Source organism: Haliotis rufescens, unplaced genomic scaffold (genome assembly GCF_023055435.1).
Source record: "Haliotis rufescens isolate VD_foot unplaced genomic scaffold, xgHalRufe1.0.p SCAF_22, whole genome shotgun sequence".
Taxonomy (NCBI): domain Eukaryota; kingdom Metazoa; phylum Mollusca; class Gastropoda; order Lepetellida; family Haliotidae; genus Haliotis; species Haliotis rufescens.
Genome location: NW_025963913.1, coordinates 996827 through 1141005, shown reverse-complemented (window position 1 = coordinate 1141005; position 144179 = coordinate 996827). Strand labels below are relative to the sequence as shown.

General features: G+C 40.3%; 3 protein-coding genes and 1 long non-coding RNA gene across 10 annotated transcripts in view; 3 read left to right on the top strand and 1 right to left on the bottom strand.

Annotated features, from left to right (window-relative positions):
• The window catches only part of LOC124116597 (inter-alpha-trypsin inhibitor heavy chain H3-like), a 40721-nt gene extending 31480 nt beyond the window's left edge, over nucleotides 1-9241 (top strand). For 2 of the 3 annotated variants that reach the window (XM_048401402.1, XM_046477993.2), the window contains exons 4-13: nucleotides 591-838; nucleotides 1035-1198; nucleotides 1439-1718; nucleotides 1968-2107; nucleotides 2454-3008; nucleotides 3845-3971; nucleotides 5319-5375; nucleotides 6038-6151; nucleotides 6766-7134; nucleotides 8091-9241. In XM_048401402.1, the coding sequence (XP_048257359.1) occupies nucleotides 591-838; nucleotides 1035-1198; nucleotides 1439-1718; nucleotides 1968-2107; nucleotides 2454-3008; nucleotides 3845-3971; nucleotides 5319-5375; nucleotides 6038-6151; nucleotides 6766-7134; nucleotides 8091-8338 (2302 nt within the window). In that variant the 3' untranslated portion in view covers nucleotides 8339-9241. The remainder of the gene's footprint in view (nucleotides 1-590; nucleotides 839-1034; nucleotides 1199-1438; nucleotides 1719-1967; nucleotides 2108-2453; nucleotides 3009-3844; nucleotides 3972-5318; nucleotides 5376-6037; nucleotides 6152-6765; nucleotides 7135-8090) is intronic. The other variant, XM_048401401.1, reaches the window with a different exon arrangement.
• Nucleotides 9242-13643: 4402 nt separating this feature from the next.
• Nucleotides 13644-21414, top strand: LOC124116608. Of its 3 annotated transcripts, none has more exons than XR_006858130.1 (3): nucleotides 13644-13663; nucleotides 20277-20409; nucleotides 21220-21414. It is a non-coding gene; the product is annotated as an uncharacterized LOC124116608 (long non-coding RNA). The 3 variants fall into 3 exon arrangements; XR_006858131.1 differs by lacking the exon at nucleotides 13644-13663 and adding an exon at nucleotides 19362-19392; XR_006858132.1 differs by lacking the exon at nucleotides 13644-13663 and adding an exon at nucleotides 19564-19600.
• Nucleotides 21415-24161: 2747 nt separating this feature from the next.
• On the top strand, nucleotides 24162-59949 carry LOC124116600 (inter-alpha-trypsin inhibitor heavy chain H3-like). Of its 2 annotated transcripts, none has more exons than XM_048401403.1 (12): nucleotides 24162-24353; nucleotides 46750-46922; nucleotides 49506-49619; nucleotides 49955-50205; nucleotides 50667-50830; nucleotides 51403-51691; nucleotides 52541-53241; nucleotides 53988-54087; nucleotides 54833-54865; nucleotides 55925-56038; nucleotides 56839-57180; nucleotides 58752-59949. In XM_048401403.1, exons 1-12 carry the CDS (start codon nucleotides 24282-24284, stop codon nucleotides 58985-58987), a joined length of 2589 nt encoding a protein of 862 aa, XP_048257360.1. In that variant the 5' UTR covers nucleotides 24162-24281; the 3' UTR covers nucleotides 58988-59949. The 2 variants fall into 2 exon arrangements, with proteins under 2 accessions (XP_048257360.1, XP_048257361.1); XM_048401404.1 differs by having other exon boundaries at nucleotides 24163-24353; nucleotides 46765-46922.
• A 4480-nt stretch (nucleotides 59950-64429) lies between these two features.
• On the bottom strand, nucleotides 64430-118395 carry LOC124116603. 2 transcript variants are annotated; one of them, XM_048401405.1, is made up of 12 exons: nucleotides 118131-118395; nucleotides 100241-100277; nucleotides 96145-96291; nucleotides 94673-94803; nucleotides 92922-93054; nucleotides 90943-91160; nucleotides 88036-88116; nucleotides 85196-85337; nucleotides 83822-83920; nucleotides 76211-76327; nucleotides 74936-75004; nucleotides 64430-74403 (listed from the first exon to the last, which is right to left on the bottom strand). In XM_048401405.1, the coding sequence occupies exons 1-12, from the start codon at nucleotides 118263-118265 to the stop codon at nucleotides 73295-73297; spliced, it is 2418 nt and encodes an 805-aa protein (XP_048257362.1). In that variant the 5' UTR covers nucleotides 118266-118395; the 3' UTR covers nucleotides 64430-73294. The 2 variants fall into 2 exon arrangements, with proteins under 2 accessions (XP_048257362.1, XP_048257363.1); XM_048401406.1 differs by lacking the exon at nucleotides 83822-83920.
• Nucleotides 118396-144179: the final 25784 nt, after the last annotated feature.

Here is a 144179-nt window from a genome sequence, read left to right as displayed (position 1 = left end):
CATATTACATATATTCTATCGTCATACGTCACGGCTACGTATACACCACACGTGGTTCATTCTGACATGGCGTACTTGCAATTTGTTCAGAGGTACGTCATATAACATATCACCTATCTTCAAATATCACGGCTATTTATACCCCACACGTGGTCCATTGCGACATGTGGGCACAATTTATTCAGAGCTACGTCATATTACATATCACCTATCGTCATACGTCACGGCTACTTATACCCCACGCGTGGTCCATTCTGACATGGGGGCACTTGCAATTTATTCAGAGGTACGTCATATTACATATATTCTATCATACATTTGACTCACTTTTCTATATATTTGTATTTTCGCTCATTTGTTGTTTAACGCCACACTGCCAACAGCCTGTAGGTATTCGAGTCTGGACCAAACGCTCAAGTGATTGATATTATAAGGACATCCTCCGCCGTCCTGGTTCGATGACTCACAAACGACCACGTCACCTGGCCAGACCATTTAGTCACCTCGTACGACAAGTATAAGTTGCCCGGTTACCATACAATATATGATATGAAAATACACCTGCATGTAATATATTTTATATTATATAGTGCCCATGAGACGAACAAGTTCATATTAAACCTGAGTGTTCCTCAAAATGCCAACCTTACCTTCAACCTGACGTATGAGGAGGTGTTACAAAGACGTGATGGTGTCTACACACACTCCATCTACATCGACCCTGGCCAGCCTGTTCCCGACATGAAGATAGACGTCGCTGTACAGGACACACGTGACATTACGACCCTCAAAGTCCCGCCAATATACAGCAACAGCATAACAGATGTAGACATTACTGGTATCAACACATTTTTTCGATTTGTATAAAATATGTTTTGAAAAAAACCGCATTGAAATATAATTTTGAAAACAAGCAAAATATAGTAGATGATGAATCATTCCTTGAACCCATCCTTCAGGCATATTTCAGGCTTACAATGTCTGCGGTAATATTGACTTACATGTACATCACATATATTTCTTGTTGACACTAGAGAACAACAACCTGGCTGTCGTACAGAGACCCACCTCCAACTCTGCCTACATTCGCTTCTACCCTACCCTGGAACAGCAGTTGTCTCGGTGGGCAGAAGGACTCTCTGGGGTCTTCTCTGTGATGTTTGATGTTCACAGGGGCTTTGATGCTGGGGATCTCCTGGTGAGCTTGGCAGCTCTTGATCATTATAGTGTGGAACATATGCGTCTTTATAACATTAACCAGGGAAACGACTTTGCCATGTCAAGTATGATATGGAGGATGATATATTTCAATTCGTAGTACCTAATGACTCGTACGTTATGCTAGGTCCCCTAGTCGCCTACATTGCGTTTTTCGTTATTTTGATTTGGGATATCCGTATATCAGGTATATTTATTTCATTCATTTGTCCTCCTCTAGGTCTCAAATGGATACTTCATTCACTTCTTTGCCCCTGCCATTCCCAATCCAATCCCTAAAGACATCGTGTTTATCCTGGACACAAGCACATCCATGTACAACGGGAAGATGGACCAGCTCAAGGCCGCCATGAAGGTCATCCTCAGAGATCTCAGGGCAGACGACAAGTTCAACGTCATCTCATTCAGCTCTCGTGTCCGATTCTGGCAGTCTGACATGGCGGAAGCAAACAATGCCGAGCGTGCAGTCAAATATATTGACTCACTCAAATCTGTAGGCTGTAAGTTGTGGATGCTATTGAAACTTGTCAAATTTATTGTGGTTAGGTTAATACATCGCACGTATTTCATGTTATCCAGCGAATGATCACAAGCCATGAACTATGCTTTGTCACCCAAAGTTCATGTACACATATCTCACAATCTTACAAGAATCCACCTGCCTGTAATATATCAGTGGACAAATATTCTGCCAGCATCTTCAAGAGTGGAATGTGAACTGAGTGATTGGTATTTCAAATAAATTTCAGGGACAAACATCAGGAAGTCACTTGTTTCTGGCCTGGAATATTTGAGTGAAAGGCAGAGGTCATCTGAGGGAGCACTCATTATGTTTCTCACTGATGGAAGAGCAACTTCAGGAGAGCGTAATCCTAACATGGTTCTACAGGTAAGAACATTCCAAACGGTACTGTTCGGAAGGTTGGACGTGAAATCTGCCATGTTTTCTTCATAACCGGCGCTTACACTACTGTCATGATTGCATGGGCTGTCATAACTCATGCTCACGTCATTTGTATCATATCACATTGTTGATAATGGGGTTTTAATTTGATTTCCTATGCTACATTTATTTTTCAAAGTATTGAATCAAGCCCACTTTCAAACATCCCAAATCATGTACTTCGCAATTATCGCAGATGTATCATTATATCTGAATAACAGTCATGCCTTATTCTAAATTATATTTTCATGACACAAAATAAGTCACTCATAAAGAACTTATATCTTTCCAGAATGTGAGATCGGCCAACAAGAAGGACATCCCTGTTTACACACTGGCTTTTGGGAAGGATGCTGATTGGGAACTCGTCAAGAAACTGGCGCTCCAGAACTTTGGTATTACGAGAAGGATCTACACAGATGGTGATCCTGCCAGACAGATACAGAACTTCTACCAGGAGGTGTCGTCAGCCATGCTTCACGGTGTCACGTTCAGGTACAGCGACACTGTGACTTCCGGGACACAACAAAACTTCACAAACTACTTAGATGGATCTGAGCTTATTGTCACTGGCGTCCTTGACTCTCAGATAGACCCCTTGACCACAAACATCATAGGGACGTCTGCCAGTGGACCTGTAAACCTGAAGTTGACAAGTCCTGTAGTGGATCTAAAGTCACAGTTCGAGGCTCTAACACCCCTGTACGACGACTTCAAAGTTGAAGGAATACTGCAGAGAATGCATGCATACCTTTACATCAGGGACCTTATGCAACAGAGGGTTGGCGAGACTGACAGGAGCAAGAGAGAAACCCTGAAGCAGAAAGCTCTTAAATTGTCCCTTAAGGTAAATTAGAATTGCATATTACTTTCGCATGAACCGCTTAATTAAGTCAAAAATATTTACCTTCATGAAATCACATCAATGTAATAGTTTAAGGATTGCATAGTTTCACAATGTGTATCCACTGTAGGCAGTTAGTTTAGAGGTCCAACGTGAAGTTAAAAGAAATGTTCTTGGCAAACATACATTTACGATCCCTGATCTCATCTGTCCTATTTTTGTCCACCCAGTCTTGACGCAAATATAATGTTTCCAACAATACTAGGTTAGTAAGATATTCGTACATGTTTTGCAACATCAACATTATTATTGGGTATAACATAACCCAATCTCATTAAAATCAGATCTTAGTTCTCGCTACTGCCAAACAAAGATCTGAGGACATCCCATTAGGGGTCACGTCAGAACGACCTTTCATCCGACCAACCAGAACGTCGCTTACCAGATCATGAAAGTGACACTCGGAATGTGATTTCTTGTCATGCAACCTCGAAAACTTTAACACGGGGTATTCCGAACGATAGTTACGGGCTTAACGACTGAATCCATACAATCTAGATATCTATTAGCCATTCCAGAATGTTCTTTTTTTATTGAGAATTTGTCAAAATATGTATCGAAGCGTAGTCGCCAATTTGAAATTAGTGCCGTAAAGCACGAGAAAGTTGCCTTCTGATTAGCTAATGTCTTCTTCTTGTCAGTCATTTCATTGGTCGGTCAAAGTTGGTGCAAGGACGATCTGACGTAACTCGTAATGGAATGTCCTCAGATGTTTGTTTAGAGGGAGCGAGAACTTTTTTAATGAGATTGAACATAATCCATCTTATTTCTGTTGTCAGTATCGCTTTGTGACTCCTTTCACGTCATTAGTCGTCGATGTGAGATATCAAAAGAGGGTGCCTGACCTCCGCCGGGATGAAGATCTGTACTTTTTCAAAGAAAAGGTTCTGCCCACTCCTCCGCCATGTAGGTATTTCCCGACAACATGACTAACATATAGGCTCCTTTAACTTTATTGGGACCGTATGCCCAAACGTCTGAAGCGAAGAGTTCTTTTTTTCAGGATGAGATGATCACCACCCAGGTCGATCTGTTCATACACCTGACATCAGTATATCATTAAACGTTCCTTCCACAACTGCCATGGCTTTATATGACAGAAATAATGTAACGCTAAACCACACTCACCAAATAACAGTGACAAAACCCGTTAAGATGTGTTCTTGGAGGGTGCCACCGGTGGGGCAGGATACACTCACCTTTCCACGAACACCTGTGTCATCACTGTTTGATAGTGATTCATAAACCCATGCTCATGATGGCAGGAATAGTACAATCGACTCTGCTTTTGGCAGATATTTCTTATGATTATGTGAATGGGTTTACTGCTTGTATTTATTTTATGTCAGCTACTTTCGTGGCCACTTCATCGCTTATCACGTTTGACACATACAATGGTATTTTATTTTTGTACAATGTACCCAAGATATTGTCTCTGAATGTACCTTCCTCTCCAACGTGTAAGGCAACTGGCCCTAGGATATTTAACTTTGAAGAAAAATTAGTAATACTTGCTTTTGCTGGAATAGCTCAGACAGGCAGCCATTACAGCTAAAACAACTAGAAATTGTGCTCAATTGCCTTTATTTAACAAAATACAAGGGAATTCAATTACATGCACTCACAACACACAAACCCGTGCATATTTTATACAGCTAATACAATAGTGCATAAACATTTGGAGACTATTCTCATTTCCCATACAGTGTACTGAAACATGTTGAGTGTGACCCTGATTTTGCTGCACTAACATGACAGAAAACTATTGTGTCTCTTTATGGGTTTTCCATTTATAACAAGTACATCATGTGTAAACATGACTGTTGCTTGCAGTTATCATTGCATTTGTTAATCACGAATACTTGGGTTCGATTCACCACACGGGTTCAATGTTTGTTTGATTATTTGTTTGTTTGTTTGTGTGTTGTTTAACGCCGCTCTCTGCAATATTCCAGCTATATGACGGAGGTCTGTAAGTGATCGAGTCTGGACGAAACAATCCAGTGATTGAGATCATGAGCATCGATACATCCAACAAATAGAACATCCTGTCAAATAACATGACTTGGTGTAATCTGAGTGGCGAATGGGTCGATATTATTGATTGATTACTGATTATTCAGGGTATGATTAGATATAATGCTGTATTGAGTATCCTCAGTACTTTGTAAAACAAAAACAATAATAAAATGGCTGTGAAACAAATAAGCAGACAGTGAAAATTGAAAAGAAAATTATGTCCAAATGTTCCAGATGTGAGACGTTACTATGGCGGTGGCGGTGGCGGTGGCGGCTCAAGCAGGGGAGGAGGTACGTCTACATGTTTCTCACACCGTCATACAAGGCTGATTTAATGTGGATATGTGAGGCCCTTATGACAGTAACAGGAGCTGGATGATTTGCTCATTGTTCGTGACCACAGCCAATTATTGAAGAAATCTGATACCATATGCAATGCACAGGCACATTTTTGAATTTGTTGTCCACATTAGGAGTTGGTAAGACTTTAACATATTCAGCTATAGACGGCCAAGTAACCCAAACTGGATGAACATTATGGGATAGAGTTATCTCCCTTTGTCATCTCAATACTGTATCTGAATACTTAGTTAGATTCTGTGACTTTCCCAATAATTATTGCATATTTGTGAATTTCTTATTAAAGACATCACATCACCATATTTGTACCCATGTGGCATACGTTGGACGCAAAATAATAGAGATCCAAATTACGTACAGTGTACTGTGACTGCTTCATAATACAAACAATCGCATTGTCGCTCCTTAATCTAATGAATGAACTAATAAACTACCCCCTGACTAAATACACTATTCTTGATAATTGAGGCATTCCTTTTAACGTCCTTAATGCAATCATGACAGGCAACTTGGTGGTATGTTAGAATGTACTTATTGTGCATACCCTACAGGTGGTGGTATGTTATATTGTACTTATTGTGCATACCCTTCAGGTGGAGGTGATCCCCACTTCATGGTGTTCATGGAGGGACTCAAGTACCCCGTCTGTTTTGACGTGCAGGGGAAGGACAAGTCCATTTACCAACTGATACATGATCCACAGACAGGTACGTCTGTTGTGTGAGTGGTGGGTTCTACCTGTAGAGAGGGACATCATTACCGCTTCCACTTGTGTCATGACAGATTTTAATGAACCATTTATATTGTTGTCACCTGGTTATTCTATGGAGTTGACGTTTTATATTTTAATGCTTTCCAATTAAATGCCATCAATCTTTATATAATTATTGTTATAATTTTGATTGGAACGTGAGTGTGTGTGTATGGTGGTGTGTGTGTTGGGTGTGTGTGTGTGGGGGGGGGGGGGGGGGGGGGGGGGGTGTACAAGTCCGGTCTAATGTCCGATTTTATAGTGCTAGTCCACTGCGATACCATGTCGCAGTTTAACATGAATACCCCACTCAAACCCCACAGTATGCTGACGCTGAGCCGACCAGTCCTTCTTTTAGCCCCCTCATGCAGAGCGCCAGGCAGGGTAACAACCATCTATACCAAGTACCATCTATAACGCCTGTTGATATGACGCGACCAGGGATCGAACCCCCGACTTTAGACTATCCGGGCAGACGCTCTACCACTAGACCACGGAGGTAGTTTGGTATGTCATGAACCCATCGGACCTAGTTTTTATAACTGCAGTAAATGCTTTCGGTTTTTACAGATTTAACAGTGAATGCACGAATGGGCAAAGGTAAAAAGCACACACGACAAGGCGGTTTCAGAAAGTACATGATGGAGATTGCCATCATGTTCCATGACCTTCACCTTCTGGTAACCCGTAGCAATATCTCCTTGCACGAGGAAACCTATTCCTGGGACAATGAGTACAACATGACAGTGCCTGGAGCTCGGCTCTTCATAAAGAACGTCACAAGACGCATCACCCGACTGTCAGTGGTGTTTGACAGCAGGTTCCAGATCGACATCGTGAGGCATATTCACTCGGCCGCAAACCCTTTAGGGGGAAACTTCCTTAACATCGAGCTTGGGAATGAAGAACTTCTATCTGAAGATTCAGATGGCATCATCGGTGAGTCAAAAACTGCTTCTAATGCTTTGCAAATCAAATGAAATAAAACAAACCCACCTGTGATTCGTATGGACAATACAAACAGTTGTCAAGAGGCGACAGATATAAGATTTGGTTGGATGTTTCTGGAAAGTCCTTAAATGACAGACCTCAAGAAACAAACCACCAGTTGTGACCTACTCTTGAGGCAGGGGGCACGGGTGGCCCAGTCGTCTAAGGCGCCGCGACTCACTGTGCAGAGTTGCGTCCTTTGGGCACGCCAGAAACCTATGATTGTGGGTTCGAATCCCGGTTCGCCCCGCTTATGTTTGTAGGTTTTTCAGCACCATACTCGTGCTCGTGGGTTTCACCGAAGTGGTAAACGTCTGAGACCTGCATCACTTCGGGCTTTCCTCCCACATCAACCTGACATGACATACTGGAATACTGCGGAGTTTAACCCAACTCACTCACTCACTCACTACTCTTGAGGCATGTACAGTTGCTGCCATGCATATGGTTTACCAACCATACCACTAATTTTAACAATTGTTGCATACAGCCTGATTTACTCTCCTTAAGTAATTATAGTTTGTCGTCACCATTTCTGTCACAGACCTATGTCACCCAACCATACATTCTTCATTCACCTGCGGTGATGAACATGCAAATGTATGTGGGATCCCTTGATACAGTATAGATACCATTTGTTAAAAGGCACAAAAACATGTCCATAATTATAAGAAATCTCTCCTATGTACGATATCATAACCAAGTGTTATAACCATCAAATAGTGATGATACCAGGTGTTCGCGAAACGTGAGTGTATCCCCGCCCAAAGCACATGCAAAGGCAAGTCATTTGTCAAATTTGAAAATGCCCTCCGCGTCTATTGTAACACTATTTGAATGATGTAACCCTTATCAAACAATGTTTTAACAAGAATCGTTGAATTGATGTTTATGATTCTTCACAGGGCAATTCATCCACAAGAAAATCCGGCTTCAGACCATCACATACAGAAATGGACACCTTGTGGGACACCTCCGTAGCATCACTGGACTAGAACGCCGCCATGGACGGGCCCACATCAAACACAGGCACGATCCCGTGTGGAACGAAACGGTTTCCTGCTGGTCGCTTAGAGAACAGGCGAAGCGACTGTTTGATGCCCCTCCTAAGTACTACATCGTTGACGACATGTACCAGACAACGTTGTCTTGAACACGTGGTCGTCAAATGTATTGATATGTACCAGACATCGTTGTCTTGAACAGACGTTCGTCAAATGCATTGAAATGTACCAGACAACGTTGTTAAGAGATGCTTGAATAATATTCTGACAATAGATGTTGACGTTACTCAATAATCATTTATCTAACCAAGTTTTATGCCTACTTCCCATTATGACAACAGTTACTGTTTCAATACACAGACTTCATGGTTTGGTCAGTTACTACCTATCATCGCGCATACGGAGTTGGAGTGGTCAAAACAGGAAAAAGACAAAACAGATTCTTTGAAGTATACATTATGACTAATGTTTTTATACACATTCAAGTGAATTATTCATTCATCTATTTATTATACTCCTGAATTCAACTCTAAGTTTGAGAATAATGTAATATATACTACTCAAAAGAAGTTAAGGATCACCTGATTCTTCCATATTACAATAGTTAATCTCTCATGCCATGACAGATTAACATTACCAATATGAAAGCATCGGATGATCCTTAACTTCTTTTGTGTTGTATACATTTTTGGGATGAGAGGAGACTGAGCAAGTACATTATTCTGCAGATAGGTTCATTTACGCCCTTCTTTTTGTACTGGTCAATATGGGAATAGTCATAATAGTAAAGAACTATAATGCACAGCATATACATAATACTATTGTATAGTTACTTATTGGCGTGGTTGCATTCATTTCATTATGATTTCTTGCACTCGTGAGATGGGACACTGCAGCTATTCGGAGATAGCATAGTCAGTATACAATCGTGTGTACCTTAAGGAGGAGTACTGTTGGAATGTATGTCAACACGATGTTCAAGATACTCAAATCTTGATTGGAGGAGTATGTGTGCTAAAAAGGAAATAAAGCGAGAATGAATAATGGAAAAAGTGTTTTTGTCTTAATACAATCAGCAGTGACCGTCCAGCACGATAGGAATTAAACATTGTTTCCGCAAGAGAAAAATAAGATTATCATTGTGTTCCGCTAGTATTCTTTTTCGGCACATGGAATTTTCTAAACTGGCATACCTTGAATCGATATTACAACATGAAATTTCGAATTTAATGCATATGATTTGTTTATTTATTATTTAATGCCGCATATTCAAGCTATATGACGGCGGTCTGTAAATAAGTTTGAACAAGACAATCCAGTGATTGGCACCATGAGCATCGATCTACGCAATTTGGAAACGATGACATGCATAACCGAGCAAGCGAGCCTGAACATCGGATCCTTACGACAAGCATGGTTGCCGAAGATAGATTCTTACCTGGATATTCATGTGTTTAATGCACTTGAAGGTGCAAGCGTGACTGTTCTATACATATTTTGAATTAGACACAGTCGGCTCCTGGGCAGATATCAGCTTTATGGGTTAGGAGCATGACAACAATCAAATAGCAATGAGTGCACTGCTACACTGATTGAGATGCAATGAAGTCACCCTTCATTTCATCTATCACTGATGAAATCATGACTTTGACATTTTAGTTCAATTTGAGTTTCAATGAAAACATTAATAATAGCATAACATATGCTACATGGCATATTTATAGATATCCCACTAATACGTTTCATACACAGTATGGCATTGTTAACAGAGCTGGTATTAAGCCGAGCCGTTAGAGTCGCGTTATCTCCTTTCCGTCAAGGGAAATAGCCACTTGGTGTGTACCTCTGCAGCGCGTCTACTCTACATCACTATGGCATACCAGTCTTGACATTATTTAAACTTACACGGTGTCGGAGTCGGATATCATTGTACCATGTTATAAACATTGTTATAATTCGAGTCACAAAGCCATGCTAAAGGTAACACGATATTGTTACGAGTGATATGAAGTAAAGAGGTATTCCTCAAAAACACCCCCACAATTAAAATGGATTCGACAACAATCTGACCACAGTTCAGAAGGGTTTATTAAAACTACCCATGACACACAACATTGGCATCCTAGCAATAATAATCATAGCCAAGCAATATGGCATTATTAGTTGACAAACTATATTCACCCTTATCTCCAACCCTGCACTGGACATCGTTATGTCACAGAGGCACATGATTTACCAAGCGTCGACATGATCTCTGTTCCTTCAGCCCCGACATGGGTGCAACATCACACACGGGTGATAGAGTTCTCATTATTGATAAAAACCTAGAGGAAGAAACAAACGAGTCTATTTCACATCATAAGTCAAAAGCCTATCAAAGAAGTTATTTCACATCATGTCACGAACACCACTGACATTCTACCACAAAAACAAATGCTTTGGCGAAAAACTACTTTCTTTCACTAAACACTACAAAACAAAAGCTGCTTGCTTCAATCAATCAGATCACAAGCTGTACACTCAAAAACGTAATAAGCAATTCACTCAACTGAAAGCCCCTTACTTCAATTCAAGTCTAATTGCACCTAATATACTGAACAACATATAAAAGTATACGTCACATATTCAAACAAACATCAGCACATATAACAATATTTACATGTAAACTGATAATTTATCTCTGTTTAAATCTATATCGTGGTACATGTAACTACATGAGGAAAGTCATACCTCACCAACAAGCAGAAACAACAAATACAGTAGGAAACTTGAGGTAGTTATGGGAGTTTTTCAATTTTTCTAATAGTCAGCAATTATACTTCTCACACGAAAAAACATATAGTTGGAAAAAATATTATGTAAGCGATTCAGAGATGGGGTTTTTTATCAATAAATCGTTTCACAATCTGTTTGCTGTTGGTTTTCACACATATTGGTTTATTTTACCACCCGAATACATCGCGTTTGTGGCAGACCGCAAATTATATAAATAATGTTTAAAGAAGTCGCATAAATATGAAAGTGCTGTGAATCTCACAAAACGTTTGATGGAGTTGCTACACCGACACTCGTGGCTACAAAAGTACATGGATTTCGAGTTTTTCATCACTTAAAAGATAGCAGTGAAAAATTCAAGCCTAGACTTACTAATGCTCAATGAAACAAAAATTGTCCTTTTTTAGGCTCTCAGTTGTTCCAAGGCTACTGAACGTTACACAGAGCACCATAGAACGACTATGGCACCGTTACCAGGCACAAAACACAACATGTAACCTGCCTCGCTCTGGAAGACCACGGGTACGTTACATTGCCCGCCCAGGACCGCTTCTTAACGGTCACTCTACCACTTCTGGCATAATTCAATGTCATGAAGGAAATGATACATGAATTGAAAACTGAACAGGACAATCTGTGGACGGGAAATGACAAGTTATGGAGAAAAAAACCCTTTAAACTTCCGTGGATAAAATTGAAGCACAGATGAGGAGATCAAATGTGGTAATCTTTGGAATAGATGATGAAGATGCAAAAACATAGGAAGAAAGTGAAAATTAAGAAAGAAACTTTTTGAAACATCCATCAAAACATAGATGTAACACTGGTTTGGAAAGGGTTCTTGGATTACAAAGACGAGTCTCAGACCTGTCCTTACGAAGTTTTGTTCGTTCAAAGAAAACGAAAAAGTTTTAAAAGAAGCAAGAACAGTGTTGAAACGCATCAAGGCCCACAGAGTTAGCGATGACTAATAATAGTATACAAGAAACATTCGAGTGACGAGGAAACAACTTGGAAAGTATCTGAAAGAATACAGAGGTAAAGGTGAAAAAAACTGCTATATTTTATATGGTAAACTCATTGTATCTGATCGTGTTGGGTATGACAGTGCAAATGACAAACTCTTTGGGTGGATCCGCGAAGAAGGGAGATAACTCAAGGACAAACAATGGAAGGCAATCAAGACCCCACTAAGAAGGTAAACACAACCTAGGGATGCGACCGAGGCCAACGAGATACTTCTTTGACGAAGGAGAAATATATACGACGCATAAACAACCGTCTTCACAAAATACCAGATATTTCAATCCTCTGTTCGAATATCAATGGATTATTCTCCAAGATTAACACAGAATTAAACGGACTAAAATCCATCTTAAGTTAACGCAGCCTTCTTGCTCTCCTCGAGAAATGGGCTAAAATGACAAGGCTTTCGGGATCTATTTTCTGGTTACAGATCATTTCAATGTACTAGGAAGAAACTGCATTTGAAAGGTAGATACGGATGGGGGTGGGGATGCGGGGGGGGGGGGGGGGGGGGGGGGGTTGTATCGCCGTCTACATTAAGGAAGGCTTGTGCGAACACTTCAGAAGAATACATAAAGAGTGGGAGGACTGTGTCTTGGACTGTGCCAGATATCTTTACCAAAGCATGTATATATAGCAGAAATAGAATTTAAATTATTTGAACTATTTTACTTGAATGTCAAGAATGCCGATTCACCTTGTTTGGTGACTTTAATGTCCGCATGGGTCAATTACAAGACTTTATCATTAACGATGGCACAGAATATCTACCATTAGAATATGCTTGTCTCGAAACAGTCTCGACTCCTTAATATGATTCGATCATCAAACGATTATATTGTTAATAGCTGTGGTCGATCACTGTTAGATTTATGTTGTCAGTTTGATATGCACGTGACAAATTGCAGAACCTATGCCATGATGTTGCTTATTGTGAGACAGTGTGATGATTAATAGGAGGTGTAGTAACAGAAGAAGAAATTAAACATGCAGTGAAGAAACTGAAAACTGGGAATTCTCCAGGACTGGATTGTCTCCCGCCTGAAATATTTTAAGAAGCATGTAATATCATACTGTCCTCAGATCTTTGTTTAGCGGTAACGAGAACTTAGATCTGATTTTAATGAGATTGTAAGAAATGTAAACAAAGCCAGTCGGTGTGGCTGGTTATTCTAAGTTGAAGTGTTTTCTGTTGTACAAGTTCAAACTGTGTTTCCACCACTAAAGTTAGCAGACTGCAGCAACTGCAAGCCATGAAACTGTGTGCTTGTCGAGCTGGTTGCGCTACATGATAACGTAACCGACGTGAATCGACGGCCTGTTGCGCGATATGGCGTCACCGTGGGACGAACATGGCGGAGGAAGAGCAATAGAACGGCCGGTTTGTTTGACTGCAGTATTTTACTACCAGCGTAGGTTGCTGGGGACCAATTCTGACCCGGATTAATGGTTAATGTTGATATTAAGTATACAGTTCCGTGACTATTTAATTTGCTCATTGCGAAGGAATTCGACACAATGAATACATTTGCAATATATCAATTTTTTTGCTAAATGAATGGAATGCACTGTGTTTTTAAACAATGGCACGCAAACAAAGGCTGGCTGTGATTGCACAACCCGTTCTCTGCGAGCCTTGTATCTTGGATATGCGTTGGACCAGTAACGGTGAGGTGAGGTGAAATGGGATTTAACGTCGCGTCCAAGATTATTGCACTTATGCACGCGCGCGCGTGTGTGTGTGTGTGTGTGTGTGTGTGTGTGTGTGTGTGGCTGCTTGTACTAGTCCGGACTGATGCTGATTTATAGTGCTAGCTCACTGAGATACCATGCCGCAGTTTAACATGAATACCCGACTCAGACACAGTATACTGACTCCGAGCCGACCGGTCCTTGTTTTAGCCAATTAATGCCGAGCACCAGACAAGGTAATGACAAGTACCATCTTTTAACGTCTTTTGGTATGACGCGGCTGGGGATCGAACCCCGAACCTTCCGTTTTCCGGGCGGACGTTCTACCTCTAGACCACGGAGGCAGTGGACCAGTAACGAGGAACGGTTTGCCACAACACATCCTTACACATGCAGTAATGTCTTGCTCTCGGATCTTCTATGACAACATTCCAGTCGTGTTTTTTATACTTTATTTGGGTTAAACGCCTTGAACTGTAACACAGTTATGTCACAGCGTCTAATGTTACGAACAGACACAGCACATACACGTTTTCCACTCTAATGACAATACCTGTACGAGCACGGGTGTAGTTATGCCAGATCGGACCAAATCTGGGATTCGAACCCATTACCAACGGACCTTGGCATTCTTCCTTTGATCAAACCATAACTCAGCCATATTAGTGGTACATTTTCCATATCCTATGTGAGACACAATGTCAATGTCACAGCCCCTTATCTATTGCACGAAATAGTAAACATGTCTGTCGCTCATCAGGCAATCTACATAGGTAGAAATGTAAGATAAATACATGACAGTGAGTGACGATGGAAGAGATGGTTGCCGTTGCAGCATTCCCGGCGTGGATTGGTACACAGTGAGTGTGTGAGTTGGGTTTAACGCCGCTTTTAACAGTATTCCAGTTATATCACGGCGTGTCTGCTTCATGTGGGAGGAAAGCCCGAAGTGATGCAGGTCTTGGACGTTTACCACTTCGGTGAAACCCACGAGCACGGGTATGGTGCTGACAAACCTACAAACATAATCGGGGCGAACCGGTATTCGAACCCACAATCATAGGTTCCTGGCATGCCCAAGGGACGCAACTCTGCACAGCGAATCGCGGCGCCTTAGACGACTGGGCCACCCGTGCCCCCTCGGATTTGTACACAGAGAAATGTGTGTTTTTGGCTATGGCTATAATCTGTACAAAATGTGTTTCTCTTGAAGGTCACAGTAAACCACAAATGACACTGAGCTGCTGAATGTAGCCGTTGCTCTTGTTTGCATTTTAATAACAAATCGTACACCTTTTCAGGAAACCTAAAAATAAACAAATATAACGTGTATCCGGCACGTGGGCAACTTTGACGCAATATCGTCCAATTGTGTAATAGAGGATACGTTTCACTTTCCAAACGACTGTAACATTTGGTTTGGAATACTGTGAACCTGAAACCCAACCTGTTATTGTGTCTGTAGCTCTTTATGGTGCGCCTTTAATGTGTAGTCACGTCGCAGCAGGTGATGTGGGCACGTACAAAACAGGTGATAGAGAACACCTGGAGGATATTGGATAGGACACATATACCACGTGACTAAAGCTAGGAAACACGTAGGACTAATTAAATATTAATTGCCAATGCAAGAGAATAACTAACCTAGATTTTCTGCGGAAACAGATTCCACTTGGCGTAAAGGGCAAAAAGCTGTGGAAATTAATTGAATGGACTTCTGAAAATCAGTAATAACACCAGGTGTTCGCGAAAAGGGTAAGCATGTCCTGCCCTATCGATAGCAACAGGTCATTCATACAATTAGCATTAAAATTAAATGTTGAGTGCCTGCCATGCGACGTAAACAAGGCAGATGGATGAAGAAGAAAATCCAGTGACACGAGAGTACCATTACTGATATTGTTCAAACTAATAAAAACGGTATGTGCAGAGATTTTGGCGCTTATAAGTAAAGAAAAAAGTTAAGAAATGTGTTCGTTTTGCAACTCAATATTCTGTATTCATATTTTGGATAGGGCACATTTCTGTATACAGACACTTACCTGGAGTACTTATCTGTATACAGAAACTTACCTGGGGTACTTATCTGTATACAGAAACTTACCTGGGGTACTTATCTGTGTACAGAAACTTACCTGGAGTACTTATCTGTGTACAGAAACTTACCTGGAGTACTTATCTGTGTACAGAAACTTACCTGGAGTACTTATCTGTATACAGAAACTTACCTGGGGTACTTATCTGTGTACAGAAACTTACCTGGAGTACTTATCTGTGTACAGAAACTTACCTGGGGTACTTATCTGTATACAGAAACTTACCTGGGGTACTTATCTGTGTACAGAAACTTACCTGGAGTACTTATCTGTATACAGAAACTTACCTGGAGTACTTATCTGTATACAGAAACTTACCTGGGGTACATATCTGTATACAGAAACTTACCTGGAGTACTTATCTGTATACAGACACTTACCTGGAGTACATGTCTGTATACAGAAACTTACCTGGAGTACTTATCTGTATACAGAAACTTACCTGGAGTACTTATCTGTATACAGAAACTTACCTGGGATACTTATCTGTATACATAAACTTACCTGGAGTACTTATCTGTATACAGAAACTTACCTGGAGTACTTGTCTGTATACAGAAACTTACCTGGAGTACTTATCTGTATACATAAACTTACCTGGAGTACTTATCTGTATACAGAAACTTACCTGGAGTACATGTCTGTATACAGAAACTTACCTGGAGTACATGTCTGTATACAGAAACTTACCTGGAGTACATGTCTGTATACAGAAACTTACCTGGGGTACATATCTGTATACAGAAACTTACCTGGAGTACTTATCTGTATACAGAAACTTACCTGGAGTACATGTCTGTATACAGAAACTTACCTGGGGTACATATCTGTATACAGAAACTTACCTGGAGTACTTATCTGTATACAGACACTTACCTGGAGTACATGTCTGTATACAGAAACTTACCTGGAGTACATGTCTGTATACAGAAACTTACCTGGGGTACATATCTGTATACAGAAACTTACCTGGAGTACATGTCTGTATACAGAAACTTACCTGGAGTACATGTCTGTATACAGAAACTTACCTGGGGTACATATCTGTATACAGAAACTTACCTGGAGTACATGTCTGTATACAGAAACTTACCTGGAGTACATGTCTGTATACAGAAACTTACCTGGAGTACATGTCTGTATACAGAAACTTACCTGGGGTACATATCTGTATACAGAAACTTACCTGGGGTACATATCTGTATACAGAAACTTACCTGGAGTACATGTCTGTATACAGAAACTTACCTGGGGTACTTATCTGTATACAGAAACTTACCTGGGGTACATATCTGTATACAGAACTTACCTGGGGTACATATCTGTAGTACTCATGCCGACAACGACCCCTTCAGTCGGACTATCATAGCAATAATATTAATTGTGAGAAATGTGAAATGATAACTTTCCTGTCTGATGGTGTAAATATGACTGCAAATATTAAGCCGATTTGAAAAAGAGTCACTGCCAAATACTGTCCGAGATTTGTTAGGTTTGTTAGACCGTTAAGGTATTTTGTCCCATTGTCGTTTCAATGATCTCAGCGACCTACATGTATGTTAAGCGTTACATTTAGTGTTTATTGAAGGTTGTGTACTAAATGCATGTACTAATTAGACAGAGGACCCGTGAAGATGGATCTGTTCTTCAGCAACCCATGCTTGCTGTAAAAGGAGACAATGCTTGTCGTAAGAGGCATATGTATGTTATCGTATCCCAATTGCGGGTTCGATGCTCATGATGGCAATTACTGGATTGTCTGGTCCAGATTCGATTATTTACAGACCGGCGTCATATAACTGGAACATTTCTGAGTGCGGCGTTAAACAACAAACAAGCAATTAGACAGATGTCGGAATACACACTGTGTACTATTTATCAAAAGTGACGCTTTTCCGGTGACGATGTTGGAACACCCGATACAAAAACGCAACATCTATAGATAGAACATATACACGATGAGTGCACGAGGAACGTAAAACATTGAGTACTTCAGCATGCATTTATCAAATACACGGAGGAACAAGCTGATTTAACTCGGAATATTTTACAAATTGCAGCGCCATCTGGCGTTCTTTATTGTCAACGCTGTCCTTTTTGTGCACTGATGTTCTTTGGAACACATCGTTCTTTCTTTAGATATGTTTTAGGTTTGCGAGTTGTTCATTGGTATCGTGTTGTATTTTGAGTTCATTATTCGTATCTTGATAATGACCTTTATTTGTAACATTCCTTCTGTATTCGTAACATTTGACTACTATTGCATACATTTGTCCTGTATTTCAACTTTGTATTTTTTGACCGGGTGGCCTCCCATATGTTCTGTGAGTACCTGCGTTCTTCCAGGCGTGTCAGTCGCTTACACGTGCACCATACATTTATTCGGGATATTCCGCAATTCCTAATATCTCGTTTGTTATTCTGTAAATACGAAAACTCTGTATTAATAGTGATTATTTGAAAGGTTTGTAAATATTTGACTCAATATAGAATTGAAGGAATACCCATCTTGATCTTCTTGATACTTTCTAAGTTGGGACATGCATATGTGTGTCAGTCTTGCCACTGACTCACCTTGGGCAGCCACGTATTTATAACAATACCTTGAGGTGTACGTACTGACACACTTGCATGCGTTCTTTTGTAATTCCTATGCAGTTTGAGTTTCTTTGACTTTTTCATCTTTGTTTTTTTAACACTTTATGGGAACCAATCCCTTGTGGCTATATCACCACGAAGACAAACGCGATAAACGTTCAGGTTTCCACTGGGCAGATATTCTGAGAACGCTGAGCAGGGTTTAGAGACGACTGATCACATATTAACTATAAATTCACTAACGTATACATATCATCAGAAAGAAGCATGGAAGTTTTTACTGTATTTTTGATGACATCAAAAACGCATCTAGCACAATGGCCCGAAATATACTTCTTCATTGCTCGGTAAAAGCATACATGGTTACACAAGTACACTACAAAGAAGCATATATGGAATCGTAAAAAAACAACTGTAAGATGTTGCAAAAATTACAAGAATATGAATTTTATGTCTAACAAGAATGTCCCGATTATGAAGAAATAAAAATCAAATACTTACCTGATTATTATACCTATCCCACAAAAGAAAATTAGTACAGTCAATGAACGGCAAAAGTAGCCACATTCTTGTCAGACTTTTGGAAGAATATGATACATTAAATAATAGTTCAAAATATGTCTATATTCATATCCAATGTACAATTGGTGCTCCACGACAAAGTTTCCTACAACAAAGTTCCCTTTACAATATTTTCCTCATGGTCACATGTAATGAATCTGTCGACAAGGATTTCAACTCCATGGAGCTTCGTCAGGTATTATCAGTGCTCGTCATCTTCAGTGATGGGGTTCCACGTGTGTGCTGATCACCAGGCGTCACTATCATGAATGATCGCGTCATAGACTGACAAGATGACGACAGGATTAAAAGATGATGACAGGATGATAACACTACCTTGTCACTCACTCCTGTTCAATTAGAACGGCTGTTGCAACACGTTCTTCTCCGTACCCTATAAATGGCTGTGGTCATGCATTTAATCATTGTCTCACACTGCTGCAGATATATTGAAGGTAAGTACGTATACATGTACACCCGTTTGGTTCAAAGATAAGTATGTTATGGCTTTAGTACGTTAACGGACTGTGTAAAACTAACGTCGTCTTACACTGCGACATTATGTGTTCCGTCCCCTGCCATGAGATGGATGAAATATTTCTAGAAATGGCGTAGAATTTGATTCTGTCACAACTCAGGTGTAGTTCACGGTTTGGGTAACAGGTGAGGTGACGTGATTGGGGTTTGACGTCGCGTTAAAGATTATTTTACTTATATAGCGACATGTGTGTGTGTGTGTGTGCGCGCGCGCGTGTGTGCGTGTGTGTGTGTGTGTGTGTGGCTGCTTGTAATAGTCCGGACTAATACCGGTGTTATAGTACTAGTCTACTGAGATACCATGCCGCAGTTTAACATGAATACCCCACTCAGACACAGAATACTGACTCCGAGGCGACCAGTCCTTGTTTTAGCCCCTTAATGCCGAGCGCCAGACAGGGTAACAACAAGTACCATCTTTTGACGTCCTTTGGTATATAACGCGGCCGGGGATCGAACCCCTAATATTTTTTATTTTAAATACTATCATTATTATTAGTTCATGCAATATTTTGGGGCACGGATGGCGTTGCAATTCGCTATGCAGAATTGTGTCCCTCCAGAAACCTTTGGGTCGAATCCAAGGTCGCCCTGATAAGGTTTGTCAACACCACACCCGTGCTCGTGGGTTTCACCAGAATGGTTAAAAGTCTGAGATGTGCCTCACTCCTGGCTTTTCTCCCACATTAAGCTGACACGCCGTGATATAACTGGAATACTATTCAGAACGGCGTGAAACCCAACTTATCTACTCACTCATTCAACATTTGTCATTATGTTATTAATGGGTTTAATTTTTCAGAATGTCGCCTCTTATTCTCCTCGCGCTATGCGCCCTGGTGACGTGTGCCGCCGGTATGCCTTCTTTCATTAATAACGGAATCAGTGGAAATGGAAACGGATTGAACAATGGAAACCCATTGAATGGTGGAAATGTAAGCCAATCAATATTTGTTTTATAATTGCTTGAGCGTAGTTCATAGAACTATTTATTATCTCACTGGCGCCGTTTCTTTCATAATATGGCGCACGATCAAACATTGACATAATATGCCTTATATAAATTACATGCGACTTGCAACAAGCTTGCCTGTTGGTTATAAGGTTTATGCATTTTGAGGCTCTTGTAGAATATCTTAAATATCTGAGAAGGCGAATACGACATTGTTAATGACTGGTTAATGGACATTGTTAGCGAAATCGTACCATCGATTGACGAACTTAACAAAAGAATAACGGTTTCAAACAACGTCAAGCAATCTAAGCATCAAACAATTGTGGCCAGACCACGACGGCCTGTAAAAAAGGTAATCTGGGCCAGGCAAACCAGTGGTCGATGGCATGAACCACAATTACAGCCTCCGCTGTCGGAGTGCGTTACCTGCACAGTATAATTTATTCCTATACTACGTTTTGTTGTTTTGTTGGTTTGTTGTTTTTGAGGGCGCGGGTGGCCCAGTCGTCTAAGGCGCCGCGATTCGCTGTGCAGAATTGCGTCCCTTGGGCACGCAAGAAACCTATAATGTTTGCTTCGAATCCCGGTTCAGCCCGATTATGTTTCTAGGTTGGTCAGCACCATACCCGTGCTCATGGGTTTCACCGAAGTGGTAAACTTCTGAGACCTGCATCACTTCGGGCTTTCCTCCCACATTAAACTGACACGCCGCGATATAACTGGAATACTGTTAAAATCGGCGTTAAACCCAACTCACTCACTCACTCAATTTGTTGTTTTGTGTTCGCAGTGTCTGTCCGCCAACCAGGTGTGTGGACAGGGCGGACGATGTTGCACGGGCTTCGAGTGTAAGGGCTACAACATCAGGACCTGCCAGCCGTTTAGGATAGGATAAACACCATGGGAACTACATGTCTGCTGTACTATTTGCTCAGTGAATAAAATATGTCAGCACGGGCCTACCTGCTGGTTCTTCTCTACAGAATATGCTCTGTGTGTCATTAATTGGATATATTTATCATAAAAATATCCTTTATATTTCTATTCTTTAAAGCAGATATTTCACGACGCTCATTTTGTTTGTGCCATGATGTTAGTCTTAGACAACTACGACAAAAACACTTAACATGTCTGGTTTCACCAAATTGAAAGCCCTAGAAGCCTGTTTGTCGTTAATCTGAAGTGGACTCTGGACTTATATTACAGCCTGGCAACAAGACACTACGTTGCGTCCACACACACATGGGCGATGTGTGGAGCCATCTAGGTTTACCTATTGTTATAAGCAGGAACTACATCAAAGCTCGTGTCGTGTAACGCAGTGTGGGGAGCTTCTGTGACACGTTGCTGCCTTATGTTAGTGCATTTACATATATACACATAATGGTAACACTTTCGTTTATCTTCGTTGAGATCTATGTATCCTGTTTACAGTGGCACCATGTGTCTTATCCATGTGCAACAGAAACAAAGACGCAGATATACATATACATACATGTGTGACAAAGACTTGTGTTGAATGAGGTTTGACCTTCTTAGAAATCTCTCATGGTCATGAATGTCACCAACATAAGAATTATCATACAGAAAATACATGATCTTTGTTTGCTGATTGTTTGATTTCTTAGTTGTTTTCACATTTTTGCAACAAACAAGCACTTTAAGCGAACTGTGAATTCAGGACTACAGTAGAGGACATGCATAACCTTTTCGCGAACACCTGGTGTCATCGGTTATCCATCCATACCATTGCCACCAATTCTCTTCCTTTACCGGACCGCCTCCGTGGTCTAGTGGTAGAGCGTCCGCCCGGAGACCGCCTCCGTGGTCTAGTGGTAGAGCGTCCGCCCGGAGACGTTAAAAGATGGTACCAGTCCGGCGTTCGGCATTAAGCCGCTAAAACAAGGACTGGTCGGCTCGGAGTCAGTATACTGTGTCTGAGTGGGGTATTCATGTTAAACTGCGGCATGGTATCTGAGTGAGCTAGCACTATAAATCGGCATCAGTCCGGTCTTGTACAAGCAGCCACACACACACACACACACACACACACACACACACACACACACACACACACACACACACACACACACACACACACACACACACACACACACGTGCATGCACGTCGCTCTATAAGTGCAATAATCTTGGACGCGACGTTAAACCCCATTTCACCTCACCTTCCTTTAACGAGACAGATTATCTTCTGACGTTTTATATTTGGCATTTACATTATAAACTTTAAAATGCTGCGTACGTGTCTTGTTCCTAAATACAGCTACCTTGAGCAGAGTCACGGGCACTCAGGGGCCAGACCTTCCTGGGTTCGAATCCAACATTCGACCCGTTTTTGATCCATCATTTCTCAGCATTATATCATTTACTCTTTGGCTTTATCAATGTGGTAAACCTCTACGACCTGTGTCGTATTAAACTGTGATTAAATTACGTCGGCTCAACTTTCTCACTTCACTTGAACATACACATAACACAGATTTCCTTAGCTCAAGGTCAGCGTCCGCGAAAGGTCCGGGGTTCGATCCCCAGCCGCGTCATACCAATAGACGTTAAAAGATGGTACTTGTTGTTACCAGTCTGGCGCTCGGGATTAAGCCGCTAAAACAAGGACTGGTCGGCTCGGAGTCAGTATACTGTGCCTGAGTGGGGTATTCATGTTAAACTGCGGCATGGTATCTCAGTGTGCTAGCACTATAAATCGGCATCAGTCCGGACTAGTACAAGCAGCCACACACACACACACATATATATAATGCATGCTATATAAGTGCAAAAATCTTGGACGCGACGTTAAACCGAATTTCACCTCACCTCAATAAAGAGCGTGAAGCCCCGACATCCATAGAGAAACATTCGATACCGCCATATCTGTGTTACTGGTTCTGCGTCAGTCTTAACGTGGTCATGAATCCATCGACAAACTGACGACTTCGTAAAGCAAAGTAGACACAATTTATGGATGACAACTTCTGTATTTACTGTAAAGGCGACGTTTCGGAATTATCTGTACCGAAACGTCGCAATTACAGTAAATAAAGAAGTGGTCATCCATAAATTGTGTCCACGTTACCATCCGCCAACTTCTAAGTTATGGCTATCAAACAATTGTCGTAGTAACAACAGGACCGCCTTACCCGTTTTGCGAACACCTGGTGTCATCATTAATATTTTCGCTTCTATTTTGTCTTTTACGACAGATGGATTCTGTTTTGGCGGTTAATCGAGACAAGTTATAGTCTGGCGTTGACGTTATATATTTATGTATGCAGAGCATATGCAATATTCTCGACATATTTGTGCTAGATTCGATATGTAATTTGAAAATCTTATTAACCTTTAGGAACGGATGGTCGAATAGTTTCGATTATTTTTGCACTTTCCTGTGTTGGAATTAACAGCGAAATTCTAAAAGGCTTGAATTATGTCCATTTAGTTTCCAATGTCCTGCTTTGAGAAAATGTCACATCCGCCACCATACGGAAGAAGTTTTGTAATGTTATATTTTCATTTCATTACAAACCAGGTCTGAAACATTAACAGCGGAAGACGCATGGGACCGTTTACACTGCCGGTTCATGCATCTGCATTGTCTGAATTGGACTGGAACACATGTGCATTTCGGAGGTTTACTCTATTTTCCGAAATCTTGAAGTAATATCGTAACAGCGACCCCACTTAACGTCGTTTGGCCAATCGCAGCTTGATTGTGTTCGTCCGCGGAAGGAAATAGTGCCTGGCGCGTAGGGATCGGGAGAGACGTGTGTCGCACGCGGAACAAGATTTTGACACTTTATTACAGACATACATATGTCCTAGCGGATAACTACTAAGATGAATAGTTTAGTTGTGTTCTTTTTGCCCATCTTCTTACATCAAGGATATGCGGGAAACAAGGCTCCCAACGTAAGTACGTCTATTTACTCAAGGGTAATATCGAACGTAAAGCGTTGGTTATAAAGTCAGATGTTGGTTTTTTAAGATGTTGTCGTAGTGACATATGTCAGCATCGCCATAAAACGTGTATTTAATTATTTGCCGCATCCATGTTTTGCATATTCAGGCAGTACGATTGCTACTTAACCTATTTACGCTTGCGATAAATTTATTGAATGCAGAACGCGTGATTTTATTGGGACGTGGTTGCTATCGGGACGTGGCATACTAAAACGAAATGTTTGTCAGCAGATGATGTGCATTATTGGAAGTCTTGCAGCTGATTGGTTGTGTAGAAACATTTCACTGGTTTGCTGATTCACGAAATATGTTGAAATGTTTTTTTCTTAAAAGTGAGAATTTGATGCTGTCATGCACGATACTCAATGTCATCTGCAGGACTTTACAAGGTTTATACATTGTATCGAAGCCTAGTATGTACTATCCCTGCCATGTGCAGAAAGCGCTCGCATAGCTCACATGCAGCATATAACTCCACGCGTGAAAGCTTCTGATGTGTATTTGTAGTTATTGCAGATGTGAATTGATAGTTAAACCTTCTTCTATAAGGCGAGGAAAACGTTATTATTGTGTGCAATAGGATCAGCCTCACAATTAATTGGATACAACATTGTTAATTCTAAATGTTGTTAACTCCTACAACATTAAGCCACCGTATTTTAGCTGGAATATTGCTGAATAAGACGGGAAACAAAATATATATACAATAATCGCATGGACTAATGATGGATTGAATACAATTTATCGGAAGACAAAACATGGCACCAAAACTTGAGTGAATGAGTATTTTTTACGCCACTTTTAGCAATATTCCAGCAATATCACATCGGGGGACACCAGAAAGGACCAAAATTTGAACTCAGCAAACCATTATTTAACTCATTCAATTTTACATTCGTTATTGAAATAATTCACTCACTACACACTCATTTAAATCAATAAATGCACTTTAACGTTAGCACACCACTGCTGACCACTACTCGCAAAAGTAAATGCATTTCTAGTCATAAAGACGTCCTTGCGATTCTACACGTTTGGTTCGTGTTTCACAACAAAACGTGGTAAGATCACACAACGTCATTGTCGACAGCATGAACTACACCACTAGCGTTGACGTTGTACGAGGGGCGTTCAATACGTTTTGCAACTTCAATATAAGACCAAGTCGCAGAATATCTTTTGCACTTTTAATTTTCAATATAATCTCCATTCACCTCAATACACTTATTCTATTTGTCTTTCAAGCTTTTAATACCACTTTTATAGAAATCTGCAGATTGGCCCTCGAACCACGCCTCTGTGGCAGCCTTTATGTCCTCGTCATCCTGGAAGCGTCTTCCACGTTGGGCAGATTTCATTTGCCGGAACAGGAAATAGTCACCAGGGGTGTAGGGTGGGTGATTTAACTGTTCGAATCCACATTCACATATGGCGTCCTGTGCAATTCTCGACTTGTGAACCGGTGCATTGTCATGCAAGAGTAGAATACCACGTGTTAACATCCCACGGCGTTTCTGGCGATTAGATTTTCGCAATTTTTTCATTACATTAGCATAATACTGTCCATTGATTGTAGTTTTTGGTGGCGCGTAATCAATCAGTAATATGCCTCTTGCATCCTAACATATGGTGGCCATTACCTTGCCAGCCGATGGTTAAGTGCGAAATTTCCTTGGAGGCGGAGAATTGGGGTGCTTCCATTGCATGGATTCCAATTTAGTTTCTGGGTCCCAGTGGTGGATCCATGTTTCATCAACTGTCACAAAACGTGAAAGAAATCCGGCTTCATCAGCAGTATAGAGATCCAGGAGGTCTCGACAACTCCTAGTCCTCTGATGGCGATCTTGAGCTTTGATGTTTCTAGGTACCCATCTTGCAGAAACCTTGGACATACCAAGATGCTATGAATAATGGTTCCTACAGTTCCAACTGATATTTGGAATTCCCTAGAAAGTTCAGATACTTTCACTCGTCGGTCAGACAACATTCTTCTTTCTATAGCAGCAATGGTTTCCGGTTTTAGTGGCATCTAAAGGCCTGCCTGACCTTGGGTCATCGTCTACGGACTCCCTACCCCTTTTAAACTGTAGAGACCAACGGCAAACTGTGGAATAGTCAGGGGCATCCTTACCTATCATGGATTTCTTTTGCCTCGCATCCCTTACTTACTTATATTGAAGATTTAACGTGCCCTTTCCGACTGCAAGCGTATGTCGCACACGGTTTGCATCCCTCCTTGGTAAGGAACTTTATTACAGCGCGTTGTTCATGTTTGAGAGAATCCATGATTGTGACCACCCTTAGGTGAATGAAGCCATCACATCTAACTAATTGTTGTGTCTGGAACTTGTTATGACACGTGTCAACCTGATGTTGACTAGTGTCACACCTGCCACAAGTTGACATTTTTTGTGTAAACACAAATGCCCAAGTTGCAAAACTTATTGAACGCACCTCGTATATTTGGCATTTGCATATATGAACTTTAACTTGCTGCGATGCAGAACACAGATATATCCATCGTACTTGTCTTGTTCCTAAATACAGCTACCTTGAGCAGAGTCACAGACATTCAGGGGCCAGACGGCCATGGTTCGAATCCAACATTCGACCCGTTTCTGATGAATTGTTTCGCAGCATCATATCATTTGCTCTTTGGCTTTACCAATGTGGTAAACCTCTACGACCTGTGTCGTATTAAACTGTGATTAAATTACAGCAAACTACGTTTATAACAAACACGCTTATAAGGAACTGACGGATGTAACGAACGTATAGTTTTGGTCACGGCCATTTGCTATATATATGATGTATATATGCTCATAACGAACTACGGGTATAACGAACTATAATTAGTGGCCCCTTTGAGTTCGTTATTACTGTATCTCAATTCAACTTTCTCACTTCTCTTGAACATACATATAACGTAGATTTCCCTAGCTCAGGTTCCGTTCTCAAAATATACAATTGGTCGTGTAGTACATTGTACAGAGATTTCAGGACACTTGTGAGTGTTCTCGCCCGCCGGTAAGACGATATTCCACAAAGCGATCCTGTCGCTATCCTAACTCCCATACTTTAACACAGACTTACGATAGTCGTATTGTTAAGCTCTCCTCGCGAAACGGGACCCGGTACTGAATTGATGACATTAAATGACATTAGTCCTAGCCCCTGCAGAGGTCATGCAACCAGATGGACGGGACTTGCTTACGTCCATTCCAAAGAATTCGTGGATGATGAACCTCAGAATCAAGTCACATCTCACCACAGGTAACATCATTGCTCTGAGAGGTCGCTGTTCAGACGGAGGGGCGGTCGGGTAGCCTAGTGGTTAAAGCGTTCGCTCGTCACGCCGAAGACCCGGGTTCGATTCCCGACATGGGTACAATGTGTGAAGCCCATTTCTGGTGTCCCCCGCCGTGATATTGCTGGAATATTGCTAAAAGCGGCGTAAAACCATACTCACTCACTCACTCACTGTTCAGACGGGCGATATCATACCCTTCCTGTCGATCAACATATATGCCCCTTATGTCAGAGCAGTTTGACAGAAGACCTTGCTTTATTGAATTGTCCTGTTTAGGATGACTTGCGTTTTAATCTTTTGCAGAATGCCTTTTATTTTAATAGTTCATTTAAAACATATACAAAGTTAGAGCAGCTTTTTAATGTCCAGTGAAAATCTACAAAAACAACTGAGTGAGTGTTCTGGCCCGCACTGAATAGCCTGGGGCAATGGAAGGCAAGTGTGTGCTGAACCCATGCGACATGTGGCCTGGGCACAGTAAACCTGGGAGACGGGGGTCGGGCACAGCGGGATTGGCACTGTGACATTTCAGCCCCAGGGTGAAATCTTGAGGGTGGCAATGTGTTAATCATTATGTAGTATCAAGGAGCAATGAGGGTATGACCTGCTATAACCTATGTATACAGTTGCTGTAATGGCAAAGATTCTTATACGCAGCCATAGCGAGGGACTTAACATATATGAACACTTTAAGACCTGTTACTGATTTAAACATGTCGCATTATATACATAAACAGCTGGTGTATTTACGATCCTGAAAGAGCATTAGTTAGCGACGGTAGACGTATAATGTCAGTCGCAGTGTGCATTACAAATGGATTTACTTTCTACTTAAAACTACTAAAAATGTACGGATAAAACACATATCAATTTAATGTCGTTTCGCTAGCCAGAAGCATATAACTGGATTCATGTTACATATGTCCTTGTAAGACTTTCCCTTTTCACTGCACATTAGTGAGTGAGTGAGTATGGTTTTAAGCCGCTTTTAGCAATATTCCAGCAATATCAACGCGGGGGACACCAGAAATGGGCTTCACACATTGTACCCATGTCGGGAATCGAACCCGGGTCTTCGGCGTGACGAGCGAACGCTTTAACCACTAGGCTACTCGACCGCCCCCACTGCACATTATTTTTTATGTCAAATTACAATAAAGTCTCCTGAACATTATAAGGTAGACACAATTTTATGGATAACAACTTCTTTAATACTGTAGTTATCAATGAAGTTGTTTCTACCTTGTCATCCGTCAACTTCCAAGTAATGCCTCTCAAACAATCTGAATATTATAGCAGTCAGATAATATGTTTTGAAAAGCGAAATGTCCAAATAACACAAATATATTTGTGATATTTCAAAACATAGAGGCAAATTTAAATTTATCCTTTTGGTTTACTTCCGATGTTCATTATCCACTGTTATATTATGGCGATGCAACGGAAAAAGGCGTGAAACCAAACTCACTCACTCACGGTACTGTCGCTTCAAGAAAGACCAGTACCCTAAGTCATCTCATACTCCTGCCCAAATAAATGATAAACATAATAAGTATTATTTCGGATTTGAACATGTTTCGTTGTGCATGAATCTGTCATTGATGTTAGGATGATTGTCTTTGAATGTTTCAACACGTGGTAATAATCTGCGTATCACTAATCATATCTGCCTACTGACATTAAGGAATAATTAAATTTTATTCAGGTTTCGTGTTTAAGTCCTATATTTGCTTTGGATGACATACATAAACTTGAAAAACGAGTGAATCAAGACTTCCATTAAATGCTCTGTAAGAAAGACGACTATCGATTATAGCGATACCAGTTACATGTGCATATATACACACATGTCAACTATCAAACCTGGCGGAAGTGGGGGTGGTCAACCTCCCCACCCCCACCCCCCTCCCCCCCCCCCCCCCCCCCACCCCCCTCCGCCCTCAGTCAGAGGGTTTGACCACCCTGACTTTTACAATATCCCATATGAACCAAATGACATGAACACACCACCTTTGCATCATTGAAATACACATGTACGTTCCGAAGTTGAGTTAAATGTTCACATGTTGACCAACACTCACACACTGAAGTTTAATATTTGAACCGCTCGCTCGTTTAGATTCTTTGGTACCGCCTCTGAATCAAGATCATGACCCTGCAGAACTTTTGTGCCACAAGCTGGCATAACAAGGCATGTGTGTAATGCTACCAGTCTGTGTGGTTCATATGTAAGTGGGGGAACGGGTGGACCAGTCGTCTAAGGCGCCGCGATTCGCCGAGCAGAGTTGCGTCCCTTGGGCGCGCCAGAAACCTATGATTGTGGGTTCGAATCCCAATTCGTCCCGATTATGTTTCTAGGTTTGTCAGCACCATACCCGTGCTCGTGGGTTTCACCGAAGTGGTAAACGTCCGAGACATGCATCATTTCGGGCTTTCCTCCCACATTAAGCTGACACGCCGCGATATAACTGGAATACTGTTAAAAGCGGCGTTAAACCCAACTCATTCACTCACTCATATGTAAGTGTAGACATCGTGGAACATGTACCCGTCAAGTGGGTGTTACCCGGAAGAGAGCAATACTACTGAGGCCATGTGTACTCGTCCGATGAAGTGTTTGTATTAATAATGGCTCTTCTGTCTTTTGCACATCTTTCCGTAGAAAGTAACAGGGATAAAGTGTTATGGCATATTTGGGGCACGAGTGTATCTGAGTATGCATGTGGGTCTAGTTGTTTTTAAGTCGTGCCAAACATTATTGTCCTTAATTGTGAGCTTAAGAGTAGTGTATTGGCTTCACATTTGTAACAGTTTCAAACAATACCATATTAACAATACCATGATTATCTACAATATGTAAAGACTGACAGTGTACAAAACCTATTAATAAAAGTTCCGCACTCATTACTTGCTGGCAAAGTAAAACTTGAGAAGTTTATTGTATATATACACCCACAAGGGGCCAGGTAGAAACAATTAAGACATTGACCTCCCCGAGCAACTACTTGATTTGACCTTCAACGAATTGCTGGTCAACCCAACTTGACATATTTGCGTATGGACAGGTGATGACGTCGGAGCCCATGTCTATTAGAAGAGGAATATTTCAGGGCGATTCATTTAGTAAATCCTTTAAGTTTTTTGCTTAACAAACAGGAATGTTATCATCCTTAGCCCCTAAACACTAAGTCTTGTCCCCAACGCCTTTACTCACCTCCTTTGCACATATTGACTCACCTCCTTTACACATATGACTCACCTCCTTTACACAGATTACTCACCTCCTTTACACAGATGATTCACCTCCTTTACACAGATGACTCACCTCCTTTACACAGATGACTCACCTCCTTTACACAGATGACTCACCTCCTTTACACAGATGACTCACCCCTTTACACAGATGACTCACCCCTTTACACATATGACTCACCTCCTTTACACAGATGACTCACCTTCTTTACACAGATGACTCACCTCCTTTACACATATGACTCACCTCCTTTACACAGATGACTCACCTCCTTTACACATATGATTCACCTCCTTTACACAGATGACTCACCTCCTTTACACAGATGACTCACCTCCTTTACACAGATGACTCACCTCCTTTACACAGATGACTCACCTCCTTTACACAGATGACTCACCTCCTTTACACAGATGACTCACCTCCTTTACACAGATGACTCACCTCCTTTACACAGATGACCTTGTCGAGTCCTTTTCTAAGGACATTAGCATTCTTCATCTGAAACGTGGCAAGGTAGAAGAGGAAGGATCAGTCAGTTTACTTGGGGAAGGAGTTATTGACCATCTCGTGGAAGGTCAGGCATATACATACCTAGGGATGCAAGTTAGGGACAAACTACAGAATGCCCATATCAAGGAAAGACTTCGGGTAGAGTACAAATGTAGACTTAAGAAAATCTGGAGCTCAGAGCTGAACGCTCGCAATAAAGTTACTGCCACAAATACGTATGCTGAACTCGTCCATTCGTATTCTTTTGGTGTTGTTCATTGGACGAAACATGAAACACCCTCACACGAACAGTCATGCGAGGCAATAAATCCCGGCACCCTCGCACTTCCCTCAAATCGCTTATATTTAACAACTATAATAGGAGGGCATTGTTTGATTAACGTGGAGGTTCTTCATGACTTAACTTTATTGTGCCCCTTTTGCAAACATTTATTTGTCTGATGATCCTCTTGTGATGTATGTCAAGATGAAAACAAGGAATTTCACAGTTTTCTTAAACGATCCAAGGATGTAGAACATAATTTCAATGTCAATGATGATTGACTGCTGGACGGTACCGGAATGAGTGCCAAACAAGCGAAGTGTCACATCAAATCGGCACAGCTTCGGTTTTTCAGTGATCGTCCTCTGAACCGGGTTCTCTGAACGACCACTGCATCGAATTTACGTGCAGTGTGTTGAGAAGATCAACATCATTGCAGAGTCCTTCGCCTAGATGAAGTCGACTGGCCTGAAAAGTGAAACAGAAAGCTTTCTGTTTGCTACTCATGGCCATTCACTTCTGACTCGAAACGTGTATGTGTGATTTTGCATCAAAAAGTAGATATGAAATGTTGATTATGCAATGAATTAAATGACACTGTCCAACATGGGCAGTGGGTGCCAAGCTTTAGCACAAACACAGCATCTTAAGCGTCGTTATGTTCGCGTGGCTCGACCCTTTTAGTACCGTCTTCGCCAAGGTTGTAGTTGATATGTGGACCTCGCTTACGAAATGTCACGTTTGCATCCCTAGTACCAAGTTGTCCGACTCTTCATTCATTGTTCTCGTACATCTGATGATTGACATTGGGCGAGTACCGTGTTTGCTGCCAGGAACACTATCCTTTTCATACGCTGGGTAATGCGGAAGTCTGCAGCGTTGTCTTCTTGGTGGCTTCGACCAGCAGCGCTTCCTGGAGAAGTCCCATTCGCTGTCTGGGCTGCGTGTAGAGGGGGCACGGGCCTTGAGTTGATGGTGAGGTGAAATTGGGTTTAACGTCGCGTCCAAGATTATTGCACGTGCATGCATGTGTATGTGTGTGTGTGGCTGCTTGTACTAGTCCGGACTGATGCCGATTTATAGTGCTAGCTCACTGAGATACCATGCCGCAGTTTAACATGAATACCCCACTCAGACACAGTATACTGACTCCGAGCCGACCAGTCCTTGTTTTAGCCCCTTAATGCCGAGCGCCAGACAGGGTAACAACAAGTACAATCTTTTAACGTCTTTTGACGCGGCCCGGGATCGAACCCTGGACCTTCCGCTCTCCGGGCGGACGCTCTACCACTAGACCACGGAGGCGGTCCTTGAGTTGATGATGAGCCTAGCCAGCCTGACCGTGCGAGGATCACTCGAACCCTCTTTGCTGCAATTATTTTAATCTGTGTAATAGTAATATTGAGAAGAAGGAAACGTATAGGCTATACTGTATACTATGTAAGTGTACAATGTAATAGCACTGTGGTGTTATCTACAAAGATAGGACATCGTGTCTAATTTGGAAAAGCCTGGGCACTAAACGTGGCGTGATGGATGGCCATTTCAGTAAATGGTTAAAAAAAAGACCCGGAAAAATAATTTTGATGAATGTCTAATGGGAAGTTTTTAAACTGTTCGTTCCTCCAGATGGTCGCAATTGATTGGTCATATCATACGCTGCGAAGAAACAGAGGATGCAATTGAAATGGTAGTCATGGAATAGTAGTCATGGAATAGTGGTCATGGAATAGTAGTCATGGAATAGTAGACATGGAATAGTAGTCATGAAATTGTAGTCATGGAATAGTATGCATGAAATAGTAGGCATGGAATAGAAGGCATGGAATAGAAGGCATGGAATAGTAGGCATGAAATAGTAGTCATGGGATAGAAGTCATGGAATAGTAGGCATGGAATAATAGGCATGGATTGTAGTCATGGAAAAGTAGTCATGAAAAAGAAATCATGGAATAGTAGTCATGGAATAGTAGTCATGGAACAGTAGGCATGAAATAGTAGGCATGCAAAAGTAGGCATGCAATAGTTGCATACACCTTTCGGTTTCTATATTCACATATGAGTATGTCACTCGTTTAGCCAAAACAAATGTTTCGTCTGTAATTTATAATACAGTATACGACTTCTTCCTTCCACTGTGTTGCCAAACGAACATATTTTTTAATAATTTCTTTACTTATCAGCAGCAGAATCTCTGCACTTGTACAGATCAGACGCCATTCAAACTTAACGTACAGTTTTTAGTTTCAACAAAATCAATAAATTCCCTATCTTGTCACTAGATTGTCTGGCCCATCACTTGATTGTCTTGATTCGTGTGCAGGCCGCCGTCGCATGGCTGGAGTACATCTGTGCGGCGTCAAGCAACATACACTTACTTTTTTATACAAATTGTGCAACAGGTAGGGCAGGACAGGCTTACCCTTGCCGCGAACACCTGGTGTCATCACTGATTTTCAGTGATCCATTCATATAATTTTCACCGCTATTTTACTCTTTATGCCAAATGGAATCTGTTTCGTCGGATAATTGAGACTGGTAATTCTCTCGCGTTTACGTTCTTTTTTTATATGGAAATATATAATAAACCGTGCTTAATTATTTTCAAGATGTCAAAGTTAGCTTCATCTGGAATCCCTGCAGAATAAGTTTACATATTCCCAGTTCTCTAGGGCTGCTGGTACAGTGTATTAGTTCCTCACTGAGTTTGAAAGTTCCGAGCACTAATACGACATTTTGTAAGTGTCGTGTGGTATTTATTAATGCTCACCGAGCTTATGAAAATATTGTGTACGGGTGCCATTATGATACACCTGTTTTCGGTTTACGTCCGCATTTAACTACTTGTGTTCCGATCAGATCTAATGGGACGAGTTTCGTCACAAATGGACGTGAGCGCCTCTGAAGCAAGACATACAAAGTGTTGACTATCCAGCACAGTACGCTCATTTGATAACGTTTAGTAAAAGGATACGGTTTCAACATCAACACTAAACATGCACATACCATTTGTTGCCGACAATGCACTCATTGTTAGCTATATGTGTATTGCGATACAGATCAGAGGTGAGATAGTTATGTATGTTGAACACAGTTACATAAACTACGATTGGAGAGAACAGCTCGCCGGATTCCAATCAACCCAAGTAATTCAAACTGCAGTTCGCATGGTATTGTAGATCTTGTATGGCGATCACCTGTACCTTCCTCCCTAGTGAGTTAGTGAGTGAGTTGGGTTTAACGCCGCTTTTAACAGTATTCCAGTTCTATCGCGGCGTGTCAGCTTAATGTGGGAGGAAAGCCCGAAGTGATGCAGGTCTCAGACGTTTACCACTTCGGTGAAACCCACGAGCACGGGTATGGTGCTGACAAACCTAGAAACATAATCGGGGCGAATCGGGATTCGAACCCACAATCATAGGTTTCTGGCGTGTCCAAGGGACGCAACTATGCACAGCGAATCGCGGCGCCTTAGACGACTGGGCCACCCGTGCCCCCCTTCTCTCTAGTGCATGGCTTGCTTTCAGCGAACTGTTTAAAACACTCTAATTGAGGTCACCCGAGGGCATTGTGCCATTATATACGTCAGCAGCTGACTGAAATTAAATCTATTAACAATTCACCAAGTACATGTGAACCTTGAGTAAATTTCAAACAGCTATTTGCATTTGTTATAACCTTTAGCCACTTGGAAATGTAGGTTATAAATACACAACATTTTCAAAAACCTTCAGTGGTTTGTTTTCAATAAGGTTCTTAATTCACAGAACTAAACGATATCTTGAACAAAACAATCCTTCTAACGAAATGTAAACATCAAGATCTTTAAATCCTCTTACCAAGGACAATCTGACATGTGTCATACAGACTCACAACATGGTGTCTCCCTCTTATTGTTGGCAATTCTTTGCGGGCCGTTTCATGTTCCCAGACCGTGTTTCTACTCAAACAATAACACAAACAGTCTAGAAGAGCTTGTCCCGGCCTATAGCTTAGCTTGTGTCTGGACATGTAGGCACATGGTCACCAGATGTCTCTACACGCCATGCTAACCAATCAATGGACGTCTGTGGTATGAATGACTGACACAGAGCTGTTCCGTCCAGGAACGTTACTGCATCCTGTAAACATTTATTTCAGGACAAGGCACACTCAAGCCACAAATATGCCCACCATACGATGAAAGGGACTGGTACATAGTATTGGGCTGTTGTTCTTGCTGGGCGGTGGGATATCCAAACGGTTAAAGCGCTCGCCCGCTCACCCTAGGCCTTGGTTCGATTCCTAACATGGGCAGAAACATGTATTTTGTTGGTATCCACCCCTACAGCCTCTTTGGCATATACACTAATATGTGCAGCTTCTATGAAATCTCACTATTATCAAGACAGGTAGTATCTAACATCTCGTACAGCTGCTATGAGATATACACTAAGAGGGCTGGTCAAAAACTCCTAAGCCTAACAAACAAAACCAACAATTATGAAAGTGCTTTTTGTTTTATTTTTCAACATAATCTTCATTCTTTTCAATGTACTTCTCATATCGATAGTGAAGCTTATTAATTCCAGTCAGGAAGACGGTTTTTTTAAGCCATCCTCAAAAACACATTCACGGCAGCTTTGAGATCATCGTTGTCGTCATAGCGATTTCCACGAAGGTGTTCTTTCAGTTTAGGAAACAGGTGGAAATCACTTGGTGCCAGGTCTGACGGGCATAGAGTGTGAGGAAGCTCTTCAACCCACATTGTCGCACAGCAGACTTTGCAAGTCGAGAGGTGTGAGAAGAGGCATTGCAATGAAATAGTAGAACTCTAGCAGTCAGCATTCCTCGCCGCTTTTCTTTGATAGAATCACTCGGGTGATGAAGCAAATCAGCATAGAAGGCAGCGGTGATCGTCTTTTGACTTTCTAAGTAATCAACAAGAATCACACTCTTTGCATCCCAGAATATATTCGCCATAACTTTCATCACTGATGTTGAAGACTTGAATTGCTTTGGTACCGTCGAAGACGTTTTGACTCTGGATCATAAGGGTCCTAAGACTCATGTTTCATTACCCGTTACTTATCTCTTTTTGAATGTGGCGAAATCCTCCTCAATTAGCTCTAAATTTTTTCTGGCAATGTCAGTTTTTTTCCCCTTAAGATTCGAATTTAGAAATGTTGACACCTTACGAGCAGATATCTTATTCATCTGTAAATGTTCATGAATAATAGTTTCAAGTTGAGGGGCGTCCTGGGTCATCATCAAGGCTTGTTCTCCCAGCCTTAAACCTAGCTGGCCAGCGTTTAACATTGGAATAGCAATGGCACTTATCCCCATACACTTGTGACATGCGGTCGAGAATTTCTTGGGGACTACTTTTCTCTAAAGTAAAAAACTTGATGACTGCTCAGTACTCGTTCTTTTCCATTTCTGAGTCCATTTGGAAGCCCATCACGTTCAAGACCGCCTCTGTGGTCTATTGGTAGAGCGTCCGCCCGGAGAGCGGAAGGTCCGGGGTTCGATCCCCTGCCGCGTTGTACCAAAAGACGTGGTATTTGTTGTTACCATGTCTGGCGCTCGGCATTGAGGGACTAAAACAAGGACTGGTCGGCTCGGAGTCAGTATACTGTGTCAGAGTGGGGTATTCATCTTAAACTGCGGCATGGTATATCAGTGAGCTAGCACTATAAATCGGCATCAGTCCGGATTAGTACAAGCAGCCACACACACACACGGGAATGCACGTCGCTATATAAGTGCAATAATCTTAGATGCGACGTTAAACCCCATTTCACCTCACCTCACCTCATCACATTGAACTGGCTATCACTAATACACACAAGGCCTCGACAGACCAAATACACTTGCAATGAACTACTCAAACAATGTACTACATTGACTAGTTCACTTTGTTATGGCACATAGTTAAATGTTAGTCAGGCTTAGAACATTTTGACCAACCCTCGTATTACAATGGCAGATAGCATATAACACGTCCCATTTTAATTCTGGAAACCCAAAAGTCCAGAAACTCTACGGTCTTTGCCCAGTCTCGGTTAAAGGTATTTACAAAATTAAACATGCCGTTTTCATGGGAACATACCAAGGAAGAAAAAATGAAAAAAAAATTGTTTAAAAACTCAATATTTAGACTATGTCGCCCATGGGCCTGCCCATGGGCGAAGTGTGGCCCATGGGCCTGCCCATGGGCGAAGTCTGGCCCATGGGTAGGCCCATGGGCAGGCCCATGGGCGAGAATATGTTCCTTTACTTAAAACTCATGTTTTTGTTTCGCAAATACATTTAATGTATTCATTCAAGTATCATGACACAAAATTTAATTCATTTTAACTTAATTCAAAGATTTTATAACGATATTGAAATATTTCGCCCATGGGCGAGAAAAAGTTTTGGCCCATGGGCGAGAATATGTTCCTTTACTTAAAACTCATGTTTTTGTTTCGCAAATACATTTAATGTATTCATTCAAGTATCATGACACAAAATTTAACTCATTTTAACTTAATTCAACGATTTTATAGCGATATTGAAATATTTCGCCCATGGGCGAGAAAAAGGTTTGGCCCATGGGCGAGTATATGTTCCTTTACTTAAAACTCATGATTTTGTTTCGCAAATACATTAAATGTATTTATTGAAGTATCATGACACAAAATTAAACTAATTTTTACTAAATTCAACGATTTTATAGCGATATTGAAATATTTCGCCCATGGGCGAGAAAAAGGTTTGGCCCATGGGTAGGCCCATGGGCAGGCCCATGGGCGAGAATATGTTCCTTTACTTAAAACTCATGTTTTTGTTTCGCAAATACATTTAATGTAGTCATTCAAGTATCATGACACAAAATTTAGCTCATTTTAACTTAATTCAACGATTTTATAGCGATATTGAAATATTTCGCCCATGGGCGAGAAAAAGGTTTGGCCCATGGGCGAGTATATGTTCCTTTACTCAAAACGCATGGTTTTTTTTCGCAAATACATTAAATGTATTTATTCAAGTATCATGACACAAAATTGAACTAATTTTTACTAAATTCAACTATTTTACGGCGTTATTAAAATATTTCGCCCATGTTTACGTCAGTCCCTTTCAAGCATCAACTAACTGTTTGCAAAGTATATTGTATCATGTGAAATATACTTTATATTATATCATTACATTACTATTTAAAAAGGGCATTTGGTTGGATGTTTCCTTTAGTTCTACAAATTTCACCTGTTTTACACATTGTAGCGATCTTTAATGAACCCGGCCTTACCTCTCAAAACGTTTTGACAGTTTATCATACGAATTCATGTGCGTGTACTCCAATTCATTGGAGTTATTTTCCACAACATTAAATTTTAGTTAGTTTCTATTTCATTTCCCATTTAATGTCCCGTTGATACATCACACTGGGCAATTACGTGACACCAGGTATGCAATATACAGGTACGCGTGCGCGTATTTTAATGAAAAAAACTATTCGTCTTTTATTGCATAACGTTTGGTTGAATATCTTACATTCTAACGAAATCTCGAAATAATTATTTAATAACATGCGGTTTCGAACTGACCAGTGGGAATTATGTTTCAATGCGATTGAGGAAAACGTGAGTGAATATTGTGACACTAAAGCAACTTTTAACTGCATTGTCACTTTTGGTATGAAAATGGTAACAGTTCAGAAAAAAAACAACAGCCTTCTTATGATAATTCTCATTGGTACGTGGTATCTAATTACAGTGTCGGCCTTATTTACAGGTGATTCTACAATACCTGCTCTCGGTCAATTACGATCTACCACACCACGCGTGAATAAACAGTTATGCAGGTGTTGCTGTGGGCAAATACCTAGCCTGAAAATGTTTATTTTTTTTAGGATACATGTTTTACAAATGTTCGTTGATATGTGGATATATTAAGCACAAAGACAAAAAAATGTTTATGAAAGATGAATTAGTGCCTTGATATATTCATCGAGATGTGTATCATCGTTTAATGGGGTCATTCAATAAACGTATGTTTGGAGGAGATATCAAAGGAGCCGCCCAATATACACAGTGTCGTCCGGTGAACTACCACCCCACCCTGTCCATTAGACTTATGTAATCGGTACACAAATCTATTTGATGCGGTGTCAGGAGTTTGAATTACGTCCGCCAGTTGTCACAGAAATCCTCAAAGTATAGAAACAATAAACAAGGTCAATCCGTACTAATTACCTAGTGACGCACGTAACAACGACTGTCAATAGGGAAAATGGTGAAAACAAGTTGAAATAGATTTTAATAAAACATTACTGTACTACATAACTCGCAAAAGCGGTGCCTAAAATTTTTGACCGTGTTATGTGTGTTGTAAACTGACGAATAGCAAGTAATTGTCATGCTGTACGCATGGTTCCATATACAAATTCAGTTATACAACCGGTATGAAACTGAGAACTGAGATACCAAGTACAACCTGCATTCACACACGGAAGCAATATACTTGTGTGTATGCCCTCTCCTCTAAAAAATGTATCACTAAAGTATTTGCATTGTAATAAATATAGTAATGATAAAACTTGGTAATTTGGTAGGTCTCCGACAGATATGATTTTCAGTTTTTTTACACCTTTGATTGATACGGATTACGTACCTGTAGTCTAGTCACTGTCTCTAATGTATCTGCTTGTTAGAAATTTCAAATGTCTTGTTATAGCACTGTTCCTAAAATACGGCAGTTTCTTTTATCGGGTATAAATAGTTGATTCGTCTTGTCACGCAGTCATTTTTTACTTGATCGAATGATTTCCACAAAAAATTACGGCAGAGAGTTTTGTATTTTATTATATTTTTAGAAGATTTTAGAAGATGCTTACATCACTGTATCTCAGAACGTAAAACTGATAACATTCAAACATGTAATTAGTACACAGTTAATTGTTACATATAATTTCCTGCATATTCCTTTTTGAACAAAAAGCCTACATGTATACTTATATCGGTGTCCACTGTTAAAAGGGTATTAGTGCAGTCAGCCATGGTAAATGGAGAGACAATAATAAGGTGATTAATTATAGTCTGTTGCAGAATATGCGGTATAAGTGTAGTCATTGATACATATACACATTACACATATACAGATGAAATACACGATATGATGCAGTGCAAGAACAAATTAAGATACGGTTTCTATTAAAAATAATTATACGATTTTGGATTTAATTAGCATGTTTAAATTTTCAGGCCAACACGGCTGAGATACAGCATCGGCATACTCAACTGGAGTTGTTTTCTGCCGGTCGTAAGTTCATTGTTTGACTGAGCACAGTCGTGTCGGGGTTGCGATATTTTCTTCTCTTTGTTGGCAGCCTGCCACCTGTCTGAATTTTGAGAAAGGTCTCAGCATGGGACTGTTAATTACTTCTTAATGATGTCTACAAGCTTACAAACTTGTAGATGTTGGGTGCGGTTAGGACCAAACTTTTTCAGCTCAGAGTGTTAGTGGTCCTGGAACCCATAGTGTCAAACAGGTTCTGCACAAAACGTCCATCAGATTCTACTGTTCAGCAACATTGTCACTGAATTTCAGAACTCTGGCATGATATAATAATCAAGGATTTCGAAGGTGAACGAGGGGAAAGGCAGACGCACGTGGATTTACCCTCAGGTTATTATTGTCTGGAGTTCACATTTTGGGGCATTTCATATACTAATTGAACAGAGTTCACCTGCACATGTCCACTTTAGTGATACAGACTGTAACCAAAAATGCAATGAGCCGTAGCTCTTAATCCCTTATAACAACGGTAACAACAACCAGGGTGAGGACACAGTAAGGTTAAACCGTGTCCAACAGACAATCTGAGGTGGCTATCTCCCATCAAGTCAGCTCTGTTTTTAAGCGCATAGTTATGTTTTTACATATTGAAATAAAAGGAATTTAAAAAATTATGTTTAACAAACCTACACATTACCAAATACAAAACTGTATAACCCTCTCTAGACTTCGTTCCAATTAACCTGGATCATTCAACTCGCTCGCGAAGGTCGTATGCGACTTTAAAGTGAATACGTCTACAGTGTACAAGTAACTTTTAACTGTATCATATAGACTTATGATAAGCAATTATTTTCGTTCCTAATTCGAATGAGCACATTCTGAGGCTAAATCTGCAAAAGGACAGATAAAATATTTCTTTGTACAATGCAAACGATACAAACGTAGCGGCTGATAATAGAGACAATGATTTAATAATCTGCAATATATCAAGTGTTCTCGTTCAATCTATTGTACATATTGAAGTGATTGTAAAGTTTCAAGGAGTACTAAAATGTTGTGGTATTATGAATGTATTTAGAATATGAATAGCGAAAAACAGTCACCATATCGGATGTACATGTATAACTTGTCTTCCAACACCACGCTTGTGCCGAGGCCCATGGTCATAAAACTAATCGGTCCCATAAAAGGAGCAAATAGTTTCGCAGATACTTCTTGCTATGGTTCACTCACAATTGTCAGACGACCTAATCATCAGTCAGACCAGTCAAGTGTGACCAGCGTACCTGCCTGGTTTTGGCTCCTAATTACTGAACTGCCCAATACTTTCATACTGTGGGCAAAGTAAGCGGCCTCGTTGAGTGATACAGACTAACCAGATTATGATTGTGTTTGTAAGTTGCGTTTAATCTGTGTCGGGTTGCAGTTGTTTTATTAGTCAAGACTAGGGGTAGTTTTTTCAATGAAACCTTTTAGCCGCTGAGTTTGTTTTGCATTCATTTCATTAAATACATTGTTAGGTAGAATAATAACACGTTATATGGATAAAACATCTCCCTAATCTGAGTATAATCTCACATGTACTCTAAGTACCGTACTATATTACTTTGCGGAGACACTGAGTATAATTTTTTAGTTGGCATTGTATGCTGTCTGAATGACTTTACACAAATCCCTGCATTCAATAGACCCGTGAAGATCTTCAACAAACCATTCTTTGCGTAAAAGGACGACAGCGCTTGTCGTAAGAAGCGACTACCGGGATCGGGTGGTCAGGCTCGCTGACTTGGTTGATGCATGTCATCGTATCCTAAATTGCGTGGATCGATGCACATGATGTCAATCACTGGATTGTCTGGTCCAGACTCGATTATTTACAGACCGCCGTCATACAGCTGAAATATTGCTAAGTGTGGCGTTATACAACTAACAAACAAACAAAACACAAAAAGAGAAAGTGTATGAGTACTAAAACTTGCAATAGATATGCGTACCCTACGTACACACATGTGTCCCATTCGACAGTCTACAACACACGAATAACTGTCAAACAAGTTTGGGTACCCTTTCTGTTCAGGCAAGTTATTTAGTTCGATAATTTTGTATTAAAATCCTTTTCAATTTGTTTTCATCCTTTTTCCCTATTCCATGCATGTTTATGTTGCTACATCTTATTGCTCATGTTTCCAAGTATCGTAAAACACTTTAATGTTTCTCCTTCTTAATCTAACGTTATAACATTTCCGGTCATTGCCATCATCTAATACACAAGAGATGATACCAAGACATATTTTATTCGGTTTTATGGTCTATGCGGTCTTACAATTGATTTTATTAGTCTTTAAATCTTATGTCTAGTAAATATTTTCACAAACAGGGCTGTTAACTGATATAAGGAATGTAACATCCAGTTGAGGACTGAATACGACGTACGTTAGTCTGGTAACGACATTTCTACAATTAATATTTTGAATAAGCCGTTAATACGCCAGTTGTGACAGGGATGATGGTATGGTAGATGTAGCAGACATATTGACAGCCGTTGTTACGCGAGTCACTAGGTTATTAGTACGGCATTGGCCTTGTTGATTGGTACTATACTTTCTGTGGCCACTGGCGGACGTAATTCAAACTCCTTCCACACTGACATCGCACCAAATATATTTGTGTACCGATTACATAACTCTTACTGACAGGGTAGGGTGGTAGTTCATGCGAAACGGACGACACTGTGTATATTGAGCGGCTCCTTTGATATCGCCTCACAACATACTTTTAATGAATGACCAATTAAACGATGATACACATCAGGATCGCGGAGAAAATACAAGCTTCGTTCGCGTTGAATATATATATCAAGGCACAAATTCATCTTTCATAAACTTTTTGTGTCTTGGTGCTTAATATATCCACATATCAACGAACATTTGTAAAACATGTATCCACAAAAATATACATGTACAGGCTAGGTATTTGCCCACAGCAACACCTGCATAACTGTTTATTCACGCGTGGTGTGGCAGATTGTAATTGACCGACAACAAGTATTGTAGAATCACCTGTAAATAAGGCCGACACTGTAATTAGACACAACGTACTAATGAGAATATGAGAATTATCATAAGAAGGCTGTTACGTTTTTCTTAACTATTACCATTTTCATACCAAAAGTGACAATGCAGTTAAAAGTTGCTTTGGTGTCACAGTATTCACTCACGTTTTCCTCAATCGCATTGAAACATAATTCCTACTGGTCAGTTCGACACTGCTTGTAATTAAATAATTATTTCGAGATTTCGTTAGAATGTAAGATATTCAGCCAAACGTTATGCAATAAAAGACGAATAGTTTCTTTCCATTAAAATGCGCGCACGCGTACCTGTCACGTAATTGCACAGTAATGTTGTACACGCACATGAATTCGTATGATAAACTGCCAAAACGTTTTGAGAGATAAGGCCGGGTTCATTAAAGATTTTGGGTGCGGTTAGGACCAAACTTTTTCAGCTCAGAGTGTTAGTGGTCCTGGAACCCATAGTGTCAAACAGGTTCTGCGAAATACGTCAATCAGATTCTACTGTTCAACAGCATTGTCACTGAATTTCAGAACATGATATAATAATCAAGGATTTCGAAGGCAAAACCTTTTCTCGCCCATGGGCGAAATATTTCAATAAATCTGTAAAATAGCTGAATTGAGTAAAATTGTGTTACATTATGTGCCATGAAAATAGTAAGAACACCTGCATGTATTTGCGAAACAAAAACATAAGTTTTAAGTAAAGGAAAATATTCTCGCCCATGGGCCAAACCCTTTTCTCGCCCATGGGCGAAATATTTTAATATCGCTATAAAATCGTTGAATTAAGTTAAAATGAGTTAAATTTTGTGTCATGATACTTAAATAAATACATTTAATGTATTCGCGAAACAAAAACATGAGTTTTAAGTAAAGGAACATATTCTCGCCCATGGGCCTGCCCATGGGCCTACCCATGGGCCAAACCTTTTTCTCGCCCATGGGCGAAATATTTCAATATCGCTATAAATCGTTGAATTAAGTTAAAATGAGTTAAATTTTGTGTCATGATACTTAAATGAATACATTAAATGTATTTGCGAAACAAAAACATGAGTTTTAAGTAAAGGAACATATTCTCGCCCATGGGCCTGCCCATGGGCCTACCCATGGGCCAAACCTTTTTCTCGCCCATGGGCGAAATATTTCAATATCGCTATAAAATCGTTGAATTAAGTTAAAATGAGTTAAATTTTGTGTCATGATACTTCAATAAATACATTTAATGTATTTGCGAAACAAAATCATGAGTTTTAAGTACAGGAACATATTCTCGTCCATGGGCCAAACCGTTTTCTCGCCCATGGGCGAAATATTTCAATATCGTTATAAAATCGTTGAATTAAGTTAAAATGAGTTAAATTTTGTGTCATGATACTTCAATAAATACATTTAATGTATTTGCGAAACAAAATCATGAGTTTTAAGTACAAGAACATATTCTCGCCCATTGGCCAAACCTTTTTCTCGCCCATGGGCGAAATATTTCAATATCGTTATAAAATCGTTGAATTAAGTTAAAATGAGTTAAATATTGTGTCATGATACTTGAATGAATACATTAAATGTATTTGCGAATCAAAAACATGAGTTTTAAGTAAAGGAACATATTCTCGCCCATGGGCCTGCCCATGGGCCTACCCATGGGCCAGACTTAGCCCATTGGCAGGCCCATGGGCCACACTTCGCCCATGGGCAGGCCCATGGGCGACATAGTCTAAATATTGAGTTTTTAAACAATTTTTTTTTCATTTTTTCTTCCTTGGTATGTTCCCATGAAAACGGCATGTTTAATTTTGTAAATACCTTTAACCGAGACTGGGCAAAGACCGTAGAGTTTCTGGACTTTTGGGTTTCCAGAATTAAAATGGGACGTGTTATATAATATTACGTACAGCTGCTATGAGATATACACTATTACCATGGCAGGTAGTATATAACATCACATACAGCTGCTGTGAGAAAATGCACTATTACCAAGATAGTGGCAGGTAGTATATAACATTACGTACAGCTGCTATGAGATATACACTATTACCATGGCAGGTATTATATAACATCACATACAGCTGCTGTGAGAGAATGCACTATTACCAAGATAGTGGCAGGTAGTATATAACATTAAGTACAGATGCTATGAGATATACACTATTAACATGGCAGGTATTATATAACATCACATACATCTGCTGTCAGATATACACTATTACCATGAGAGGTAGCATATAACATTACATACATCTGCTGTCAGATAGACACTATTACCAAGAGAGGTAGCATATAACATTACATACATCTGCTGTCAGATAGACACTATTACCAAGAGAGGTAGAATATAACATTACATACATCTGCTGTCAGATAGACACTATTACCAAGAGAGGTAGCATATAACATTACATACATCTGCTGTCAGATAGACACTATTACCAAGAGAGGTAGCATATAACATTACATACATCTGCTGTCAGATAGACACTATTACCAAGAGAGGTAGCATATAACTTTATGTCCAACTGCTATGAGGTATACACTATTTTCATGAAATGTATTATAAAACATCACGCGCAGCTGTTTTGCGATATACTCTATTATAACATCACGTACAGCTGCTATAAGATATACACTATTACCATGACAGGTGATATATAACATCATGTACAGCTGATTGTGTTACAGCCTCCTCGCGTCACGTCTCTGCACGTCACCTCCCAGATCAAGTACCGCTTCGCCTCCACCCGCATCACCAGTAAGCTCGCCAACGACGGCGGACTTCCAAGCGAGGCCGTGTTTGATGTCATCATTCCTAGTGAAGCCTTCATATCAAACTTCTCACTGTAAGATTGATATATACGTTCATATGTTTCCACGTGCCCCTGTAACCAACCATACAACTATAGATATCACCTATCCGAGCCATCTGTCCTTGTAAATCTAATCAAACAACTACATATATCACCTATCCGAGCCATGTGTCCTTGTAAATCCAATCAAACAACTACATATATCACCTATCCGAGCCCCGCGTCCTTGTAAATCCAACTAAACAACTATATATATCACCTTTCCGAGCCACGTGTCCTTGTAAATCCAATCAAACAACTACATATATCACCTTTCCGAGCCACGTGTCCTTGTAAATCCAATCAAACAACTATATATATCACCTTTCCGAGCCACGTGTCCTTGTAAATCCAATCAAACAACTACATATATCACCTATCCGAGCCCCGCGTCCTTGTAAATCCAACTAAACAACTATATATATCACCTATCCGAGCCATGTGTCCTTGTAAATCCAATCAAACAACTACATATATCACCTATCCGAGCCACGTGTCCTTGTAAATCCAATCAAACAACTATATATATCACCTTTCCGAGCCACGTGTCCTTGTAAATCCAATTAAACAACTACATATATCACCTATCCGAGCCACGTGTCCTTGTAAATCCAACTAAACAACTACATATATCACCTAACCGAGCCATGTGTCCTTGTAAATCCAATCAAACAACTACATATATCACCTTTCCGAGCCACGTGTCCTTGTAAATCCAATCAAACAACTATATATATCACCTTTCCGAGCCACGTGTCCTTGTAAATCCAATCAAACAACTACATATATCACCTTTCCGAGCCACATGTCCTTGTAAATCCAATCAAACAACTACATATATCACCTAACCGAGCCATGTGTCCTTGTAAATCCAATCAAACAACTATATATATCACCTATCCGAGCCATGTGTCCTTGTAAATCCAATCAAACAACTACATATATCACCTTTCCGAGCCATGTGTCCTTGTAAATCCAATCAAACAACTACATATATCACCTTTCCGAGCCACGTGTCCTTGTAAATTCAATCAAACAACTACATATATCACCTATCCGAGCCACGTGTCCTTGTAAATCCAATCAAACAACTATATATATCACCTATCCGAGCCACGTGTCCTTGTAAATCCAATCAAACAACTACATATATCACCTATCCGAGCCACGTGCCCTTGTAAATCCAATCAAACAACTATATATATCACCTATCCGAACCACGTGCCCTTGTAAATCCAATCAAACAACTATATATATCACCTATCCGAACCACGTGCCCTTGTAAATCCAATCAAACAACTATATATATCACCTATCCGAGCCACGTGTTCTTGTAAATCCAATCAAACAACTATATATATCACCTATCCGAGCCACGTGTTCTTGTAAATCCAATCAAACAACCATATATATCACCTATCCGAGCCACGTGTTCTTGTGAATCCAATCAAACAACTATATATATCACCTATCCGAGCCACGTGTTCTTGTAAATCCAATCAAACAACTATATATATATATATTTTACCTATGCGACACGTGTCTTTTGTAATGCCAACAACTCAACTGCATATATCCCCCACTTTACTTGCGTCTGTGTATATCACCTAGGCTACACGTGTCTTTGTAATTCCAACCAGGCAACTGTAAATATCACTTGTGCGATCCACGTGTCCTTGTAAATCCAACCACACAACTATATAAAATCATAAGCGACACGAGTCCTTTGTGTATTGTGTGTGGCAGTAGACAGATGTACATGAACCACACACAAATCTACCAGTTTATCGCACTCCTTGGCCTTGACCTATCACATCAATAATACCCTGTGCAGTGTATCACAGCAATAATACCCTGTGTAGTGTATCACATCAATAATACCCTGTGTAGGGTATCACATCAATAATACCCTGTGCAGTGTATCACATCAATAATACCCTGTGTAGTGTATCACATCAATAATACCCTGTGCAGTGTATCACAGCAATAATACCCTGTGTAGTGTATCACATCAATAATACCCTGTGTAGGGTATCACATCAATAATACCCTGTGCAGTGTATCACATCAATAATACCCTGTGTAGTGTATCACATCAATAATACCCTGTGCAGTGTATCACAGCAATAATACCCTGTGTAGTGTATCACATCAATAATACCCTTTGCAGTGTATCACATCAATAATACCCTGTGCAGTGTATCACATTAATAATACCCTGTGTAGTTGTCACATCAATAATACCCTGTGTAGTGTATCACATCAATAATACCCTGTGCAGTGTATCACACCAATAATACCCTGTGTAGTGTATCACATCAATAATACCCTGTGCAGTGTATCACAGCAATAATACCCTGTGTAGTGTATCACAGCAATAATACCCTGTGTAGTGTATCACATCAATAATACCCTGTGAAGTGTATCACAGCAATAATACCCTGTGTCGTGTATCACATCAATAATATCCTGTGTAATGTATTATTCCATTATTATCCAACATAATTTGTCAGAAAATAACAGAAACACATGTACAATTCAAATAAGGACTGACTACAGGTCTCGCGTTGTTTTCAGGGAGATAGACGGCAAGACGTACACAGGAGTTGTACGGGAGAAGACCTCCTCCAGCAGTGTACGCATAAAGACCAGGCGACGTGGCCCGTCAGCAGACAACCAACACAAGATCAGGTAGGCTGCCTTGCATCCTCACGAGCCTCTTGTTCCGTGTTCTTGTAAGTCTATAGTGTTAGTGTCTGATATCTGCCTGGTGATGAGCATGGATGCATATTAGCAATATAACGTCAGGGGACAACCGCAGGGGAACAAATGAGCTCTGTCTTCAGGCCTCAGACCAGGGCGCACTTGCACAAAGCGATCTTAGCGCTAAGATGGTCGTAACTCCCATTCATTTAAATTGGCTTACAATAGTCGTAGCGCTAAGATCACTATGTGCAATAGGGCCCGACAGTGACAGTACTTGCCGACTGTATCTCATGTTGTATCATCCACCACTAATGTTGCAGACCACGGGATACAAACCGCTTCACAATTGGCGTTGACATTGCACCAATGTCCGTAGCGACGTTCCACCTGACTTATCAAGAGGTACTTCAACGCCGACTGGGAACATACAAGCAGGTGACGTACATCGACCCTGGCCACCCCGTACCCGACCTTAGGGTGGATGTGACAATCCAGGAGTCACGTGACCTCACTTACCTCAAGGTTCTACCTATCAAAAACAGCAACTTTGTGACCGACGTCGATATAACTGGTCAGTTCTTCAGTTAGACCTTATATATACAGTCACACATACGCAAGCCTGCAAATCGATTAAACTTTATAGCACAACTGCACTTTTAATGTATATATATTATATATATATATATATATATGTGTGTGTTTGTGTAGGCGTGTGAGTTCGACCCGGGTTCGATTCCCGACATGGGTACAATGTGTGAAGCCCATTTCTGGTGTCCCCCGCCGTGATATTAAACTCACTCACTCACTCACTTTATGTGTCGGCGTGTGCGTTCTTGTGCCACCGATGTATCTGAGGAGGTCATGAATAGTGGGCAACACGAAAACCATTGTCTTAGACCCAGTGTGTATACGTAGACACTTTGGGATCAGCATTAACGTCAACTAACACAATGTCATAAAACAATTCATCGATGAAAAAAGTATCAAATTCAACGTTAGAAATTGAAGGCATAAACTTTTCCCAATTCAAAGAGATCGACGCCGAGTCTATGGTGACCATGCCGACTAGGAACACAGCCTACATTCGCTACCAGCCGTCCATTGCAACTCAACAGAACGCCAGCGCAGGAGACCTCCCGGCATCCCTTGTTGTAGAGTATGACGTCAGTAGGGGCAAGGATGCAGGGGATGTTCTTGTATGTATAACTGTAGTATGTGTAGTATGTGTAGTATGTGTAGTATGTGTAGTATGTGTAGTATGTGTAGTATTGCGGCGCTTAATCTGATAATCCAGCATTACCACTGCAGGACATCGTCATGAAAGTACCAGAGAACATACAAACAAAAACTTACATTTTCAAATAATGGCTTTCTTTCTTGGTCCTGCTTATTACACACATCGAAAATATGTTATTTCATACTTCAGGTATTGAATAACTAGCTCCCGGTATGTGACATAGTGTTCTAAAACTATAACACACACACACACACACACACACACACACACACACACACACACACACACACACACACACACACACACACACGCATGCACGCTGGCACGCACGCACGCACGCACACGCACACACACACACACACACACACACACACACATATATATATATATATGTATAAATACATACCTACATAAATACATACAAATATAATTAATCTGCAAGAAATATCATGTTACCTGGGTTGAAGTCTAGAAAGTATTCATTAAGGTGTAATAACGACTGTGGTTAAACGTTCAATCATTTCGTTTCAGGTTGTCAACGGTTATTTTGTCCATTTCTTTGCACCCAAGATTGACAATGCTGTGTCGAAGGACATTCTTTTCATTCTGGATACAAGCTCGTCCATGGCCATTCGGAAGATGCAACAGCTTAAGCTCGCCATGACAGGCATCCTGCAGGATCTTCGAGTCGGCGACCGCTTCAACATCCTCGAGTTCAACACCCAGGCGGACTTCTGGCAGGACAACCAGCTGCTTTCTGTGTCCGATGAGAATGTCAAAACAGCTGTTGACTATGTGACTAACCTTTACTCTAATGGAGGTAGGATCATGCTCCAATATGCAGATTACTTCCAAGGCGTGTGTGAATGTGCTTTCACACAGTTGTCAATAATGTTGCAGCAAGCATGGCGTCGTTTATACCTGTGTACAGAGCCAAATAAACCTGTGGTTTGATCACAAAACCGTTCAAAATACAAGAAATGCCACTATAAGCAGTAGTTCTTTTTTTTATAATTTATTGTCTTTGTTGCATTTTACATAAGTGGCGCATACATATTAGACTTGTCTCTACATTTTCTAAAATAGTAAATGACAGCTTGACCAAAACTTATTAAACATGTTAACATTCGAATTCAAAGTTGCTGCATATTTAGTTCAGTTGTAATAGTCGGAAAGCTTCCGTTGGATGTCTTTGAAATCTGGCTTTTTATGTTGTATTCTTTTATTAAATATGTAATATTTTAATATATTTATCATTATTTTTAGAGGAGAATTGTGTCTTTGGGTGTAACCCAGGAAAACTATTTCCTCAGATATATTTGTATTTAGCCAGACTTTCAAATCGTTCCAAAGAGGGCGAACACAGGCGCATTCCCAAAATACGTGAAACACAGACTCGTTCTCTTTAGAACAGTAACTGCACAAATCACTTTCCACGTATCCCATTTTATAAAGACGTGAGCAGTAGTCTTGGTTGTCATGGCATGTCAGGTCGAATTGGGAGGACAAACCAATTCGATGTAGGGCGTTTTCGAATTTTGATATTCACGATCAAAGATTCTGGCTGGCAACACTTATTAAAGCTTTATTAATGTGATTCATATAATTCTATGTAAGCATTGGATATCGTATTTGTTTCGCTAAAGCATTGTTTCTCTCTTGTCCTCAGCTACAAACATCTATGAAGCGCTGGTCAACGGTTTAGAGTTCATGAATCAGCACGCAAGCGAAAACAGGTCACTTTTAATTTTCTTGACCGATGGACAAGCTTCTACGGGAGTTACTGGTAATGAAGCTATCTTGTCGAGCGTTAGATCTCGTAACATCTACGAGATTCCGATTTATAGCCTTGCCTTCGGGGACGACGCTGATTGGTCGTTCGTGAAAACAGTCGCCATTCAGAACAATGGCGTGGGGAGAAGAATCTACGAGGAATCGGACGCTGCTCTTCAGATTACTGATTTCTACAAAGAAATCGCGACTCCCATTCTAAGCGGAGTAGAATTTACATATTTAGAAGATGCAGCAAATGAGACAACGGTGACCAAATCGTCCTTCAAAAATCTGTTCAATGGTTCTGAGGTTGTGGTTGCTGGGCAACTGGCCAAAGATGATGTAGGTGTTCTCTCCCTTGTTGTCAGCGGTAACAATGACGGTGAAATTGTCGACTTAAAACTCAAAGCCGGTGTAGAAGAACTTATTCCAGCTGATGAAACTGCCAGGGAAATTGAAATGACACCTTTCGAGGAGGTAACGGAAAAGATATGGGCGTATCTGACCATAAAGGATCTTATCAGACAGTACGAAGGTGCAATGGATCAAAGCCAAAAAGAAATTCTGAAGAAAAAGGCAGTGGAAATGTCCCTTAAGGTAACTTTTTTTTGTAAAGATTATAGGAAACGTGCCGTGTTTGAGCCGTTAATAGTTCACTGACGTTTTCTTTTAATAGTAAGTCGTTAACACAAGCCTATGATTAAGGCGGTAAAGTATAATGGACTGAAATGCTTTTTGCAGATTGTGGCTTTTTGTCGTTATTATGTATCCTTTTTCGGGTGTTGCCAGTTGAGTTTGGGGTGTACATGCTACTGGAGAACATATACTTGAATGCATATCAAGTGATTGCAGTTATATTACGTCGGTTTGGACATTATCGGAAACAGATGAACCCGTTATTAATACCGAATGCAATGATCGGAGATACGGCCACACTGAATCCAATCAGGAACACGTCGAATTTCAACCACGTGATCGTGGTACCCGGGTATCTCTCTCTCTCTCTCTCTCTCTCTCTCTCTCTCTCTCTCTCTCTCTCTCTCTCTCTCCCTCCCCTCGCTCTCTCTCTCTCCCCCTCCCTCTCTCTCTCCCTCTCTCTCTCTCTCTCTCTCACCGAGTCTGACCACCCGATCCATTTGGTCGCCTCTAACACCAGTTCTAACCAGGAATCCCCAGAGGGACTATAACGAACATGGGGTAGTGAGGACCAATGTATTCTGCTCCGGAATCGCCACGGGTGAATAGTATTAAGAATAAAAGTATAGGCAATACAACAATCTTGTTTTGTTTATTGGGTACACGACACGGTGGTATATATGCGTGCTATTGCTGTGTTTTTGCAGTATAATCTCGTCACCCCACTGACGTCGATGGTTGTGATACAGTTCGATGGTGACGTACTTGAGGAGCGCCCCCTGCAGGAGGAAAGCGATGCAGCTGAGGGTCAGACTAGAACTCATGACACACTTTTTTATAAATAGCTAAAAAAGTATACAGATGTCCTAGTTCTGGTTATTTGATGGTACCGTCGCTGCTTTAAACACATACTGTTTCGTAAATACTATAATTTAAATGAAGCATCATTCCTTGAAATGCATGCAAAATAAACTCTACGATCAACTAAAGCGATCAAAGAAATTTGGAAATCATAATCAAAATATTTGGGTAAACCAATATTTCTTAAAGCAGAGACTAATATTGTCTTTTGATAACATTAAGGTTTTTTACTGCTTTAAATCACTTTGCAGTATGATGCATTAATATCATTGAATAGATGGGACTGCAAATGCAAAAATGATTTAACGTTTATCTCTTTCTAGTGTTTTTTGTCATAAAAGGGGGCACGGGTGGCCCAGTCGTCTAACGCGCCGCGATTCGCTGTGCAGAGTTGCGTCCCTTGGGCACGCCAGAAACTTATGATTGTGGGGTCGAATCCCGGTTCGCCTCGATTATGTTTCTAGGTTTGTCAGCACCATACCCGAGCTCGTTGGTTTCACCGAAGTGGTAAACGTCTGAGACCTGCATCACTTCGGGCTTTTCCCCCACATTAAGCTGACGTACACGCCGTGATGTAACTGGAATATTGTTAAAAGCGGTGTTAAATCAAACTCACTCACTCACTCACTCACTCACTCACTCACTGATGTTACTAAAGCGAAAAGTAGGCGTTCATGTTTAAATGTTGCAGATGCGGGCGGCCGGGGTGGTTGGAGTAGCAGAGGTAGGCGTGCATACACGTGTAATAATTTTATCCCTAATCGCCTGTAACTTCAACATGTGTAAGTATTTATATGCGATAGGTAGTTGGACCGTTAACCATGAGACCCGAGTTACATTCCCCGCTCTGGCACAATGTGTGAAATCTCTTCTAAGTGTGCTCGTATGACTGAACTGTTGGTTAACATTTGTGTTGCGATTAGTGTTGTCGTTATAATTATCTCACATTATATCTTTTAGTAATTTTGCGTTAAAATGTTTTGGTAGAATATTGATAGGAATGGCCACAACTCCCCATCTCCGTGATACCATGTGCTTCCGGAGCGGTGGGGTAGCCTAGTGGTTAAAGTTTGGTTTGTTGTTTAACGCTGCACCTTTATCATTTTAATTATCATTTGATCCAAAATGAACAAGTCTCTCTCTCACTACTCATTATCCATATGTTCCCCTTTTGTCTCTGACGCAACAAGAACCACTTGTAATGGACTCGTGGAAGGGGTTAACCCCACTATGATGTGGGATATCATTTGTTTTGTTTGTTTGTTGTTTAACGCCGCACTCAGCAATATTCCAGCTATATGACGGCGGTCTGTAAATAATCCAGTCTGGACCAGACAATCCAGAGATTGAAAACATGAGCATTGTTCCACGCAAAAGAGATACGATGACATGCATCAACCGAGTCAGCGAGCCTGACCACCCGATCCCGTTAGTCGCCTTTTACGACAAGCATAGTCGCCTTTTACGGCAAGCATGGGTTGTCGAAAACATATTTTACCCCGGATCGGTCTAGTGGTTAGAGCGTTCTCCCTTCACGCCGAAGACCTAGGTTCGATTCCCCACATGGGAACAATGTGTGAAGCCCATTTATGGTGTCCCCTGCTGTGATTGGAATAGTGCTAAGTGCGGCGAAAAACCATGCTCGCTCGCTCACTCACTCACTCACTCACTCACTCACTCACTCACTCACTCACTCACTCACTCACTCTCTCACTCACTCACTCACTCACTCACTCACTCACTCACTCACTCACTCACTCACTCACTCTGTGTTTTTCTTCAGGTGGGAGGGACCCGCACTTCATGCTGAAGACGGCATGGCTAGATGATCAGTTGTGTTTCGACGTCACTGGCAAGCCGCACGATGTGTTCCAGATCATCAAGGATCCGCTGCTCGGTACTTCATTGTGGCCTCGTGTTTATAATGAGCTTATCATATTCATTATAATAATATTTTTGTAATTATTTTGGGACATATTAATATTGATGCAAATGTTTGAGAATAACGCTTGAGTAAGCAGATAATCTATATTGCGATAGCAGAAAATATACCTGTATATAATGTTAGCAGATAATCTCGGTGCTAATAGCAGATAAGCTATGTGATAATAGCAGATAAGCCATGTGATGATTAATCGGGTTTTGTGTAAGTACGTATGTGGACTTCTTTCATGTAAGGGTGGTCGGGTAGCCTAGTGGTTAAAGCGTTCGCTCGTCACGCCGAAGACCCGGGTTCGATTCCCCAAATGGGTACAATGTGTGAAGCCCATTTCTGGTGTCCCCCGCCTTGATATTGCTGGAATATTGCTAAAAGCAGCGTAAAACCATACTCACTCACTCACTCACTCACTCACTCACTCACTCTTTCATGCAAGAATAAAACAATACAGTAATCATATTTTTATTGATAGTATGCCTATACCATCATGGGGAACGGTTGGCCATTCTCTGTGTTGATCCTCTGGTCGTGAGTTCGAATCCCAAAGTAGTCTTGATTATGGATGACCAAGTAAATAAGCTTAGGTAACGCTTAACTGGCTATGGGAGAATCCAGATAGTGCTCAGATTATGGCAATGGTCTGTGAGGATAACACCGTGCCCTTCTTAACTTTGAGCTTTCCTCCCACAACGTGTTCTATTGTCGTAGTATCACTGAAACAGTTCCATATTGTCTTCACTCTAACGACTTTTCTCCAGGTTTGACTATCAACATCCAGGTGAACAGAGGCCACAGCACGGGAAGGACATACATTGTCAAGGTCGGCATCATTCTTGACGGCCTGACGCTGACGGCGACGCGAGATGACATCAGGGTGAACAGGTGGAGGCATACGTGGGCTGATGACATTCTCCACAAGATGCCCAAAGCTGTCATCATCAGCCAGCACAACGTGAGGTCGGTGAAGGTCGGGCTTGAGGGAGGCTTCAGTGTCGTCATCTTCAAGCATGTCCCCAGCAACTCTGGGGCTGGGGAGGAGTTTCTCAACATTGAGCTTGATAAAGAAGGGAAACTTTCCAGAAACACCACAGGGCTGCTTGGTACGTGACATTCATGAGTCATATATTATAAGATGGGTAGGTGTGATAGAGTATTAATTAATGTTGTCAGAATACTTCATTAACTTTGTCATAAAGCTATGTCTACCCCGTGACCATATAAATAACGTATCCCGTATCTGTATCCCGTCACCATCTTAATAAATTAGCAATGCGTACCCTTTAAACAGCTCAATAATGTTGCAATATCTACCCCGTGACCATCTTATAAATGTAGCTATTTTTACCCAGTGGCCACCATAACAGGGTAGACATATGTTCCCCGTGACCACCTAAATAGTGTAGCTATGACTACCCCGTGACCACATTGATAATGTAGCGATGTGTGCACTGTGACCATCTAACCAATGTTCCCATCTGTACACCATGGCCGCATAAATAGTGTTCTTATGTGTACCCCGTGACCACCTGAAGAATGTACAGATGTGTACCCCGTGACCACCTGAAGAATGTACAGATGTGTACCCTGTGACCACCTTAATAATCTACCTACATGTACACTGTGACCATCTCAATAATTTAGCTATGTACAGCCCATGACCACCTTATTCATGTAGCGAGGTACACCCCATGACAAAGTAGCTATGTGTGACCCATGACAAACTAGCTATGTGTGACCCATTACAAACTAGCTATGTGTACATTGTAAGCAGCTAGCTATGTGTGCCCAGTGACAAACTAGCTATGTGTGACCCATGACAAACTAGCCATGCGTACCCCGTGACCAACTAGCACTGTGTACCCATCACCAACTAGCTATGTGTACCCGTCAACAACTAGCACTGTGTACCCGTCACCAACTAGCTATGTGTACCCGTCACCAACTAGCTGTGTGTGACCCATCACCAACTAGCTATGTGTACCCGTCACCAACTAGCAATGTGTACCCGTCACCAACTAGCTATGTGTACCCGTCACCAACTAGCTATGTGTACCCGTCACCAACTAGCTATGTGTACCCGTCATCAACTAGCTATGTGTATCCGTCACCAACTAGCTATGTGTACCCATCACCAACTAGCTATGTGTACCCGTCATCAACTGGCTTTATGTATCCGTCAGCAACTAGCTATGTGTACCCGTCACCAACTAGCTATGTGTACCCGTCACCAACTAGCTACAATGTATGTGTACCCGTCACCAACTAGCTATGTGTACCCGTCAACAACTAGCTATGTGTACCCCGTCACCAACTAGCTATATGTACCCCGTCACCAACTAGCTATGTGTACCCGTCACCAACTAGCAATATGTACCCGTCACCAACTAGCTATGTGTACCCGTCACCAACTACATATGTGTTCCCCGTCACCACCTAACTATATGTACCCGTCACCAACTAGCTATGTATACCCCGTCACCAACTACCTATGTGTACCCGTCACCAAGTAGCTATGTATACCCCGTCACCAACTAGCAATGTGTACCCGTCACCAACTAGCTATGTGTACCCGTCACAACTAGCTATGTGTACCCCGTCACCAACTAGCAATGTGTACCCGTCACCAACTAGCTATGTGTACCCGTCACCAACTAGCTATGTGTACTTGCAGGCCAGTTCGTTCACAAGAGACTGATCATGAAGCGCCCGAGGAGAGTTGGGGACAAGATTGTGTCGCAGCTGGAACTCCATACACACAAACGTGTGGTCCGGGGTCTCGCAGAATTGCAAATGAGACGAGATCCAATCTTCGAGACAATGTCTCGGTGTTGGGAGGTGCATCCTGGGAAGGGTGCCTTTGCACTGTCACAAAAACATTTCTTAGTAAAAAATATCAAATCCAAATGACGCTCAACAAGACAAGACTTGTGTGTAAAACATATTCACGGAGAATAGTGATGGTAGAGATATGATTCAGCAGGTATGTATTCATAGTAAGTCCTACGCTATGCCATATTTATACATTTGACTTCAGAGCAATTAGCTAGGGGTCATTCAGGGGCGTCGGTTTCAACCAACTGCATGCCGATGATATTTAGCCATGATGACGTGACACGTCACGGTGACGTGACACGTCACGGTTTGGTCCACGTATCTGTGATTCATGTAATATTGTAATCATACTTCACTCTAGGGCCCAATGAATATTCACATTATATGGCCCTCCGGTTATTACACCATTGTTACCACTGTAAATAGTGACCATGCGCAAGGACACCAATATGTAGGTGTTTATCACTACAGGACGACGTCAGCACAGAGCACCAGTACTGATTATAATTGACATCCGTATTGTAATCATTGTTCGTGTACTACTGCAGTTGTCATTACTCTAGAGTACGCATCGTGTATGCCCCTTCCGTGCAGCGAGATATAAGGCTCAGATACATGCTGAATGTGTATAGTGTATACTTGTACAAGAAGAATGTGAGCACAAAGTTGAAAAAGAACAATATTTTGTGCTTTAATACTTTGCTCTGACCGTTTTATTTCCTTGTCATCCTGTGCATTCGAACAGAAGTCTATTTGAAGGATTACTTATGTAGATGTTGACTAAATGAAACTTTTTTATGGATAGCAATTTCTTTTTTTCTTTGTACGACGTTTCAGAGCTACGTCTTGGCCCTTGTTGATGAAGGAACACAAAGTAGCTCTGAAACGTCGTACAAAGAATAAAAGAAGTTGCTATCCATGAAAATGTGTCGTGTATTCATGTTCTTCCAACTTCTAAATGCCTATCAAAGATGTTATGTAGATGTTGTTACTGGCAAGGTATTGAATGTAACATTATATAAACATATGTAAAATAATACTGACTTGTTTTGATAAATAAATCAAGTTCTTCGGCTATCGCTCATCAAATATTGATGTGTCATAATATTCTAAACTGTCTGGCAAAAGAAGGTATTCACCCATGGTGGTGCACGTGGCTAGAATGAAACAAACAAGAAATGGTTATTCGATGGTGATGTATTTCATACGGTCGTCATAGATGTACGGTGGCCCATAAGGGACATGGAGTCTGTTTTTCAATATTTTTTTTCATATTTCACTTACTTTCATCGTATAACCTTTTGCAAATTAACGCAATTTGTCATACAAATATGTGATAATTCATGTATAAAAACAACCGAAAACATGGAAAATGTAACAGTACTTTCAAGTAGCTATTGAATCGCTGAAATGTGAAGCGAAAATGTCAAAAACTAAAATGAAAATGTCAAAAACAAAAACGAAAAGGTCAAAAACATAAGCGAAAATTACGGTGGCCCATAAGGGACATGGAGTCTGTTTTTCCATATTTTGATATTTCACTTACTTTTATCGTTACCTTTTGCAAATTACCACGATTTGAAATACAAATATGTGATAGATCATGTGTAAAGAAGATATTGAATCGCTGAAAAGTGAAACGAAAATGTGAAAAACTAATTTGAAAATGGCCAAAAACAAAAACGAAAATGTCAAAAACTAAAATGAAAATGTCAAAAACAAAAGCGGTGACAAGATAGACACAATTTTATGGATAACAACTTCTTTAATACTGTAAAAAGCGACGTTTCGGTATAGATCCTTATACCGTTGTCTTGCTTGACGTCGCTTTTTACAGTATTAAAGAAGTTGTTATCCATAAAATTGTGTCTATCTTGTCATCCACCAACTTCTAAGTAATGCCTATCAAACAAGTTACAAAAGCGGTGGTTTTCTGCATTTTCATTTTCGTTTTTGACATTTTCGTTTTTGTTTTTGACATTTTCATTTTAGTTTTTAACATTTTCGCTTCAGTTTTCAGCGATTCAATATCTTCTTTATACATGATTTATCACATATTTGTATGACAAATCGTGTTAATTTGCAAAAGGTTACGATAACAGTAAGTGACTTATCAAAATATTGAAAAAACAGACTCCATGTCCCTTATGGGCCACCGTATAGATGTGTTTTGGTCCTTCAGTGCGCAGTTTTGCGGCGACTGTTTTCATCCTGGTATCATTCTGATAACGTATTCTTTCTGTTGCCTGGCAGTTAAGAAGTATAGCGGGTTCTATTAAGACTGTAATCCTCTGAAATACATGACATGAAGTGCATGTCACTATATTCTCAGACGGGGGGTAGGTGACTTCCTACTGCACAAACCATGTACTGGCAACCCAGACGTCAGAACATCCTACATGGATATCCACTGTTAACAGGGACCCAACATACAAAGCTATGCAGGGCTTCAAACAACAGAAAACATTCACATTCAGATATGTTAATTCTATCTGCATCATCCGCACTCACAAATGACCCGTGAAGATCCGGGGTAGAATAGGTCGTCAGCAACCCATGCTTGTCGTAAGAGGCGACTAACGGGATCAGTTGGTCAGCCTCGATGACTTAGTTGATGCATTTCATCGACTCCAATTGCGTGGATCGATGCTCATGATATTAATCACTGGATTGTCTGGTCCAGAAAGATTATTAACAGACCGCCGTCATATAACTGGAATATTGCTGAGTGCGGCGTTAAACAACAAACAAACAAAACAAATGATATCCCACATCATAGTGGGGTTAACCCCTTACTCGAGTCAATTACAAGTGCTTTCTTGTTGCGTCAGAGACAAAAGGGGAACATATGGATAATGAGTAGTGAGAGAGAGATTTGTTAATTTTGGATCAAATGATAAATCCAGTGATGACAATACGAATGTGTGTCAGCCTCCTTTTACAAAACGAGTGGCGTATTGTGTTTATTTTTCAAGCGAGATCGAGAGACACCGGTTTTTGTAACAATAGTTACACGAGTGAATGTGATATCCCCATAGCATCAACTCTTCATGATTAAAAGCTGTGAAGCGTCAGTGGATAGTGTGTGCGTCTGTCTGGGGGGGGGGGGGGGGTCCAGTCGTCAAAGGCGCCGGTATTCACGTTACAGCGTTGCCTGCATTGGTCTCGCCAGAAGAAATCCGGTTCACTCCGATTATGTTTCTAGGTTTGTCAGCACCGTGCACATGTTCGTGGGTTTCACCAGAGTTGTAAACGTCTGAGACCTGCATCACTTCGGGCTTTCATTCCACATTATACTGACATGCCGTGATATAACTTGAATTTTGTTCAAAGCGGAGTAAAACGTAATTCAGTCACTCACTCACTCTATCATTTGTTTTTTTTTTTGTTATTTAACGACGCACTCAGCAATATTCCAGCTATATGACAGCGGTCTGTAAAATATCAAATCTGGACCAAACAATCCATTGATTGACATCCATGTACGCAATTGGATACGACGACATGCATCAACCGAGTCAGCGAGTCTGACCACCCGATCCCGTTAGTCGCCTCTTACGACAAGCATGTCATGTAATATTGGGGGGCGAGACACTATGTATGTCATGCAGGAGTGTTGGCTGGGTGGGTCATGTCCTGTGTGCATGTCATACAGTAGAGTTCGGGGTTCACACACACACACACACACACACACACACACACACACACATTTCTGGTGTCCCTGCCGTGATATTGCTGGAATATTGCTAAAAGCGGTATTAAACCAAACTTACTCGTTCACTCACTCACTCGTGCAGCATTGTTGGGGGGCTGAGTGGTGTAGTGGCAACATGCTTCAGGCTTCCTACTGCATGTGTCCTCCTGGCTGGACATTCTAGTGCGATCAGCCAACAATCATTTTGCATTTGCTCTGCTCACTGGCCAGAGGCCTGGTTAACAATGCTGTAGTGTTTGTTTGTTTGTTTGTTGTTTAACGCCGCACTCAGCAATATTCCAGCTATATGACGGCGGTCTGTATAATAATCGAGTCTGGACCAGACAATCCAGTGATTGACATCATGAGCATCGATCCACGCAATTGGGATCGATGACATGTATCAACCATGTCAGCTAGCCTGACCACCCGATCCCGTTAGTCGCCTTTTACGACAAGCATAGTGGCCTTTTACGGCAAGCATTGCTGGAGACCTAGTCTAACCCGGAATCTTCGCCCGTCACAATGCTGTAGTGGGGATAGCAAGAACCAATAGGTGAGGTGAGATGAAATGGGGTTTAACGTCGAAGATTATTGCACTCATTTAGCTACGTGCGTGCGTGCGTGCGTGCGTGCGTGCGTGCTAGTCCGGATTGATGCCAATTTATAGTGCTAGCTCACTGAGATAACATGCGGCAGTTCATCATGAATACCCCACTCAGACACAGTATATTGACCCCAAGCCAACCACTCCTCTTTTAGCCCCTTACTGTCGGGCGCCAGACAGGATAACAAGAAGTATTCTCTTTTAACATCTTTTGGTTTGACGCGGCCGGGGATCAAGCCCCGACCCTTCCGCTCTCCAGGCGGACGCTCTACCACTAGACCAAGGAGGTGGTCCAAGGACCAACAGTGTCAGTGTCAACACACTAGCAGCAGCAGCAGCTTCATCTGCTAGGGATGAGTAGAGCCCATAAAGGTGCAACAGTGGAAATATAGCTGTCATCCATAAAGTGATCCTGATTGGCATCAATGAACTGTGATAGTCCTATACTACTTAACGTTTAATCTTCCTGATTCACAGACCTTTTATGCTGATCAAAGAATCTTGAAAAATGGACATAGAGTACTATAGGTCTATTACAGGTCCTATTCACCATTGTTAATTATGATAACAGCCTGTCAGATTGGGTGAAGTTCTATTTGGGTAAACCCTTTATGTTTGTTTGTTTGTTTGTTGTTTAACCCCACACTCAGCAATATTCCAGCTATATGACGGTTTGTAAATAATCGAGTCTGGACCAGACAATCAAGTGATTTATATCATGGGATATGATGACATGCATCAACCAAGTTAGCGGGCCAGCATGGGTTGCTGAAGACCAATTCTAACCGAGATCTTCACAGGTCGAATCGTCTATGTATTTCAATTGTTTCAATTGTTATAGGGTGAAAAAAAAAATCATTCAGAAATTTTGTGTGTGTCAGAATGTGTGCGCTTGCGTGCGTGCGTGCGCGTGTGCTTGTACTAGTCTGTTCTGGTGCCGATTTATAGTGCTAGCCCACTGGGATACCATGCCGCATTTGAACATTAATACTCCACTCAGACACAGTATACTGACTCCGAGCCGACCAGTCCTTGTTTTATTCCATTAATGCTGAGCGCCAGACAGAGTAACTAGCCCATAACTTTAGTATGACGCCGAGAGGATCGAACCTCAGACCTTCCGCTCTCCTGGTGGACTCCCTACCACTAGACCAGGGAGGTGGTCACAGGTGAGAAGACACTCCTCACAGCAGTTACAAATAAAGCAAAAGTTAAATTGATTTTCAAATTTTAATTACATTATTCATAAAAATATTTTTTTACATGTGTCAGTATGATATTAAACTGTATGACCACTATGAACCAGTCACAAGGGTGAAGTACGGACACAAATATCAAATGAATATTAAGTGCTGCCAAGTCCTCAATGATAATACTGACTGTACTTGGGTTTGTTAACAGTGACTGTCACTGGATGGACACCATGATGATGGTCAGGTCCTGTTCAGCTTAGAACAGTTGTTCAGTTATATAATGGTGTGTCAGCTTGATATGGGAGGAAAGCCTGTGATGCAGGTCTTAGATGTTTACCACTTCGGTGAAACCCAGGAACAGGGGGATGGTGCCGACAATATGGTGCTAATAATATTGTACAGGGAAAATCTGGACTAAAGTTGGTGGGTCATTTGGGTCTAATACCACTTTCAGCAGCTGAATGTGTATGCAGGTCTTAGATGCTTAGCACTTCAGTGAAACCCAGGAGCAGGGGTGTGGTGCCGACAATATGGCGCAGGGCAAATCTGGGATTAAAGTCAGTGGGTCATTTGGGTCTAACCCCACTTTCAACAGCTTGATGTGGGAGGAAGGCCCTAAGTGATGCAGGTCTTAGATGCTTACCACTTCGGTGAAACCCAGGAGCAGGGGTATGGTGCTGACAATATGGCGCAGGACAAATCTGAGATTAAAGTCAGTGCGTTAAACCCAATTCACTCACTCACTTAAGTACATCATTTGGAGATTTTTAAGCATCAACAATGTGACATTTAACAATGACGTGTAACCTTCATAACATCACAATTGATGATATCAGAATTTAACAGTTACCACAAACAATAGCATATAGTCATCGACCAATAGCAATGGCCATCAGATCTATGGTCCACCACCATAAGACTCAGATAGCCGGAAAAACAAGTGGATTTCAAATGCAGTATTATTTATTCATAAACTGAGGTTATGTCTAACCCCTTCATCACCGGAAATATTTGGTCTCTTTCTACTACCAACTTCAAAATGTCTATAAAAATACACACACTCCTGTACCTCTATTGCCAGTTCTCATGACAATAAACACGAAAGAAATGGTCATGTAACCTACTGTAACATACAAAAGATGTGTTTTTTACAAATAAGCTTCCATAAACTATTCTAGATGTAGTAATGCGGTTGTTAACTTTCTAGTTCCTAACAGGCAGCTTGGGTTGTATACTCCCCAGGGAGCTGAGAATGATTGCACATTGATCCATTGACTGGGGTAATAAATGTCTAAGCACTTAGAGCATGCTTAAGCATGGAGTACAGCGCCAAATAAATGGATAATTATTATTATAAGATGTGTCTCTTAAATAACATATTGTAACATACTTGTAGTCAAACCTTTCATACACTCTTCATTTTGTCGTCTACATTGGCATTCATTAGAACAAAAAAACTAGGAGTTTTCAGATTGCTTTTATACCACCACTAATATGTTTACATGGTTTCGGGTTGGTGAAATCCGAAAACCAAATCTTTAAAAAAGCTTTACCTCAGCAAAAGTTACAGAATTATGTTTAAAAATATCTTGATATTGATCTTGTGCAATAACTACCTAGACAGCAGCATGAAGGGATGCTGCAATATAGAATGCTTGCCTTACATGTGTTGACCTACATGAGGTCAAGGTGTGCAATAACTACCTAGACAGCAGCATGTAGGGATGCTGCAATATAGAATGCTTGCTTTACAAGTGTTGACCTACATGAGGTCAAGGTGTGCAATAACTACCTAGACAGCAGCATGAAGGGATGCTGCAATATAGAATGCTTGCTTTACAAGTGTTGACCTACATGAGGTCAAGGTGTGCAATAACTACCTAGACAGCAGCATGAAGGGATGCTGCAATATAGAATGCTTGCCTTACATGTGTTGACCTACATGAGGTCAAGGTGTGCAATAACTACCTAGACAGCAGCATGAAGGGATGCTGCAATATAGAATGCTTGCCTTACATGTGTTGACCTACATGAGGTCAAGGTGTGCAATAACTACCTAGACAGCAGCATGAAGGGATGCTGCAATATAGAATGCTTGCCTTACAAGTGTTGACCTACATGAGGTGAAGGTGTGCAATAACTACCTAGACAGCAGCATGAAGGGATGCTGCAATATAGAATGCTTGCCTTACATGTGTTGACCTACATGAGGTCAAGGTGTGCAATAACTACCTAGACAGCAGCATGTAGGGATGCTGCAATATAGAATGCTTGACTTACATGTGTTGACCTACATGAGGTCAAGGTGTGCAATAACTACCTAGACAGCAGCATGTAGGGATGCTGTAATATAGAATGCTTGCCTTACAAGTGTTGACCTACATGAGGTCAAGGTGTGCAATAACTACCTAGACAGCAGCATGAAGGGATGCTGCAATATAGAATGCTTGCCTTACAAGTGTTGACCTACATGAGGTGAAGGTGTGCAATAACTACCTAGACAGCAGCATGAAGGGATGCTGCAATATAGAATGCTTGCCTTACAAGTGTTGACCTACATGAGGTCAAGGTGTGCAATAACTACCTAGACAGCAGCATGTAGGGATGCTGTAATATAGAATGCTTGCCTTACAAGTGTTGACCTACATGAGGTCAAGGTGTGCAATAACTACCTAGACAGCAGCATGAAGGGATGCTGCAATATAGAATGCTTGCCTTACAAGTGTTGACCTACATGAGGTCAAGGTGTGCAATAACTACCTAGACAGCAGCATGAAGGGATGCTGCAATATAGAATGCTTGCCTTACAAGTGTTGACCTACATGAGGTCAAGGTGTGCAATAACTACCTAGACAGCAGCATGTAGGGATGCTGTAATATAGAATGCTTGCCTTACAAGTGTTGACCTACATGAGGTCAAGGTGTGCAATAACTACCTAGACAGCAGCATGAAGGGATGCTGCAATATAGAATGCTTGCCTTACAAGTGTTGACCTACATGAGGTCAAGGTGTGCAATAACTACCTAGACAGCAGCATGTAGGGATGCTGTAATATAGAATGCTTGCCTTACAAGTGTTGACCTACATGAGGTCAAGGTGTGCAATAACTACCTAGACAGCAGCATGAAGGGATGCTGCAATATAGAATGCTTGCCTTACAAGTGTTGACCTACATGAGGTCAAGGTGTGCAATAACTACCTAGACAGCAGCATGAAGGGATGCTGCAATATAGAATGCTTGACTTACATGTGTTGACCTACATGAGGTCAAGGTGTGCAATAACTACCTAGACAGCAGCATGTAGGGATGCTGCAATATAGAATGCTTGCCTTACATGTGTTGACCTACATGAGGTCAAGGTGTGCAATAACTACCTAGACAGCAGCATGTAGGGATGCTGTAATATAGAATGCTTGCCTTACAAGTGTTGACCTACATGAGGTGAAGGTGTGCAATAACTACCTAGACAGCAGCATGTAGGGATGCTGCAATATAGAATGCTTGCCTTACAAGTGTTGACCTACATGAGGTCAAGGTGTGCAATAACTACCTAGACAGCAGCATTAAGGGTGAGGTGAGGTGAAATGGGGTTTAACGTCGCGTCCAAGATTATTGCACTTATATAGCGACGTGCATGTATGTGTGTGTGTTTGTGTGGCTGCTTGTACTAGGCTGGACTGATGCCGATTTATAGTGCTAGCTCACTGAGATACCATGCTGCAGTTTAACATGAATACCCAACTCAGACACAGTATACTGACTCCGAGCGACCAGTCCTTGTTTTAGCCCCTTAATGCCGAGCGCCAAACAGGGTAACAACAAGTACCATCTTTTAATGTCTTTTGGTATGACGCGGTCGGGGATCGAACCCCGGACCTTCCGCTCTCCGGGCGGACGCTCTACCACTAGACCATGGAGGCGGTCGCAGCATTAAGGGATGCTGTAATATAGAATGCTTGCCTTACATATGTTGACCTACATGAGGTCAAGGTGTGCAATAACTACCTAGACAGCAGCATTAATAGGGTCAGGCATGAGTTACATGTAGGTTAATATCAAATAATGCTTAGCATTATGTCAACAATTGCAGGTATCCAATATGGTGTACAACATGGGTAAAAGACATCGGACAATCGACATTCATGATCTATATATACAATTCTAAACAACAAAATTCCTTTTGATCTCAGTCAGGTATAACAAACAGTAAAATAGTATACATACATTGAATAAAATATAGGATGAGAGTAAATACTTGAGACAATCTGCTACAAAATGAAATTTTATTGTAAATATACTGGCAAGATATCTGCTTTTAGTTGTGGTTTCAAAACATTTCCTTGGAAGAAGGTGCAAGCGACAAGTCCAACTCAGTGTCAATATACAATATGTTGGCATTTCTGGAATTTTCTCAAATTTTACTTTGCATATTGCTTTTATTTTTCATGAATGTGAACATCTTAAAATATGTGCACCAGGCATGTGTGGAAGGTGTTTTGTGTATTATCAACAATTAGCTTCATACAAGAAAACACAACGGAATAACAATGTTTAAAAACATGTACAAATACTCGAGTGGTTGAAGGTTTCGTTTGATTTGATTAAATATTTTACAACCTCAGTTCACTATTAACTGTGTGTGTGACAGTGAACAGATAATGCAACATGATGAATGTCATGCTACTAGGGCTGGGACGGGTAACTTGGACACTCTCGTCGGGTGGGTCCTGAGTAGGACTGACTTTTATATGTTCGAGTAAGGATAAAGGGTCTATCAACTGCAGTGTATACATGATCATGTATCTAAATAGTTTTTGCCAGGGCTACGGTAAAACAATTCCCATTCAGACATTTAGTACCCAACTCTTTAGACCTATAGCGGGTATCTGGGTAGGGCCTGGTAATAGGGTGTCGGGTACCCGGGTAGTAAATTTGGACTCGTCCCAGCCCTACATGCTACACATTAATATGGAAGCTTCCTCTGCAATAACTGAATGACATACAAGTGATATTTTATTGGTGATTATTCAGCAGATCTACCAGAGCATCTTCCTGAGGCAAGGGCATTAACTGACTACAAAAGTCCAGTTTCCACCCTTGCTGCTGCTGATGATGTTGCCGATTTCACAATCAGAGCTGAACTAGGCTGGAATTTTGGAATTACATTTTGGCTGGATTAACGAGTCTATGCATGTCCAATCAAAATTGTGTAACGAACTAGATATCTGGTTCGTGTAACAACAAGGAATTCAAGGTGCTGGTTTCAATTGACTGAAGGATTTGCAAAGCATGTGTACTGTCAACTGGGCATTGACAGATATTTGCAAATCTTTACATGTTTTTAATCAAGGTGCTCCAATGATCTGAGGCACTTCGCGACGTAAGACATGTTTTATTACAATAGAGCTTTTGAATATCGATCAGAACGTCTTGACTGGGTGCCGCCATTTTGGTTGAAGCAAATGCAAGTCATATCAGAGATTGAATCAGTTGGTCAATAGGAGGGACATAGAAGGGACATAACTCGTAATAGCCACTGATGGTGTATACGATCGAGTCTGAACATTCCAGCCTAGTTTGGCAAGGGTGAAAACTGGACTTTTACAGTCAGTTAACGCCCTTGTCTCAGGAAGATGCTACCAGAGATTAATCAACTGCTCCTCAAGCAACATCATAGCCTGATGAAAGACGAAGATAGATGATCAGCTAGCATTTTTCAAATCCACAGGTACATTGTCTTTTTGTTGTTGAAACAGTTTGTAGCCACTAAAAGTAAAACACTGACTTATATGGTTCCCATGGATACGTATTATCACAGTAAATATTGTATCAAAATTATCATACTTTAGATTATATAACTGACACAGTTAAAGAACTAGGCAAAAAAATAATACCCATATCAGAAAGTGTAACACTCTTTTCAATACCTATGAGTGAATTCATCTTTATCAAAACAACTTCAAAATGCATCTGTAAATGACACAATGGTTGGTCAAAGACAGTTCCGTAGAACACAAAAAGGTTAAAAGTACATAAAGGACCAGTTTCAACATGGTAAAAAGTGTATTAAGGAGTTTCAACATGGAAAAATATACATTAAGGACATTGTTTTACCATGATAAAAAGTACATTACAGTGTTTCAACATGGAAAATTGTACATTAAGGCCATTGTTTTACCATGGTAAAAAGTAAATTAAGGTCCGTCTTTCAACATGGTTAAATGTACATTAAGGACAGTGTTTCAACATGGTAAAATGTACATTAAGGACAGTGTTTCAACAAGGTAAAATGTACATTAAGGACAGTGTTTCAACATGGTAAAATGTACATTAAGGACAGTGTTTCAACATGGTAAAAAGTACATTCTAGAAGGACCAGTTTGGGAAAAATTTCTATCACAGTATTATTCATAAAAATCTGGGACCTTATGTAGTATGTAAATATAAATTGTCAATGCAAGAGAATAACCAGTCTAGATTATCCGCCTAAACAGAGGGGAGAAGAGGGCACAGAGGGAGCAACATATTGTGTGTTCTACATGAAGCTATGTGAATGTTTATGCATCACCACTGACCACAATTCCAACAGACAATACAAAGGCCACGGTTTCCATTTTTCATGGATTTGACCAACTGTAACCAAAAACACAGTCCGAAAATACAATAAAAACACATACAACTTACTTCTTAGCCCCTCCATTTTTGTTGGATATTTATAAAAACTTAAAAGAACCAACTTCAATAACAATACAGAACTAAAGAAACTATCAATCCTTTTCATACAAGCTGAATCAAATTCATTGTTTGATACCCCTGATGCCATTTTGAAAATAACAAAACCTTTTATGTATAAACATGGTACATACATGCACATTTCACTGCAAATATAAAAAAATCAGCACCTTAAACAGGATAAGATTCTATATTTCTATTTCTAGATTTTATTTTCATTGCCATCAAGCCAAACAACTTCATGACCAAAAAAATAATATTGATCTACACAATTTTTATTTATTATTATTATTTATTTATTATCTCTGGCGCCGTTGCTGTGTAATGGAATGAACCCATAGATGTTCAGTTTCTAGTTGTTGGAGACATTACACTGCTACATTAGAACACAGCTATGTTTCATGTTTTTTAGCAGAAAATTATCCCTTAGAAATAATACTAGCATGACGATAACTTGACAAAACAATCACCATGCAATACATAATTCATCAAAACTTTAATACCGTAAATCTTGAAATTAAAGGGAGCATGAATTTAATGCAAAAAATGAGAGTGGTCTTTGTTCGCATAAATTAATCTTTGCATTTTTATGTCTAAAATATCAACAATACGTTGGCATCACTGTACACTTTGGATAGCGGAAATACCAACTTGAATATAAACACAAACACTGTTTATTGAGCAACAGTTGTAACAAGATTAAAACAATGTCATAGGACTTTCACAATAGGAATCTGGTAAGTTATCACTGCTGGGGTAAAAAATTCTACAAACTCATGTCAAACTAGGCATCACTGAGTACTACAGCAGTCCAGACAGATGCCACCCACGGAACACTGCCTTAAAGGCCGACACGGCCCAACGCACACCGACAGGCTTCATCACACTCCTCAGATCTACAGCCTTTGTCTTGAAGGCTGCCTTCTAGTTTGCTGACACCTTCTCCACATACCAATCAGTGAACTGTTGGTTCAAATATTTTATTGCCTTTGAACGCCAGTCAACAGAACAAACATATGGACTGTGTGTTGTTTTATGGAAAACACTGTTTATTATTTTACGGATGTGCTCTACTCTGTGGTTTGATTGGATAAGGTAAGGTTGGATTAAGGTAAGGATATGTATGCACTGGGGATGGGGTGGGGGGAGTCCCATTGATATTGAGTCGCATTTTTGGTTTTGGGGTCAGCAGTCGTATTAAGTTGGAGACGCATTAATTTCAAGATTTACAGTTTATTGCAATGGATGGCATCCATCTGTCAATTAAGAACAGGTCCTGGCTCTGCCCAGCATTTCAAATCTCAAATGCCTAGCAGTAGTATTTCAAAAGTATGTATCAAAACATTCGGAAAAACATAGCATGTTGACAGGCCTAGGTCTTTCTTTTCAACTCATTCATCCATCTCATTACAAACAGGAACCAGCATATACATCAGAGGTTACGTCAGCTGTCCCAAAGCACGAACATTCAGCAACGATAACATTAATGTCATAAATAGTTAACGCCTCCAACTGTTGGGACGTGGCCATGGAACTATCAAACATGATTGAATATGTGCTTCAATATATGGGAATTAAATGGAGAATCTCACCCGAGTGTCTTTTAATATCAAATATATCAATAAGAGTTGATAAAAGTGGAAAAACTCTGAGGCTTGTCGAGGAGTTTTTCCACTTTTATCAAAAAGACACAAGGGTGAGATTTTATTTATCATCAAACATCATTCTTCCAACTTTTTCAGTTTGTAGACAGTAATAAGCAGTGTCTTAAGTGTGAAAAGAAATGCTAACAGCCTCAGTAGCAGAGCCATTAGTGATGTCTTTTGATTGTGACATAATGGTAACCAATGATGTCACAATGGTCTGCAGAGCATTGTGATGCAATTTCATTGATCTCACCCCAGCGATATCTCCTGTGGGAGGCATTTTGGATGATAATATGATTTTCACTGTGAGTGAACGTATGTGTTTCAACAAATGGGAATAATATGATTTTCAACATGATTGAACATGCATGTTTCAACATATGGGAATTAATATCATTTTCAACATTTGATTGAACATTTGAGTTCAACACACGTGAAATATGAACACAGAAGTAGATGGGACTGCGATAGTATTGTCAAGACAACAGGGGCCTTACAAGGTCATCCATCAAACATCAATACCGCTTGCAACGTCATCATAGGCAATGGGATTGTCTAGCGGGATGTTGAGTCTCCCCTGTTCAACAGACTCTGTACATTCTCTCATGTTGATGGCAAGGAAGCATCTATCTAGATCCACATCTGTCTGTATTTCACTTGGAGCAAACATGTCCTTGGGATAGAACTCATACTGGGTAGCATTTCCTGGATGGGTGTAGTTGATGTTGTTGTTGTTGTTGTTGATGTTTTCCAACTGTTTGTTGACGACTTCGGTAGGCGTGTCAGTTGGTACTTCACTCGGGGGAATCATGTTCATGTCTTCATGTTCTCGGATGTACTCGGTGTTGTAGGTCACCACACTGTCCGTGTGAGTACCAACACTGAGGTGCTGTGTGTCAATCATAGGATCTCTGACCATGATGCCAGGACTCGGAGTCAGTGACACTGAATCAAAGTGACCATCAGGATCGGATTCATAGGCTGAATCTTGTCGATAGAACCTCTTATCAAACCACAGTGGGTCTGATTTCTGGAAGTGACGGGCTTTTGTCATGGCCTCTTGGAAACTTTGGCCACTTCGAGTGGCTTGTAGGTTCTCCATAGCGTCTGTGTTTGGCTGTCTGTGAGTCTGGTCAAACACATCAACTTCATGGATGTGACACAATAAGTCCTTGAAGTGTTTGGGCAACTTATAAGAGACCCCGGGGCTCACTTCCTTCAAAACAAAATCCTCACTGGTGTAGTCAAAGTAGGCAAGGATGGTTTTCTTGTAGAAATCCGGCTCGCATGATTTTGTCATGACATGGGTTATGGCTGGAGAGAAGATGTCACCTCCTGGACCTTCATCTTCTGTTCGCAAAGACGTGTTAGTATTCCGAGCATCCAGGAGTTTGAAAGCTGCCTCTGAGCTGATGACAATGACGTAGTCTGCCTTGTCAATGTGTGATATGATCCACTGGTAGGTGCCCATAGAATGGAATGCCCCTTTGAACCAGGGCAAATAGAACACATCACAGGAACACTGGTCTTTCAGATAGAAGGCAAAACTGGTGATGACATTCATGTGATCTTTATGATCTTCAGCATACAGCAAATACACCTTCTTCCTCGGAAAGACTGAAACACAAAAACACAGTTCACAAATGTTTGAAAAGATGACCAAAGGCACAGGGACAATGTCAAACAGGCCATTTTTCCACATGCTTGACTGCAGGAAGAGTTGTATCAGTTTATAACATGGACCAAGAGATATCCTGATATCCTAAATAAATGTGGAATAAAGGGCCAGTACGTAAACGGTTCTGCGTGTTTTTAACATCATGCAAGAAATATTTTCCAAGTGTGACGTCACACCTTTAGTCCATGCACTATTCAATTCTCAAACCAAACCAATAGAGCTCTGAACAGCCAACAACCCAATCTCTGCATGGAATATGACATGTCCTCCCACATTAAGGAAACATTACATTCCAAGAACATAATGTCCAATAGTAGGAGTCAAGTGTCTGAACGGTGGCTCTAGTTTCTTCTGTGATAAGTCAATGATCCAGCCAAGTCTTTAACATGGGTTTGTGAGTGAGTTGAGGTTTTACCTCACTTTCTTAAATCCAAGTACATATAATTGCTTAAAACAGTATTAAACTATTACCTGATGGCGTGTTACCTCCCTTAAGATTGTTAATATTTGCTGGCTTGTTGTCGCTGATGAGTCCATTTCCTGAAACAGAATTAAACAACCCTGAAATCATCATTCTTGAATCACTTAGTCATTAGAGATAATTTTTCACTTGGCAGAGACAAGGATTGTAACAAGATGCAGAGATCATAGCTTCACACTTCAACCATTTACACTTATAACTCACAATTGTGAATCTTGCCGTAACAGCATTAGTTAAACATAAAGAAATCAAGAATTACCGAAGGATAAGACAAGGTGCTGATTCAATAATGAATATATACCATGTACAACACTTATTACAAAGCTAGTTAGGGAATAGAAAAGTAGTATGTTGGTGTTTTGGTAAAACTGTATTATCTGTGGTTTGAGAAGGGATCTTTCTCTCCTATTGGTATAGAAATTGTACCCTCAATTGGAAAAGAATCCATGAAGCAGTGTTCAAGTTATAAGCACAAATGTTGAAGTAAAATAAATTCCAAACATGTAAAAATTCATAGTTTTTCAGAAAATCTACATATTACTATCAAACTTTGCACTGCACCTTTTCTATTAGTATGGAAACTGTTCCCGAAATAAATAAAAAATCCATGCAGTTATTTTCAAGTTATAGGTCGCACAAATGTTTAAACAAAAAATATCTGTATTTTTTCAGAACATCTAAATATTACAATCAAAGTTTGCACTCCACCTCTCCTAAGTTATAAAAAAATCTATGCAGTAGTTTTCAGGTTATAGGGCACACACATAAATGTCCTCGGAAAGGACTGATTGATGGCCATAATAGTGCAAGGGCATATATAGTTATTACAGGAATTCCATATAAAAAGAACAGAGATAGTTCTAGTGTGCAATTAGAGTGACTTCCCTTTTCCAATATAATCCAAATCCCTCACAGAGATTGCGGAGCACTTTATACTATCACTGTCACCAGTCACTGCTGCCTACTTCCCTGCCTACTTCCCTACAACCATGCACTGAGTTGAGCTCGCACCCGACTCACGGTAATGTTTACGAACAAATAGTAACTGTCATGACATCCATTACCATTCACTCAGCAAAAGTGTTTGGTTTCTTGGTCAATTTGAATTTCTATTTCAAATATCATCTAAATAGTATTGTAAGACTGTAAGGGGAATGTTGGGTTCTTTTTCATTAGTCTGCGATCTCATTACCAATCTGTTCAAACAAACGATGAATTCATCTGGCACATAATGCGGTTTCACTGATGTTTCTTGTTCTACTGACCTGTAAGATGCTTTTTCCAGTAGAAAAACACGGCAAAAACGATGAGACCCAGGCCCAACATGGCCCCTAACACAGCTGCCAGCACTGTCACCATGTCATTAGAAGTCTGCGAAGAGCCTGAAATTGGAGATCACAACTGTATAACAATGTGCCTGGCATTTACTAGAGGCACCCATGCGTCAACAGATAATTTCCCTTGAATTGTTTGGAAAATGTTCCCAAGGGTTACCGGTACCTAATCTCATTAAAATCAGATCTTAGTGCTCGCTGCTGCTACACACAAAGATCTGAGGACATCACATTACAGGTCACGTCAGAACAACCTCTGGTTTGATCAATCAGAGCATCACTTACTAGATTGCTAAAGTGAAAGTCCTTATGCGTTTTCTAATGATGAAACCACAACAACATTGACACAGGTCAATCGGAAGGACAGATACGGACTGATTCAAAATGCAAGACATTGTCGATCTCTGGTTCCAATGGGTCAATCAATGAAACGGAAACTTTCCATAGTTCTAGGAAAAAGTACTCCTTTACAATCTTGGCCATCTATTTGACATTCCAGAATTTTCAAATTTTGAATAGAGAAATTTGACAAATATTTTTAAAAGCATAGTCTGGAATAGAAGTCACCATTTGGGAACTAGTGCCGTGGAGCTTGAGAATACTGCTTTATGATATGAACTGGATGTCGATTTCATTATGGGATTTTGATTGAACTGTGCATAGACTTGTTAGTCCAGCATAAAAATAACTCCATAATTTCAGTCTTGTTTGGCAAGGGTGGAAACTGGAGTCTTAAAGTCAGTTAACTCCCTTGCCTCAGGAAGATGGTTTTACTCATAACACTGCATGACAGTTTGTAGTCCTGCTTGACAAGACAAACATGTGTACAGTTTCTGTCAGTATAGCCATGAGAACTGGTTCAGAATAATAAACCTCAAATGTTACTGGTTAATGAGAATATTGGAGATATACAATTAAGTAATCTTGGGCTTGTGGACTAGTGTGAATTCGAAGATTGTCAGTTTGGGGATATGAAAAAGTTTGAAACTGCATGTTTGTGATATGCTATGATTAGGAAGTAAACAAAGTTACTTTAAATCATGCACAATGACTTGATACGTAACATTCTGGCAATGTCACTGGGAAAGCAACAGTTGGAAACCAATGAGAGAATGTTGACAAAAGTGAGGTGAGGTGAGGTGAAACAAGATTAAACATCGCATCCAAGATTATTGCACCTATATAGCGACGTGCATGCATGTGTGTGTGTGTGTGTGTGTGTGTGGCTGCTTGTACTAGTCTGGACTGATGCCGTTTTTATAGTGCCAGCACACTGAGATACCATGCTGCAGTTTAACATGAATACCCCACTCAGACACAGTATACTGACTCCGAGCCGACCAGTCCTTGTTTTAGCCCCTAAATGCTGATTGCCAGACAGGTAAACAACAATTACCATCTTTTAACGTCTTTTGGTATGACGCGGCCGGGGATTGAACCCCCAACCTTCCGCTCTCCTGGCTGACGCTCTACCAGTTGACCACGGAAGCAGTCAATGTGGGTAAGAAAACAAACCATTTGAAAAATTATTACCAGGCCTGGAACCAACACAAAATTTCAAGGTATACGTAAATTTCATTGCCCATGTCGCTGGCAGTGAAGGGGATGGCTTGTTTGTGACAACTGTAAACTATATTGACAGTACTCAAAAAGAGAATGAAAGAAAATTTCCTTAAACAGCGAATTAATTGAGTCCTCTTGCTACCAGGTGAAACTCGTCAGACTGGTGCACACTAATGATATACCCGGTAGATGATAATTTCCGAGTGACATGGAATGATGGATTATCTGTCCCAATTGAAAGACATATTGTAAGTTTCAGGAACTTTCAACATTAATTTCACGAGGGATAACCCACCATCCCTTGTCACGAGTAGTTTATTGATTTTATTACTCATCATCAAGTTTTAAAATAAGAAGCTAAAAAGACAAGAAACAGTTTACTCTCAAAACAGAGGTGAGGTTGCATTTCATAATATTCATATACATGTGAAATGGCATTGAATTCGTGGAATTTTACCTGATCACACACAGTCTTCACTCAACACTTAGATTCTACGAATACGAAATAGTTTCTTTGAGCGGCCTTAATTCTTCGACAATTTAAGCAATAAAATGACTTTGGGCAATTAATATACATTTTAATTCATGTATTATAGCACAACTATTTAAATAAAAAATGACTTGGCATTATTGTTAATACAATATTCGAACATGTGTAGTTCAAACTGTTGGCCAGTTTCTCTTGGTCGACATGGCCGTCAGAGTCACTCAAAGTCAAAGTCACTAGCTCTCATGACTACGAAAAGAAAACTAAACGTTTTGTAAGTCAGCACATTTTTAACAACAACAAACTGTGTGAACTTATTCTACAAGTAAGGTTTATTTGACAGACTCTTTCAAGTGAGCATATGTCTTACATTTTAAAACAAGTCATTATTTCAAACCCGAACATTGGAATGTGGCTAGGGGGGCCTTGATCTTAAAGTTATAGATCTTGGCCAGAGATATTTTGCAGCATTGTCACGAAAGTTAAGCATAAATGGGCATTAACCAAAAACACTGGAGCAAGAGTTTAGTCTGAATCCAAAAATATGTCGACAACACAGCAACATTTGGGGACAGTGGACCCTACATCCAACTGAAAGGGCTTGCAGATATTTACATGGAATACGCCACTATAGATCTAGCCAGAAAACAGGCAGTGGATCAAATCAGAAGTTGCGTGCTGTGAGTGTGAAGAAATAATTCATATTATTTTCTTGAGTTTAGTGCATATCTTTTTTCCAAAAAACACAGCTGTGTAGAAGAGGTTGCGCATTATACGCCATAATGAGTTTTGACGTTTTACATTACCGTGAGCACATAACAGCGGAAATACCATGTCAACAAATCCATACTGAAGTACTCAAATTAATCATGTCATAACACTGTCTGGCAATAAAAAGTGTTCATTGTGTATCTGGACTTATATTTGTAACTTATTTCATTAACTTTATTCAAAATTCCTTTTAATATTGTTTTTATTAATTTCGGCAAAATCGTGTGTGAAGCAATCGGAATTATTAACAGCAACCACGGTCAGATTACCGCTATTGATGCCTTGAAACGACTTTAGTTGACAGAGAATGGATACATATATCATAAATGCCATACTTTGACTCTACTTCGTGTTATTGTACCGAGGCAGATACTACAACAACATGCGAATTGGAAGACGTTTCAACGGTTCGGATGCCACTGATTGACATAGGCGTAGCGGTTGTCAATAAGCAAGTGACCAATCGTAAGCAAGCTTGTATATGACTTCGGTTTCTCTTGTTGATAATTTCTCTAGCAGTCGACATGCCGCCGAGAAAGGTAGCAAAGCTGTCACATTCTCAAAAAACTTTGTCATCGATGTTTGGTCAGAATGATACGATTGAGACAAGTGAAACTGAGCACGGCGAGCACAGCCAATGAACCTGTCAGAAAACGGAAAGTAAGAACATTCCAGTCAAATTGGCTAACTGCACACGGCTCGTGGTTGATATACGATAAGGGAAAGCGACTTCATGTATTGCAAGCTTAAATATGCACCGAAAATGGTAAAACAAATGGCATGACACGTAACGCTAAGTGCAGAAATTTCCAAAATAGTACCTTAACCAGGCATATAAATAATAATGATCATAAATTGTCAATTCAGACTCCGTAACTTCGTGAAGATTTGCAGGTAGCACATGCACGTATGACAGCAAAACAAGATAAGGCAGTTGTCGCCTTGTTGAAATCTGTACACTGGTTAGCTTGTGAAAACGTCCCCCTGACAAAATTTCAAAGTTTTATTGACTTTTTACATGAATTTGAAACAGAAAATATCGAAGTTCTCAAGGAGGGTAAAGTCAACTATGATTTGCTAACCACTGCCAATGATCTCCTAAAATCTATGTCTGATGTGATTGAGGACGAAAAGCGGATTAAGTTAGAAAAATCTCCGTTTGTTACTGCTTTGGCAGACGAAAGTACAGACATCACCAACCACAAACGCCTTGTTATTTATTGCCAAATAATAGAAGATATGGTGCCTAGCACTCATTTTGTCACAAACATTGAGTGCACAGATACGACAGGGAAAGGAATTGCAGTGGCAATTTTGGATGAATTGGAGAAACGCGGTGTCCCTCCACAAAAGATCATGAGTCTTGAATCAGATGGTGCATCTACAATGACTTGGAAGTACAATGGTAAATTCATGTGTTCAAACTGCCTATCCAATTTGTTGCATTATATATATCTGTATGCAAATATTGTCACTGCTGCCGTGCATTGGTTCTATAGGGCATTTTATTTTGCCAGGGCCAAAGGAGAGACATTCATGTATTCATAGTTTAAACAGGATTTTAAGCCAGTAGAATTATTAATTTCTGCTTAAATGCTATTTTTCTTAAAAATAACACCATTTAATTTCCATTTATTTTCAGGTTTTTTTTAAATGGTACCATTTATTTTCAGGTTGTTTTTTAAATGGTACCATTTATTTTACAGTTATTTTCCATTTAAATACCATTTTTGAGGTACTTAGCATATTAGCATATAAGGAAAAGGCAATTTAAATATTTCCGCTTAAATGAATGGAGAATCAATGGAGTTTTAGTGGTTTTGAGAGAAAAAATGGTATTTAAATGGAAAGTCAATGGTCAACCAATCAATCAGTTTATTCGGTAATAAGGCCTCAGGCCCACGTACAGACATATACAATTTAGTTTCACATCAAGTGCTGCATGAAATAATATTTACAGGTAAGAAGAACGAAGACAGTTAGCATTTTTAACATAATTGGCTAAGTTCTCAAGGCGGTTTACATCAGAAGAGTTTAACATTCTAACCAGTGTGTCTTTACGATTATTACCAGTAATGAAGTCTAAATATGGGAAATATTTTGAGCGAATATCTTCATAAATAGGGCAAACAAGAATGAAATGAATTTCATTTTCAACTGCCCTTAACTTGCACAATGGACAAAACCGGAGTGTCTTATCGATGCCATCCCTCCTTCCTGTGTTATGCATAATTCCCAGTTCTCCAATACGTAAAAGGGTAAGCATACGTCGCTTTTCTTTTGATAATACATTTAATAGATACGGTTCAAGTGATAATGATGTCTTAAATAATGAATACAGTTCTAATTTCGAGCATCCAGACAATTCAGAATACCATGTTTGTGCATGACAGTCCTTAACCCTCAGTATAAACTCACTTATAAAATATTCAGGATCACCAGCACCTTGAAATTCCCACACATGTCCGAAGCCATGAGAATATAACATATTCTTAATAGCCGAAACCCATGTATTCCTACCAACGGCATCAAACCTAACTAACATATCGTAAACCCGTTTTGGAAATCTCTCTTGAGACATATTAAGAAGCTTAAACCAGTATCTTAAACATCTTGTGTAAGAATCAATATAAATACCATATCGACCACACTCAAAGCACTGCAATATTTGTAGATTTGGAACCGATACGCAAAACAAATTTACAAAACTTGGCTTGGAAACGTTCGAGAAACAACCATTTATGAACCCCCCAAATCTCTCAACCATATAAAATAATAGGTTTAATCTGAGAGTCGAACATTTTAAACAACACTTTGGGAGCGATATTTCGAAGTTTATAACTAAGCTGTTTTATAGGAATTAAAGCTTTACTTGCTTTCAAAACTAATGTCAATGTTGTATTACACATAGCAACACATCGTACATAGTTGGTATACACCATCCCACAGGAAAGAAAAATGGCATTTAAATGGAGTTTCAATGGGACAAAAATAAATGGGAAAAAAATGGTTTTTCAATGACATTTCCTTTCAATAAGGGTGTATCATGTTCACTTCTCTTCCAACCAACTTTCCGTCAATCGTTCATTTTTATCGGGGACAACAATGTCGCCATTGTTGTTTACATGCAGTTATAGTACACGATTTATTCCATCAAATGTAATGTAAATCACTGTCAACTTAATGGAATACACAAAACATAAACCTAACTATCATAAACAACATGTGTGGACGATATTTTATTTGGATTAATAAAAACTATAGTGTTTCGTTTGTTTGTTGTTTAATGCCGCACTCAGCAATATTTCAGCAGTATGACGGCAGTTTGTAAGTTATCAAGTCTGGACCAGACAATCCAGTGATTGGCCTCATCGCAATTGGGATACGATGACCACCGTTAACTGCCTTTAATGGCAAGCATGGGTTGCTGAAGAACTACTCTACCCCAGATCTTCACGGGTCTATAGTTTATAGAACACTTTATGTTGTAAATGACAATTCCCATACGACAGAGATTTGTTTGTGGAAAAAGATGAATGAACATGATGAATGGGTAAATGTAGTCCCGGCAATGCGTCATTAACCAATGAAATTACAATGAGAATACTACCCTACACACCCATATGTAACAAGAAAACAGCGTAATCACTATCCCATGCCATGGGTCACATTAGAATCTTGTTGGTTCATATAGTTGGTTGGTTTGTTGTTTAACGCCACACTCAGCAATATTCCAGCTATATGCAGAGGTCGGTAAATAATCGAGTCTGGACCAGACAATCCAGTGACTGACATCATGAGCATCGATCCACCCAATTGGGATCGATGACATGTATCAACCAAGTCAGCGAGTTATACCACCCGATCCTGTTAGTTGCCTTTTACGACAAGCAGAATCACCTTTTACGGCAAGCATCGGTTGCTGAAGACCTACTCTACCCCGGAAGGTTCATATAGTAGTGACTATAAACTATAAAATATAGTCCTATAAAGCCTTAGGAAGAGAGGCACTTGGTTCGATTCATGTCATCAGTAAAAATGATTAAATGTGAAATTAATCCACATGAAAGGCCCCTTCTCAGGTTGTTTCAGAAATCTTGTCACATAGTATGCACTGAATTGAAAAGGATTGGGCAAGGGCTATAACTCAGTAAAAAAATAATTGATAGGACCAATTTTCGAACTCAGTCTTGACAAGTATTTCTTAGAAACAATAAGAATGAAAACTTTCATTTATGCAACTTCAGTAGTTCCTGAGAAAATTTGTACCCATTTCACACAGTATGCACTAAGTTGAAAAGCATGGAGCAAGGGCCATAACTCTGTAAAAACAAAATTACGACACTCTTTTGAGATCATGACCAGAAAATTTGGATGGAAGGAAGGATAGGCTGACAGATGGACGGAGGGATGAACAAACTCCGTTGGTATATCCCATGTATAAACATGTATTGACGCTTGTTTCAATCAAGAAAGACAGTGTGGATTGCCATTTTCAAAGTCATCTCATTCAATCAAGATTTGAAACAAAGCCACAGTGGTGAACTGGCCCAGGTTGATTATGATAATAGAATCAAGATGCACAAACTACACCATATAAGTGAGAGTATCAGAGAGCATAGAGAGGCAAAGGTGACATCAAGACAGATAAACAACATGCAAAGAGGAAGATTTATTCCCCATCAGGAACAGTTATACAGATGCATTAAAGCTGTTCTTACTTGACGTCCCCATGCGAGGGGTCTCTCCTGTGGTTGTGTCGGAGCTACCACTAGCTGGTAGTGTGGCTACAGGTTTTGCTACAGTAGGCTGGGATGCACCTGTTGGAAATGACTGGTCTGATTAACTAAGGAACTGTCACAAATGCTAGAAAAAAGATTTTCTGGCTTCATCTAATAAATACAAATCATATGGCTTTGAAAATGTAGCATGTATCAACATAACGCGAATCTACCCTATTCTAACTTACACTGTGATTAGCCTATAAAGGTTTGTTTGTTTGATGTTTAATGCCACACTCAGCAATATTCCACCTATATGACGGTGATCTGTAAATAATCAAGTCTGGAACAGACAATCCAGTGACTGACATCATGAGCCTCGATCTATGCAATTAGGATACAATGACATGCATCAACCCAGTCGCCGAGACTGACCACCCGATCCCGTTAGTCACTTCTTACGACAAGCATAGTCGCCTGCCTAAAATTAAGATAAAATTTGTAATGCATGTACAAAATGGCCAATGGCCTGAGGTAATTAACTAACACCTGTCCTGTCATGAAGACCTTACACCTTCCCGTGTATTCTCACAGGTGAAAATGTCACCTGAGTTGGGGGTCTTCTCAAAATATTGGTGTTATTATACTTTATTGAGATATACGTTGATTTGGGTGGCAATGGCCTGAGGTAATTAACTAACACCTGTCCTGTCATGAAGACCTTACACCTTCCCGTGTATTCTCACAGGTGAAAATGTCACCTGAGTTGGGGGTCTTCTCAAAATATTGGTGTTATTATACTTTATTGAGATATACGTTGATTTGGGTGGCAATTACCGTATTCGACGTAATAAGCGCCCCGCTCTAATAAACGGCCACAGCGATATTTGCTAATATATTGGCAAGTGAACAATCCCAATAAGCACCCCTTCCGATTGATCAATGTACACAAGACTTATTTATTCAGGTATAATATGCAATCGTGTGTTCTATGCACCCTTAATTATGGGCAATCAAATTCTGGAAAAATATATCTGTCGTATATAAACAGTTCAGGCCATAAACCACAAAATTTATCTTTCAACTCTGTTTTTCCTACCAAAATAATATTCCAATAAGAGCCCCCTATTTCTAATTTTGAAAGCCCTTTGGCGCTTATTACGTCGAATATGGTAAGGTAATATTTGCTTGGAAAAATGATGGAATAGTGGACAGTGACTGATCGACCAACCATTGATCACGGCGGACAGAGGACTGATTGACCAATTACTGATGACAGCAGTGACCAAACTTGGAGTCTTGTTTTATCCTTTCCATAATTTCTGCTTAAGAGTTGACAATAGGTATGGCAAATCCAATCAGATTGTCACTCACCAGTTTGTTGACCATTTTGTGTAATGGTGATGTTTCCAGTAGTTGTGGTGATACAGCGAACACAGTGGCTTTCATTGACTGATGTCTTCTCAGAACACAGACATTGGCCTTCCTCCTGCCAGTGTGGGTTGTGTGGTGACACCTTGAAATAAAAATAAAAACATCATAAGAGTGTGTGAGTGAGTGAGTTGGGTTTAACACCGCTTTTAGCAGTACTCAGTCATATCACGGCGTGTCAGCTTAATGTGGGAGGAAAGCCCGAACTGATGCAGGTCTCAGACGTTTACCACTTATGTGAAACCCATGAGCACAGGTATGGTGCTGACAAACCTAGAAACATAATCGGGGCGAACCAGGATTCCAACCCACAATCATAGGTTTCTGGCGTGCCAAAGGGACATAACTCTGCACAGCGAATCGCGGCGCCTTAGATGACTGGGCCACCTGTGCCCCCAAACGTCATAAGAGCATGACCATTAAATTGTGAAGAAGAAAGTGACATACAGAGCTGTTTCATATTAGGGCATGCCTAGAGAATGAATATGAAAACTGATAAAACACTAAGTATACACCATCAGGACCATCTGATAAACACTATTTATCCATCTTACCGAGGCAAGTGAGTGAACTGACTATGAAAGTCCATTTTCCACCCTTGCCGAACTAGGCTGGTATTATGGAGTTACATTTTGGCTGGACTAACGAGTATATGCATAATCCAATCAAAATCACGCACCAAAATCGAAATCCGGTTTGTAAAGTGTCGGTCGACTGCAGGATTTGCAAAGCATGTGCACCGATTTTCTAAATCTTTTCCTGTTTTTAATCAAGGTGCTCACGTGATTAGATGCACTTCGCGATGTAAGATTCGTTTTATCACAAATAGATCTTGATTATCGATCAGATCGTCTTGACTTGGCGCCACCGTTTTGTTTGAAGCAAATGCAAGTGATACGAGAGGTTGAATCTGATGGGTCAATAGGAGAGGCATAGAAAGGACTCGTAACAGCCACTGGTGGCGCTACGATCGAGCCCAGGAATTCCAGCCTAGTTCAGCAAGGGTGGAAACTGGACTTTTAAAGTCAGTTAACTCTCTTGCCTCGCGAAGATGCTATTTATCATACCTCCATGTCAGAATGATGAGATCCGATTGGTTCACGTGATCTTGATAAAATACTGTATATCCCGCCTTGGAGGGGAATAAATTTCTCAGCAGGGTAATAAATCTATTATACCCTGCCATGGGCAAGTTAGGTTCCAAGTCAATGGAAGTCACGTGACATAGCGCAAGCTAACCTCAGCTCAATCGAACAGCAGTTTTTCGAATTTTGAATTTGTTTGAATTATTTTACATGTCATATAAAAACATGTCAGTAAGATAAATTTGTTGTAGCAGGATAACGAGGGGTACATGGAGTTTAAAGTGTCTCCCTCCTTAGGTTTTCTACCACTCGGTTCCAAAACAGGACGCATAAAGCCCCATGTAACCCTCGTGATCCTGCTACAATTTATAGTATACACGGGGCGGTCGGGTAGCCTAGTGGTTAAAGCGTTCGCTCATCACGCCGAAGACTCGGGTTCGATTCCCGACATGGGTAAATGTGTGAAGCCCATTTCTGTTGTCCCCCGCCGTGATATTGCTGGAATATTGCTGAAAGCAGTGTAAAACCATACTCACTCACTCACTCATTATAGTATACACCATCTGATAACATACTAACTCACTACAGCTACATCTGGCTGATAAACATGATATATATACCCTCTGATGACATCCAGATCCACTACAGCTACATCTGGCTGATAAACATGATATATATACCCTCTGATGACATCCAGATCCACTACAACTACATCTGGCTGATAAACTCGATATATATACCCTCTGATGACATCCAGATCCACTACAGCTACATCTGGCTGATAAACTCGATATATATACCCTCTGATGACATCCAGATCCACTACAGCTACATCTGGCTGATAAACACGATATATATACCCTCTGATGACATCCAGATCCACTGCAGCTACATCTGGCTGATAAACTCGATATATATACCCTCTGATGACATCCAGATTCACTACAGCTACATCTGGCTGATAAAAACGATATATATACCCTCTGATGACATCCAGATTCACTACAGCTACATCTGGCTGATAAACACGATATATATACCCTATGATGACATCCAGATTCACTACAGCTACATCTGGCTGATAAACTCGATATATATACCCTCTGATGACATCCAGATTCACTACAGCTACATCTGGCTGATAAACTCGATATATATACCCTCTGATGTCATCCAGATTCACTACAGCCACATCTGGCTGATAAACATGATATATATACCCTCTGATGACATCCAGATCCACTACAGCTACATCTGGCTGATAAACATGATATATATACCCTCTGATGACATCCAGATTCACTACAGCTACATCTGGCTGATAAACATGATATATATATACCCTCTGATGACATCCAGATCCACTACAGCTACATCTGGCTGATAAACACGATATATATACCCTCTGATGACATCCAGATTCACTACAGCTACATCTGGCTGATAAACACGATATATATACCCTCTGATGACATCCAGATTCACTACAGCTACATCTGGCTGACAAACATGATATATATACCCTCTGATGACATCCAGATCTACTACAGCTACATCTGGCTGATAAACACGATATATATACCCTCTGATGACATCCAGATCTACTACAGCTACATCTGGGTGAAAAACATTATGTACACACCAACTGATGATAAATTGGATCACCACAGCTGCATTTGATAATTAACATTCACTCACCCACACTTTGTAAATAGCTGGTTCTAGATCATAGAATGTGTGTCTTATAGTAACAGCATCCTCAGATGGTTTCTGGTAGTTCTAGAAAAGACAAAATTGAACATTTGTATACTCATTCACAAAATGTAAGCATCAAACACAAAACTTCATAAATTTTGATTGTTAATACCATCCTTGATATACAAAATTCAAGTCTTCATATTACAGATATCGGCACACAATGGAGACAGGCTATTCTCTGGCACTGATGTTATATATTTTCTTATATAAGGCTATTAAAATATTAGTCTTGGTTCTCAGGCACCGGCCGCATCATCATGACGTTTCGTTTTTATTGCCATTTACCGGTCCCTTTTTTAAAAGAAACCCTAATATTTAAAAACAATGCAATCCAATATAGCATGTAGTGCTTTACTGCACATCTCGTGTTATGGTCATGGCGGTAATAGGAGCTTGTATGCTTGTTTATGTGGGTAGTCCCTTTCCCAGGTTGATGGTACATTTGGTTACATGCTAGTTTGAACAAGCAACGAAAAAAACAACACTGCCTGCCAAAACAATATTTTCAAAAGTCTTTGCCTGAGAACCAATTCTTTTACATTTTTTAAACCTAAGAATGCTATGTGATAAATCGCAAAGTACAAGTAAAGTGGTTTATTTCACGATAAGACATTGTTATATCATAAGTTCATATCTGGAGATTTGAGTTTGCACTCGCGACTTGATGACGTCGTATATTGGACGACGTTATTTTTTAGAGGGAAGTGTCTGGTGAGTTGTTCCCCGCAGATGGAGAAGAGTAACGCAGATAAACACGATGGCCGAACAATGGCATCCAAAAGCTGGAAAGATATGACATAGCCACAGGACCGCGCTTCTGTCTGGGCAACATGAGAGTTGTGTACTGGAGCATTGTCTTGCAGGAGACGGACACCCTTGGTCAGCATGCCACGCCTCAGTCAGTATTGGGAGAAAGGATATACAGGATATATCCACCTGTGCATGATATGGGCTTGTCCGACAATGCTGAGGTCGGAGGTCGGAGTCATCATTATTAAAAGACGTGTAAATAGTTTTTAAGCTTGTACATTTAACCATCATCCTTAAGACAAGTTAAGACGTGGGCGTCATTTATCGTACAATAAAACACTGCAGAGATTTATTCTCCCTGCAGTGTTTTATTTTCCCACTCATCAGTTATTTCTAAAATAACATGTTTTGTTGTTGCTATACATTCTCTATAGTGGGCTCTTTGTTGACACAAGGAGGTGTGGCGAGATGAAATTGGGTTTAACGTCGCGTCCAAGATCATTGCACTTATATAGCAACGTGCATGCACATGTGTGTGTGTGTGGCTGCTTGTACTAGTCCAGATTAATGCGATTTATAGTGCTAGCTCACTACCATACCGCAATTTAACATGAATATCTCACTCAGACACAGTATACTGACTCCGAGCCGACCAGTCCTTGTTTTAGCCCCTTTATGACAAACAGGGTAACAATAAATACCATCTTTTAACGTCTTTTGGTATGACGCGGCCAGGTATCGAACCCCGTACCTATCTCCGGGCGGACGCTCTACCACTAGACCACAGCGGCGGTCTTTGACACAATGAATTTTCGCTCTATGGGCGGACACTCTACCACTAGACCACGGCGGCGGTCTTTGACACAATGAAGTTTTGCTCTATGGGCGGACACTCTACCACTAGACCACGGCGGCGGTCTTTGACACAATGAAGTTTTGCTCTCCGGGCGGACACTGTACCACTAGACCACGGAGGCGGTCTTTGACACCAGGAAGTTCTGCTCTCGGGGCGGACACTCTACCACTAGACCACGGTGGCCGTCTTTGACACAATGAAGTTTTGCTCTATGGGCGGACGCTCTACCACTAGACCACGGAGGCCGTCTTTGACACAAGGGAGTTCCGCTCTCCGGGCGGACGCTCTACCACTAGGCCACGGTGGCCGTCTTTGACACAAGGAAGTTCCGCTCTCCGGGCGGACGCTCTACCACTAGACCACGGTGGCCGTCTTTGACACAATGAAGTTTTGCTCTATGGGCGGACGCTCTACCACTAGACCACGGAGGCCGTCTTTGACACAAGGGAGTTCCGCTCTCCGGGCGGACGCTCTACCACTAGGCCACGGTGGCCGTCTTTGACACAAGGGAGTTCCGCTCTCCGGGCAGACGCTCTACCACTAGGCCACGGTGGCCATCTTTGACACAAGGGAGTTCCGCTCTCCGGGCGGACGCTCTACCACTAGGCCACGGTGGCCGTCTTTGACACAAGGGAGTTCCGCTCTCCGGGCGGACGCTCTACCACTAGGCCACGGTGGCCGTCTTTGACACAAGGGAGTTCCGCTCTCCGGGCGGACGCTCAACCACTAGACCACGGAGGCCGTCTTTGACACAAGGAAGTTCCGCTCTCCGGGCGGACGCTCTACCACTAGGCCACGGTGGCCGTCTTTGACACAAGGGAGTTCCGCTCTCCGGGCGGACGCTCTACCACTAGACCACGGAGGCCGTCTTTGACACAAGGGAGTTCCGCTCTCCGGGCGGACGCTCTACCACTAGACCACGGAGGCCGTCTTTGACACAAGGGAGTTCCGCTCTCCGGGCGGACGCTCTACCACTAGACCACGGAGGCCGTCTTTGACACAAGGGAGTTCCGCTCTCCGGGCGGACGCTCAACCACTAGACCACAGAGGCCGTCTTTGACACAAGGGAGTTCCGCTCTCCGGGCGGACGCTCAACCACTAGACCACGGAGGCCGTCTTTGACACAAGGGAGTTCCGCTCTCCGGGCGGACGCTCTACCACTAGACCACGGTGGCCGTCTTTGACACAAGGAAGTACAGCAATAAATCATTGCGGGGATGCTCAAGAACATGTGTACTTACTCTTCCCTGACACGAGTAACTGTCCAGTGTGCTGATGACGCAGAGGAACATTACATTTTTATGATCACGATCACTGACAAGCTCAATGTTGTACTTCTTGAAATTATACTCCTTTGGTGCCAAGCTGAACTGGACTGTAATCCTGGCTGGTGCTGTCAGGTTATCACTCTCATAGGAGATCGATGTCGACCAATTCGCTGAAGTAGCTTTTCCATTTTCTGGAAAAAATGCCACAAATTTCATACACTAATAGGAGTGACAAGGCATAAAGATATCGCAATAGATAATTTCCACAATGTAGATTTCCCTTTAAATTCCACAATGCAGATTCCCTTTTCATTTCCACAATGCAGATTCCCCTTTCATTTCCACAATGTATATTTCCCCTTTTACTTTAATAATGCAGGTTCCCCTTTCAATTCCACAATGTAAATTTCCCCTTTTACTTTAATAATGCAGGTTCCCCTTTCAATTCCACAATGTATATTTCCCCTTTTACTTTAATAATGCAGGTTCCCCTTTCATTTCCACAATGTATATTTCCCCTTTTACTTTAATAATGCAGGTTCCCCTTTCAATTCCACAATGTATACTTCAATAATGCAGATTCCCCTTTAATTTCCATAATGTATAATTTCCCCTTTAACTTTCATAATGTATATTCCCCTTTTACTTCAATAATGTAGATTCCCCTTTAATTTCAATAATGTATAATATCCCCTTTAACTTCAATAATGCAGATTCCCCTTTCATTTCCATAATGTATAATTTCCCCTTTAACTTTCACAATGCAGATTTCCCCTTTTACTTCAATAATGTAGATTCCCCTTTAATTTCCATAATGTATAAATTCCCCTTTAATTTCCATAATGTATATTTCCCCTTTTACTTCAATAATGTAGATTCCCCTTTAATTTCCATAATGTATAATTTCCCCTTTAACTTTCACAATGTATATTTCCCCTTTTACTTCAATAATGTAGATTCCCCTTTAATTTCCGCAATGTATAATTTCCCCTTTACCTTCCACAATGCAGATTTCCCCTTTTACTTCAATAATGTAGATTCCCCTTTAATTTCCATAATGTATATTTCCCCTTTTACTTCAATAATGCAGATTCCCCTTTAATTTCCACAATGTATAATTTCCCCTTTTACTTCAATAATGCAGATTCCCCTTTAATTTCCATAATGTATAATTTCCCATTTAACTTTCACAATGTATAATTTCCCCATTTACTTCAATAATGTAGATTCCCCTTTAATTTCCGCAATGTATAATTTCCCCTTTACCTTCCACAATGCAGATTTCCCCTTTTACTTCAATAATGTAGATTCCCCTTTAATTTCCATAATGTATAATTTCCCCTTTAACTTTCACAATGTATATTTCCCCTTTTACTTCAATAATGCAGATTCCCCTTTAATTTCCACAATGTATAATTTCCCCTTTTACTTCAATAATGCAGATTCCCCTTTAATTTCCATAATGTATAATTTCCCCTTTAACTTTCACAATGTATATTTCCCCTTTTACTTCAATAATGTAGATTCCCCTTTAATTTCCGCAATGTATGATTTCCCCTTTACCTTCCACAATGCAGATTTCCCCTTTTACTTCAATAATGTAGATTCCCCTTTAATTTCCATAATGTATAATTTCCCCTTTAACTTTCACAATGTATATTTCCCCTTTTACTTCAATAATGCAGATTCCCCTTTAATTTCCACAATGTATAATTTCCCCTTTTACTTCAATAATGCAGATTTCCTCTTTAACTTCCACAATGCAGATTTCCAATGTTATACAGTGTGAGCAGCAGAGAAATGCCAATCACTCCACACCACTAAAACGACAATTGTCACTCATTAAAAGCAACCAAGAAAACTGTAAACAACCTAAATTAAAATGAACCTATCAAAGCCTACTTGACTTCTTAATTACACCTGCTCATCTCAGAAAAATGTTCAAATATTACCAAGGAATGGTTGAAGTTTAAAGAATGCTGTCTTCGGTTTTGACTCTGCTGCCATCGGCAAGGTGAATATCTTCATTCGGTACAAGAAGTCTATCCCTGAGGGGAAGCCGATCATTTTCTTTCTGAACACCAGCTGAAATTGACAGATCGTGAAATAATGATAATTTCAGTGCAATGCATGAAACGTTGAAATGTTGAAATCAGCATCTCAATGAAATGCAATGATGTCATTCTGAACTAGAATGTGTTTTAACTCATAAAAACAGATGTCTCCCCCTCCTGTTTTTGATACGGTATCTCAAGTTGTTACTATAAATGTGTTTGCAAATCAAAAAAAAAAACACTAGGAAAAAATACTAGAACAGATTTGCATTAATGAAGCAGCGTTAGGGTTGATGTCATGATGACTCTTTATGATAAGAATTTTGAACAGCAGTTTAGATGATCGATCGTATTGTGCAAGTAGATGTATATCTATATGCATAGAACAATCATTAGCTTTATGCTTAGTATAAAGAGACTTGAGAAAAACAAGACATTAAAATGATTAAAAATGAAAAATATCAAAGGCAATAGTTGAGCATAAGGTCATTGCTCATGTGTAGATTTTATGCAAATATATTTATTACGGTAGTTTGAGAGCTATGGCTCAGATATGTAGCCTAGAGTTTTTGAGACTAAGTCCAAATTGTTTCCATGGAAACATAAAAAAGTAAAATTCTGAATTTGTTTAAAATAGCAAAAGCCACCACATAAGCCAGGGGCGGTCGGGTAGCCTAGTGGTTAAAGCGTTAGCTCGTCACGCCGAAGACCCGGGTTCGATTCCCGACATGGGTACAATGTGTGAAGCCCATTTCTGGTGTCCCCCGCCGTGATATTGCTGGAATATTGCTAAAAGCGGCGTAAAACCATACTCACTCACTCACTCACCACATAAGCCAATGAGCAATCCATATGCCAAGTTTTATTGAAAAATGTTGAAAGGTTTTCAAGTTATAGCCCTGAAACAAACCCTCACCTCAAATGAGACTAAGTCGAAATTGTTTCCATGGACACATAAAAAAACATGATTTTGAAAAATTTAAAATAGCAAAAGAAACCAGTTCAGCTGATATGTAATCAATATGCCAAGATTCCTTGAAAAAGATTTAATGGTTGTCAAGATGTTTTCCGGAAACGAACCCTACCCTCGTTTGACACAAACTAGTATGTAACCAAATAAATAGTTGTGTACAATCAACCCGGGAAAGGGCCTCCAAACATTAATGTACTCCTTGATGAGTAAAATATTGAAATACAGTATCTGACTACCGTTTGACTTCCATTGTGTGCATATTTCATGCATACAATGAGCTTTGATTTTATTTCCAAACGTGAAGACGTTACTATGAGCACACACCACCAGACGAAACAGGTCAACAAATGCATACTGAAGTTAGTACTGTTATTACACTATTCTGGAAATAAAAGCATTCATTGTGAATCTGGACGATTGTTATCCATCATGTTACTTTTATCCCAGATTTGATTCAATTTTGTTTGCTTTTATTTCGGCAAAATCATTATATTGGATCACATTGTTTTTTAAGTATTGTAGCATTTCAATGCTGGGGTCGTGTGTTCGAGACACGGACTATTTAAGGATTTCTTTTTTCTTAAAATTGAAATAAAGCGAAATGTGTGGCGGACTTTATGATGATGCGGGCGGTGCCTTAGAACCAAGAGAATTATTTTTAGCCCTATGAGCTTACCATGTAGTCCTGGTTGGTAAAATTGTTCTCAGCAAAGTCAAACACACGGCAATAGAAAGGATCTCGGGCAGAAATTCCTGTTAATCTATGGATTTCTACATAGAACCCCTTGAGATGATTGAAGCCAGCAGCTGCAAAAACAACACATGGAAATGAAAGTCCTTCCTCGTCCATTCAGCTGAAACAAGATGCAACTCCCTGTCCCCATCTTCCGAAATGCCCACCACCCTGCATGCTCAACACAACACCATGCCTGCCCAACACCCTGCATGCTCAACACAACACCCTGCATGCTCAACACAACACCCTGCATGCTCAACCCAACACCCTGCCTTCCCAATCGTGCCTGCCCAACACCGTGCCCGCCCAACACCGTGCCCACCAGACACAGTGCCTGCCAACACAACACCATGCCTGCCCCACACTGTGCCTACCCAACCCAACACCATGCCTGCCCCACACTGTGCCTGACCAACCCAACACCGTGCCTGACCAACACAACACCATGCCTGCCCCACACTGTGCCTGACCAACCCAACACTGTGCCCGCCCAACACCGTTCCTGCACAACACTGTGCCCGCCCAACACCGTTCCTGCACAACACCGTGCCTGCACAACACCGTGCCTGCACAACACTGTACTGCCCAACACCATGCCTGCCCAACACTGTGCCTGCCCAACACTGTGCCTGCCCAACCCAACACTGTGCCTGCCCAACCGCTATTACAGAAAAGATTTAAGGCATGTATCTATATTTTTCACTTTGTGTGCCACTGTGATTGATACTTGTATCAGGAAGTAAAAAATCGCGATCCACCGATGTATCAGTGTATCGTCCCACCACAAGTATCCTCCCTAACAACAAAGTCATAAGCACTTCTTGTTTATGGACATCACTTCCGGTTTGGGAAGACAAATGCCAAATGCTGTGCAACTTTGAAACCAAAAATCCTTTTCTTCAGGCCACCTTAACAAGAAAGTATAAGTACATATACTTCTCATTTAAAAACATGGCCTCAGTATGGGAAAATGAATGACCAAAGTAGTAGAATTTTGAAAATGAGAGTCCTAGCTACCTTACGAAGTAGGTCAAAAGCAATTCTGGTTGGAGAAAATAACGAAATGTCATTTGCAGTGTGACTTAAACACATTTAAAATCCCATGCCTCTATCTACATTAAACAGAAAATTACATCCACTTCCTTCTTAATAGTGTCATTACAGGTTTAGAAAATGCATGTGTAATGCAACAAATCTGTAATTTTTAAAGAAGGTACCATGCCTCTAACTACCCTTCAAAGAAAATTAAATGCACTTCCAGCTTTAAAATTTTGACCCACAATTTCAGGGAAATCAGCTTCAACCAAACCCTTAACCACCACCCAGTCTAACATTTTTTTAGTAGAAGATAAGAGACTGTCCCTTCCTTAACAACAAGAGGTAGTTTCTGACCCTCAGCATAGGGTGTGTACCTGCTGCAGGGGGTTTCCATGTGAAAACCAGCTGGGGGTTGAGGTTACCGGTTCCGCCCTTGACATACGCTCCCTCCACCGTCAGGGACTCCGGCGAACCCATGAAAGGACCGCCCAGGTGAGGCGGGAGGACACCATTCCGGCAGCCTGAAGACAAGAAATGTATTGTGTACAGAAAAACATTGTTCATCACATGCAAAGCTTGCATCTTATTCATTCTAAACAATTCATCAAACGCCTTTGTGGGAATTCTGGGTCAATGGGTCAGAAAAAGTCCAGTTTGGTGAGGTTTCGACAGTGGTCCCGTAGAATAATGAGACTGAATCCCTTCTTGCGTCAAGTTCTCAGAACAGATTGCAAACACAATGTCCCGTCAACTGGGCGTCGACATATTTTCCAAATCTTTTCACGTTTTTAATCAATGTGCTCAAATGATTTGATGCACTTCATTAGTTAAGGCCGTTTTTATGACAATATATAAAATAGCTATGGGATAAATCGCAAAGAACAAGGTAGAACAAAGTGTGGTTTATTTCACGGTGAAACATTGTTCTATCATGACGTCATTTCTGGAGATTCAAATATGAGCTCGCAATTTGACGAGGTCGTGAATTATTTTTGAGAGGGAAGTGTCTTGTAAGTTGTTCCCCATAGATGAAGCTGGGCAACGCAGATAAACGCGATTGCTGAACGATCGCATCCAGAAGCGGGACTCCGGAGAGATATGACAATTGGTATTAGGAGAAAAGGTACAGATAATCGATGCGAGGATTGTGAGAATATGTGTGAAATACTAAACTTAACCCCATCTGTTTGTAAAATGGACTTGTCCGACTTTTCCGAGGTCAGATTCTATTCAGGGAGTCATCATTTTAAAGATCTGGCTAAATATTCTTAAAGCTTGAACATTTTACCTACATCCTTAAAGAGGCTGTACATAATGTTGATGTCTATTAATAGAACTAAACGACTTGTGGTCATTGTTTATCGTACAATACAACACTCGAGCAAGAATAAACCACTCAGGGTTGCAGCCCTCACGTTTATTCACCCTGCAGTGTTTTTTATTGTACAATAAACAACTCTCACTCATCGTTTATTTCATAAATAGATCTTGATTATCGATCAGATCGTCCTGAGTGGGCGCTGCCATTTTGTTTGAAGCAAATGCAAGTGATGTGAGAGGTGGAATCTGATTGGTCAATAGGATGGACATAGATGGGGCATAACTCATCATGGCCACTGGTGGCGCTAGGATCAAGCCACAGAATTCCAACGTAGTTCGTTAAAGGTGGAAACCATATGTAGAACATATGTCATCATGGTTATACATCATGTTTGTTGCTGTAGCCATATGTAGAACATATGTTATAATGGTTATATATCACATATGTTGCTGTAGCCATATGTAGAACATATGTTATCATAGATACACATCACATATGTTGCTGTAGCCATATGTAGAACATAAGTTATCATGGTTACACATCACATATGTTGCTGTAGCCATATGTAGAACATAAGTTAACATGGTTACACATCACATATGTTGCTGTAGCCATATGTAGAACATAAGTTAACATGGATACACATCACATATGTTGCTGTAGCCATATGTAGAACATAAGTTATCATGGTTACACATCACATATGTTACTGAGCCATATGTAGAACATAAGTTAACATGGATACACATCACATATGTTGCTGTAGCCATATGTAGAACATAAGTTATCATGGTTACACATCACATATGTTACTGAGCCATATGTAGAACATAAGTTATCATGGTTACACATCACATATGTTGCTGTAGCCATATGTAGAACATAAGTTATCATGGTTATACATCAGATATGATGCTGTAGCCATATGTAGAACATATGTTATCATGGTTATACGTCACATATGTTGCTGTAGCCATATGTAGAACATAAGTTATCATGGTTATACATCACATATGTTGCTGTAGCCATATGTAGAACATAAGTTAACATGGATACACATCACATATGTTACTGAGCCATATGTAGAACATAAGTTATCATGGTTATACATCACATATGTTGCTGTAGCCATATGTAGAACATAAGTTAACATGGTTACACATCACATATGTTGCTGTAGCCATATGTAGAACATAAGTTATCATGGTTACACATCACATATGTTACTGAGCCATATGTAGAACATAAGTTATCATGGTTACACATCACATATGTTGCTGTAGCCATATGTAGAACATAAGTTATCATGGTTACACATCACATATGTTACTGAGCCATATGTAGAACATAAGTTATCATGGTTACACATCACATATGTTACTGAGCCATATGTAGAACATATGTTATCATGGTTACACATCATATATGTTGCTGTAGCCATATGTAGAACATATGTTATCATGGTTATACATCAGATATGATGCTGTAGCCATATGTAGAACATATGTTATCATGGTTATACGTCACATATGTTGCTGTAGCCATATGTAGAACATAAGTTATCATGGTTATATATCACAAATGTTGCTGTAGCCATAAGTAGAACATAAGTTATCATGGTTACACATCACAAATGTTGCTCTAGCCATATGTAGAACAGGTGATCAAGATCTGGACAATGTCACCATGAGGGATAATTTCTTCAATCGAAGCACCCATAAAATATGACTTGATGACCAGAAACACATACAGCTGATAGCAGCAGGGCGGAAAGTTTACCATTTAGGACACTGCCAACTTGACATAAAGCATGGGGCATAACTCATCATGGCCACTGGTGGCGCTAGGATCAAGCCACAAAATTCCAGCGTAGTTCGACAAAGGTGGAAACCATATGTAGAACATATGTTGCTGTAGCCATATGTAGAACATAAGTTATCATGGTTATACATCACAAATGTTGCTGTAGCCATATGTAGAACATAAGTTATCATGGTTATACATCACAAATGTTGCTGTAGCCATATGTAGAACATAAGTTATCATGGTTATACATCACATATGTTGCTGTAGCCATATGTAGAACATATGTTGCTGTAGCCATATGTAGAACATAAGTTATCATGGTTCTACATCAGATATGATGCTGTAGCCATATGTAGAACATATGTTATCATGGTTCTACATCAGATATGTAGCTGTAGCCATATGTAGAACATATGTTATCATGGTTATACATCACATATGTAGCTGTAGCCATATGTAGAACAGGTGATCAAGATCTGGACAATGTCACCATGAGGGATAATTTCCTCAATTGAAGCACCCATAAAATATGACTTGATGACCAGAAACAAAGGCAGTTGCTAGAAGCAGGGCGGAAAGTTTACCAGTTGGGACACTGCCAACTTGACATAAAGCATGGCCAGTGGAAAGGGATTCTACTGTTGCTCATGGAAAACTCACTGTCCAAAAACTCAATGTTCACCCCAACTTTTCTTAGGTATATTTAGCATTATATTGTCTTGCTGTTTAATGCTGCACTCAGCAATATTCCAGCTATATGATGAAGGTCTGTAAATAATCAAGTCTGGACCAGAAAATTCAGACATTGACTTCATGAGCATTGATCTACACCATTAGGATACGATGACAAGCATCAATGAGCCTGTTCATTCGATCCCGTTAATCGGCTCCTGTGACATTCTATCGATCTTCATGGAGGGAGACAAGCATGGGTTGGAGGAGACCAATTCTATCCCGAATCTTTACGGGGGGAGACAAGAATGGGTTGCTGAAGACCAATTCTAACCCGGATCTTCATGCCTGGAGACAAACATGGGTTGTTGAAGACCAATTCTAACCAAGATCTTCATGCAAGGAGACACTAAGCATGGGTTGCTGAAGACCAATTCTAACCCGGATCTTCATGCCTGGAGACAAACATGGGTTGTTGAAGACCAATTCTAACCAAGATCTTCATGCAAGGAGACACTAAGCATGGGTTGCTGAAGACCAGTTCCAACCTGGACCTTCATGGGGTGAGACAAGAACGGATTCCTGAAGACCAATTCTAACCCAGATCTTCAACGCTTTTGTATTGCTTAATTACTTTACATAAGCTATTGTGGACTAAGTTTTATACTCACTGCTTGTGCCGAACAAACTGCAAGTCAGGGGATCCCTCTACAACACAAACACAGTCATGAGACCAGGTGACACAATATATACTATATTTTCAAAAAAATGCCCTTTCATTTTGCCAAGATTGTAGAGTTTTCAAGATCTGGAGCCAGGGTTACAATGCACACACAGAAAAAACATGATGCTTTCATCTATTTCATGTACAAGATAGTGATCATCACTAAGATAATAAGGCGACTATAATTGTCGTAACAGGCGACTCTACTTGTTGTAAGAGTATCCCAATTGCATGGATCGATGCTCATGATATTAATCACTGGATTGTCTGGTCCAGACTTGATTATTTACAGACCACCGCCATATAGCTGGAATATTGCTGAGTGCGGCGTTAAACAACAAACCAAACCAAACCAAAACACTCAGATAATATCATGTACAGTTCAACACCGCTGTGTCGAACTTTGATGTGTTGAACTTATGGTTGTCTCGAAGTAGGAAGTGTAGTAGTAGTAGCAGTGTGTAAATAATCGAGTCTGGACCAATCCCCGTATTGGCATCATGAGCATCGATGTATGCAATTGGGACGTGATGACATACATCAACCAAGTCAGTTAGCCTGACAACCCGATCCTGTTATCTCGCCTCTTATGACAAACATTGGTTGCTGAAGACCAAATAAAACTCGGATCGTCACGGGTCAATATATATATATATATATATATATATATATATATATATATATATATATATATATATTTATAACACTAACATAACATTATACAACACAAAGATAATATGTATATCACGAAGACAATTTCATGTACATAACACTTCGATAATTAGAGGTGTAACGATATGGTGGAGTCGCAATACGATGGGTACCCAGACACTAGGAGTCTTGATACGATTTGTATCTCCACCCACCCCCCATACAGTACTTTTACTTCACAAGTTGATGTTCTTTATTTTTAGTAGGTGAATCTCAGCCCTGAATTATTTGTTATTAAAATTCAGATCAAAGATGGGATATTGTGGGGCTGAGACATACTGGCTGCCAGCAACTGTGAATGTTATGCTTTTTATAGCCAAGCATGAAATATTGGAGAATCTGTGTAAGCTGGTTTTACACCACTATCGACAATATGTATATAACACTAAGACAATATGTTTATAACACTAAGATAATATATATTTAACACTATGATAATATGAATATAACACTAAGATAATTTGCATATAACTCTATGATAATGTGTACATAACAATAAGATATGTGTAATATGTATATAGTACTAAGATAATATGCATATAACACTAAGATAATATCTATATAACACTATGATAATATGTATATCATGTATATAGCACAAAGATAATATGTATATAACACTAAGATAATATGTATATAATTCTATGATAACATATGTACATAATAAAATAATATGTGTAATATGTATATAACAATAAGATGATAGGTATACATGTATAAACACTAAGATAACATGTTTATAATACTAAAATGATATGCATATACTAAGATAACATGTACATGATGTATATAATACTAAAATTATATGCATATATACTAAGATAACAGACATGTAACACTAAGATAATATCATGTATTTTATACTAGATATGTATATATCTATACATAACAAGATAATAGAAAAAAAATTATCATCATGACAGTTCCTCAATTCAAGGTTAGCTTCAAATGTTTCCTGTGAAAAGCAAAAGTTTTGAAACCATTATATCACCTATAATGACATAGTTAACATACAGTCTTACTGAAGCTATTCTATAATGTCAACTGTGCTGTAAACTTCAGAAAAAGGTTTGTCTTGAAAATTGTAAGCTCTGTGGGCAATGTGTAGCAACAACTGTTAGGTTTCCTTTGACACAGAGATAAAGGGAGTCGCTGTTACACATGGACAAACATGAAACACATGGGTCTCATTGAGATAAGAGGAGATGCTCTATACAAATAGACTGTCAGTGTGTGTGAGTCACATGGGTCTCTTTCAGATAAGAGGAGACGCTGTATACAAATGGGCCGTCAGTCTGTGTGAGACACATGGGTCTCTTTGAGATAAGAGGAGACGCTGTATACAAATGGGCTGTCAGTCTGTGTGAGACACATGGGTCTCTTCAGCTTTCAGATAAGAGGAGACGCTGTATACAAATGGACTGTCAGTCTGTGTGAGACACATGGGTCTCTTCAGTTTTCAGATAAGAGGAGATGCTGTATACAAATGGACTGTCAGTCTGTGTGAGACACATGGGTCTCTTCAGCTTTCAGATAAGAGGAGACACTGTATACAAATGGACTGTCAGTCTGTGTGAGACACATGGGTCTCTTTGAGATAAGAGGAGACGCTGTATACAAATGGACTGTCAGTCTGTGTGAGACACATGGGTCTCTTTCAGATAAGAGGAGACGCTGTATACAAATGGACTGTCAGTCTGTGTGAGACACATGGGTCTCTTTCAGATAAGAGGAGACGCTGTATACAAATGGACTGTCAGCTTGTGTGAGACACATGGGTCTCTTTCAGATAAGAGGAGACGCTGTATACAAATGGACTGTCAGTCTGTGTGAGACACATGGGTCTCTTTCAGATAAGAGGAGACGCTGTATACAAATGGACTGTCAGTCTGTGTGAGACACATGGGTCTCTTTGAGATAAGAGGAGACGCTGTATACAAATGGACTGTCAGTCTGTGTGAGACACATGGGTCTCTTCAGCTTTCAGATAAGAGGAGACACTGTATACAAATGGACTGTCAGTCTGTGTGAGACACATGGGTCTCTTCAGCTTTCAGATAAGAGGAGACGCTGTATACAAATGGACTGTCAGTCTGTGTGAGACACACGGGTCTCTTCAGCTTTCAGATAAGAGGAGACGCTGTATACAAATGGACTCAGCCTGTGTGAGACACATGGGTCTCTTCAGCTTTCAGATAAGAGGAGATGCTGTATACAAATGGACTGTCAGTCTGTGTGAGACACATGGGTCTCTTTGAGATAAGAGGAGACACTGTATACAAATGGACTGTCAGTCTGTGTGAGACACATGGGTCTCTTTCAGATAAGAGGAGACGCTGTATACAAATGGACTGTCAGTCTGTGTGAGACACATGGGTCTCTTTCAGATAAGAGGAGACGCTGTATACAAATGGACTGTCAGTCTGTGTGAGACACATGGGTCTCTTCAGCTTTCAGATAAGAGGAGACGCTGTATACAAATGGACTGTCAGTCTGTGTGAGACACATGGGTCTCTTTCAGATAAGAGGAGACGCTGTATACAAATGGACTGTCAGCTTGTGTGAGACACACGGGTCTCTTCAGCTTTCAGATAAGAGGAGACGCTGTATACAAATGGACTCAGTCTGTGTGAGACACATGGGTCTCTTCAGCTTTCAGATAAGAGGAGACACTGTATACAAATGGACTGTCAGTCTGTGTGAGACACATTGGTCTCTTCAGCTTTCAGATAAGAGGAGACGCTGTATACAAATGGACTGTCAGTCTGTGTGAGACACATGGGTCTCTTTGAGATAAGAGGAGACGCTGTATACAAATGGACTGTCAGTCTGTGTGAGACACATGGGTCTCTTCAGCTTTCAGATAAGAGGAGACACTGTATACAAATGGACTGTCAGTCTGTGTGAGACACATGGGTCTCTTCAGCTTTCAGATAAGAGGAGACGCTGTATACAAATGGACTGTCAGTCTGTGTGAGACACACGGGTCTCTTCAGCTTTCAGATAAGAGGAGACGCTGTATACAAATGGACTGTCAGTCTGTGTGAGACACATGGGTCTCTTTCAGATAAGAGGAGATGCTGTATACAAATGGACTGTCAGTCTGTGTGAGACACATGGGTCTCTTTCAGATAAGAGGAGATGCTGTATACAAATGGACTGTTAGTCTGTGTGAGACACATGGGTCTCTTCAGCTTTCAGATAAGAGGAGACGCTGTATACAAATGGACTGTCAGTCTGTGTGAGACACATGGGTCTCTTCAGCATTCAGATAAGAGGAGACGCTGTATACAAATGGACTGTCAGTCTGTGTGAGACACATGGGTCTCTTCAGCTTTCAGATAAGAGGAGACGCTGTATACAAATGGGCTGTCAGTCTGTGTGAGACACACGGGTCTCTTCAGCTTTCAGATAAGAGGAGACGCTGTATACAAATCTAAACTGAGGGAAATAATCAGTCATTATGAGACAAATGCGAACATGATACTGTTTAATGATTGCCCACATTGATTGTCTGCCCACATTTGTTGAGTTGATTATTACATCAATATCCTGACACGAAACGTTCATTACAACCAATCCCTGAATCAATACACATGGACCAGACTGAAGCTGTTGTGCTGCTGTCAGATTTCATAATGTTATAAAAACTACCACACAATTCTCTGTCTCAACCTCACGACTTGCATGAGAGTAGGATTAACACATTAACACATTCCAGCTGATATTGGTTTAAAAAGGAAATTGATACAAATATTTGTTTCAAAATTCATTAAGACGTAACTTATAATAAAGTCACTCTTTCAGCTTTCAAACAGCCATATGAATTCTCCATCTCAACTTATGACTTGCATGAGAATAGAATTAACACATATACACATTCCAGCTGATATTGATTAAAAAAGATAATAGATACAAATATTTGTTTCAAAATTCATTAAGACATAAATAAGTAACTCTTTCAGCTTACAAACAAACAAAGTATTTAAAGAGTGAGGTGGAAATTAAGTATTATCAGCCGTTAAGTAAGAGTGAGGTGGAAACTGGGTATTATTATCTGTGGAGTAAGAGTGAAGTGGAAATTGTGCATTATTATCGGAGAAGTAAGAGTGAAGTGGAAATTGTGCATTATTATCGGAGAAGTAAGAGTGAGGTGGAAATTGTGCATTATTATCGGTGAAGTAAGAGTGAGGTGGAAATTGTGCATTATCATCTGTGAAGTGAGAGTTAGGTGGAAATTGTGCATTATCATCCATGAAGTGAGAGTGAGGTGGAAATTTGGTATTATCATCCGAGAAATAAGAAAAGTATGTCATAAACATGATAAAACACTTTTTTACTGCATAAAGTTCTCAGTGTTGTGTGAACAGTCCGTCCAGTGAAAGCAACAGGAGACTGGATGATGAGCTCAATTTATGAACACAGTTCTTTTATAAGTCTCTGAACCAAAATACCGAGAAAGTCATGAGAGAAAAAGTGAGCACAATAATTACCATTTTTAAAAACTATAACTGCTGACCCGAATAACTTGTGTATTACAGAATAAAAAAATGAATTTCTGGAATCTCAGTATAAGATGACTTTGCAATCAAAAATCGCTACTTTGCAGAAGGAATCACTTCTGCAATGATTTACATGGCAATGCAGTTGGGATGAGTATCGCCTGGTATCTTGCGATACAATTCGTATCATGATACGGACTGACGATACTACTGGTATCACAACACACCACATCAGATAGGAAGAAATGATAAAACCTCTTTCTTCACACATTAATATATTGTTATCTCAAAAAGTTTAACAAAGAAATTGACAAGAACAAATCAGTTATAAAGAAGGGATGGTTATTGAATGTAACAGTTGAGTCAGCGCATCTTCAGCTACCATGTCCTTGTGTTCTGCTATGCTTACAGGTGGCGCAATGCTACTTCTGCTATTAAGGGAGGTAACTCTATTAGTTCCTGTTCTATTTATAGTGTATTTCGTTCTCACAAACTGATGACTCAAGAATCGTGTGTACCTAAGTATTGATGATATCGTAGGTATCAGTGAATCGTTACAGACCTACAATGCAGTGTTAACAGTAATGGGCAGTAACTCCCTCCACATCAGGGTTCCTTGAGAATTTGCCTTGTCATGTAAGAATCTTTTTATTTATTTTTCTTTCCCTACCTTACTGATTTGTTTTAGGGGGAATTTGTAAACCAATATTAAAAAAATACCTAAACCATGCATGGCAAAAACCGCCCCAGGGCAACCAAATCAGGTAATTTATGACAAATCAATTTAATCCTAAAAAAATCAGAAAGAAAATTTAATTGTGCAGCATCAATGTTTGCAATAATAGAATCATCTCTTAATCGTCTCTTAACTTTGTTACATTTCAATAGGTCTTAAGCAGCCCATGCTTGCTGTAAAAAGCGACTATGCTTGTCTTAAGAGGCGACTAACAGGATCGGGTGGTCAGACTCGCTGACTTGGTTGATGGATGTCATCTTATCCTACATTGATGCTCATGATATCAATCACTGGATTGTCTGTTCCAGACTTGGTTATGTACAGACCGCTGTCATAAAGCTGGAATATTGCTGAGTGCGGTGTTAAACAACAAACAAAAAACATTTCGAACCTTGTATCATGTATACATAAAGGCTTTGGTTGAGACAGCAATCAGCAATCAGCAGACATAAAATACTGTATGTGTAACGAGTGGACTGACTGCTCAGTCACTAGGGCTGCAATGGTTCGGTTCGGTGCACCGAAAACCGGTACTTGTCGTCTCGATTCGATCTTCGATCTACAATGTCCAGGTTCATTCCAATTTTTGTAATAAATTAAAATTAACAATAACCTACCTCTTTGACGAAAAAAATTAAAAGACTTGCGTTCATATCGACGAAGTGAAAATGTCCCAAAATGCAATTGTTTGAAACTTTTGACGACTGTCACTTGAAAACGAAAATAGATTAGAGTGACCTCCCTTTGAAAGCATGGCAGATGACGTGCTGTCACCAGCCCCAAATCATCTAAAATCTAAGGTTTGGGCTCATTTCGGGTTTAGGCAACAGTCGAAAGATGCTGCAACTTGTAAAGTTTGTTACATGGACATTACGTACAAGGCCGGAAACACGACTAATCTTTCAAACCATTTGAAAAGAAAGCATGGACTCGATGTCAATGCGAAGACGATTGTATATTATTAGACTAATGAATCGAATCGAAAATAATCAAATCGAATGGAAATAATCGAGCATCAAACCGAATCGAAGTATTGGTGAACCGTTGCAGCCCTATCAGTCACAGTCAACTCCTGGTCATAATGGAAGCTCATAACAGGGCAATAAACATGTGCTACATTCACGTTCATAGGTAAAGCATGGGTTGGTTACAGCTGTGACCAAACAGTCATACACAACATGGTATGTATCATCCATTCAAAGTCTATAGTTCCATGGTCCCACAGTGTCAGAGAGTCGTAACAATACTATTACAGCTGTAATTACACATACAACTTAACTGCATATCAGGTTACACACTGTTAAAAAGGCTAGTCTAAGCTTCACTGGTTGAGGTGATTAGAATGTTTAACTTGAGCAGGAATACTGTCAGCATTGTAAGGGGACACTTCACACAATGGCTTCGGAGTCTAACATGTTTTCCGCAGGGATTTTGATAATGTTCAAAATGAAAAGGAACTTGCAATTTACAAACACATAACCGTCAGTTGTATGCTCAAGGGATTTACAGACAACACACAAACTTCAGTTACATGCTCAAGGATTTTACAGACAATACATAACCTTCAGTTATACGCTCAAGGATTTTACAGACAACACATAACCTTCAGTTACATGCTCAAGGATTTTACAGACAACACACAACCTTCAGTTACATGTTCAAGGATTTTACAGACAACACATAACCTTCAGTTACATGCTCAAGGATTTTACAGACAACTCATGACCTTCAGTTACATGTTCAAGGATTTTACAGACAACACATAACCTTCAGTTACATGCTCAAGGATTTTACAGACAACACATAACCTTCAGGTACATGTTCAAGGATTTTACAGACAACACATAACCTTCAGTTACATATTCAAGGATTTTACAGACAATACATAACCTTCAGTTACATGTTCAAGGATTTTACAGACAATACATAACATTCAGTTACATGTTCAAGGATTTTACAGACAACACATAACCTTCCGTTACATGTTCAAGGATTGTACAGACAATACATAACCTTCAGTTACATGTTCAAGGATTTTACAGACAACACATAACCTTCCGTTACATGTTCAAGGATTGTACAGACAATACATAACCTTCAGTTACATATTCAAGGATTTTACAGACAATACATAACATTCAGTTACATGTTCAAGGATTTTACAGACAACACATAACCTTCCGTTACATGTTCAAGGATTGTACAGACAATACATAACCTTCAGTTACATATTCAAGGATTTTACAGACAATACATAACCTTCAGTTACATGTTCAAGGATTTTACAGACAACACATAACCTTCAGTTACATGCTCACTGAGCTAACTTTGGATAATTAAAACATTACAATACTAACTAAAGTTTGAGTGACATATTGAATGTTAATCTGTTAATCTAATTTAAAATTCAAAATCCTCAAAACCATTCCTTAAAATTCAATAAACAATATCCATTTAGACACCTCTCACAACAAACCTAAGTTATTGGGACATATTCTACATACAAACCCCACGGATGTGGCTTTAATTTAGTGACATACGTTGTGTGTAATGTATTTTTCTTATTTAGAACAAAGACATCCCTGATAATGGTTATTAAGGAAAACAAATATGTTACTGAAATATACCCTCCGGAAGTTCAGGATAAGAATAGATCCCCATCGTCCCACTGTTGATCACAAGAAGTCCCTGGCCTAGACGAAGGAGTCAGGCATCATTCACGAAGTGAACTGCAGCCAGTGTCCAACCCAGACCGCGCGATTGGACCCTGTGCAGCTCGTGAGAGTCGTTTGATTATTTAGCTGGAACATAGCTGATGGCACCTAAAGAAATATTCACTCTCTCACTTAAGTATACTGAAACATTGTGCTAAGGCATGTGATTTGTAACCTACTACTGACCTGTGAGATTTTGAGCATTTTTGAGAGCCAGTGAGTGAGTGAGTAGGGTTTTACGCCGCTTTTAGCAATATTCCAGCAATGTCACGGCGGAGGACACCAGAAATGGGCTTCACACATTGTACCCATGTCTCGAACCCAGGTCTTCGGCGTGACGAGCGAATGCTTTAACCACTAGGCCCCTTTGAGAGCCAGACTGAAGAATATTTTGCAAAACACAAATGTTATGGTATCAAATTTACAATTTACACAACATTTATATCTTGTTTTTATTTTCAAATATATACTTTAATTATGATTCGAGAAAATAATTGTCAATGTGTTCAATAGAATGAATGCTTATTCAATTGTTTTTCTTAATTTCTATTATATAACCATTATGTCAACTAATACATTTCTTGTAAGGCCACAGTATTTGATAATTTGTTTGTATTATCGTATCCTTATCATGCTAATTCAGGTGCCAACCTTAACTTTATTTTCAACAAAGAGCACACAAGAAAATGCATATCAAACACTGAAAACTTTGCAGAAGTTTTACAATATAATAATACTCAAAAGAAGTTACCAATACTATTAAAAAGAAGTTAACTATACTACTCAAAGAGGTAAAAGAACACCCAATTCTTTCATATTACTTTAGTTAATCTCTCATGGTATGAAAGATAAACTATATTGATATGAAAGAATCAGGTGTTCTTTAACTTCTTTTGAGTAGTATAGTTGGAGGATCAGTTGGGTTTCTTTTAAACACATCAAATCTATCTACACCATTTTGAAATTAAGTATAATCCGAACCATAAAATTATTTCTAATGCCTAAAGAGAAATACAGTTGGTGTCTACATGTTGAAGGTTTTATCAACAAGCAAATAAAAATCATTATAAACTAAACATGGATACAGCATGGTCAACTGTGTCACAGACTTATCTTATCTGAAAACAAGGAATACAATTAAAATGAACAAAATGTTTTGTCTGGCCAAGTTTGAGGACAATGTTGACATCTGCTGCCCTCCTGGGGAAAGCATTGGGATGAGGATGTTAAATAGTGCTTTTCCTGATTAACATTTTCAACATCAGTTTTAAAATGACAATGTTGACATCTGCTGCCCCTCCTGGGGAAAGCATTGGGAGGAGGATGTAAAAAAGTTTTTTTCCTCATTAACCTTTTCAACATCATTTTTAATATTTTCTGAGGTTTGGTCGAAAGCATGTGGTCTCCTTGGGATCAATACTCTATAAACACTGTGCACAAAAGGGGGAAAAGAGTTAGGTTAGGGATGTAAATATGAAGGTGAAGTTTTTCCTCTTAAACATTTTTTCAGCTTTATATCTAGGTCACATTTTCAACAACACGTGGTATGTGCTACTCAATGGAAGATAAGAATTACAAACCTTTGATCAACAGAGATCAAGGGTACTATAACATCTCGTCTGCTCATGAAGATCTAATCAAGCAATAGACTATTTTATAGGGGTTACTATTGGTCTGGAAATCACTATTGCGATAACTCTTGATATTGAAAGAAACTATTATGGTAACTATTGATATTGCAAGCAACTATTCTGATAAATATCGATAGTTTCAGTGTATCATTATTTATGGATTTTAGAGTTGAATTAAACCTTAGAACTAAAGTTTTCTTTGAATGTGATAACCATAACAAAAAATAAAAAGTAAAGTTCGAGATATGACTGATTTTTTTTCCTTTACCCTAATAAATTAAGAAAAAGAAACTTCCACATTCCCATGTATAAATTACTACCACTCATGATCAATTACTACCACTCATGATCAAAAGCAAAAAAAATTTGAACAGCATTGCATGTATTTTATTGAAACTGTAAAACTATGGTAAATACAATCAAAACTATCGATATTCCAAACTGAAATCGATAATATTGATTATGATTAAACTGATTTAACAATCGATTTATTGATAACCAGTAGCAGTATATCGATATTTCGATTTATCGTGACACCCCTACAATTTTAATTGGCATCCAATCAGCTTGTCATAACTGTTTAATTCTCTTAATCCTCACTGTACATCTGGCTTGATTACCAGTGTGCTGCATAGCGACTGATTTACGACAACCATTGTCTGAAGAACATTTGAGTCCAAAGACTAATTAACCTGTACATGTGCATGTCTCCAAAACTTAATTGTCACTATGTATTAGGCACTAATCTCCGTTGTTAATCCTCACCAACATTTAATTGTATATTGACTGTCAGCCAACCTTGGCTACTATATCACTTCCCGTTAATTACTGTTATTTATAGTATGAAATTTATTGCCTTAACTGTTCATCCCCTGAGCTGTGTCAGTTCATCACCCCCAGAAGTCCCAAGTCCAGAGCAACATTATTGTCGGTCCATTGTTGTTCATTACTATATATGTGTTACCATTACGCTGTTAGTCAGTTGGTATTCCGAGTGTTGGTGTAGGGACGACCTCGAGCAGGATGTGCCGCTTGTAGGAAACGTCTTGAGGTTGAGCTGGAGCTCCGCTCACCTCATGTATGCCTGAGCTGGAAGGTCCGCTCATCGCTGTGTTTGTGTTGTCAGAGCAGCTATTCCGCTCATTGTGCATTTGTTGTTTATTGTTTACATGTTGTGCATAAAACGTTCCGGGCTAGTGATGTCGATTTTGTCCTTGATTCCCCGAAGAGCTAAATCAACGTCAACATCAATGTTGACAGTGCTTCATTACCTGTGTGCTATTTGTTATCCTTACTGTACATTTGGCTTGTTATCTGTTACCATTGTTGTCAAGTTGAATCTGCTGCCTATCACAACATGTCACAGAGCTCCAGATAAGCTTTTGGTGTTGTGGGTATTTTACCCATGCATTTTAAAATCATTGGGTATCAGTAGTTCTATCTGGGTATTCAAATTTCTGTTACCCACTAGTTTTTACACATGTGGGTATTTAAGTTAAATATTAAAAACACTATTCATCTAGTCCCTGCAAACTGGTGTCATGTGGGTTCGAGAGCTTTATAGGACTCAAAAATACCACGATACTTCCACAAGAAAGTGTGATGTCAAATGATCATGATGTAACTGTCATCGTGGAGTTTGGCAAGGTTGACGGAATGCCCATTTATCATTTCAAAATAAGTTGCTGATTTGCTAATCGAATACGCAGGGTTTCTTCACAATATTTTGATGATACGCACAAGTTTTACTTTTGTAGCGTATCTGTAATGTTCGTTGCGTATTTGATACGCTTGGATTTTATTTTACGGCGTATTTCTCCATTTCTGATGCGTATTTTACGCACATACGCAGCTTATCTGGAGCTCTGATGTCATGCATATAAACCTCTCATCACTTGGTTGTTGTCACACCAGCTTAATAACGGTGTAAGAATCTACATCGAAACGCTATATGCAATAAACCAGTTGTTATCCATAAAGTTGTATGTTTTCTTTTTATTTTGTAGATACATATTTTTAAGTACCGGTAAGATTTCTGGGACTAAATGACCATCTATTGACACCTGCATGAAACAACTGAAACACACAACTGAAGAGATTTTTTGAGAAACAAACAGTCACAACATCCTAAATTAAACACTTTGTAGTATTTTTTACATTAGAATGTCACCAACAGAGCTCCAGATAACTCTTTGAGCAATTGAGTTTTTAATCTAGGTTTTCTATTTTAATTGGGTTATTACATTTTTTATTGGGTAACCAATATTTTATTCACTCATCTAGTCATTCCTCTATTTGGCTTTTCCCACAATAAGTGAATTTTAATATTTTAAAAAAATGAAATAATGTTTTACATGTATATATTTAGTGTTCTAAATATATATGCATGACTCGGAAAGTAAATTAGCTCGTAATTGTGTACACATGCTGAAAAAGCTTCATTGGGTATTTACACGAGCTGTTTTTATACATTTGAGTTTTTAATTTAATGCATGCGTTTCTGTACTCAAGTGAATTGAAAGAAATTGGGTTGTGAATATTGTGGGTTTATTTTACGCAAATAGACTGCCTATCTGTAGCTCTGCACCAAGATACGTGACATGTAGCAAATTTGTTTGTATAGCTGCAGCTGGGATATTGTTTGCTTTACTTGTTCGAGGAATGTATTCCATGCATGTGGATATTGACGGATACATTCCTTGACCAAGCAAAATGTCCAATACGATATCTACAACTTTTCATCAGTTGTGATTACAAAACTTTCATAATTTTTTCATTTGCTGGAGCACTCAACAGAATCATATAAGGTCATATATACAAGTTGTCCAAGTTCCTTTAAGTAATCTTGGTGAATTTCATCTATACAAAACAGACATCACCATGTCATAGCTTTCACACACCTTTTCATATATAAACATGTAAATGCATGATATAATTAGCAGTGACTTAAGGTGAAATCACTAGTTTGTGTTACAAGACAAAATGGTGTAAACCCTGCAAATATGCCTTAAGGCTCGACCTGTGAAGATCCAAGGTAGAATAGATCTTCAGCAACCCATGCTTGCCGTAACAGGCGACTATGTTTGTCGTAGGAGGCGACAAACGGGATCGGGTGGTCAGGCTCGCTAATTTGGCTGACGCATGTCATCGATCCCAATTGCGTGGATCGATGCTCATGATATTAATCATTGGATTATCTGGTCCAGGCTCGATTGTTTACAGACGCCGTCATATAGCTGGAATATTGCTGAGTGGGGCGTTAAACAACAAACCAACAACCAACAGCCTACAGGCTAGCAACCAGTTATCCCTGATGACCAATTATCTCCAATTACCCTTTATAGCGCGAATGTGATCGGATCTCGTTTTACTTTTGCTCGTTTTCATTAGAAGAGATGATGAACAAAACAGACTCTTTTGATGATTCTAAAAAACAGCATAATCACCTTGCTCCAATACAACTTTAGAAAAGACACCCGGGCGGTGTCACATGACTACTTCACGCAAATATACAAATCAAACAATATGATGATGCACTCTCAGATCTGTCATCACTTTCTATCTGTCTGTCATTTCTTCCCCAAAATACCATTCTGAAACCTATTTGAGCTATATTTCCAAAACTGCATAGCCGGTGTATATCGCCTAATCCATAGTACATAGTGTTAAGGATAAGCATGTGTAGATCGAAATTCTTGAATATTGTTTTTTGTCAGTTTGCAGACGACAGATTGATAATAGCATTTGTTATAAATTTTGATGAATAAAAAAATTAGTGTAATACCTGAGATTCTAAAAAATTTAATTTGTTTAACTGAAGCAGTGCACGTAATCATGTGGCATGTGCAGTTAAGACAATGGCGACAACTGGTACAGTAAGTCTCATTAAAATCAGATCTTAGTTCTCGTCACCACTAAACAAAGATCTGAGGACATCCCATTGTGAGTCATGTCAGAACGACCTTTCATCTGACCAATCAGAGCATCGCTTATCAGATCATGAAAATGACAGTTGGAATGCAATTGTTTTACCATGCAACCTCGAAAAAAAACACACAGTGTATTCTGAACGACATTTATGGGCTGTATGTCTGTATTCATACAATCTAGACCATCTGTTAGCCATTCCAGAATGTTCTTTTGTTCCGTTTTTAATTGTGTAATCGAGTATGTGTCAAAATATGTTTCAAAGCGTAGTCTCGTGAAACTCGTGCTGTAAAGCTTGATTAAGCTGCCTTCTGATTGGCTATTGTCTTCTTGTTAGTCGTTCCTTTGGTCGGTCAAAGTTCGCGAAAGGTCAGTCTGACCTGACCCGTAATGGAATGTCCTCAAATCTTTGTTTAGCGGTAGCGAGAACTAAGATCTGATTTTAATGAGTTTGCTATCGTAGCGTTATACCAGAAATAAACTGAATCTTATTCCATGGACAGAAATAAGCTCATTTGCTCATAGTTTCACAAAAATTAAAGTTATTGGTATAGTGTACACGGAATATGTAAGAAATAAAGTGATAAAAATGGCAATAAATTGTTGGTGACCAGTACATGTTGTACTTAATTCCAAGACAAAGTTTATTTCTTTTCAGTTTATCTATGTTCCCAAATTACTTCCTTCTTGCTCACAAGGCTTTGCATGAAAAATAACATAAACAAAAGTTGTCATGCTGTATCATGGGTATAGATAGCACCCATTCTGTGCACTAAAATACACGAAAAAACAGTCAGTAAACAGTAATTAAGTAACCAAGTTACAATTGACATCACCATACAAAAGAAACCAAAAAGACATTCCATCCTAAAGGCTTGACCCTACTGTTCCCACTATCAGATAAACTGTGCACAAACTTCAAGTGTGCTTTCACAGGAATTTGTAGCTGTACACAAACATGCAGATGTTTTTGCCTTCGACCAGAAGGGTATCTGTGCGAAATTAAAATGTAAGCAAACATGTTGCAGTACATTTTATTATTAAACACTTAATATAACGCTTGTCAAACACAGACCAAACACAAGCAGACCCAAGCAATATATATCTAAAACAGAGATAACACAAATATGCCCACCCACTTACTGGAATTTTTTTATTATAACCTGAAGTTGAGAAAAGTGATATTTTCAATGCAGTGAACATAAAGCTTGACATTTCACTACAGTGAACATAACACTTGATGTTTTACTGCAGTGAAAATAAGCGTATAGTTGACAAAGTCATCTATATCCCCCACCCATTTTAACACGTTATGGTCCCAAACCAGGTAACTGACCCAACATTTCTCTTAGCCCATGTCAAAATAGCTGCAATGGAAATTCTATAATAAACATTTCTAAAACTCCTTAATATCAAATGGCACTAGTTCAGTATGCGCTTTATATATAGACATGCAATGTTTGGCAAGGAAATATTGAACAGTTTATTTGTTATACTCCTTAAGTAAACCAATCCTATATTAAAACTTAAATCCAACTTGTTGTCATGGAAACATAAACAATAAAAATTTCTAAAAGTGCTATATATCAAAAGGCACCAGTTCAGTATGTGCCTGGTAGACATTGCAAAGTTTTGTAAGAAAGTATTTAACAGTTTTTTAGTTATGCTCCAGAAACGAACACCACCCTTATAGAACCTAAGTCCAACTTGTTGCAATGGAAACATAAAAAATAAAAATTTATAAAATTCCTTAATAGCTATAGACACCAGTTCAGTATGTGCCTAGTAGACATGCAAAGTTTTGTAAGAAAGTATTTAATGCTTTTTGAGTTACGCTCCGGAAACGAACAGCACCCTTATAGAACCTAAGTCCAACTTGTTGCCATGGAAACGTCAAAAATAAAAATTTAAAAAAATTCCTAAATAGAAAAAGGCACCAGTTCAGCATGAGTCTGATAGACATGCAAAGTTTCGTAGGGAAATATTTAACGGTTTATGAGTTATGCTCCGGAAACGATTTTGGGACGCAAGCACAACGGAACCCATTTCTATTGGGGTGGGGGATAATAACACTTTAACGGAACTCTTGTCATACAAGAGTGACCTCCCCTCAAATTGTCTCCCTTTACGTTGTCCAGCCCATCCACAAACTGTTGACATCCTATTTAAGTAGGTGCCACATTGACGAGGCAAAATAATGACAGTTGGCCACTTATGGAGTTAATATCACTTCTTGCCATTTGTTATTCTCTCGAAAATGTTTTTTTATAAACTGTAAATTTTTCAATTAACTTGCCAATCGAGACTGTTCGTTTCGCAAAGCGCCATTTTTGTTACTTGACCAGCGTTTATTCTTTTGCTTCCAACAGAAGACTCCCAATTTTGAAGTCCATTTTTTTTAAAGTGGATTTTGTATTCAATCATATCTAAATGTCTGACAAAGGATTTTTTGTGAACCTTTATATTTTTGGATACTTTTGTTTATATTGTTTAAGATTTTGCAAACACAAAACTACTTTGTAAGATGCAAACACAAGGGGTGATGAACTGTCCCTGTGTGTTAGGTAGGAAGAATTTACATTTCAAGATTTTAGATTTTTAATGAAATAACTTAATTTACCTGTAGACACCTACACAAAAAGTATATAATAACTAGGATATTCCATATGTCTTGTGAAATATTATGTTTCTCTCATCTTGTGATATATGAAAATATCTGTGAAAATATCTCCTTTTCCCCCTTCACAAGATGAGAGAAACATATTATTTCACTCAACACATGAAATATCCCCTATGTATTAAAGTGAATAAGTTATAACAAATGACTAAAAGAAGAACACACCAGATGTATAGGACATTTTTTTTCATTTTATTTTTGTAACAATTTATAACAGTAAGCACTCACTTCATATGGTAACTATGTAGTTGCTACGTCACTGCTTTTAGGATACACCGGTCAATAAATAGCATGTTTATTTGAGCAGTTATGAATTCATGTGGTTTAATTACAAGTTCAAATACTACTTTCTGATATATATATATTTGATAACACACAAAATGATACCACCTTTCCGAGAGTATCAATCTCCAAATGTGAAATGTATATGCTAGAAATATGTAATTTAACCAACCTACCGCTGTATGTGTGACACTGTGTCATTTGTAAGGAATGTTACACTGTTTGTAAGCATCATTCAGGATATGGGGTAGTTATTGCAGCAGCTCTGTATTTCAAATATGTGATAAGATAGATAGCTACCAAAGCACACTACTCATCTCTCGAAAATGAATCACCGCCACCCCCACAGTATCACGTTTGACACACAACCCCCCCCCCCCCCCTCCCCCAATGCAACTGTTGCGCAACGTCTTGGTGTATGGTGTTGTTTGTGTGGTACTGACAGCCATTAGAATCAGCGCTCGAGTTATTTAAACGATCCTTGAACAAAATATCAAACTCAAAACAAACTGGGCTGTTCACTGTTACTGACAACCCACTCGTGACCTCACATGTTTACTCAGAACACAGCCCTGATGCAGTGGTTTTCACGAGTACCGTGGCCAACGGACCATTTACATCATAAGCTACACTATATATACTGTTAAGTTTACGTACCTCTTCCACTCCCCATATATCCAGAGGTTCTGGTGGACCTGTTCTTGAACAGTTACCAGTCAAGTCAATCATCTGTGTTGATACTACGGGTAGGAAAAACACACAAATAGACCAGAGACTGCCACTGACAGCCATGCCGCCTCTCTAAGTCTAACTCTAGACAAGTTCCATCCCAGCGAGTGGATTTTGCAGTTCCGCGAATTCGGACGCTTATATTGAACCCAACTCCACTTATCGCCCTTGCATTACTGCGTCGTACACTATCTAGGCCGCGTGTTTATCAGTGAAATCGCTTCCTTGTCGGTATATGTATAATTACAGGCAGCCAATTGCAGTCGCTCGGTCTTAGATAATGTAATTTTAGTTATAGGACTCGATGTAAATCTAGCACGCAGTACGTTGTTCAAATGTTTTTCACATGAACTCGCATGAGCTGATACTGGGCGTGGTATTCAAGTTCAGTCAATTGTTGATAAATCAGGTCAGTGGACGTAACTTACACAGATAAAAATTCTAAATGCGAGCTGGAGACGACGAAACTATATATTCATGAACTTGCAAGGTAGTTCCATGATATGAGAAATTATTATTATTTTTTGTTTGTTTGTTTGTTGTTTAACGTCGCTCTCAGCAATATTCTAGCTACCGGTATATGGCGGCGGTCTAATTGAGTCTGGACCAGACGATCCAGTGATTGACAACATGCGCATCGATCCACGCTGTTGGGACACGATGACATGCATCAACCATGTCAGCGAGCCAGACCACCCCATCCCGTTAGTCGCCTCTTACGACAAGCATAGTCGCGTTTTAGGGCAAGCATATATGTTGCTGAGGACCAATTCTACCCCGGATCGGCTTGGGTCCCAAACTGAAGTGCAAAGATTAACGAAGACATTATTTCCATATACCTAATTTGTTAAATCAGTAAATGACTACAAGTCAATGAGTAATTAACAATTATATTGAAACAGGGTGTTAGGTTCACAATGAGTAAGTGAGTTGGGTTTAACGCCGCTTTTAACAGTATTCCAGTTATATCACGGCGTGTCAGCTTAATGTGGGAGGAAAGCCCGAAGTCATGCAGGTCTCAGACGTTTACCACTTCGGTGAAACCCACGAGCACGGGTATGGTGCTGACAAACCTAGAAACATAATCGGGGCGAACCGGGATTCGAACCCACAATCATAGGTTTCTGGCGTGGAGGTTCACAATGAAACCAGGCAATATACAATGGTTGAAATACGTGGCTGTAGCACACCAAGTTACATGCCCTACAGCATATGCCAGTGTACTCACGAGTGCCCAGCATTTTACCACTGTCAAATGTCTTGAATGGGGCGAGGTCACATGGGGCGGGCCCAGTCGTCTAAGGCGCTGCAATTCGCTGTGCAGTTGTGTCCCTTGGCCACGCCAGAAACCTATGAATGTGGGTTCGAATTCCGGTTCGTCCCGATTATTTTTCGAGGTTAACGTCTGAGACCTGCATCACTTTCCTCCCACATTAAGCTGACACACCGTGATATAACTCGAATAATTTAATTTCATAGCTAAAACACACAATCCAATATTAATCAGCTGTAGCACTTAAACATCATCGACTCTCATTTCTTACTTAATTTATCGTTATTGTTCAGCTTCAAGATTCAAGATTCAAAATTCTTTATTTCAGTATTGAAGGCCTCGGGGCCCAGAGTACAATACATTTATATCTAATTTATTTGTGGATCTTACACAATTAACATACAAGTATTCCATGATATGTGACGTACATAAATATGTTTGTTTGGGGTTTTTTTGTGTGTGTTTTTAAAAAAAATTGAAACATACATTTCTCCTCAGACACAAAGCAAGACCTTTGATTGTTGACTGTGTTGTAGAGGACATTAGTTCTATTAATTTCTGACGAGAAGGATGTTTATGGTAATATTGTGGGATGAATGTATTTCTACTTTGCTAATAATATGAACAGAAAAGTACAAAGTGGTACTCGTCCTCAGCAACTAATTCATCACAGAAAAGCAGCAGCTGATCAACATTTGTTTTCGCATTATTTTAACTATAACGCAGTTTTTTGTATTTTCAAACTAAGAGAAAGAGTGCGGAGCTTAGCTAATACACAGATCAAGTCTTTATCAAGTCTGTTCAGCTTCATATATTATTGTGAAATATAAGATTGCTACACGATAAATCGCAACGAAGAACGAAGCGTGGTTTATTTCACGATAAACATTTTTCTGTCATGACGTCATTTCTAGGGATTCGATTGGTTGGTTGGTTTGCTGTTTAACGCCGCACTCAGCAATATTACAGCTATATGACGGCGGTCAAGCCAGTGATTAATATCATGATCATCGATCCACGTAATTGAGATCGATGACATGCATCAACCAAATCAGCGAGCCTGACCACCCGATCCCATTAGTCGCCTTTTACGACAAGCATAGTCACCTTTTACGGCAAGCATGGGTTGCTGAAGACCTATTCTACCCCGGAATCTTCACGGGTCTCGAGAGATTCGAACATGCGCTCGCAACTTGACGACGTCGTATTTATTGGACGACGTTATTTTTGAGAGGGGAGCGTCTAGTGAGTTGTTCCTCATAGATGTACATGGGCAACGCAGATAAACGCGATAGCTGAACGATCGCATCCAGAAGCGGGACTCCGGAGAGATGTGACAATCGGTATTTGGAGAAATGGTACAGGTATCGACGTGAGGATTGTAATAATATGCAGGAAATACCCACCTGTGCATAAAATGGACTTGTCCGACATTGCAGAGGTTGGATTCTCTCGAGGGAGTCATAATTACTTAAATACGAGAAAAGATTGTTTAAAGCTTGTACATTTTATCATCATCCTTAAATAGGCTGTACATGATGTTGATATCTCATATATGAAATAAAAAACTCCCACTCGTCGTTTATTTTATTATATTAAGTTAAACATGATGATAATTGTTAATGTGGTTATTTTCATTTGTTTAACAACATGGCGGTCACACCGTTGTCAATCTCAGATAAAACAGAGGCCACTTCGTCTGAGGCTGTGAGAACTGGGCAGACTTCCTGTCGGCATACACTCGCTTGCCATCTCTATAGTAACGGAATGTACGCGGTAGTGAACGGAGTTACAAAGTTTACGTGTACACTTAACCCAACTTCAAAACAGGTACTTAAACATTTTCGTAAGGACCTACTCGATCACATTATCGAGATATTGGTAACTTTTCGAAATCAGGACAAATGGCCCGCTTATAAAGAATGTCTGGAGCATGCACAAAGTACACGGATCTTCGATATATAGGTGACTATTTGTATCTCGAATTCGAGATAAATGGTCTTATATATATACGATAAGTTCAGTGAGTTTAAGCACATTAAGAGCGAAACACTTTTTTAGTCTCAAGTTATTAGAAAATAAACCTGTTTAAAATGGCATATACATCGAGTTTTTGTGTTGTTCGAGAAAAGCGAGTAAATTGCCCTTATACACAATTGTGCTGATGAGGAGTCCGCTCGAATCACAGAATTGCATCATCCTAAAGGGTGTCTCAGACTGGTTGAGTTAGATTTGTTTGTTTGTTTGTTGTTTAACGCCGCACTCAGCAATATTCCAGCTATATGACGGCGGTCTGTAGATAATCGAGTCTGGACTAGACAATCCAATGATTGGCATCATGAGCATCGATCCAGGCAATTGTGATACGATGACACGCATCAACCAAGTCAGCGAGCCTGACCACCCGATCCCGTTAGTCGTCTCTTACAACGAGATAGAGTTGGAGACAGGATTCCTTGTAAATGATGTTTATATGTAGTCTCGCTTGCGCCGTGTCTAAATCGTCAGTCTCGTCCCCATGGGGAGTGTGGAGTTACAGTCACGAGAGCTGAATAACACCGAGAGATGGGGGTCCACTCAGCGCAGGAAGTGACCCCCGCGACGGCTATCTGTATCAGGGAACCACTTGTATGTTAAGTGTGTGTCATGTTAGTGGTTCGAGGTCTCAAGTTGAAGGTCAGACTACGTACGTTCTGTTGTACTGGAGTATTCAGAAATACCATAAACGCAATTATTGTTGCAACCCAATATTTAATTGTTAATCAGCTTTGTATGTTACAAATGTAACGTTGTAGGGCGGTGTGTGTCCTCTGTTGTGTGATGCGTTCCTTGTAAATAGACTTGAAAGGGATCGCATGGTTTATACATGACAAGGTAAGGGCAGGATGGTGTGTGTGTTTAGTCTCGTGGTCTTCACGCCTTTAACCTTGATACACATGCAACTATTTCATTTTATTTTTACCATGGCGTTAAATAGCACAAGGATCGAATATATTTGTACCCATAAAAAATCCCAGAATACCATATCCAAGTTGTTTCTGAAAGTAGTCTCTGAATGAAAACATTTTAAGATTTTAAGGTTTCCTTTTTGTTAAATTGTCATTTAATATATTATACAAACGAGCCTCGAGAATGTCTTCATTTTCAGGAACTGAATGAGTGCGTTTGGTTTTACGCCGCATTTAGCAATATTCCTGCAATATCACGGCGGAGGACACCACGCTTTAACCACGAGGCTACCCGACCGCTCCTTCGGGAACTGAAGACATCTAGACTTGCTAAAGCGTTGTTGACTAGCTTGAGAATATGTAAGTTGTTTCTGGGTCTCTACATTGGAGATTGACCCCAGCAAGTCATAGGTCGAACAAGATACCGATGTACATGTGTAGTTTCAGTACTGTTGCTGGCGCCCTCCATAGAGAGAGTTGGATATGATAGATCCAGATTGCCCATGTGCTCTTGTATAAGCATTGTGTACCCTTAACCCATTATACGGCGTTAAATCATTTTTATGTGGCAAGACGTATTTCAATTTGACCTACCTCCCGACCAGTGTTAAATTAACCCGCTGGTCAAATCGTTGAATATAACAATGTGTGAGGCCGATTCTGATACGGCTGAATATTGATAAGGGGTACATAAATCCTCACTCACTCTATCAAACGTTTGACAAGACCGTGAGTATTTATACGAAAGTGTCGCCTCGATCTGTATGGATTCAATCTTGCATGTGACATATATGTATTTACTATGGGGTAAATACGGTAACGAATGTGATTTGAAGAAGGCTGTGCACGTGAAAGCGGTGGCGTCACGTGCTTAAGGTGCAGAGGAGAGGGCAAGAAACACCACTCGAGGCCTTCGCGTCACACAGGCGAGCTGTTGTCTTCTTTGTTTGTTAAAAATATACACATAAAGGTAATCAGATTTTTAGTGTAATGCTTGTCTGTGTTGGACGGCCTGTTATTGCAGTGTTGCCGAATGGCAGGTAAAACCGTATGGGAAAAATTGCCGCAGGGCATTGAGTGCTGTTTAGCACGGAGAAGGGTGTTGCTTTCTTTCAGTGAGTGATCCCACAGAGAGGTGATTCAGGAGTCCGGACATGGATTTGTAAACACAAGAAGACCCACCGTCCAGATAAGTTATCTTTATATTTTCAAAAAATTAATTTCGCAGTAATTTATAAAGTGTTCAAGCGCGATATTACAAGGATATTGCAGTATTTCGTAACGGTTTTATGTGCCAAAAATATTAAAATGTACGTTTTTGTTACAGAAAGAATACCTTAGAGAATATGGAGTGTCGGTGTTTGGAATGGAATATAACACGACAGTCGCGTGTCTACATGTATGATTTTGTAAATAAACCCGCTCGCCTGTTAACAGCGGTAGGCATTACCCATGAGTGGAGTATGTTGTCATAGTAAATGTTTTATGTTCGGTTGAACATAGTGAATTAGAACATAAATAAAAGCATCAATCACCTGAGGCGTTGCCGTTTTATTACCATTAAGGCATATACTGATATTCATCTGTTTCTAGCCCCAGCAGGTCGCTGCATTATTCAATACAATGCAAGCAATTGAAAACTGGCGTCTCCCTTGCAGCGTGTCGTTGGTTCGCCCTTGCACTGAGGCGCTTTAACACTTACATTTACACCCGTAACTGAAATCAACCCGGAGAAGGAATGCGTCATAAACTGGTTGTTGGTGACACTGTTTACAGGTATGCACTGAGCTATGCTATTTTTGTTTGTTGTTTAACGACGCACGCAGTGTCACCGGGTCGTAATACTGCTCTTGTCACGGTTAAGTGACCCTACCGCTCCATTCGTCACCACTCGCCCCTTTCCGTAACCTGCAACTTGTGTCCCGTAATAACCCGAGTTTGTCACGAATGCGTACCGTTCCCCCGCTTTAATGGTCCGGTTTCCGACACCGTTCGGCGAAGTCCGGCGGTCTTCGTTGTACAGTGTCATTGCATTAGTTAGAGAATTAGTGGCTCTCGTATTTTTTTCTCTTGTGATTTAATGGCAAACCCTTACCCTTGACTTTATGTTTGTTATCTCCTATATGTTCGCTACCTTATTGACCGTGGCCTTGTTGTAGAGCGTCCGCCCGGAGAGCGGAAGGTTCAGGGTTCGATCCCCGGCCGCGTCATACCAAAAGGCGTTTAAAGAAAGTACTTGTTGTTAGCCTGTCTGGCGCTCGGCATTAAGGGGCTAAAACAAGGACTGGTTGGCTCGGGGTTAGTATACTGTGTCTGAGTGGGGTATTCATGTTAAACTGCGGCATGGTATCTCAGTGAGCTAGCACGTCGCTATGTAAGTGCAATAATCTTGGACGCGACGTTAGTCCCAATTTCATCTCACCTCGCTACCTTATTCATGTATTGAACATCTTTTTGTAACTATGATTTTCAAACTAGGGGGAATTTATATGTACACTAAGATATTTCTAATGTATTTATGGTCATTTTTTGCCTCCTCAATAACTGTACACAGCTTGTTTTAAATCTTTAATGATACGTCTTCCGTGTGGATATAGTATTTAGTTTGCTACTCGTGTTTTGACATTGTTAACAAACACACTTTGGCTAAGCCCCTTATGCTACTGTATTCCCCGGCTGTCCAAGAGAGATTGTTCCCTCCGAGGCCCGCGCGCAGTATATAATCTTTGTCAAGATCTTGTTTCCTAACCCTTTGGCTTTGTTAGATCTTCAACGATTGGCATATGGGTGGTCGCGGGGCACTTTTGATCTAGCACTGACTTACTCTGGTTTGTACTGAGCTAACTAGGGTTTCCAATACTCAGTTTTTCTGTTAATCCGTGGATAACCAACCTTCCCGCGATTGTCTAGCTTTTGGGCAATTTTAGAATTTCCTTGCTCAGGTAAAGCGTCTGAATCGATAGTCTTTTAGACTCCTATGGTATTTATACGCTCTCGTCTATTTTATTGTCCACGTGACTTGTTTTAGGAATAGACCCTCTGTGTTTATTTCCCCTTATTTAACCCAGCCGAAGTTATTCACTCATTAGAAAGTGGAGGTAATTAATTCAGGTGTCAATTGGTCGCAGCCGGCTTAATCGGCTGTTTACGCATCTTGTTGATATCTTGTCAAAGTGTTGTTTTAGCTACTCTGATTTTATTACTGTAATACAGTTGCTCAGCTAAGCCGCTTGTGTATTTGGTATATTTGCGTGATCATTGTCAGTAAAGAACTGAGTTATTTTTATCCTTTTGTTGTCAACTGTAGGTGCCATTAGCTGTGAATAATAAACCTGTGAGCCAATGACCTGTTTTCGTTATTTCTTTGTTTAATGACAGTCCTGATCATTTGAGCACAGCTCCATGACACGCAACACTATTCCAGCGACGGCGGTCTATGAATAATCGAGTCTAGACCAGACAAACCACTGCTTGGCATGATCATCGGTCTACGCAATGGGGATACGATGACATGCATCAACCAAGTCAGCGAGCCTGACCATTCGATCCATGCCAGTTGGTTGCCCATTACGTTTGTTTTGTTTGTTTGTTTGTTGTTTAACGCCGCACTCAGCAATATTCCAGCTATATGACGGCGGTCTGTAAATAATCGAGTCTGGACCAGACAATCCAGTTATTGACATCATGAGTATCGATCAACGCAATTGGGATCGATGACATGTATCAACCAAGTCAGCGAGCCTGATCACCCGATCCCGTTAGTCGCCTCCTACGACAAGCATAGTCACCTTTTACGGCAAGCATGGGTTGCCGAAGACCTACTCTACCCCGGATCTTCACGGGTCTGCCCGTCACGACAATCATGAAGACGTGAAAGGTGTTAGTGAAGTAACAGTCCATTGATAGCATTGACATGTGTTCAGCCTTGCCTTCTTATCATAACGTGGGGATGGGTCATGCAGGTGCTTGAGTTCAACTTTGGTAAGCAGCCGATCCACGACATTTGTTACGATTAAGCACACACGTCGTCGTTATTTCGGGGTCTCTTCAATAGGTGAATCAGTCACGCACTATAAACAATAGCAGATGGCAGGAGTCGTCGCATTTTTTGTATTAGCTTTACACTTCGACAGAACTATCATTTCATATATACTACTCAAAAGAAGTTAAGGATCACCCGATTCTTTCATAATGGTAAAGTTAATCTGTCATGACATGAGAGATTAACTATAGTAATATGAAAGAATCAGGTGATCCTTAACTTCTTTTGAGTAGTATATAATGGGCAGTATTATATATGCGTAAAGTTCTGGGTCGCGAAGCAACATAGCGTTTCTAGTATGTCGGGCACCATGTGCTGGTTTCACTCAGTACACGGCTACGGTCACTACGACTGTTGGGAATAAACTCGACATTCACAAGTGCTTTTGGCATTTTATTACAATGAATTTGTTTGGCGTTATCAGCATGTATATACTATTTTATTGATTGCTTGGTAACTGGTCACTCCAAGTGTCCTAATTACTTAAATTTCGATGAACTGAGATATTCACATGTTAGTTTTCAAAGATTTTGGTTGATAGTCATGATAGTACATGTTGCCTTGGGATATAGTCTGTATCTCTATGAACGTGACCCGTGGAGATCCGGGGTATAGAATAGGTCATCAGCAACCCATGCTTGCCGTAAGAGGCGACTATGCTTGTCGGAAAAGGCGACTAACACGATCAGGTGCTCAGGCTCGCTGACTTGGTTGATCCGTGTCATCGCATGCCAGTTGCGTGGATCGATGCTCATGCTGTCAATCACTGGATTGTCTGGTCCAGACTCGATTATTTACAGACCGTCGTCATATAGCTGGAATATTGCTGAGTGCGGCGTTAAACAACAAACAAAAAAACAAATTCTGTTGACGTCTGTAGAAGTGCCAGACTAGAGACACAGTCGGGGCCATGGGTGCAGTTATTTCTTGGAAACTTATAATTGTTTAGATTATAGGTTTAACATTGCTCAATGGAAAGCAAAGGAATCATAATTCCTCTTTTGGGTGGTATAGGATGAGTTTCCGATTCATGAATTACTTACACATTTATATATTTTGAAAGTAAATTACATTCAGTTGCTGATGTGAAAAAAACATCTCTGAGCATTTGAATTGTAATCATCATAATCATCATGTTTTCATTGTGGGCCTATGACTCAAACTATAGAATGCACTATGTCGGTCTGCATAAAAGTCTGCAAATAACGCCTTTAAGACATTAAGTTTGAGTGGAACAACCTAGAACTATTTTTAAAAAGTATGTTCCTGTAGTGATTTATTTCTTTTCTAAGGGAATTATTCCCTGGGAAATTTTTCCACAATACAATTACACTGGCAATATTTGTTCCGGAACAAATTTCACGTTGAATTGATCCTCGCAGACACCTACACTCTTTAGGGCTTGGGGGCGGTCGGGTAGCCTTGTGGCTAAAGCGTTTGCTCGTCACGCCGACGACCAGGGTTCGGTTCCCGACATGGGTACAATGTGTGAAGCCCATTTCTGATGTCCCCCGTCGTGATAATGCTGGAATATTGCTTAAAGCGGTATACGTCTGCCCTCCATTTTTTGTAGAAATTGATCTCTCCGCATGCCAAAAGTAGCACGAGCTGCATCGACAAGCACGTGCGTGATTACATCACAAAGAGTTTCTGGTCGAGCGGTCGGCGTGAACTGAGCGCGTGCGCCTGGTTAAGTCTGAGAGTGTGTTTACTTTATCCATATGTTTTATGCAGTGTTGATTTTGTGGGTTATCAAGAGCGGATGCAGCATTTGTAAAAGGGAGAAGTCCAAAATTCAAAACATCTCTCAGTCAAGTTTACTGCGTACAAATACAACATTTGGACACCCCAACCCCCTTACACCAACATTAGTAATAAAAAATAAGTTTAACACCAAAGTTATTTGCTCTTCTTTTATGTTGTGTACCCTAACATGTGGTAGGTCTGTTCAACAACACCTACATTAACATACTCCTCAACAATATCATTAGCAACAGCAGCATCAACGAATACTTCGCATGTATCAGAAATTATGTTTTTACCACATTTTACCACATTGTGTTTATTTAGACCATTATTGAAAAATTCTACATTTTCTTCACGCGGTTCATTCGAAGCTGGTAGAAGATACATGTTTGAAATATATTGTTCATCATCATCATCATCATCATCATCATCATCATCATCTATGCCCTCATCAGAGTACTTCAACGGCTGGAGAAGACTTAGGGAAACAAGCTTGCTCAGTTTTGTTTGTTTGTTTGTTGTTTAACGCGGCACTCAGCAATATTATCATCATCATCATCATCATCTATGCCCTCATCAGAGTACTTCAACGGCTGGAGAAGACTTAGGGAAACAAGCTGGCTCAGTTTTGTTTGTTTGTTTGTTGTTTAACGCCGCATTCAGCAATATTCCAGCCATATGATGGCGGTCTGTAAATAATCGAGTCTGGACCAGACAATCCAGTGATTGACATCATGAGTATAGATCAACGCAATTGGGATCGATGACATGTATCAACCAAGTCAGCGAGCCTGACCACCCGATCCCGTTAGTCGCCTTTTACGACAAGCAGAGTCACCTTTACGGCAAGCATGGATTGCTGAAGACCTATTCTACCCCGGTATCTTCACGGGTCAGCTGGCTCAGTACCAGCATGGCGCCGAATATCCACCCCGCGGGAGAGTACATGTAAAGGTCGACCAGAGGGTCTCAAGGCACAAGGGTGGTGGCAATGGTTGCAACCACCACGAGGAAGACCTATCGTCAGTTCCAAGGATTCCAAGGAAAACTCTACGCTACCCCATACTAGTGTTGATGTTGTCACATGCTGATTATGACAGATATGTATCATATAAATACATCTGATTTGAAATTCAATGTCGTATTACGTTATTTTCAATTATTTCAATAGAATCAAGGCATTAATCAACAATATTGGATTGGCCCTTTCACTATTAGAGGCTTGAGGGGCATTAAGTGAACCCGAAAATCACCATATTTATTTAAGACTGTAGGCGAAACTGGGTGTATAGACAATGGTGAGGTGAAATGGGGTTTAACGTCGCGTCCAAGATTATTGCACTTATATAGCGACGTGCATGTACGTGTGTGTGTGTGTGTGTGTGTGGCTGCTTGTACTAGTCCGGACTGATGCCGATTTAAAGTGGTAGCTCACTGAGATACCATGCCGCAGTTTAACATGAATACCCCACTCAGGCACAGTATACTGACTCCGAGCCGACCAGTCCTTATTTTAGCCCCTTAATGCCGAGCGCAAGACAGGCTAACAACAAATACCATCTTTTAACGTCTTTTGGTATGACGCGGACGGGGATCGAACCCCGGACCTTCCGCTCTCCGGGCGGACGCTCTACCACTAGACCACGGAGGCGGTCGTGTATAGACAATACTGGATGTGACGGTACTGTGGGGTTTCGGGGTCACAGGGGCTCCCTTGTACTTCAGGCTTGTCGTCGTCGATTAAATCGGGGATCGGGTGGTCAGTGTCTGCGACTCGGCTGATTGCGCGCCATCATACCACGATGGCGTTGCTCATGCGTTCAGGGACTCGTATGCCTAACCCAGTCTGGATTATGTTAACAGGCTTCCATGGTTTAACAAGGATGTTATAAATGGGGTTTTAAAAATACATTTGCTCAATCACTTCACTCCTCGGCCGTCGTGGAATAAATGCGACTCAGTGTGCGAGTGGGTATGGTTTTACGCCGCTTTTAGCAATATTCCAGCAACATCACGGCGGGGGACACCGGACATGGGCTTCACACATTGCACCCATGTGGGGAATCGAACCCGGGTCTTCGGCTGGACGATCGAACGCTTTAACCACTAGCTAGGCTACCTCAGGTCCCGGAAACAAGTACAGTAAACTACGGTTATAACGAACACGCTTATAACGAACTAACGGATATAACGAACTAACCTTTTAGTCCCGACTATGTGCTGTAGTTATGCTGTATATATGCTTATAACGAATTACGGTTGTAACGAACTAAAATTAGTAGTCCCTTTGAGTTCGTTATAACCGTAGTTTACTGTAGTGTATTCTATCTATGTGGCTGCTGTTATGGGCGTTCATACGCCGGATACCTGGGTGGTGTTTCCCATGCGGATGCCAAGTGTGAAGCCTATTTCTGGGGTGCGTTGCAAAGCGCCAATCGCTTGTAAGCGATGTACAGCGATTCGCCTTACAACAGTGCGCTAACTTTCAGCCGCTTGCAAGCGAAACAATCGCTGACTGAGGTCGCTTCGTTCTCAAACCAAAATGGCGGCTTACTTTGACAGCGGATAAAGGAATTCTTGACTGGATCAACGAGAAAATAAGCTAAGGTAGCTAACACCCCATCATCCTCAGTCTGCTCCACATCTTCAAAGTAGTCATAAATTTCATCAGCTCGTCATCGAGCCTCTTCTATTACGTTCTTCATTACGCGGATGGTCAGGCTCGCTGACATGGTTGATGCATGTCATCGTATCCCAATTACGTGGATAGATGCTCATGATGTCAATCACTGGATTGTCTGGTCCATACTCGATTATTTACAAACCGCCGTCATATAGCTGGAAGATTGCTGAGTGCGGCGTTAAACAACAAACAAACAAACAAACGTCAAGCCAACCAAGCGGTAGTTGCGCCGCCATTTTGGAAGAGTGCGCAAGCTCTTCGAACTGTTGCAGACCCCGGGTTGAGCGATGAATTAGCTTTCTCTAAGCGATTCGTGGCTTGCAACGCGCCCATGGTGTCCTTCGCCGCCCTGGCCTATGACTGGAATACTTCTAATGTTTAGTGGGCTGAGTGACAACGTAGAGGCAAGCTTGATCATCATTATTGAACACATGTTAACTTGTTGATAACAAGATTCTCTTTGGGAAAGTTGAACATATATACGAAGACAGTAGTCGTAGACCTTGACTAGAGCGGAAGATGTCCTCGTTTTGTTTGTTATTTAACGCCGCACTCAGCAATATTCCAGCTATATGACGGCGGTCTGTACGTAATCGAGTCTGGACCAGACAATCCAGTGATTTACATCATGAGCATCGATCCACGCAATTGGGATACTATGACATGTTTCAACCAAGTCAGCGAGCCTGATCTGGTTAGTCGCCTCTTACGACAAGCAGTCACCTTTTACGGCACGCATGGGTTGCTGAAGACCTATTCTACCCAGGATCTTCACGGGTCAGATCAATCACATTGTAAGGTGTTAGAAGGTGTGGTTAGATCTTTTTGGACCAACATTCAAAGTAAGAGATAAGCTGAAAGATAAGTTTTAAACATTATTGAAAGTGAGTGAGTGAGTGAGTGAGTTGGGTTTAACGCCACCTTTTACAGTATTACAGTTATACCGCGACGTGTCAGCTTAATGTGGGACGAAAGCCCGAAGTCATGCAGGTCTCAGACGTTTACCACTTCGGTGAGACCCACGAGCACGGGTATGGTGCTGACAAACCTAGAAACATAATCGGGGCGAACCGGGATTCGAACCCACAATCATAGGTTTCTGGCATGCCCATGGGACGCAACTCTGCACAGCGAATCGCGGCGCCTAAGACGACTGGGCCACCCGTGCCCCCCATTATTGAAAGAGTTCCAATGATTTGGGGAGTTTTCTTTGTAACATTTTCAAGTACCATATAATTCCAAAGATTGTTCTTGTAGCAATATGACTCAAACGATGCTTATGCAACATCGCATGTAAACTCATGCGACGGGATAGCATGTGGTTCAAGTGTTCGCTCGTCACGCCGAAGGCCCGGGTTCGATTCCCTTCATGGGTACAATGTATGAAACCTATTTCTGGTGTCCCAACTGGTGTGATATTACTGGAATATTGCAAAAAGCGGCGTAAACCATACTCACTCACTAATAACAGATAATGTGTTATCGATGTTGACTTAATGCTTAAATTTGAGAAGGGGTTTCTTTGGTACAAAATATGACAGTTGTGTTGTTTGATTTAGTTCATAATGTGAACTGTTTTTATTCATGTTAGCCATAACTTCGTCATCACAAATATAGAAACGAGACCGCCTCCGTGGCCTAGTGGTAGAGCGTCCGCCCGGAGAGCGGAAGGTCCGGGGTTCGATCCACGGCCGCGTCAAACCACAAGACGTTAAAAGATGGTACTTGTTGTTACCCTGTCTGGGTATTAAGAGCGCTCGGCATTAAGGGACTAAATCAAGGACTGGTCGGCTCGGAGTCAGTGTACTGTGTCTGAGTGGGGTATAAATCTTGGACGCGACGTTAAACCCAATTTCACCTCACCTATATGAACGAATTGAAAATTCCAAAATGTTTCTTTCAAAACTATAATCTGTTACCAAAGTGATGGAAAGTCAAATTATGTCCCCAGGACCAGAAATATCCTTCCAACTTCTCAATTTTTATCAAAGGCCCCTTTAATATTTACCTCAATTTTTTTTTCAGTTTTTCGCTTTGTTATAATCGATTATAAAAGGCTGTTACCCACCAACACAATACACCATTGATGTGTTTCCAAAAGCAAGAGCAGCATGTTTCGACGAAACGAAGGGATGCTGTTTCAGCGACCGGGGTACATGCATCCATCGTGTTCTCATGTGCACCCATTTCTCTATGACGATGCTCAATATAGAGGCAACCTTTGGAAGGTTAACCCCACCGACAGTTGGCAGGAATCACGTGAAATTTCAACCATTAACGGGACACGTGGTGTGGGACATTGTACGATTTGTCCATGTAACTGTATTTTTTAAGGTGATTGTTACAACCCTGTAAAAAACCACTCGAGAGCACGCCGTTTCAATTTCAAACAAGACAGACACGCTTCGCCGGGCAGAGAGACGCTTTATGAAATAAGTTTATTCAGCACACTAAATATTCTGCAAATAACATCCCGCCATGCATTATAGGTTCGCGTCGGAAATTCAGATGCGGATCTTGAAAAAACAAGCGAGAAAATACATCACGCAATCACGCTGAATAAATCAGACACTTTACTAGCTGTAAAACATCTGTCTCCACGGTCCGCGTACCCTTGTTCGAGCATCCAATCCCTGCACGCCTTTCAAGAAACGCACAACACCGTTACTCATAGCCATCATATATGAGGCGTTGGGTCAGAGAGGACAGGGTTTGTTATTTGAACTATGTCCGGGAAACGCTATTTTCACCTGGCGCCAGATGGCGTCCATCATCTTGATAAACGTCCAAATTAGGTGGTTTTGCCACTAGCCTCTGACGTCACAGCTGGTGTATCTCTATAATGCACCAATCTACGTGTTGAGTGAGTGAGTGAGTGAGTATGGTGTCACGCAAGTTTTAGCAATATTCCAGCAATATCACGGCGGGAGACACCAGAAATGGGCTTCACACATTGTACCCATGTCGGGATTCGAACCCGGGTCTTCGGCGTGACGATCGAACGCTTTAACCACTGGACTACCCGACCGCCCCTCTACGTGTTGAACATGATGAACGGCGTGAAGATATTATTTGATGAGGTAGTAAGTTAAGCACAATCTCGTGACAGGCGACCCTTAACCATTACCGAACCTCCACCATACCATCTTCCCGAGGCAAGGGCGTTAACTGACTATAAAAGTCCAGTTTTCACCCTTGCCGTACTAGGCTGGAATTATGGAGTTATATTTTGGTGGGACTAACGAGTCTATGCAAAATCGCGTGAACAACATTGATTTCAACGTGCAGATGTCGACAGATGTAAAGCATAAATACCGTCATCTGGGCGTCGAAAGACATTTTGCAAAGCTTTTAATTGTTTTAATCAAGGTGCTCAAGTGATGCACTTCGCTGGGTAAGCCCCGCTTTATTATAATATAAGTTTGATTATCGATCAGATCGTCTTAACTGAGCGCCGCCATTTTGTTTGAAGTTAATACAAGTGATATGAGAGCTGGAATCTGATTGGAATAGGAGGGACGTAGAAGGGACATAACTCGTAGAAGCCACTGGTGGCTCTACGATCGAGCCTGAAAATTCCAGGCTAGTTCGGCAAGGGTGGAAACTTGACTTTTATAGACAGTTAACGCCCTTGCCCCGGGAAGATGCCACCATATGGGGTCGGGGGTATTATGTTCCTGGGTGTGTAAGCCATATGTTTATGCCCCCAAACCCTCAATCGGCCATCTGTGACATCGAGCAGATCCTACTCTCATCTGACCAATGGACACATCGCTAAGTCATGAGATTCCAAGCCCTCCAGGCCCATCACCACGGCGAAGGGACGCTTGATTACCCTTATGGATGATTTCCGTCGATTCCTCACTGTTCTGGTTGACATCCATCTATTGGTGAGTGTGAGTGAGTGAGTGAGTTGGGTTTAACGCCGCTTTAAACAAGGTTTCAGTTATATCACGGCGTGTCAGCTTAATGTGGGACGAAAGCCCGAAGTGATGCAGGTCTCAGACGTTTACCACTTCGGTGAAACCCACGAGCACGGGTATGGTGCTGACAAACCTAGAAACATAATCGGGGTGAACCGGGATTCGAACCCACAATCATAGATTTCTGGCGTGCCCAAGGGACACAACTCTGCACAGCGAATCGCGGCGCCTTAGACGACTGGGCCACCCACTGCGAAATGTGCAGTTAATACAAATATACAAATGGGCATATTTCAGTATTAATTATTTCCAGGAGTGCTTAACTTGTTTCTTTGTGTATATAAACGATCTCGGTTAATTGATTCCTGGTAGATTTTCGATGACACGTGAGGCTTGGCGTTATTTACAAGCGCATTTTCATTACGTTTTTACAATTATCTCTAATGACAAGATGTTTTGTGTGATCCAAATTTCAGAATTTCACTCATATGGGAAATTATGAAGTGACAAGTAATATTGTGTTAAGGGATCTGTTTCATTAAAAGTATTTGCTTTCTCTAATGTTCACTGAAAATTGCTAAAACAAATGGCAAAACCCTTTTCCTAACTACAAGAAATATCTGCTAAAAGCAGCTCATTGTACGATTCCGACAACAGTAAACTGCGGTTATAATGAACTCAAAGGCACCATTAATATTAGTTGGTTATAAGCATTTCGACTGTCAGAAGCCTTGGATCAAGTTACGTGACCACGTCATGTTGGACCCGTGAAGATTCCGGGGTAGAATAGGTCTTCAGCAACCCACACTTGCCGTAAAAGGCGACTATGCTTGTCGTAAAAGGCGACTAACGGGATCGGGTGCTCAGGCTCGCTGACTTGGTTGATACATGTCATCGATCCCAATTGCGTGGATCGATGCTCATGCTGTCAATTACTGGATTGTCTGGTCCAGACTCGATTATTTTACAGACCGCCGTCATATAGCTGGAATATTGCTGAGTGCGGCGTTAAACGACAAACAAACAAACATGTTACTCGTAAAAAACAAAAGTGGGTACTGTATATGAACTATGTTATTCATCTCAAACGACATAAAATATATAACATAACTAAAGTAAATTCACGTTATAAATATATTATTTAGTGTTTAATTACATTTCATTACATTATATATCATAAGCAAGTGAATTTGAATACAAAAGGATGTAAAACTATATTCTCAAATTAAAATGAATGTGAATAGTTTTACATTATGGTTAGGGGTCAATCCATGTTTATCGATCAATGGTTCCTTTAATCCCATGTTAGGAGCATACAAGGCAAACTGTTTTTGTCTGGTATTGGTATTTGTATCACCAGATTTGAGTGAATTGATTCGGGAAATGATTTCAAACTTGGATATTATCAGACACACATTCAAGACTTTGTGCAGGGCGTTAACCTCTTTGGTCATATGGACAAGGCGTCCGACCTCTGATCAGAAGGTCCGTGGTTCGAATCCCATCACGGGACTCGGAAATTTTATAGCCGCTACATTGGCGCCCAACGTGGGACTAAGCACGTTCATATTAAATTTGAGCAAAATAAGTGTCAGTACTCTACTATGCGGCCCGGGACGTGGCTTCTGTTGACGGGGGAGTATGTAGCAGGGCGTGGAGTCATCCAACCGATGACATCCCCACCTTGTCAGCTTGCTGACGGGGTTAGTTTCTTTGGTCATGTGGACAAGGCGTCAGACCGCTGATCAGAAAATCCGTGGTTCGAATCCCATCACTTGACTCGGAAATTTTATGGCCGCTACAGCTACAATAATGGTATTCATACCTTGATATAAACACTACGTACGTGATGAGAGAAATGATGTACGCACTTGCATATAATCTCACAACCATAAATGACCACAGAAGTCGTGTTTAAGCTTCACTATGGACCTTGGCCTACGACTGTCGTAAGTCTATATTAAGGTATGGGAGTTACGATCATCTTAGCGCTAAGCTCGCTTTGTACAATGGACGCCATTTGTACGTTTAAACTGTTTGGTTTTGGACAGAACGAAATGCGACTGGTAGACCCTCTTGCAATGTTTCATTATCCAAATGTGTAAATGTGAGGTTGAGATATTGCCACTTTGCACAGTTGTATCATGGCGTGTCAGCTTGATATGGGAGGACAGCCCGATGTCGGCCTTAGACAGGATCGGGTGGTCAGGCTCGCTGACTTGCTTGATGCATGTCATCGTATCCTAACTGCGTGGATCGATGCTCATGATATCAATTACAGATATAGCTGGAATAATACGGAGTGCGGCGTTAAACAACAAACAAACAAAACTTTACCAATTTATTCCAACACAGAGTGCATGGTGCTGACAAACCTTAAAACACAGTCAATCGAATCCGCGATCAGCGGTTTCTAGCACTTCTAAGGGAAGTAATCTGCCCAGACAATAGGCGTATTGGAGGACTGGGCCGGGCTGAGAGTGAGATGTACATGAGCAGCAGAAGCTAAATGTTACGGGTTACACGAATGGAGAGAGTACATTACGTTGAAAGTCCATCATTAAAGTAATTGATGTTTTATTCATTTGAAGATGGCGACTGGGCAAGGCTTCGCCTTAACACTTCCGTCCAAGCGTTTCCTAGATTTTTAGTGTCCAGTCCCTGAGACTTGCACATATAACGTTGTGTGTAATATCGTATCCTGGCGGATCGTTTTTCATTAAAATATATCCTACTGATTTGTCTGGCCCAATCCCGTTCATAAATAATTTGGACCGCCTCCGTGGTCTTGTTGTAGAGCGTCCGCCCGGAGAGCGGAACGTCCGGGGTTCGATCCCCGGCTGCGTCATACCAAAAGACGTTGAAGGATGGTACTTGTTGTTAGCCAGTCTGACGCTCGGCAATAAAGGGCTAAAACAAGGACTGGTCGGCTCGGAGTCAGTATACTGTGTCTGAGTGGGGTATTCATGTTAAACTGCGGCATGGTATCTCAGTGTGCTAGCACTATAAATCGGCATCAGTCCGGACTAGTACAAGCAGCCACACTCACACACGTGCATGCACGTCGCTATATAAGTGCAATAATCTTGGACGCGACGTTAAACCCAATTACACCATAAATAATTTGGACCGCCTCCGTGATCTAGTGGTAGAGCGGAAGGTCCGGGGTTCGATCCCCGGCCGCGTCATACCAAAAGACGTTAAAAGATGGTACTTGTTGTTAGCCAGTCTGACGCTCGGCATTAAGGGCTAAAACAAGGGACCTCACCTCACCTCACCTCACCTCACCTCACCTCATAAATCATTTGCATGAAACCTCGCTATAGATGTAACAAGTGTTTACCGTGGCGTAAAACAACATACATTCGCTTACTTTGTAGAGTCTGATTATGTCTCCGCCCAGACGGTACGTTTTCCTGCATGACTGACTGTGCAATTTGCATTGACCAGTAACCCAGTCAGAAAACGATTAAACATGTCTTCGTCCATTGGGATCAATCTTACAATGGTGCCTCCATTAACTGTTGCGATTAAACTACATTGTATGTCCCAGAGAGATTGACAGTATTGACAGCGACACTGGTTCCAAACTGCTATCGACCACACCTGGGTCATTTTAATTATAGTGGCAGTAGCGATAACTTCGGTAATTGTTTTATGTTTGTTTGTTGTTTAACACCGCACTCAGCAACAAATTGTTTTATGTAAAAGATAGGGAACATATTATGTCGATTAAGTGCTGTTTACACGCCAATGCCTGGTATCTGTACTGTTCGACTATCGTGTGTTGAGATACTGGTCAATGACACCGGGGATTGACGAAATTGACGAGCAGACAACCGCTAACATTCGTCGTTTGTCAACGTTCCGTTAACATCAGCGTAATACATTACGCTTCTATACAAACGAATTGACTTTCTCCGGAGTATGAGCCTTCATAGAGTACAGACCAAAATATATGAACATCAAAGCGAATTCTTATAATTACAATCACTTTTTTATGTATATTTTTTATATATTTTATACCGAGGTTTGAGGGATGTATTGCACAGTTTCATTTTGTGCGTGTTTATACCGAGAGTCATGACAACCAACTGTAACGCGGAATATATAGATTAGTTCATCAAACGGAGAGGGTACATGAGAGTGCGCGTAGTCTTATCAACTTGACCAACAGTAGCATCTTTTGGTGTTTGATTACAACAAATTTATTTTATACTTAAGTGTGAGATTTCCGAAGTTAAGAAAAGTGATATTTTCATTGTCGTGAAGATAACAATTGATATTTCACTGCTGTGAAAATAGCACTTTGTCGGAACTATTGTCATACAAGAGTCACCTCCCCTCAAATTGTCTCCCTTTATCGTAAGTGTCCGTACACAATCTGCTGACTTCCTTTTTTCCGTTAGTTCAACATTGACAAGGCAAAATAATGACAGATGGTCATTTATGGAGTAAATATCGCTCCAGGCTGTTTGTTATTCTCTTGAAAATGTTTCCTTATATACTGTAAATTTCTCATTTAACTCATCAATCGAGACTGTTCGTTTCGCAAAAACGCCATTTTTGTCACTTGACCAGCATGTATTCTTTCGCTTCCAACAGCGGTTTGGTAGTTTTCAAGTATATTTTTTGTTAAAGTTGATTTTGTATACAATCATATCTATATATATGATACAGAATTTTCGTTCCCCAAAATAATTTTTGTTACATGTGTTTATTTATTTTTAGAGATTTTGCAAACACGAAACTACTTTTTAGTAGCAAATACAAGGGGTGGCGAACCGTCTCTGTGTGTTGGGTAGGGAGAATTTACATTTCAAGGTTTTACATTTGTAATGAAATAATAAAAAACTACCAAAAAAAGAATACAATAAATAGGATATTCCATGTGTCGAGTGAAATATCACGTTTCTCTCATCTCGTGACGGATGAAATGGAGATAGTTTCACTCGTAGCTAACCCACTCGTGGAAAATATCTCCTTTTCCCCCGTCACTCGTTAAGAGAAACATGATATTTCACGATAATCAAATAATATTATAACATCAAAAAGGGCTCTTAAGAATTAACTCAGTAACACTGTCACATTAAAACATTATTCGCGGATAGCCTGCAAGTCCAAATCTACATTCCATGTGTCATCACCAAAAATTACAATTTATTTTGATGGCTATTAAAAAATCGATGGTTCTTATATAGTAGAAACATTGACACGTGACCCTCCAGTATGAAATAGCTCGAAAAGGACACTGACAGAGAGAAAGACCTGATCCTTTTAGTGCTCTAAAAAAAGAACACAGCTTTTATCCGAAAAGACACACAATTTGTATCAAAATGTTATATCTATTGAATGCTGCATTCATATTACCAACAAATTATGATTCTCCATGGCAACTTGCCATAGTCGATGTTGGATGGGTTAATGGTTTTTCAGTGAGTGCCATGCAGGCACTCTCCCAACTGGAATGGTGAATTAATTCAGGAATGGGCTTCAAGTGAGTTTGGGAATCATGCGTCATTGTTGTTTCTTATCGTGCTCTCTCTGTAATACTACACTCGTTCGGCGTGTTCACAATTGAATGCTTTCTGGAGCTAAACTTCATTTATGTGTAGAGTGTGTTTCGCAAAAGATGAGATTAACATGCTATTTGCTAAAACACTATTTGTAATTTTATTATTATTTTTTAAAGACTTTCATGATTCTAATCCGACCATCTTCTCGTTTAGGTAGACTGAGGGTAGTTCCAGATTAAGTGTTATTTCTATTATTAATTTTCTGATAACTAAAGTATTTCATCACTGAATACTTGATAAAAACGTGAACTACAAAGCAGGCACAATTTATGGATAATAACTTCTTTAATTACTGTAAAAGTTGTTATTGTGTCTACTTTGTCATCCGTCAACTTCTAAGTAACGCCTATCAAACAATAGACACGAACTACATAGATTTTATATCTTAACCCTAAACCCTAACGTCAGAGTGAAATACAAACACCCCATCAAGCAATAATGTATATCACATGCGACATTTATTGTTTTGTAATTAATGCGTTTCTTCGCTGGTGTCACCAGTGATCCCTTCAAATAATTGTCCTCACTTTTGTGCCCAATGCTAACTGTTTCGGTGGATAAAATAATCGAGACTGGTTATTTTCTGGCGCTGACGTTTTATAATTACTTAAAGCCTTCAGTGTCATAGGGAGATACAAATACATCTGATTTGTATGATTGTTTGAATACGTTATTAAGAGTGAGTGAGTGAATATAGTTTTACGCCGCTTTTAGCAATATTCCAGCAATATCACGGCGGGGGACACCAGAAATGGGCTTCACACATTGTACCCATGTCGGGAATCGAACACTGGTCTTCGGCGTGACGAGCGAACGCTTTAACCACTAGGCTACCCGACCGCCCCACGTTATTAAGAAGAAGAAGAAGAAGAAGAAGAAGAAGAAGAAGAAGAAGAAAAATAGTTTATTATTGTGTCACATATTATATATTAATGATGTGCAACAATATAGAGGACAAAATTAAAAACTTTGATAAAATATACAACATCCGGCCAACAGGCCTATGAGACACACAGCACAATACAGTACATAATAAAATATAAAAAAATAAAGACGATACATACAAAGACCTAATCGCAGTACAATCTGTAATATGATACTAATATTATGGATATATAAGGCAAATATTACCTGCTAAGGCTACTCCTACGGCGCAAGTACATTTGCATTACTAGGGCGGCTAGGAGTTTAATAAACTTCTTGCTTTGTAAAAGGAACACGGCCTGGTTAACAGGCGATAGAGTAATACAGTTTTTAACAATGGTTCTGATCTAATTATTTCCAGCCACAAGTCGTACCTTAAATCTGAGTAAAAACTACAACAGATCAAAAAGTGAACTTCATCCTCCACACAATCAATATTACAAAACTTACATGTCCTATTTTGCAGTGGTGTCTTAGGGCTAGTAAATCTACTGTAAGTTAAAATCTTTAATGACGGTAAATACACCATCTTACAATGTGCAGGCATTGTATTGGGATTTACCGTATTCGACGTAATAAGCGCCCCGCTCTAATAAGCGCCCACGCCGATATTTCCTGATATATTAGCTAGTGAACAATCCCAATTAGCACCCTTCCGATTGATCCATGTACACAAGACTAATTTATTCGTGTAAAAAACGCACTCGTGTGTTACATGCAACCTTAATTACGGGCAATTAAATTTATCTGTTTATTAATACGCACATACCTTTCTTTTGTATCATTTCAGGCTGTCAGCGTAAACCACGAAATTTACGATCTTTCAATGCTTTCACCAAAATTATTTATAACGCTTATAACGTGGAATACGGTAATTCAATATTTTTAAACAGCCGAGAAGTGTGACACTGTACACATACCCAAATATGTGGCATGGGACATATATTGTATTGAAAATAACCCGTTACATTTATCAACACGTCACAAATATTGTACTGGGGTTACCATGTGGTATTCACCTATAACAATCGCACTGAAATATTCTGATTGTTTTACGCACTGCTTACCCATCAAATGGATCGTGAAGAGATGCGTTTATCTGCCAGATGTCAGGTAGTATAATTACATAGATAAGCACATGGTATTTACCCCCAACAATCAATACACCGTTGGTATAAACGAACGTGTATCGCGTGTGACAGATACAGGCAGTATACTTCACAATAGCCAGATTCAACGCAACTGTCGATGGGTCGCATTTTTAACGATAGATACCTCAAACTCACAGCTACAGCCATTTTACAAGTGTGTTGATATTGAAAATATCTTTGCGTTTCGACTGTGCGTTTTCTGTCAAATTTCGTGATAAATGTTACTGCTATTTATTTTCACCGTTGGTCAAGCCCTCGTGATTGGCACGTCCATACTTGTCATGAAGTAATACGTTGTACGGCAGCTGTACCGGACAAAGTCTACATTTCCCGGTCACACTGACTTAACAATCATTCGGTCCCACAAAACTGACATAAGCTATTCATATGTGCCATGAATATGCATGATGTGTAAGGTTGCGCTGTAGATAGGAGTGATACCCCAGTACACTTCTGTGACATCTCCATTGAGGCGATAAGTGTCATTTGTTATCATGATATTTGCCAGCACCTATATAGCGACCAGGTGCAATGTCATTATGACTGATAGAAAACACGAGGGAAAGCCAGGAAACATATAACAGCAAGTTAATATATACTCATGGAAATTAGTTAAGCAACACCCGTATATTCTCAGCCCTGGCAACTTTACTGGACCAGTGCATGAAATGGGTAAAAGATTTCCATACCAAATACATTATTTAGAGAAAGGAAAGGGTTGAGGAGGAACATAGCCATATTCGAAATACCTGCCTGCCCGACCGTCCGAGACGGGTTGATTTCAACTCGGGCTGCCAGATTTTCAAATCCCCCTGCCCGACGGTCGGGTTATATTTCATGTGAAAATATTCAAAATATTTCCCGATGATAAGCATTAATTCACATGTAAAGATGAATGATAAAATGTAACCAAAAAGAAACCCCGTTAGCTTATCCTGAGAAACATATGATTATAGTGGGCAGGCAGGTTTTGGTCAGGGCTGGCAAGTATTTCAGCTAGCCAGTCCTGTGGTCAGGCTGAAATTTTTGGGAGTTTCATACCCTGATAAAGGCTGTCCTGTTATGTAGGACGATGTAATGGGAGGGGACATTGTTGCGAATAAAAGAGAGCTGTGTCCTGTGATGGCGGGACTTGCGGAAGTAGTTTGTCTTGGGGCGGTCTGGTAGCCTAGTGGTTAAAGCGTTCGCTCGTCACGCCGAAGACCCCGGTTCGATCCCCGACATGGGTACATTGTGTAAAGCCCATTTCTGGTGTCCCCCGCCGTGATATTACTGGAATATTGCTAAAAGCGGCATAAAACCATACTCACTCACTAGTTTGTCCTCTGTTTGCATGTTGTTTAATGCTGCCATCAGCTGTAGAAGCACCAGGTAGACTGGTGATTGACGTCGCAGGTGCCCCGAGCCACTGGGCCCTGATCACCTAATCAATTAGTCGCCTAGTATGAAAGACACATGAGACGTATGCAGGAGACGTATTCTTCTAAACCGGAATAACCAAAGAGCACGTCTACATTTCACAGGTTTTGAGATACAATCAAGAATGGCTTCTCTGCGAAAATTTCAAAGAGCGTCATACGACTATTGTTTTCTCAGAAGTGGTTTGATCAGGGTTACAACACGCAAGGCCTTATGCTTTCAAAACGTTTATGGTAGACACGTGGAGTACATTTCCAATTTGACGCACCAATGGCAAACCTGAGTGAGTGAG

Bases quoted from the DNA above. Each gene is read 5' to 3' on its own strand.
- LOC124116600 (XM_048401403.1), top strand. From the start codon at position 24,282: ATGAATAGTTTAGTTGTGTTCTTTTTGCCCATCTTCTTACATCAAGGA. The intron at 51,692-52,540 runs GTAGGATCATGC...TCTTGTCCTCAG, and splicing joins TAACCTTTACTCTAATGGAG to CTACAAACATCTATGAAGCG. The intron at 57,181-58,751 runs GTACGTGACATT...GTGTACTTGCAG, and splicing joins AAACACCACAGGGCTGCTTG to GCCAGTTCGTTCACAAGAGA.
- LOC124116603 (XM_048401405.1), bottom strand. From the start codon at position 118,265: ATGGCTGTCAGTGGCAGTCTCTGGTCTATTTGTGTGTTTTTCCTACCC. The intron at 93,055-94,672 runs GTAAGCTCATAG...TGTCAATTTCAG, and splicing joins TTACCAACCAGGACTACATG to CTGGTGTTCAGAAAGAAAAT. The intron at 85,338-88,035 runs GTGAGTGAATGT...TTTTATTTCAAG, and splicing joins CAGCTATTTACAAAGTGTGG to GTGTCACCACACAACCCACA.